Source organism: Petaurus breviceps, unplaced genomic scaffold, assembly GCF_028583685.1.
Source record: "Petaurus breviceps papuanus isolate PSGF00001 unplaced genomic scaffold, PetGlider_PUasm1.0 177, whole genome shotgun sequence".
Classification (NCBI taxonomy): domain Eukaryota; kingdom Metazoa; phylum Chordata; class Mammalia; order Diprotodontia; family Petauridae; genus Petaurus; species Petaurus breviceps.
Window position 1 is genome coordinate 6,473,718 of NW_027185776.1, and position 134,313 is coordinate 6,608,030.

Sequence of the window (134,313 nt, forward strand, 5' to 3'; positions counted from 1 at the left end):
TAGATAGATAGATAGATAGATAGATAGATAGATAGATAGATAGATAGGTAGGTAGATAGGTAGGTAAATAGGTAGGTAGATAGATAAAGATCCCCATTGAGAGGAGATATCTTTCTCCCAGTGAAAGAGCTCAGTCACTTTGTTCATTGTCTGGCATATTCTTATCTGTATTTCTATTTGTTATCAGCTTGAATCAATGAGTTCATTTGCTATTCTCTATGTGTCTTTGTGTAACTGGCATTTGGCAAGAAGGGGGTCAAGCTTTTGGATATGTGACTTAGGGCATTTCTTCTCTGTTAAAAGTATAGTGATCAGGATGGAGACTTGAACCTAAAGATTATTTCCCCTAGATTAATAATAGCTAGGAGGACAGAGAGATACAATTCTAGCCTGATATTCCTTCTCAGAGACAAGCAGAGCAGCCAGACTCACGGCCCTAAAATCCAGCTCCCCCTCCTAGCAGGAATCAAAGTGATTGGAGGAGACTGTAGAGATAGCTAGAGTTCCTTCGAGCCATATCAGGTTAGACCCATGTGGATACACCTAACTGAAACGAGAAGACACACAGACCTTACACGAATAAGATGTGGTGGTTTCCATATGCCTCCCCTCCTTATTACCATCTAGTTGCAGAGCACTGGATTTAAAGTTAGATGCATGGGTTCAAGTTCAGATTTTACTTATTAGCTGTGTAATCTTGAACAAATAGCTTTCTTTCTTTGAGCCTCAAGTTCCGCATCTGTAAAATGAGAATAATATGATTGATTAGCTACAGGAAGCTATGGTCCTACTGGCTCTTATTAAATAACCCTGGTATGCTTAAGGCGAAACAGAATTTTCATTCTAGTTAGAACTGAATGATAAAACATTCCTGCAAACTTGCTGATTCTGCACAATTGTGACTGTTCCTTTCTCAGCCTGAGTAGGCATTAGGAAGGCCTACTTAAGTAGTTAATCTTTAAGTATTTAAATAAATTAAGTGGTTTATTTACCTAAGGAAATTAAATAGTTAATTTTTGGAGAAGCTTACTTTTGCTGTTGGTCCATGGTCCCTCGTTCTGTTTCTCCACCAGTGACATGGAAGCTGCCCTTTGTCTGAAAATCTTATATAAACCCAGGTCTCTAGTAGCCCTGTGCACCAAGGTGCATATTCCACTGCTCATCCAGGCTATGACCCTGCGTGCTGTCCTATGGGAAAGGGGACAAGGGATACCTAATACAACTCTATCCCTGACTGAATGGCTGTCCATCACTTCTCAGTATGTTCTTGACCCATCCCAACTGTTGCTTTGTGCCATTCATCAGAACTGGAACTCTATTCTGAATACCCATGAAAATAACCCAAGTTCCACTCATTGCTGGATTTGAGTGATTTGCAGTTTCATGAGAAATAGAATCTTGGGAACTTTTCCAAATAAGCTATTGTGCTTTGAGCCCTGACATTTTCAGAAATGTAGTCATGAATCAAATGCACTTGTAGTAACAATACACTTGTACTACTACCTATTTCACAGGATTGTTGTGAGGTATGGAGTTGGTAAACTTCAAAGAGTTATAGAAATGTCAACCATTATTATCACTATTAGTCAGTCAAGAAACATTTGTTAAAGGCTTACTATGTGAGGGAATACAAAGAGAAACAAAAACATTAAAAAGTCCTCCTGTTAGGCTCTCAAGAGCTCCCAGTCTAATGGGGGAAGCAACATGAAAACAATTATAGACAAACAGGACACATGCAGGGTAAGATGGAGGGCATCTCAGAGGAAAGGCACCAAGAGGAAGGAGAATTAGGTAAGGGCGGGACTCTGGCTTAGAAGTGAAGGGAGCCAAGGAATGTATGAGGCAAGAAGGAGGAGAAAAAAATCCAAGGAACAGACTTGATCATAAGCTCCTTGAGGCCAGGGACTGTCTTTTGCCTCTCTCTGTATATCCAGCTGACTGACTGGCATGGGGGAAAGCCAGTGAAAATGCCTTATCAGGAAATGAAGAGTCATGTGCAGGGAATAGGAAGGAGAGTGGTATCATAATATATCGCCAATGAGATACCCACAGCAGCTGTTATGAATATGCAGCCATATTTCCAGGGTTGAATTGCAAAATAGAAATAATACTCTTCCTCAAAGACAAAACCAAGATATTTAGTCAGATACCAGAAAATCATTTCCACCATAGTAACGAAGAAGTTTATACACATCACCAATCAAGAAGTACCACCCCCCCCAAGCCTTCGCTCCCTTAAGACTCCCCACAAACAAGCTGCCCTAGGCAAAATTCCTCCCTCTGTCACTCACATTAGCTGTTCTGCCTCAACTCTGCCTTGCTTTCTTCCAGCTCTGCCTCACTCTCTCTTCCTGCTCCACCCTTCCTTCTCCACCATTTGGCAAGCTCCTCCTACCATGGGCTCCTTGTGACTGAAGCTGTGGGCTGGGTCAAAGCACAAAGCAGGTCACAGTGGGCCTATTAAGGGGCAGGGCAGATCTTCAAATTCCCTTAACATTACACTCAGTTGCACTGTATTGGGTGGGTCTTAATTTAATAATTTATTGTTAATTTGTGCATATTTTTCTACATTGAAATTTTGATGATGCAATATTGAAACATGTAACTGTATGGTATCATAGTGTAAACGAGTCATTACATACACATATTCCTTTCCCTGTTTACCTTCTCATGCTTCTCTTGCTTCTTGTATCTGAATGTCAAATTTTCTATTCAACTCTGGTTTTTTCAGCAAGAATGCTTGAAAGTCCTCTATTCCACTGAATGACCAAATTTTCCCCTGAAACATGATACTCAGTTTTGCTGGGTAGGTGACTCTTGGTTTTAGTCCCAGCTCCTTTGCCCTCCGGAATATCACATTCCAAGCCCTTTGATCCCTCAGTGTAGAAGCTGCCAGATCTTGGGTTATCCTGATTGTGTTTCCACAATATTCAAATTGTTTCTTCCTGGCTGCTTATAATATTCTCTCCTTCATCTGGGAATTCTGGAACCTGGCTATAATATTCCTAGGAGTTTTCTTTTTGGGATCTTTTTCAGGAGGTGATCGGTGGATTCTTTCAACCTCTATTTTGCCCTCTCGTTCTAAAACATCAGGGCAGTTTTCTTTGAGAACTTCCTGGAGGATGCTTTCTAGGTTCTTACTTTGGTCATGGCTTTCAGGTAGTCCAATAGTTTTTAAATTATCTCTCCTGGATCTATTTTCCAGGTCAGTGGTTTTTCCCATGAGATATTTCACATTGCCTTCTATTCTTTCATTTGTTTGGATCTGTTTAACAGCATCTTGATTTCTCATAAAGTCATTAGCTTCCATTTGCTCCAATCTAATTCTGAAGGAATGATTCTCCTCATTGAGCTTTTGAGATTCTTTTTCCATCTGGCAAATTTGGCTTTTTAAGGCATTCTCCTCATTGCCTTTTTGAGCCTCCTTTTCCATTTGAGTCAGTCTGTTTTTTAAGGTATTATTTTCTTCAGTCAGGCTGTTGACTCTCATTTCATAATTTTCTTGCATTGTTCTCATTTCTCTTCCCAATTTTTCCTCCACTTCTCTTATCTGCTTCTTGAGGTCCTCTATGGCCTTTTAGCAGCAAGCACCCCAAGTGTCCCCAGGGTGGCTGCCAACACAGGTTCTTGGGATCTGCTTTGATAAAGGAAAGCAACTCAAAATGGGTTAACAAGCTTACTTTAATCAGTCAAATATGTATCGTTTACCTAATTCAGGGGAAAAAGGTCAGCACCCCAAACTTCAGAATATACAGACAGAATTATCACAACAGAAACAGATCAAGTAGACAGATTTCCAAACTGTCCAATCATTACATCCATACCAAATCAGCATCTGAGTTTCAACATCTGGGTTTTTCAAAGCCGAGGCTCTCAACAACGGCTTCCCAGAATCCAGATCAAATCACAGAACACTTCTCAAAGTGAGCCCCAAAACAAAGCCACACATCAGTGCTTATATAGCCTTCTCTTGGCTCAGAGAATGTAACAACCTTATTGACTCACTGGCCAATCAAGAAGTATCTACTGAAAAACAAGCCTCCCACCCCAGGCTCCTGGTGCACTTTAGCCTAGGGGCAGGGAAGATCTTTAAATTTGCATTTCCATTACAGGCCAGTAACCAGCTTATATTTTCCTTTGAAGCTTTTGGTGCAGGAGTTCTGACTTCACTATTTTCTTCCTGTTCCATGCTTTGCTCCTTTTTGTCCCCAAAATAGTAGTGTAATGTTGGAATCTTCTGTCTGCTTTGTTTCCTTTGCCTGCTCATTTTGCCACTCAATTACTTGACTTTTTGGGCTTTTTGCCACAGTAGGACTCTGCCACCAGACAGGGGAGCTTTCGTCCCAAACGCTGGGGTTTTCTCAGCTGCTGGAGGTATTAGATGGGTGCCCTCTCTGAGGTCTCCACATGCTCTGGCAAGCTGGACACACACCCCAGGACCTCCACCCTAGACTGCAATCCAGATCCAAGTAGTTTAAAGCAAGAGCAATTACCTACCCCTCAGACTGGTGCTTGGTCCCCCTACACTCTGCAGTCCAGGAGCTGAAGCTTCCAGGTGGCACTGGCTGGCTGTGCCAGTGTCTCAGCAGCTTCTCGCCCCAGGGGTAAAAGCCACGCACTCCCACATACTGGTCCCAAAGTCCAGACTGCACTGACCTCTCACTTTGTCCTTCACATCTATGTGTTGATAAATCTGGAAATGGCCTCAGCTGCTGCTGATCTGGAGTCCCTCTGGCCAGTGGCTGGTCAGGCCCGCCCTGGGGCTAAAGCCTTGGTGTGGGGCTGGGCTCAGCTCCCAGAGAGCTGTGCTGGACTCCTGCAGGCCTGCCAGGCTGTCCTCAGTGGGAGGTTAGCTTCTCTGTGTCATTTTGTGGGTTCTGCAGCTCCAAAGTTTGTTTAGGGAGGAGAAGACATTTACAAAAGGAATTGGCAAAGTTATATAGCCCTGGGGAATTCTGCCCCACCCCCCTTCTGACCCTTTTCTTCCATTGGCTGGAAGTCAGGTGCGCAATCTAAGCACAGCAATCTACCACAAGTACAGGAACAAGGAAACAGGGACCACCCAATGTACATTTGAAAAAGCACTTCTGTCCTTATTTGGCATATCTTATGCTGAGGTGTCACTGAGGAGAGGGGTGGCTCCCTACCACTCTGAGTTTTGAGTCCTTGTAAATCATGTGATTTCTGGTGAAGGGGAAATTGGGACTGTTTCCCACAAAAAAGCCTTACTAGATTTTAGAGTATAGTCTGAGAAGTTTTCACTTCTTTCACTCAAAATTGAGGGAAATTGGAAGTTCCCTTTGAATTTCAAAACATGCTTTTTGGGCAGTTAGGTGGCACAGGGGCCTGAAGTCAGGAATACTCAAATTCAAATCTAGCCTCAGATACTTACTAGCTGTGTGATCCTGGGGAAGTCACTAACCTTGTTTGCCTCAGTTTCCTCATGTATAAAATGGGCTGGAGAAGGAAATGGCAAATAACTCCACTATCTTTCCCCAGACGTTAAATTTTAAGGTTTAGGGGTGCTTGAGACCCCAAAATATCAACATACCGGGTCTTGCTGAATGAATTCGATTCAAGACTTTTCTCAGCCAAAAAAAAGCAAAGTTTATTAAAGATTCACCTTAATGCGTATGAAGAAGTTACCCGTGAAGAGGTTATCCATATAGAGAGTTAGAGTTGCTCTGGAGACCCCAAAATACTAACAGGCCAGGTTCTGCCAAATGAATTAGACTCAAGTGTTCTCTCAGCCAAAGAAAAGTAAAGTTTATTAAAAGTTCACTTGTATTGGGCACAGAGTAATTCTGTGATAGGTCATTCTATGGCATTCTCACCATTCTGTGGTGCTCTCTCTATTCTATGGCACTCTCCCTATTCTATGGCACTCTCACAAACATGAAGATAGGATGGGGTCTTATATACAGAAAGTTGTGGGAGGAATCTAGGGGTGGTCTAGAGGAGGAGTTTGGGGAGGGTCTTCAGGAGGAGTTAATGAGGTCAATAAGTGATTAAGGGTGGGAAGTCAAAGGAGGCCACTTGGAGACCACAAACAATGGTAGGCTAGGCCAGTTCAAGAGTGGATCAAGGGAGGGGGGGGTGGGCGAGCCAAGATGGCGGAGTAGAAGCTGTTTCCTTGTTCCTGTACTTGTGGTAGATTGCTGTGCTTAGATTGTGCACCTGACTTCCAGCCAATGGAAGAAAAGGGTCAGAAGGGGGGTGGGGCAGAATTCCCCAGGGCTATATAACTTTGCCAATTCCTTTTGTAAATGGCTTCTCCTCCCTGACCATTTGTCAGGAGGGTGGCCCTTTCTCAAGATCATAACAAACCATTCTTTTCTGCTTCCTACCTTGAGAAGCCTCTGAATATTATTTGGGTAAGGATCTCTGTTGCATGCAGTTTTGGGGTGCACACAGTTTCTAAAACTAATAGGAGGAATTTATACCTTATGACCATCACAACAAACATTCACAATTCCAACTTTGGCTGCCTTGGCAAAGGGACACAAGATCACAAGATGAAGTCGGATGCAGGTCAGAAGTTCCAATTTAAATTGTGCTGCTCTACATACCCCCTTAAAAATTACACTACGTAAAATGTCAGACTTGATACTATACAAACCACACTTCACCATTTGATTGATCTTAGAAACTTGCCAGGTATACTCAGAGCTTAGATATCCATTTATAAAGTGCCTTCCTCCTACCCTAAATTGCATTATATAAAGAGCTGTTAATCTTTGTATAGAGCTTGATCTGGAACACTGTTAAAATTTTAGATTATTTCTGAGTAGCAAATGAAAAAAGTAAACATTTTCTTTTTTTGAAAAGCGAGATTTTTTTTTTTAATGTGCTGGGACTATTTCCAATGGAGAATTTTTTTGTTTGTTTTTTTTAAAAACATTTTATCTGTCTTAATCAGCCAAGATCTGCTTTCCCACCCTCCCACCCCAATCCTCTTCCTCAACTGAGAACACAAGAAAAACAAAATCAATTAAAAACATATAGTCAATCAAAACAAATTTCTACATTGTCCATGTTCAAAAAATATTTGTCTCATTCTGCATTCTGTGTCCTTCCCCTCTCTATCAGGACATGGGTAACATGTTTCTTCTGGAATCCTGATTGATCATTACACTGATAAACCTTTAGAACAATAGTTTCCCATCATGTTTATGTACCATAAATTGTTAATCCAGTCCCAATTTATGGGCACCCCCTCAGATTCCCATTCTTTGTCACTTCAAAAAAGCTATATTTTTGTACATCCTTAGAGTCTGTTTTACTTAGGACTACTCCCTCCCTTAATCTCTCCTCTGATGGATTCCTCTTCCCCTTTCCCTTCTCTCCTTTCCGTCCTATTTTTCCCTGTTGAATAAAATGTATTTCTATACCTACCTCTGTGCGTGTGTATGTATGTATTCTAACTTCCTTTTTTTTTTTGCAGGGGGGAAGGCAGGGTAATTGGGGTTAAGTGACTTGTCCAAGGTCACATGGCTAAGTAAGTATTAAGTGTCTGAGGCTGTGCCCCCTAGCAGCCCCTCTTCCTTCTTTTGACCAGTTCAGATGAGAGTGAGGTTCAAGTACTAACTGCTCCCTCCACCCCCTCCTCTTTGTTTGTATAGTTGTTTACTTGTGCACTCTTTATATAAGAAAAGTTTCCCTAACTTTCCTTTGCCTCTCCCCTCTCTCTCCAATGTACTTCTCTTCCCCTTTCTTTCCATTCTTTTCTTAAGACACAACAGAATCATTCCCAGGTTCTGTCTAACTGGACTCCCTTTATTAACAGTGGTGGTGTTGGGGCAGCTAGGTGGTGCAGTGAATAGAACATCAGCCCTGGAGTCAGGAAGACCTGAGTTCAAATGAGGCCTCAGACACTTAATGCAAAAAACTAGCAGTGTGACCTTGGGCAAGTCACTTAACCCCAATTGCCCTGCCTTCCCCCATGCAAAAAGCAAAAACAAAACAAAAAAAACCAATGGTGATGTTATAGCTCTGAAGGGTCACTGGTATCATCTCCCCATATTGAAAGTAAGCAGTTTATTCTTGTTCAGTTAATCCTTTACCATTGTTCATTAGTACTTACCTTTTATGTTTCTCTTCATTTCTGTTTTTGAACCTCAACATTGCGGCTCTGGTCTTTCATCAGGGATTCTTGAAGCCCTCTATTTCATTAAGAATCCATTTCCCCCTGTAACATTATATTCAGTTTTTCTGGGTAAATTATTTTTGGTTGTAAGCCAATATCCTTTGCCTTCTGAAATATTGTATTTCAAATTCTCCGCTTCTTTATCGTGGTGTCTACTAAATAAAGTCTGATCCCATAGGTCCCCCTTCTCTTCTCTTTCAACACTATTTTTCTTTATTATCTCATCAACTGCCAGGGATTTACTTGACATCTCTATGCTAATGATTGTCAAATCTTCCTGTCCTTCTACAACCTCTCAGTTGACCGCCAATATTGCATCTCCTTTCAGATATCTTGTACTGGATGTCCTGGAGACATCTGAAATTCAGCATATCCAAAATGGAATTAACTGTCTTCTCCCCTAAACCTTCCCTTCAACCTTCTCCCTATTGCTTAAGAAGGCAACACCATCCTCTCAGTACCTCAAACTCACAAACTAGGAGTTATCTTTAATTCTTCACTACCTCTCACTGTTGAGGTTTAGGGAATAGATTTGGGCCTAGCCATAATGAAAGACTTTTGGCCTCAGGCAAATGCCTTATCAAGTGGGAAGATTCAATCAGAGTTCAAGGGGCTTCCCAGAGCCTGTACCCCATCATCACCATCCATATCTCTTGTCAAGGCCTATTGCTTTTACCTCTTCTTTTTTTTTTTTGTGGAGGGGGGAAGGTAGGGCAATTGGGGTTAAGTGATTTGCCCAAGGTCACACAGCTAATTTTTGTGTTAAGTACCTGAGACCGGATTTGAACTCAGGTCCTCCCGACTCCAGGGCCGGTGCTCTATTCACTGTGCCACCTAGCCGCCCCTACTTTTACCTCTTCAGCATCTCTCAAATATGCCCCCTTTTCTCCTCTGACACTACCACCATTTTGGTGTTGGCCCTCATTGCCTCATGTCCAGACTGTTGTGATAGCCTACTGCTGAGTCTGCTTGTCTCAGGTTTCTCCCTACTCCAATTCATCCTCTGTGCAGCCAGCACAGTGATTTTCCTAAAGCATAGGCCCAATCACATCATCCCTCCACCCCTATTCCAATGAGTCCTGTCATTTTGTGGCCAAACTAATTAAGCTTCTGCTTCAGTATTTGGCCTTCAAGTGTATATTCTGAATTAATTTCTTTAAGTATTAACTGATTTGATCTCTTTCCTGTCCAGAGGACTCTCAAAAGTCTTTTCCAGAACCACAGCTTAAAAGTGTTGATTCTGCAGTGCTCAGTTTTCCTTATAATCCAACTCTCACAACCATACATTGCTATTGGAAAAGCGATGGTTTTGACTATAGGGACCTTTGTTGGCAAGGCAGTATCTCTGCTTTTTAGTAATAGTGTCCAGATTTGCCATAACTTTCCTTCCAAGGAGCAAGAGTCTTTTAATTTCATAACTGCAATCACCATTTGCAGTGATCTTTGAGCCCAAGAATAAAATCTAACACTGCTTCCATTTCTTCTCTATTTGCCAAGAAGCAATGGGACCAATTGCCAAGACCTTAGTTTTTTTGTTTTTTTTATGTTAAGCTTCAATCCAGCTTTTGTATTTTCCTCTTTCAGCCTCATCAAAAAGCTTCTTAATTACTCTTCACTTTATTGCCATCACAGTGGTTATCATTTGATTGTTGATATTTCTCCCAGAAACCTTAATTCTGGCTTTAGATTCATCCAGCCTACCATTTTGCAGGATGTATTCCACATATAAATTAAATAAATAAGGTGACAATATACAGTCTTGTTGTACTCCTTTCCAATCTCAAACCAATCAGTTGTTCCATGTTCCATTCTAACTGTTGCTTTTTAGCTCATATTCCTCAGGAGATAAGTAAGATAATCTGTTACTCCCATCTCTTTGAGGATTCACCACATTTTGTTGTGATTCAAATAATCAAAGGCTTTGGTATGGTCAATGAAGCAGAAATAAAATTTTTTTACACCCTTGTTTTTTCCATAATTCAGGGAATGTTGACAATTTTGTCTCTAGTTCCTCTGCCTCTTAGGAAACCAGCCTGCTTTCTGGTAATTCTTAGTCTGCATATTGCCGAAGCCTAGCTTGAAGAATCTTAAACATAATGATGAAATAAACAATGTGCAATTGCTCAATAATTTGAACATTCCTTGACATTGCCCTTCTTTAAGACTAGGATGTAAACTGATCTCTTCCAAATCCAGTAACCAATGTTGAGTTTTCCAAATTTGCTGGCACATTGAGCATAGCATGTTAACACCATCATCTTTTAGGGTTTTAAACAGTTCAGCTGGAATTCCATAATTTCCATGAGTCTTATTGTTTACAATGTTTCCTAAGGCCCACTTGACTTCATTCTCTAGATGTCTAGTTCTAGATAGTAACCATAGCTTACTATCCACCTGGCACTGTTTGATCCAGTGACTCTAACCTCCTTGGCTTTCCACGAACAATATACTCCATCTCTCAACTCTACTCATATTCTCTGACTGTTCCCATGCCTAGGATGCTCTCCTTCTTCATTTCTGCCAACTGGCTTCCCTGACTCCTTTTAGGTCCCTGCTCGTCATGCCCAATCTTACCATCTACAGAAGTCTTTCCCAAATCTTCTTAATTTTAGTGCCTTTTTGCTCTTAATTATTTCTTATTCATCCTCTATATAGCTTATTTGTACACATTTGTTTGCTTGTTGTCTCCCTCACTAGGTTGTGAGCTCTTTGAGGGCAGAGACTGTGTTTTCCTTTTTTTTTTTTCAATCCCCAGCATTAGCACAGTACCTGGCACATAGTAATTATAATTATTGATTGATTAACAATAATTATTGATTGATTGATTGACTGACTGATCCTAACTGTGACTCCTTAGTACTCATAATTTTTCTTTATATCCCCAGCACTTAGCACAAGGCCCAGCACATGGTAGGGGCTTAACAAATATTTATTGATTGAATGATTGATTGACTGCTTGCAATATTTTTTCTTTGACTTTCTCAAAGCTTTGGATTTTGGTTCTGATGTTCCTAGGAGTTTTAATTTTAGAGTTTCTTTCAGGAGATGACTGGTAGATTCTTTGCCCTCTGGTTTTTAGAAATGTGGATAAAATTTTTTTTTGTCATGATGCTCATATAGTCCAATGATTCTTAATTTTTTTTCTCCTTAAATTTTGTTCCAGGTCAATTTATTTGCTTTGAGGTACCTTACATTTTCTTCTATTTTTCCAGTTTTTTGGCTTTGTTTTAATATTTCTTGTTTTGTGGAGTCATTGGCTTCTATTTGGTCAAATCTAATTTTCAGCAAATTTGTTGCTTTGGCAAGGTTTTGTACCTGTGGTGTCAAGCTTTTAATTTGATTTCCAATTCTTTCTTCCATAAATCTCTTTTCCTGCTTTTTCCTTGAAAATGTTTATTTATAATGTTTATTTAGTTTAATTAAAGAAATTATAAAATTCTTTTTAAAACGTCACTTTGACTCCAAAAGACTCATGATAGAAAAGGCTATCCACATCCAGAGAAAGAATTATGGAGTCTGGATGCAGATTGAAGCAAACTATTTGCTCTCTTTTTTGTTTTGTTTTATTTCTTCTTTCTCGTGGTTCATTCCATTGTCTATAATTCTTCTTTACAATTTGACTATTGTGAAAATATGTTTAATGTGAAGGTATATGTAGAGCCTATATTGGATTACATGCCGGTTTGGGGAAGGGGGGAGAAAATTTGAAACTCAAAAACATGTGGAACTAAATATAAACTAAAAATAAATAAATTTTTAAAAATCATAAAGGAAAAAAGCTTCACTTCTTCTGGGAATTGTACTTAAGCTTGTGTCCAAGCTACGTTTTTCTCTGAGGTTCCACTTATAAATCTTTTGGAGTAACTTTCTTCTTAGGTTTGTATATTGAGCATCCCTGACACCATAATAGCTCATTAAGATGAGTGTCTTTTCTTTGTTTAACCTGTTCCTCCAGCCTATTTACTGACTCTGGACTTGCTGTTAAGGCTGGGTTCAGGGAAGGTCTGGGTCGGTCCTCTTGCTGCTTTCTTGAGGTATTGAGTGTTGTGTTATTCCAGGATCTCAGGTATAGGCTGAGGATCTCCGAGCCTGCAATACTCCCAGAGGGGTCTGTTTGAGGACAAAGGTGAATTGCTGCCCCCCTATTCTGAGCTCTGCAAGTTCCAGGGCTGGGTTTGGTTCTGAGCAAGAGCAAACTGCTGCTGGATTCAGCTCCTATGAGCCACATGGAACGTTCATTGGCTCAGAGTGGCAGAATTGTAGAGTCCCTTTTGATCTGGGATTCCTGCCTTGGTTGTTCTTCTGTAGGCTGGTCTAGATGCCTTCAGTTTGACCCTACTCCAAGTCTGGGGTCTGAGTCTCACTGCTGTTGCCACTGGTTTTTGAACATCCTCCTTTCTCAGTGTATTATCCAGGGCCTCCCTGCTAAAGAGTACCACTCCTCACTGGTCATCTTCTCAGGTTTTCCTATATCTGTGACCTTGAACTGGGTGGCGGGTGACAAAGCTGGCAGTTGGCACTTGTCCCCATCACAATGCTCTTGCATGGGTCTACAGGTGGTTTGGTCTGGGTCTGAAACCTTCTCTTGCCCTGGTGCATAGCTTCTCCCCAGGTGCCTAAGTGTTCTGCCCAGTGCTCCTGATCCCAGTGCCAAGCTGGACTGTACAAATGACTCAATGTAACATAATCTGTATTTCTCTATCAGGATTTGGTTTGGTGCATTTTCTAGATCTCTTTGAAAAAGTGTGTGAAACAGCTCACTGAACTGCTTACTACCATTTGTCTATCTTGGCTCCACCTCTTGTGATATATTATTTTAACCATGACTGGTAAGCCCCTGGATTTTAATTGGTTCTTGTTCAATTTAAAAAAGTCTCAATAATATTGGCAGCTAGTATTTTAAGGACATTATAGATGTAGAGCTGTAAGAGGTCATTTAGGTCAATATTCCTCATTTTACAGCTGAAGAAACTGAGGCCCAGAGAGATTAAGTAATTTGTCAAATGTTGCACAGGTGAGTGGCAGAGCAGGATTTGAACCCAGGTCTTTAGAGCCCAAGGATTGAATCAGTCTGTTATGTTATGGTCATCTTAGTTGGGGCTTGAAATGATAAAATCTAGCTTGAAAAGATAAAAGGTTGCAAATCCAAATTTTTTTTAACTTGGTACCATATCCTCTAACACAAAGCCATTTTTTTTATTACTAGACAGAAAGAGGCTAATTGAACATTAAAACATTCCATACAAATGATTTTGAGCAACAGCTCTCAACCTATGAACAAAAGTCTCTGACATATAAATTTTCAGGGCTATTCTAGGCTATTTTCTCACTGGAAGGGATCCACTCTAATAATTATTGTAACAAAATAATCCATATTGGTTACATAATGTGGCACTAGTCTTTGATTACCTAGGAATCATTTATCCACAGGTACAGTATTTGTCCTCCCACATAAGACTATTCATAAGGAATTGAGGCATAACTGATTGCTTGGTAAAAGAAAGTCCCAGTGTTCATTATAATGAGCTTGGGTCTGATGCTCCAAAAACTTGAAGAGGTTACTCATACAAGTGATCTCATGGAGGGGGTGGAAGATCCAACTGATGCAAAATGACAGCCAAAGTTAAGTCTTTGTTTCGCACTGACAGCTATAAAATAACATTAACATGGAGCTGAAAATATCAAACTGCTAATGTGTTTTCATTTCAAAATGAGAGGCAGCTGTTTTGCAAAGTCACAGATTAGAACTAGAATCAGAAGAACGTTGAACTTATTACCTATCAGATTTATGGATAGGAGGAGAATTTATGAATAAACAAGAGATAGAGGGCATTGTGGGATGTAAAATGGATAATTTTGATTACATTAAATTTAAAAGGTTTTGTACAAATAAAACCAATGTAGCCAAGATTAGAAGGAAAGAAAAAACTTGGGGGTGGGGTGGGAATTTATAGACAATTTCTCAGAAAGAGGACTCATATCTCAAATATTTAGACAACTTTGTCAAATTTATAAGAATATGTTATTCCTCAATTGATAAATGGTCAAAAGATATGAACAGGCAGTTTTTGGAAAGAGAAATTAAAGCTATATATAATCACATGAAAATAATCATCTAAATCATTATTGATCAGTGAAATGCAAAATAAAATAACTTTGAGAGACCATCTCACACCTATCACATTGCCTAAAATGATAGAAGGGGAAAATGACAAATCTTGGGGGAGATGTAGAAATGTTGGGACACTAATACACTATTGGTGGAACCATGAACTGATCCAACCATTTGTAATAGTAATGGAATTTAAAGATTCCCCTGTATTGGCTTGATTTTCGGGTTGAGTGTTAAAACCCAGAGCTTGTGAATCCCACTTGTGCAATGGACTGGTTGATGTGAAAAGAGAGGACTGAACTGGGAGGAGCTGGTGCCATGGATTTAGAGAAGGCCCAAACAGAGACAGGCAGAACAGCTTTGGGGAACAGCATTGTGGAGGCAGAGAGAGGATTGCTGAGGGCCAGACTTTTGAGAGCTGCCACCCAGAGCTGCCAAGGACTGAGGAGACATGGCTGTGATGCTGGTACTTTGTCTGTCTGTTTTGACGTTGTTTTGCCAGATTCATCAGCTGGTGAAGGACAGTGCTGTTGTTGCAGAGGTTCTGGAACCTTGCTGTTGGTTCAGAAGCCCTGAAGAAGGATTTTCTTGTTGTATGTTTACAGATATCCTGGGAGAGGATTTTGCTAATGTTTTCAGGGGTCCTAGGACTGTTCTGCAGACAGAGAATGAATTAATGAGGACACTGGCAATGTATCTTGTGGCCTTGTTAAGTTTTGTCTCCCCAGGAACAGAGATTGCTGAGAACTTGCCTCGGGTCAAGATGAAGAAAAGACCTCTCTTTGGGTATTAAATTCTGTGCTCAGGGGCAGATGGTCTTTGTGCTCTCTACTACACCTTTTGAGGAGGTGCTTGGGGTTAGCTGCTGTTAATTGTAATTCAGTTGTGATCTAGGGGTGAGAAACTTTTGACTTTTTGTGCTCTGTGACTGACCAAATGAATGTATTTTGTTTATGATTGGAAACTAATTTCCATTTGAGAAGAGGGGCTTTGTGACCAGCTAAATGGATGTACTGTCCAGGGGTGGAATAGTACTTGGAAGAGGGACTTTGTGAATGCCATATTTTGAATTATGTTGTATTTTGATTTTCTCTGTTCTTAATTTGTCACTGAATAAAATGGAGAGCTACTATGTTGGTATTTTGAACCTTGGAAGTTGCCTTCACTTGGCATACCATTTTGGAAAGCCATTTGAAATTATGCCTAAATTGTTATAAAACTTTGCATTACCTTTGACCTAGTAATATCACTATTAAGTCTGTTTCCCAATGTGATCAGGGAAAAAGGAAAAGAACCTCTATATCCTAAAATATTTATAGCAGCTCTCTTTGTGGTGGCAAAGAATTGAAAACTGAGGTGATGTCCATTATTTGGGGAATGGCTGAATAAGCTATGGTACATGGTTGTGATGGAATACTATTGTGCTGTAAGAAATAATGAGCAGGTTGGTTTTAGAAAAAACATGGAAAGAGTTGCATGAGATAATGAAGAGTGAAATGAGCAGAACCAAAAGAATGTTGTATACAATAATAATATTATTTGACAGTAGAATGACTGAATGTCTAAGCTATTCTAAACACTATGAATACTCAAATAAACTACAAAAGGCCTATAAAGGAAAATGCTATTTACCTCTAGAGAAAGAACTAATATATGGAACTATGTACTGTATAGTTTCATATATTTATATCTGTGTCAAATGTTGGCCTTTTCTAGTGCAGGGTTGGGAGAGAGGGAGATAGTTTAGAACTCAAAATGTAACCCCCCAATTTTTTTTTCTTAAAGCCAAAAGGCTAAAGCAACAAACTGCAAAAAGAAAAATAAAAGAAAAAATTTTCCTAACCATTTTATCAAAATCGTGGTTGTGCTCATTTTGATTTTTTCTGTCTGGAACATGCTCCCTCCTCACTGTTTTTTAAGGACTGGGTTTACTTAAAACTCACTTCCTTCAAGTCGTCCCTGAATAGACTTTTTCCACATAGTTTGTTCTCTTGATATGAAAGATGAGGCAAAGTAATGTGCCTTTAAAGACACACACACACACACACACACACTCCTCATGAATCGAACATCTAAACTCATGCTATTTCTCAAAGCAGTCAGTCACCCAGGGAAGCTATATGCTTCCACTTATGTTGCCACTATTGATAATATTCTTACAAATCCTCTTCTGAAATTGTCTTCAGGGCCCATGGGCCATTGTTTCAAAGGCTCTCCCTGGTGATAAATCTTTATCTTCTGAAGGCACATTTTATTTGAAATAGTCAAAAGTCATTTAGAGTCAAGTGAAATGAATAAACCCTCTATAATAATCATTTTGAATCCTCAGATGATCATAATCAATGGCCATTGATTCAGTCAGTCAATAAGCATTTACTAATTAATTAATTAATTAAAAAGTCACATTAATGTGCTAAGCACTAGAAATTTTAAAATAAGGCAAAAACAAGGTCCTGTTCTCAAGAAGTTCACATCCTGTTGGAAGAGTCAATACACAAACAACTAAGTGCACATATCACGGGCAAATAGACATTGTTGCTCCTCCATATTTGAAATGACATCACCGCGTTGGTTGCGGTCAAGGCACAGTATGTTCTACTGTGGCTGATCAGATCAATATGAGCTCAGAAAATTGTACCACACATTGAACACAAATAGTCCACTTGGACACTTGGAATGGAAATGTCTCTAAATTTGTGCATCTCAACGTTTCTTTTCAGCTACTGCAATTCTAAGCAAAAGCTCGTTGAGCACACCACCTTCTTTGTTACGAGACTGCCATGCTGGGCAGCCTTGTTTTGGTGTCTCCCATGTCTCATAATCGATACTAAAGTTCTTGAGAGAGACCTTGAAAGTGTCCTTGTATCACTTCCTCTGATCTCTGTGTGAGTGCCTGCTTTGCATGAGTTGTCTGTAAATTTTAGTCTTTTAGATATACATAAGTTTGACAACTGAACAATTTAGCCAGTCCATTGGAATTGCAATCTTTACAGTAGTATGAATGCTTGGCCATTCAGGTCAAAAGAGGACCTCTTGTCCAGTACCTTATCTTGCCAGGTAATATTCAGAATCTTAATAAGACAATTCAAATGGAAGTGGTTCAATTCCCTTTTCTTTTTTTTTTTGCTTTTTGGAGAGGGAAAGGCAGGGCAGTTGGGGTGAAGTGAATTGCCCAAAGTCACATGGCTAGTAAGTGTTAAATGTCTGAGGCTGGATTTGAACTCAGGTCCTCCTGACTGCATGGCTGGTGCTCTATTCACTGCGCCATGTAGCCTCCCCAACTGGTTCACTTTTCTGGCATGGTATTGGTAGACTGTACAGGTTTCATAGATGTACAACAATAAAGTCAGTACAATGACTCTATAGACCATTCATTTTGGTAGGCAGCTTAATACCTCTTCTCTCCCTCACATTTTTTCAGAGCCTTCCAAGCACTGAGTTAGCTCTGACAATACCTGTGTTGACCTAATCATCTATGTGGACGTCCTTGGAAAGCATATTGCCAAGATAAGTTAACTTATCCACAGCATTCAAAATTTCTCCATTTTCTATAACCAATGGTTCCACATATGGAAGGTTCAGTACCGACTAGTAGAGAACCTACATTGTCTTGATGTTGTCAGCCCCAAATTAGCACAAGAGGCAGAGAACTGATCCATACTCTGTTGCATTTCAGTCTCAGAGGTTGCAAGAATGCACAGTCATGTGTGAACAAAAAGCCACACACCAACTCTCCCTCTACTTTAGTCTTGGCTTGTAGCCTTTTCAGGAAAAACAATTTACCATCAGTGCAATAGCTGACCTTGATGCTACTTTTGTCCTTGTTGAAAACATCTGAAATGGAAGAAAACATTATGCTAAAAGGCAAGGGAACAAGGATGCATCCCTGTTTCACTCCATTGGTGACTGGAAAATATGAGAGCATTGTCCTTTATCTAGAACCCATGCAAGCCTGCCAACATGAAACCAGCATACAGTACTGCTGAACTTCTCTGAACCACGACATTTCATCATGATCTTCCACAGGCCCTCATGACTGACAGTATCAAAGACTTTGGTCAGGTCAACAAATACTATGTATAGACCTCTGTTCTGTGCTTGACATTTCTCCTCACAGCAAACACCATGTTGACCACTCCTTGGCTCTTTCTGAAGCCACTCTAGGTCTTGGATAGATGACCATCTGCCAGGTGAAGGAACAGCCAATTAAAGAGGACTCTGGCAAGAATCTTGCCAGCAATGAGTGAGAGAGAGAGAGAGAGAGAGAGAGAGAGAGAGAGAGAGACCCTTGTGATTGTCACAGGACAACCTGTTTTCCTTTTCCTTTATAGAGATGGACAACGGAGGCGTCCTTGATCTCTTGAGGGATATCTTTCTCTTGCCATATAACCCAGAAGATTTCAGTCAACTTCTGTATGAGTGGTGGATCCCCTGCCTTATAGATCTCTGCTGGGATAGAATCAGCACCAGGCACTTTGCCCTGGGAGAGGAGCCTAACAGCATTCACTACCTCTTAGTCGGAAATTCAGCTGAAGAGGTATTGACTTCCACCTGAGATATATGGTCAATGGCTTCAGCATTGGTTGATAACAGTTGAGAACACTATGAAAGTGTTCATCATTCTCTCCAAGATCATGTCCTTATCATGGATCAGTGTGGCTCTCTCAGCACCAGGTAGTTGAGATGCACCAGAGATCTTTGGCCCATAAATAGCCTTTAGGGAATCATAGAAGTACTTTCGATCGTTGCTATCTACGTGAAACTTAATCTCATCTGCCTTCTTACTGAACCAAGAATCTTGCACCTCTCTCTCTCTCTCTAAGCTACATTTACACTTTATTTTTGATGGAGTTAAACACTGCCTTCTTAGAGATAGATATACTATTTTATTGGAGGGAGCATATGCCCTGATGATGCATGGTGCTGTCCTGTAAGTGGCAGTCACACTGTCATGACCCTGTCGTCCACTCCTCTTGGGAGGCATACAAGCTTGCTGACTAGATTAGATTTGATTGCGAAACCTATATCATTTTCACTGCATTTCTCATCACAGTGGCCACTCCAGAAAAACATTTATCAAGCTATGACTCAGGTAAGCTGGCCTTTATCTGTCAGCCTTGTTTCACTCAGGGCTCTATTTGGATGCAGTAGAGTTCTCTCACAAGAACTGTTCATCTTTCACGGGCACTAGATTTCATGTTGTCCGTGAGTGTGTACACATTCCATGTACTGATGGGGAATGGAATCATCTTCACAAAATGCTTTCTAGAAGAGTATTTTTTGTTTGCTTCTGAAGAAAGGAATTCTTCGTTGGGTTGTCTTTCTCAGAAGGTATAAATAAGTACATCCAGTCATGAACAAATCCTCAACAGAATAACTAGTAAAGTTCAGAAGCAAAAAACCAAAACCCGATCTCATTCAAAGTCCTTTGTGCTCCTAGTATTATCCTGAACAATTTGTCCCGTCTTTGGGACTGGGTTCCAACCCAGAAAATTGTAAAAATACTTTTGCTGCATCACCGGGTTGCTTCATCTTTAAAAGACACAGTATTTATACCCTATCCCTCCACTCAGTATTTAACAGCTGCCCTTACTTAGCATGATAACAGTTACACTGCTGATATCCCCCATCTTTTCATCTTGGTCTCCAATTTCATATAAAGGAGTGATATACTATATATTGAAAATCTCCCATTTACACTATTGTTGAGCGTGACTCCACTCTTCCCTCCCCCAACTGATCCATGAGCAGGAATTTCAGTCTAGGGTAAAATCCCTTCTGTGTGTTTCCCCATTTTCCCCAGTCCCCTGCCCCCCACTGGATATTTCTCCATTCTCCCCAGTCCCCTGCCCTCCCCCACCGGATATTCTCCATCCCTTACCCCCGCCCCCCATCAGTTCTTCCCCATCTTCGTCTATTCTAGGTTCCCTGTCCCTCAGCTTAGGGTAAACTCCGAGTGCACAGGAAATTCAAATATACACTGTCAAATCACTGATTGTAATCTTGGCTTACATAACCTGACTATTGGAATCGCTTTAAAAACCAGCACATTGTCCGTGCCAACTCACTGTCTGATGTGACCCCAGCAGTCCCATGGTAATAAAGTCCACTTCCAAATTTTACTCTTGGGGATCTTTTGTCTCTCTCCTTTCGTCTCAACACTATGTCTATCTATAAAAAAAACCTCTCAATTATACTATATGTATATTACCTCCAATTTACACTATATATAAAAAACATTTATACCATATACATACACATATCTATCTCTGTATCTATCTCTGTATATCTGTAACATCTATCTATCTATCTATCTATCTATCTATCTATCTATCTATCTATCTATCTATCTATCTATCTATCTATCCATCCGCATTTGGTAATACCAGATAAAAGGTATTAGGTGAGGGAGAGTTGAGGGAAGAGACCAGGAAATGCCTTTTGCAGAAAGTGGAGTGGTTTGAACTAATTCTTGAAGGAAGACAGATGGCAGAGTTGAGGGGGGGGGAGGGTTCCAAGTAGGGGAGGGGGCTTAAATTTAAAGATGGAGTGTCAAGTGCTGGGCACCAGAGGTCATGTTGCTGGGCTCAATTGTAGAATACATAATAGGGAATAGAATGTGAGAAGATAGGGAAGGTGGGAAAGGGCCTTTGATTATTTGTGACTTTGTAAACTAGCTCTGAACACATCCAAAAGATTTATTGTAGAAGCCATGCCTGGGAGAAACCAGGTTAACAATGTTAAAAGAAGAGGCTTTTGTTCTGGCATAAACACGCTTATTGGCACCACATTTGACACTTTGTTCTGTCATTAATCGTTGCCTTGATAGGTTATGAACTCTCATTGCCTTGAGTATTTGGTCCACTGACATCACATTAAGGATGATTAATGGATTCAGTTTCAATGTACCTAGGCTATATCTCTTTAAAAAGGGAAATTGCCATAAAATTAAAAAGGTTTTGCATAAACAAGATCAATGTAGTTAGAATTAGAAAGGAACAGTTAAATGGGGGAGAATTGCTGCAGCAAATTTCTGAGAAAAGTCTGATACTTAAAATATAGAAATGGCACAGTTGATAGAACATGGAACCTGCAGCCAGGAAGACCAGAGTTCAAATCCTGTCTTAGATACCTACTAGCCATGAGATCCTGGGCAAGTCATAACCTCCCTCTCAGCCTTCTTTTCCTCATCTATAATAATAGCACTTGCCTCATAGGATTGTTGTAAGGATCAAACAAGGGTGTATTTGAATATAGATACAATTTCTATATATGGATATGGATGTGTTTGTATTTGTGTGTTTGCGTATATCTTTGGTAACCTTAAAGTGCTATATGTATAAGGAAGTGATACAAATATATGAGCCATTCTGAGATAGACAAATGGTCAAGATGAAGCTATATGAAGGGGAAAAAAACACCTTCAGATTACTAAGAAGAGAATTAGGAGGCACAGTGAATAGAGTATTGGAGGTGGACTCAGCAGAACCTGAGTTCAAATCTGACTGAAAAATTATTCATTTCTTCTGATTTTGTTGTAGTTTCATCTTGCTCATTTGCTGTTTTATTGGTTTGATTTTCTTTTTACACTAGATCTAACTTTATTAATCTTCAAAGAACTAGCTTCTAGTTTTGTCATATTTTTGTTTGCATTTGCTTCTCATCTAGTTTTTATATCTTCTTTTGTGCATAATTCAGGTTTATTTGATTTTGTCATTTTTAAAAGATGTATTTGGTTTAGTTCATTAATCCCTTTTTTCCTATTTGTTAAAGGATGGTTGTAGGGATGATTTTTCCTGATAGCTGTTTTAGCTGCATCCCAGTCTTATGTTGCTTTATCATAATTTTCTTTCTCGTTATTATACCTAGGATTTGTTCTTTGACCATCCTCCAATCTAGCTATCAAAGGGAACTTTAAAGCACAAGTCTGACCACATCATCACCACCATTCACAGTAAACTCTAGAGGTTCCCCACTACCTCTAGGAACAAGTATAAAATCCTGTTTGCCTTTTAAATCTTCTCATACTTTCCTACCTTTCCAGTCTTCTTACACTTCTTTTCTCTACCACATACTTACTGTCCAGTGTCACTTGTCTTCAATGCTGTTTTTCACACACATCATCTCTTAATATCATATATTTTAATTTCTGTACCCCATGCCTGGAATCTTGTCTCTGCATGTTGTATCCCCATTAGATTGTGGCTTCTTTGAGGGCAGGTGCTATCTTTTGACTTTTTTTTCTCTCTCTAGTGCTTAGCACTGTACTATGTTTATAGCAGTACATGCTTGTTGACTAGACCCTGCCGTCAGTGCTTTTAAAGTGTAGATGTGATCTTGTGACTCTCCTACTCAAACAACTCCAGTGACTTGCTATTGCTTCTTGAATAAATGACTTTTTTTTCTTCCTCTCTCCCCCCCACCCCCCATTAAAGGTGTTATTCCTTGGCTCACTTCTGTGAGGAATAATTTGCAGTGAAGTTTCCCCATTCTGAAAAATAAAATCTAGAGTGGCTTTAGCATCCACTAGGCCTAAATTTAGAAGTCACCTGACTTTGCAGGAATCTGGGACTTAGAGCAATGGAGACTGTCCCCAGTGCCACCTCTGCACAAGATATGCCAAATAAGGGCAGAAGTGCTTTTTCAAATGTACATTGGGTGATCCACTGTTTCCTTTTTCCTGTACTTGAGATAGATTGCTGCACTAAGATTGTACACCTAACTTCTAGCCAACGGAAGAAAAGGGTCAGGAGGGGGGTGGGGGAGAATTCAGCTTTGGGGCTTTATAACTTCACCATTTCCTCCTGTAAACTGCTTCTCCTCCTTGGCCATTTGTCAGGAGGGTGGCCCTTTCTTGAGATCATAATAAACCATTATTTTCTGCTTTCTACCTTGAGAAAACTGAGTATTATTTGGGTAAGGATTTCTGTTGCAGTTTTTGGGGTGCATACACTTCTTAACCAGTCTTAGTCAATGAGTGGGTGTTGCCTCAGTTGAAGTGAGTACTAGGAAAGACTTTAGCTTAAAAAGGCCAAGGTCTCCCACTGTATCCCAGTCATCCTGATCTATATTGGGCCACTGGACTGGATGACTCCAGAGGAGAAAGTGAGGCTAGTGACTTGGCACAGACCTCTCACTTAAATCCAATTCATTTGCAAATCATGGTAATGGGGTGATGGGCCATGAATCCCTAAAAGGAAAAGAACACGTCTTGGAAAACAACCCAGAACCTGGAACTTTCCCATGCATTTCAGCAGCCCAGACCACTAGCATCCCATCCACCCCAAACCAGCTAGATCACCTAGATTACTTGATATTCCTTTCACTGTGGCTCTCAGTCAGTCCATCCCAGACTATTATTTACCATTCCTTAATCTTTTTTTTTTTTTAAAGCAATCGGGGTTAAGTAACTTGCTCAAGGTTACAAGGCCAGTTATTTCTAGGTGTGGTGCTGAGTATCTGAACCCGGATTTGATCCAGTTCATCCCGTCACTGGAGCCGGTGCTCTTACTAGCTGAGCCACCTGGCCGCCCCTAAGCAATTGGGGTTAAGTAACTTGCTCAAGGTTACACGGCCAGGTGTTTCTGGGTGGGTGCTAAGTGTCTGAGCCCGGGATTCGATCTCCAGGTCTTCTCAACACTGGAGCCGGTGCTCTTACTCGCTGTGCTACCTGGCTGCCCCTACCATTGCTTAATCTCATTAAGATCTTTTCATTGTTCCTTTTTTAAACATAAGTATCTATCTCACCCCCATCGAGTGGCAGATTCACTGGGAATCTTGCCAGCTCCTATTGACTTTAAAGTAAACTGCCCCTCGACTGTAAAGTTTGAGTGTGTGAATTTATTCCAGGTGGACGCTACCCTGTGCCCTGACATTTTGGGGTTCCCAGCAACCCCAAAACATATCAATGCCATCATCATCTTCTTGCAAAATTCTTTTACTTTTAAAGACATATATAACCTGGCTCTATCTTTCTGGCCTCCCTGGGCATTACTTCCCTTCCTGCACTCCAGTTCCAGCCCATCTTATCTCCTGTTTTATCCCAACACTTGTTTCTATACCTGACTGTCCCACATATCTAGGATGTACTACCTCCTTACATCTATTTTACAATCTTCTGGATAAAGCCTTTCCCTGACCCACCCAATTACTGGTAATCTCTCTGCCAAACGACTACTATGCACACACACAGTCGTTTCCCCAATAGAATACAAGTTCTTTAATAGCAGGGATTGTTTCCTTCTTTGTATTTATATTCTTAGTGTCCAGCACACAGTAGGCAATTGACAAATTCTTGATTGATTGGCAAGTCAATTAAATTTTCTGGACCTCAGTATCTTCATCTTTAAAATGACAGAATTAGGCTAGATTATTTTCTAAAATCCATCCTCATTGTAAAGGTCTATGACTTTAAATTCCTTTTTATATATAATCTACTGATTGTTTTCCCTGTGAAGTAGCTGCAAGGAAAAAGATTGGGTTTGGAATCAAAGGATCTGGGTTCAAATTCTGACCACTTATTATCTATATAATATTGAGCAACCCTTTTCTGAGCCTCTGGTTCTTCATTTCTAAAATAAAAGGTTGGATTAGTGTATCTGTAAAATGAGGGAGTTGAATTAGAGGATCCCTAAAGTCCTCTTTGTAGCTCTAAATCATAGAGTTGGGTTCAAAAGCAACCTAGTTATTACAGACCATCCACTAGGACATGGAAATAACTTTATTATACAGAAGTTTTCTTTATAATGTTTTCAATCCAATAAGAGTGAAAACCCTTAACAGCAATTGCCATCTCTGTGCAACAACAAAAAAAACAACTCAGTCTTGGCCCACTTCTTCCAAAAGTACAATACAACACAGGAATTGTGTATATAGTGCAATAATTTTGACAGCTCCTCTGATTTACTAAGTACAATTTAAGCTATCTCAAAATTATTTATATTTTTGGTTTTAGAGACAATATACGATAGTGGGCAGAGAGTAGGCTGTAGAATTAGGAAAATCTGAGTTTAATTTCTGCCTCTGATACATACTAACTGTGCGACTGCAGGCAATTAACCTCTGAGTTTCCCAGCCAACAGTAAAGACCACAAGTGGTACATAAGAGTTTGGTGGAGAAAGTTTTCACACAGGGAGTCCTCTGTATCAACTGAAATCACAAGTCTAGATCAAATATATACGTCTAGATGCATGTATATGTTTTACAGCCACAATTTATTTGGGTACCAACTGAGAATAAAGTTCCATGGAAATGCAAATGAAACCTTTTTAGAAATTTTATTAACCTTGCCAGCCAAACACAGGGTAAAAAATGCTAATCTTGCAATGATACTTGTTTGCACAACAGCTTCTAGCAGCACTTTAAATGAAATTCATACTTGTGGATTGTGTCAGGTAAAAAAAAAGTTAGGCAAGAAACAAGTTTTAGTATTACACGAAAGATGAAATTATCAGCTGCTTTAATCAAGACAAATAGTCCCAGTATCACTTTGTACTCTAATAAAATCTCTGGGAAGATTTTTGTTTATAAAGTACTAATAGTGTTCATTTATGTGCTTATTCGTATTAATACTAGTAATACAATTCATCTGGTTCATAAATACCACAGTTGCTTTTACATTAGCAGTAAGAATCTTCGGAGTGACTATGAATATTTGAAAATGAAAACGATCAGTTTTATTTTAGGAGAAACCCATCAATCTAAAGTGCTAAGTGTAAGGAACAGGATTTGGATTTTGAATTTATGAAATGAATGCTTAAGTCTGTCACGATTGTCACTTCCTATGAAAACTCACTAGATGACATGGTTTTTCTTTAATGAGATGATTTGATTTCAACGTAAACTAAGTACAATGCATCTCCTTTTGGCTATCTTGTGGCTAACACAAGGAAGTTATAAAACACAAAAAAGTTAAGGTTTTGGGGGAAGTTAGCCTCCTATGTAGCATTTTAGTGCTGACACACATCATCTACATGCTGCTTAGGGGTCTTAGAAGCATGCAGGCCTAAGAGATAAAAACATCAATTTTTTTTAAACCATAGTATTACGTTGCAAAAAAAAAATGACGTTCAATGTTTGTTTCATTCATAAACATTAAAATCAGAATTTCTAAAAAAACCACACACCAAATAACTCTTTTGAGCTATTTGTATTCAAATGACAAAATTGTATTTTATACTTAAAAAAAAAAGCACTGACAAAAGGAAAAGATAAAAAACTTTTTTTTTGGTCTCAATAAAAATAATTATCACTTTGAAACACAGGCATTGAGCAAGTATAATGTGAAGATGAGTTTAGAGGAAGAGTTCTAGTGTATATACAAGTATATTTGTTGCTGTTGTTTATTTAAACAATCTATAAAAGTCCATTTTATCAAAACAGTTGCTTTTGCATTCTAACAGTTCTTTCCTAATTTCAAAATTCCCCATTTTTTCCCATTCCTAGAAATAAAAAAAAAAACAAATACTAATTTTACACAAACTTTGTAAAAAATACGTTTTTATGAACATACATAATATACCCTCTAAGGTAAAGAACTTGTCTGCCTAGTTTTACTGTTAAAATCAAGTTACACCAGCTTAGAAAAGAGGGCTTGTCTATAAAGAAAACCAATAACATCAATTATTGGGCCTGTACTGCCATAGTTATGGTATTTATCAATTTGAAAGTCAAAAAGGTGGAATGTTCAAGATTTGCTAAGCAAAATGGTCTGCATTTTCCACTTCTTTAGTATAATTTCTTGGGCTTAAAGTGTTATCTTCCCGACTAGTTCTCTCCGTATAAATTATAGAACAACAAAGGAAAACAACGAAATAAGGTAAAGAGCCCTTCCTTTTTTTCCTTAGAAAGGGGAAACAGAGATTCATCTGTACAACAGGTCCCCTACACAATAGCATACTGTTCATATAAAAGATCTCTTATCCTATAAAAATCCTGACAAAGGCAGCCTTCGAGTCCAATGCGTCCAGTTTCAGTCTAAGAAAGAAGGGAAAAAAAGTTTGTTAGCTTCATAAAACATTAAAAAAAAAACCTCAACTTAATTTATATCAAGGTTACTTTTGAACTTCACATTTCCAATCTGGCCTCAGACACTTAACACAAAAAAAACTAGCCATGTGACCTTGGGCAAGTCACTTAACCCCAACTGCCCTACCTTCCCCCCTCCAAAAAGCCAAGAAAAAAAAAAAAGAACTTCACATTTCCTAATAATGCTTCTGAAACCTAGGATACGGTCAAACACATAGTAGGCATTTATTTAACATTTGCTGAATTGAAATGTTTCTAAATCATCTCTATAAACATCAACTATCAATTAACTTGACAAGTTTGAGAGATAATTCCAGTTTGCAAAGACCAGGTAATAGTGTATATAATGTGATAAATCAGTGATCTAAAACCTTTGTTCAATTTACCCCCCTCCTAAATTTTCAAATCTTAAAGAAACACTCACTCTACGGACAGCTACAAGATTGTTGCAAACAAGTACACCGCCTACAAACTCAGCCTGGATTCCCTCTCGCAACAGAACCTGTTTAAAATCAGACAGTCTTGGTTCATTCATAAACACTGACTGGTGTCCAGGAACCTTTAAAAAGATGAGACAGGGGGGAAAAAAGCAAATCAAATTCAAAATACCAGGTATATAATTCCAGATATTTTCTATTAATCCCTCAAGCCATTTCAGAGATGATTTCAAGAAAGTAATTCATGTTCCCTACTGTTATTCTAAATTTTACTTTATTTTTAACATTGCAAAGAATTTCACATTTTAATGGCTTTACAATAAATTGTATTAGTCATGTTTCATTACATGACTAATACATGTTCTATTATGCTCATCAACTTCACTCACTTACCTAAAGTCAATCTGAGTATCAGTATTAGAGCTAGAGAAGAACTCAAAGACCCTCAAACACTGGGAACAGTGTTTTCATTGGCTCAATGGATATTTGCTGCTCCCCTTCTCCAAATTCCTGCCCTATCTTCACAATGAAGCTAATGGTACATGATCAGTGTATGAATGACCTGGTTATCAGAATCAGTATGGCATAACTTGTGGCTACTCCTCTATGACTGCTGCTGGGGGTGGGGGAGAGGCGGGTGGGAAAAGGGAGGAGGTATTACCTAAAAGTGGTAAAAGCGGAAAAGAGATTTTCCAATTTCTCCTCCCAATTCCAAAGGAAGGATACTTGAACACAAGTACAAGAACAAAGGCTACAGTCTAATCATGATGCTACCATTGGGTTAAAAATGCTCCATGGTCATCTAGACTGCTCGCAAAATATTGTCAAGAACAAACAGCAGTCTTGCTAGGCAGGAAGTGGAAGATAAGAACAGTATAGCCAACTCATTCTTTAATACCCAACTCAAATGCCTGGGAAGCCTTCTCTGATCCCTGTAGTCCAGGCGTACTTAACCTTTCTGTGTGCATGTCATGGACCTCTTCACAGAAGGATATTTTTAAATGCATAAAATACACTGAATTACCAAAGAAACAAAGTTTATTGAAATAGTTTTCAAAATATATTGTTCAAGTTCATAGACCTCAAGTTAAGGCTCCCTGCTCTAATCAATAATGACATTCCCTTTTAGACCTTCCATAGCATTGTTTCATAATGAACTAATGCACTCATAATATCATACATTATTTTGATCTTTGCATCTTATCTCCATTCTAGACTGCCTCACAAAGACAAGGATAATATCCTATTTGACCTTCACATCTCTTTCAATGCCTGGGACCATGCTTAGGATGCAGGAGGTAATTAATATGTTGAATGATTAAAGAACTGACATTTATCTGGAGCTATGAAGTTTGCTCAACATTTTAAATATATTCTCATTTTATCCTACTAACAACCTGCAAAATATTACAGATATTATTCTGATTTTACAATGGAAGGAACAATTAAAAAGGCTCAGAGAGGTCAATCAATAATTTGTGGATTCCCAACTAAAATGTGTTAAAGGAAGGATTAGAACCAGGTCTCTCAACTCTAAGTCCAATATTCTTTCCATATTATTATGGAGATGCCTCTTTACTCAATGGGAACAAATATGTGCTAATCTTAGTGATGCATTTCAAGCCATGTAAAATTCAAGGGCAACATATAAACATAGGTGGGGTTTTAGCAAGTTCAGATGATAAATTCAAATTTGCAAATGACCAAAAATGTCTCTGTTAACTTATATATGTTGGCAGTCCTCCATTTTAAACAAATCCTAAGAAAACCAGTATTGTAAAACTCCAACTTAAAACTTAAAAACAGACACATTACATAAAAGTATCTACCACAGAGTTTCTTTAAATATTGATAAATTAGCTTCAAAAGCAATGATTTCATCAGCATGGATTCTCTCTCCATGTCTTAATAGTGTTAGAAATTGCCTCCCCAAAAATCTTCATCACCTGACAGCTACATTAAGTGACGAGCTTTTCTGAACTCAGGTTGAACTTCACATGACTCTACTGTGTACTTAAAGGCTTTCTAGAACCCTGGGTATCTCGCACTGTGGTGCGGCTGCAGAGGAGAAAATAAATGAAGGGCAGGGTTGTCTCAGTATATTTAAAATGATCAGATTTTTAAAATGATTCAGCTTATAAACACAACTCAACAGAAGCATGTCTTGAGAAATATACTTATTAGCTCATACACTTGACACAAAATTTTATATACACTATCATTAGAATCATCCCTACAACGGAAATAAAGATGAAAAAAACTGGAAGGACTTATGAAGAGATAGCACAAAGGTTTTTACCTCATGAGGTGGCAAAGGTTCCAGAGTGGGAATGATCTCGCTCTCTTCACCAGTTTCTCTGTCGTCCTCTCCAAACAGGCTCTTCATAGCTTTTTGCTGTGCTATCACACTAGCATCTGAAGGAGTATCCACTTGCAACTCTGAGTCTTCTCCATCATCTTTCAGTTCTCCTTCCTCTAAAATAACACCAGTGTCTACTTTGGAAACTCGCATGTCTAGGACACCATCTATCCAAGCTAGTTCGGCATCTTTTGCTTTACAGAACTGAAGAGAGCTGACAAGTGAATCCTTTAACCTCACCTAAGTACATTTCATACAATGGACATTTTGAAAAAAATGAATGATGGAAAAGAAAAAAAAAGAATCAATGAACATGTTAATATTAGCAAATCAAACAACATTTTGTAGGATATTTTTATAAGCATTATACTTATAAAAAGTATACCAAAAACTTATGTGAAAATTTTATTAATGAAGACGTAAGTAAATATATCCCTAGACCTCAAGATGGTAAGATTAAAAAAGGAAGTTGGGGTGGCCAGGTGGCTCAGCGAGTAAGAGCACCGGCTCCAGTGTTGGGATGACCTGGGGATCAAATCCGGGCTCAGATACTTAGCACCACACCCAGAAATAAAAGTTACTTAACCCCGATTGCTAAAAAAAAAAAAAAAAGAAAAAGCTTAAAAAATTTTTTCAAAAAATAAAGGAAGTTGCCAAGTAGCAGTCTAGTTAGTGATGACTATAAGTGACTATGGTAGACTGATAACTTTGCTACCCTTAAGAGGTGGATCTGCTAACCTCACTACATGTAAAGTATCAGTATTCCATGACAGCAAGTTGAGTACAATTATATCATTTCTTTTTATGTAGAGAAGAGCTATGAAGACAGAACAAGCTAGAGTAATCTAGCAGTGTCCATGAATGCAGCCCCCTGACTTCAAAGAAATTCTACACAGCCCTTTGTTTAGCTAACCATGGCTGCTGTTGGAGACAGGGTTTTATTTCCCTTGGATTGCAGGATCCAGCTCCTTTTGTCTACCTCAGGGTAAAACATCACAGTCCCTAGTAATTTCAGCCAGGAGCCATACTATTTGCCCGGATAGGTATGACTTAAGGAGTAGTTACTCGTACTGCTTTGCTTTCTTTGGCCAAAGGCAGGGTGTCAGCAGGTGACAGTAAAGCAGATGTGAATATTTTCTTGGATCCTTTTGTGTGTGTAGTTTGTATATTATTTAATAAACCTTGCAGTTTATCAACTGAATATTAAATTGTGTTTTCTTTTAAATCCTGAAGCTAGTAAGTAGTATGTCCATTTGTGTCCTTGTTCATTTTGACAAGTAATGTATATTGGACACTAGCATTTTCTTCTCATTTCAGGGGGACAGGAGGTAGAAGAAATGGATAGACAAATATACCCTAAAATATGAAACAAGTTAAAGGATTTTGTTAAAAGTAGACAGGTAAAAGAAGAGAATTAAGAAAAAAATTAAATATCTGTTATTACACTGAGCTACATAATTATTGTAAATAAGCTCCCAAATCTACACCTAAAAAAAAAAAACCCAAACCCACACATGTCAATTATACAAACACAAAAATTCAAAGGTTAAACGGTTAAACTTTTAAAAAAATCTGGCTTGAGGATAACTGTAGTTGTGAAACATCAGATTCAATGACACTCAGGAGATATGCAGGTTAGTATTTTTCCCAACCCATCTTTTTTTTTTATTCTTTGTTATAAAAAATGGCTCCCTAGTTAGCAGAGAATTAAGAGGGATGTATTCAGAAATGAAACTGAGGAAAAACAAGATATCAATAATCTTTTAAAATTGTTTGGATATACACAGATTACCGTCAAATTCTCCTATGATGAGGATCTATACTATTTCATTCAGCTCGAGATGGTGGTCTTTTTTCTCCCTATCAAAAAAAGCATTACTTCTACTTAGCTCAAACTCTAGGATATCATTACCTGATAGATATGAGTTTCACTGGTGGCATCTACTGTTTCATGTAGCTTTGGCATATACACTTTGATATCTTTTCCACCAAAAGCTCGGCAACATTCTGCCAGATCTTGACTGGCCTCTGGTGGTCCATGTACGATAATCAACTGCCGTGGTTTCATTTGATTAATTATTTTTTTGATGGAATCACCATCTGAACGTCCTTCATAGTCTATATAAGTAACTCTGGCTCTGAAACAAGGTACATAGTAATAAATGCTTAATTTCCTCAGGTTAATTTTTACTTAACCTAGGCCAGGTTCATAGTATTTCTCAAAAATGTCTATTTACAAACAGAATAAAACATTCATTCCAATTTTAAAAACAAAAGCATCTATTGTACTATAGAAAAAAGGAAAAATGCAAGACAAATGTGTTAGGTAATATGCATTATTAATAAAAGAATATAATTCTTTAAAGTTAATGTATGTTTTGCATGTAATTTCTTAAACTTTCCTGCCTTCTCTTTCATATCCACCATTTCCCCACCCCAACTTCGCTAAACACAACTGAGGCACTTACTTGATTTCAATTGATTCTGTTGCAGAAATGCACTTAGTAGGAACATCTGATAAATCTTGATCCATAGGTTCATCTCCATTTGTCAAGCCAGATTCTAATTTGCTTTTTTCTTCTTCAGTGGCTTGAAGTTCAGGCACTAAGAAATCTTCTGGTCTAAATAATAAAGCCTCACTATTAATAGTTCAGAAATATGCAAGATAATAGTACATTACTATCTAGTGCCACCATTAGTAACATCTGTTCGATTATTTAACGTATAAAGATGAGTACAGTTTAAAAACAATGCAAAACAAGACTGAAAAAGGTTCCATCTTTTACTATTATGATTTTTGAGTTCTAAGACACTTATAATGACAAAGTACAAGGCACTCATGCATATTTTCCTTAAACCTATCTAAAATCAGCATGGCCAACTTCACCTTTGCCTTCAACGCAAGTTCAACAGGTAGAGTGAGGTAGGAAAGAGAACTGGATTTAGAAACAGAAAATTAAGAGACCTGGGTTCAAATCGCAATTCTGCCAAAAACTACCTGTATGACCATGGGCAAGTCATTTGCCCTCTACAATCCTGTTTCTTTACCTACAAAATGAAGAGATTGGACTAGAGACCTGTAAAGTTCTTTTAAGCTCCCAGTGCATTACCGGTTCCTCCTCCCCAACTTTGAGCACATGATTTTATTTTATCCTTTATGGAGAAGTCTAAGTTCAGATGGCACGAACATTCCAATTTTTATCTCCTTTCATGACACCTGTTAACCTACAGGGAGTGCTTCCTGAGCTGTTTATCTTCTTCCAATAGATCATAATCATTTCCACACATTATCTTTAGTGTTTATATAAAGTGAACATCATCTTCTATATGAAACAACACACTTGAAGCAATTATCTACACTATTCTACTACTACTATCTATACTACTCTATCACCTATCACTTTTTTCTAAGTATTTTTAAAAAGTTCTATTTTCAGAACTTTAATTATCTTCTTTGAACTCTTTCTAAAACTTCTATTTCAGAGGCAACCCGGTGTGACTGGAACCCGTGTAATGCTGGACAGATGATTTAATGTCTTCTGCATTTAATTCTCTCATCTGTACAAGGGGGTTAAGACCTATTCTATGACCTCAAAAATTAATACAGTAAACAGAAAATAAGAAATTAAGTTTATTAAGTTTAGATAATTCTTTCAGACTTACAGTCTAGTACACTTAATACTTTCATTGCTAAGTAAAAGGAAAGTTTGTTTCAATCACATACTTGATAATCTCTCCATACTCATCCCATTTAATTCTTTCTTCTGGGGCAGGAAACATAGGATAAGACTTTTTAGCCTGTTTGAAGAAACTTCCTTTTCGGCTACCTTCACCTTTCATCATCAAATCATGCTTGGTTTTGTGTGCTGATGGTTGATCAATATCTTCTTCAACATCACTCTCATCACTAGAATCTATATCTGCCCTGAGATGATATTGAAAAATAGACTATAAGGTTTTAAAAATACAATTGCTTTCAAATTCTTGTTTTTAGTCAAAAATACAATATTTAACAAAACATGGCATTGGTTGTCAGGTGATGAAATCAAAGAAATACCATTGCTGGCTCAACTGAATAAGCTTCAACTGCGTGAAAGATAAAACTTCCTCCTAATATGCCAATAATAAATTCGAAAGAAAAATTTAAATCTTAAATTAGTACTTCTCTGAAGTGAGTCTTTATCCAATGTGATCTCTGCTAAGATTTTTCTCTTAAAAACCAGCATTGAAAGTGACTTATTTAATCCTGGCAAAAACACTACATTCAGGGGCGGCCAGGTGGCTCAGTGAGTAAGAGCACTGGCCCCAGTGTTGGGATGACCTGGGATCGAATCCAGGCTCTGATACTTAGCACCACATCCAGAAATAACTGGCTGTGTAACCTTGAGCAAGTTACTTAACCCCAATTCCTTTAAAAAAAAAAAAAAGAGCTACATTCATAAATTGAAGAAATTATTCACAAGTGATCAAGTTGGATTCATACCAAAAATGTAAAGATGATTCAATATTAAAAAATAACAATCATATTAAAAACAAAAACATATCACAAAAATAAACCACAAAGCAAAAGATACAGAAAAATCCTTTCATAAAAAACAATTATTTATACTAAAAACTCAGTAAAATACAGGTATAAAGAGATCTTTTATAATAAGATGAAAAGTATTCTTCTAAAAACTAACAGTTAGATATAAATGGAATGGGGGTGGCCAGGTAGCACAGTGAGTAAGAGCACCAGCTCCAGAGTTGGGATGACCTGGGATCGAATCTGGGCTCAGACACTTAGTACCCACCCAGAAAAGCCTTGAGCAAGTTACTTAACCCCAATTGCTTAGGGGCGGCCAGGTGGCGCAGTGAGTAAGAGCACAGACCCCAGAGTCCGGATGACCTGGGATCGAATCTGGGCTCAGATACTTACCACCACACCCAGAAATAACTGGCCGTGTAACGTTGAGCAAATTACTTAACCCCAACTGCTTTAAAAAAAAAAAGAAAAGAAAGAAATGGAATAGAATGGGAGAAAACCAGAAGTTTTGCCTTCTGTTATTTGAAATGGTTCCATCTCTAATCTATCTATAAATATTGCTTTGTGTAACTCTGAACAAAACAACCTCTTAGGGCCTCTGGTCATTCTCTAAAACCCTAAAGGCTATAGATGTGGTGCCAACTTGTACAGGTAGAGGTAGGTTTCTCCTCTGGGAGTTACTTAGGCCAATCATATCACTATATCCATTCCAGCTGATATAGTTCTAGAAATATCAGTAACAGTAATAAGAGAAAGTAATTAAAGGTAAAAAGAAGACAAAACTATCCCTATTTGCTTATGGAATGATGGTTTACTTTAAAAATGCTAGGAATCAGCAAAAAAGAAGAAAATTAACAGCTTCAGTAAAGTTGCTGGTTGTAAAAGAAATATATAAAAATAAAGAACATTTTCTGTAGAGCAACACTGAAATTCAGAAAAGAATGACAGAAAAGGAAGTCAGTACCACATAAGATATCTGGAAGTCAATTTACCAAAGCCTAATTCAATACCAGAAGAAACACAATTCTAACAAACTCCTTAAAGAAATGAAAAACTTAAAGAATTGGTGGAATATTCATTGCTCATGTCTGCATTGTGCCAATACAATAAAAATGACTACCCGTCACTCTCAATCTCTTCACCTGTCATTGGTTACTAAGTCTGGTTGTTTCTTCCTCCACAAATACCATCTCTCACATCTATTCTCTTCTTTCCACTCACAGAGCCACTACCTTATTTTAGGCTCTTATCAAAATTTACCTAGACTAATGAAATAGCCCCCTAATTGGGTCCCCTGCCTCACATCTCTCCCTTCACCAATCTATCATTTACACAGTTGCCAAAGTGATTTTCCCCAACCACAAGACTGACCATGTCACTATCCTAACTCAAATTGCAGTAATATCCTACTAATAGAAGAATACACTGGTATTCCATCTTTATCTTATCCTTTTATATTTTTGTGTGAGGTTTATCATACATGTTTATTTGTACAAGTATGGAATTTATTTTTAAAAGGCAAATATACACATATTAGGGTTCATGATCAAAAAAAGCTCGGAGTACACTATTATCGGGGACTGATTTCAGAGGGGTGCGTGTGTATCTGAAAATGAATGTGATTTATAAACAAAAGATATTAATAACAACTGAAAAGTTTTAAAATTTTCAAGTAACTTACTCCTTTGATTGTTCTAGTTTTTTAGCAGCTTCCTTCTTCAGTTTCTCTTTCTCTAGATATTCTTCAAGTTCTTTTCCTTCAAGCTTCACACGTTTTCTCAACTAAAAAACAATGGTTGAAGAAAGTATGAAAGAAACCATTATCAATTTTGAGGGGGAAGAGAATGGAAGAGGTGTGATCTTTAAACTTAAAAATTTTTCTCTTGAAATTATTCAAAGGTTCATCACATGTAAGTATCTGTTGATACTTACATTAACAATAAAACTGAATTGTCATGGCACTAGGGTGGATTTAACTAATTAAACTGTAGAAAACCATAAGTTAAGGTTATCAGTTTTCTTCTACAATGAGCACATCTATTTGTTGTTTAATATAACAGCAGCTGAAATTTACATAATCATTTAAAACATGTACATCACTTGACAAACCTCACTTGATCTCCACACTATCATAGGAATTGCAGGTATTATGATCCCCACAATACAGATGAGTAAAACAAGACCAGAGAAGTTAAATGACCCAGGATTACACTCCTACTAAGTGTTCCAAGGATACTTCAAGTCAGGTGCCCCTGATTCTAGATCCAGCACTGTATCATACTGCTTAATTTTTATAATCTCAAAACTCATTTAAAATTTCTGATGTCTTGTTTTAATGATCACTCACAGATAGGACATTTAATCGTATTTTCTTAAAATAATTTTACAATTCAGATAATTTAGTACTTAAATGTGCTCAGATATTCATAGATGAGATGCAGAAGGCTGTTTAACAGGCCATGAAAATCATCAAGTCCACCAGCAGTTACACACATTAGGTAAATGAACCCAAGAAAGAGTAAGTAATTTGCCCAAGATCACAAAGTTAGTTAATAACATGGCCCAAACTCTAATACTCCCAATTTCTAAGAGTAGTAATTATTTTTTAATATATTTTACTCTCTTTCCCTGAAAAGGCATTCCTTTCGTAGTATTTTATTTAAGCAACAAGTCCCTACATTTCTTTACTTTACTGTTAGCAAAGGGTCTCTTTTGCAGTTTCTAAACATTTCTAAAAACGCTATATGAATCTTATCTCAAACCAGTGCCTTGCACACAGTAAAGTTCTGTAATCAAATAGTTATTAATATGCTAAACTCCTTATCTGACAAAATCAAGGAATGAAAGCAGCTTTAATTGATGAAATATTCTGATCATTATACACAAACATACCCTGATTAACATCATGTTTCTAGGAAACCAATGATAAAGTGAAACATTATAGAGGGCAAGTAGCTCCATGGGAATTATCTATCTGGAGATAGATTCCTGGGAGTCCAAAATTTGACTATAAAAGCCCCAAATGAGCCTTTTCAAAATGCCAAGAAGACAATAGGGAATAGAAGTACTGCGTCTGAACTGAGCACTAAGTGCACTGAACAACTGGGGTCTGGGCTGAGCACTTTTTGTAGTAGCAAAGAACTGGAAAAAAGTACATGTCTATGGATTAAGGAACAGCTTAACAAACTGTGGTATGTAAAAGAATATTACTACGCTTTAAGAAACGAAAAGATGATGAATACAGAGAAACATGGAAAGACTTACATGAAAAAAGTGAAGCAAGGAGAGACAGGAAGATAATATTCATGATGATTACAACAATGTAAATAGGAAAAAAAACCCACAATTGAAAAATAACTATTGTGACACTATGAAGAAACAAGAATGGGACCAAATGGCGTCCTGCTAGACCTTTCAAGGGGAGGGAGGGGTGGGGGTGGCAGGAGAGAAGGAAGAGCATTAAGAGGTATCAAACACTGCATATAATTTCAGACTTTTTAGTATACTGCTCAGTTTTGCTCATTTTTTTTTCCTCCTTTTAAAAAAAAATTCTTCAATTTAAGTGGCAACCCTCTAGGGGAGAGGGGAAGAACAGGCAACAGAAAAATAAATATCAATACACACATATTTAAAAAAAAAACTTTCCTTTAGGAAAGTAACCATCCAATATGAATCTCATGTGATCAACTCAACAATATCATAACAGAATTTTGTAACATTATTATAGTAAAGTTTGGCTAAAAATGTATTAGTGACATTACTATGAAAGAGTGTTGGCTCAGGTACCATTTGTGCAGTTTGTGATTATATGTCATAAATGCATTAACAATTTTGAAAGAACTGAAATACAAATGCAATATCTAAAACACTAAAACTAAACACAATTTAATGTACTGATTTGAAATGTACTTTGAAATCTAGAAGTGCCTTAGAGTCATTGTTATAAACATAAACATTGTTCTATACGTGAAATGTTCAAAAATTTTTAAAATTTTTATTATGAGGGGGCGGCCAAGTGGCACAGTGAGTAAGAGTGTTGGCCTGGGTGTCGGGAGACCCGGGATCAGTTCTGGCCTCAGATACTTAACACCCACACAAAATAACTGGCCGTGTAACCTTGAGCAAGTTACTTAACCCCAATTGCTTAAAAAAAAAAATTTATTAAGAGGCTCCAGCTTGAGAGAATGTACTATAATTAGAAGTTATAAGCTCTTATTCCACAATGATATAGATGAGCTTTAACACTTCATACATATTAGTTTAAATGTATGTTTTTTGCTGAAAGTATTTATTAACAAAAGTTAAAATTGTACTTAAATGTCAATAATTATTTTTAAAATAACAGTTGTTTGTAATCCACCTGTATGACATATTTCAAAAATCTTTGGGTAAACTATATAAATGTGTTTCTTACCTCTATTTCTGTGATTTTCTCAGAAGGGTTATCTATTAGGAAACGTGCTAATGTTCCAGGGGTAGTTCTATAAGTTAGGATGATTGAATTTTTAGAATCCTGGCACCACTGAATAAAGAGATCTCTTGAAAATCCACATTCCAAATCAGGTTGGCTGGCAAGTACAACTTTGGGGCTAGGCACACGAGCCAGATCAGAAAGACCATGACATAAAGAAAGATGGCGAAACTGAAATGGGTTATTTCTTTTGTCTTCGAAACATCTCATTAATTTATCACTCATCCATTCTACCTAATTGGGAGAAAAAGATAAGTCATTCAGAAATGGTTAGTTACTATGCCATCTAATTTTGGTGAAAACTAAGTGTTCACAAACTATTTCAAATTAAAAAATATATATTCCACTCTAAGCTTCTCTAAGACACATTATAACCCTCAATATAAAATCATTACAAATATACTACTAAGTTTAAATTTTAATATTTTACTATGAAAACTACATAATAAAATGGGTTTTTTTTTGTCCTTGTGACGAAGAAATGTAAAGTCAAATTCAATTAATGATAGAATTGAAAGGTACCTTAGGGGCGGCCAGGTAGCACAGCGAGTAAGAGCACCGGCTCCAGTGTCGGGATGACCTGGATCAAATCCGGGCTCAGATACTCAGCACCACACCCAGAAATAACTGGCTGTGTAACCTTAAGCAAGTTGCTCAACCCCGATTGCTTTAAAAAAAAAAAAAGGTACCTTAGAGGTCATGTAGTCTAACTCCCCTCCTTTTACATATGAGGAAACTGAGGCCAGAGAACCTTCATTGGCCAAAGTCACATAAGAAGCAATTCCAGAATATAGGTTTAAGTTCAAGTTTAGTACTCTTTCCACTATACCACACTCACTGCAGCAGCAATCAGCTTTTTCAGATGCCTAATTGCATGTCTTCCATATAATTTCTTTGTATATTCTCTGTTCTATTTTTATACCTCACTGTACGATTTATGTTCTGATTAATTTATAAGACCTCTCAGAAATATATGGAGGAAAGCAAAGCATAAACCCTAAATATGTAAAATATCTTCTTATTGCCTAAAACTTATCACAAGTGATATCTCTTCCCCAAAAGAAAATGACCTCAAATATTCCTAGCATTCAAACAATAAGGAAATTTGTCTAAGGAGTGAATATGCAAATAAAAATAAACAAAAATAACAATCAGCAGAATTTGAAACTAAGAAGTAGATCAAGAACATTTTCTATACACACTAGCACAAAACTGTTTAAAAAAAAATACCCAACGAATGCCCATAAGCTTGACTTGCTATGTCAAACCTTCAACCCCATTTATTATATCATAAAACAAACCTGGGACTTAGAAAACTCCACCACGTTGTAGCTGACATTATTCAGGAGTGCTAATGAGTACACCCCCAGTCCTGCATCTTTAGTTCTCCAAATCTGATCAAGAAGTTGAGCAAGTTCTAAAACTCTGCCTGCTGTGTCCACAGCTATTAACACATTCCCATCACCTCGAAGTGTTTCCAGGACATTTGCTAGAAAAACATGAACATAAAATTTGGATAACTATATTCTGATCCAGTATTAAAAAAGGGTAATTTTGTCTCTCCCTTTATCTTCATGTTCACAGTATGAAAAAAAGAAAGTTTGGAATAAATATTCTGTTTCTGATTTGGCATAGTAATTGAGGGCCAAACTGAGACTAAGATAAGGACATCACGAAATATTGTTTTTTTGCTTTCTTAAATACAACATGGAAAGAACAAATAACTGAACTGTGCACTAATAGAGGGAAACAGTATAGAATACAATAAAAAATGTGTTGGCCTTTGAAATGTGGTATACAATAAAACTGCAATAGAAAAAAAATCTATATACTAAAGAGACTTGCAGTGTCACCTGATTATCCATTTTAAACAACAGTTGATACAACAAAATTCTAGCACAATAAAAGAATTTAAACATACATTTGGCATGTGACTGTATGTGTGTTTAGTAGATAGTCCTAGAAAAATATGATTTAGAAAAATACTCCAATTTTCTGGACATTATAACAACTGATGAGAGAATTAGACTTGTGTACGCTGAGAGGTGAAAAGCCAACTCAGAATGAAAAATTTTCTGAGGACAATCCAAAAATTGTAGAATCAGCATCAACTGTAATGGATTCTTGTGTTAAATGTTATTGTGATTACAGATTAAAATAGAACACAAGAAAAGAAGAACACATATAAACCTTACTTCCTTTAAGGGAGAGTCAATTCAACTATCACAGTGAAGAATGGCAGATACATGGAATGTACATAGCAACAATTTATTCTATAATCTACCGCTGATTTAAATATAACAAAATACATACTGAGTAGTTGTTCATCCCTTTGTTTTCGTCTGGGCTGCACATAAGTAGCATTAAAGGAATCTGTGATAAGCAGCGAAGGTCTGCTTAACATTTCCAGGGAACATCCATTTAAGTGACTGTGAACAAGAGTTTAATTCTCAATACAAGATATAGGATATCTCAATGTGAAAACTGTAATCCAATATAAAAGTTAAAATTTTTATGCTCACAAATAAAAAAAGATTTTTAACATCAAATTAAGACCAAAATACCTTTATAATGATGACATAAATGCAGTTATATATGTGCTCTACTTAAGAAAACACAGTTTTCAAAATCAAGATTTACAAAATGGAGGGTAATTTTTTGTACTACAAAAAGGAACCACAAGGCTCCTCTAAGTAGCAAGCATTAAAAATTATTCATTGGTAAAAACTCAACAATGTGCCATATTTCTAAGAACATCTATTGCATGGAGCAAAGGTGTCAAACACAGGCCCTTACCCCCAGAGTGCAGCCCAAATCATATTAAAATGTAACTGGGAAGTATTTAACAAAATAAATAAAAATATAATAGAACAGAGAGATAGTATTAATATGTTGTTTTCTAAGTCAATACGTGGCTCTCAGGGGTCGTCATTAGACTGTTTAGTAGTTGTTTCTATTTTAGTTTGACACCACTGATATAGTGTATGTGACACACACATACTAAAAATAACTTGCCATGTCAATTTTCACAGCCCCTTCCTCTTTTCCTCCAACAAAAAATCTAATCATGCTTATTTTTAGAAAGTTAAGACTAGGGGTGGGAGGAAATCAACTAACATAAGAGTCACTTTGAAAATAAGAAAAGCCCTTCAGTAGTTAAGGTTATTGACACTTGATGTTTTTGAGTTAATCCAAAATCAAGAGATTTGGGCGAAAGAATTGAATCTAATTTAAATAAACACTTTATCTATGCAATTCCACCTTCATGAAAATGAAATTATAAAGTACATCTAACTGCATTTCCCATAACTTCTTGTTTTGATATACATACATCTCCCTCTTGTGGTTGAAGTCAACAGCATAAACGATTTCCTCTTCTCCATCTTTGACTATTTTCCATATTGTTCCTCCTATCATGTGACCAGCTGGAAGAGGTGTGATGGACAAACCATGCCCTTTGCCTGTATCAACAAAAAAATAGTAACACTAAGACTTTGTTGACAACACACACTTGTGAATATGGCAGGTGACTCACGTTTCTGCTGGTACAGATCATAACCTTTATCTAAATTCCCTGCACAATGACTGCTCAAGATTGAAACTGGGCACCAAAACAAGGGGAAATTTAGATAACAAAATATATAATTTTTTTTATTATATAACAAAAAAACACTCAGATAACAAAAGGGACACTTTTTAAAAAGTAGATCAATGAAACAAACTTAATTAAACAACGGACAAAAGCAACTAAGAACAGTAGCCCAGTGTTTTATAAACTCCAGAACATAACTTAGTAAAGGAAGAACTATCTGTTCACCATGAATTACTGGGAAAAGTGTAAAGCAGTTCAGCAGAAATAAGGGTTAGAACAACGCCTTACATCATATTTGGCAAGTCCAAAAGATACATGCAAACTAAATATAAAAGGTCACATCATAAAAAAAATTAAATGAGACCTTATGCATCTTTCACAACTATGGCCACAGGAGTAACCAAACAAGAGATGTTAGAGATCATAAAAGATAACACCATTTTTTACTACTTCAAATTTTAAAAGTTTTGCACAAATAAAATCAATGAAGACAAAAAAGAGAAACTGTAGAAAGCGAAAATATTTGTGGTAAATATAACCAACAAAAGTCTGATATCCTATACACACACGTGTGTGTGTATGTAATGGATACAAATATATAACATGAAGAGCCATTTCTCAATACATATGAATAGTTTTTCAAAGAATAAACTCTAGGTATGGATTACTACTTGAAAACATGCTCCAAATCCAGCTTCTGACTGAGCTGAAATCAAAGCTAGGCTTTAAGTCTAGCAATAAAAGAAATGCAAATCAAAATAACACTGATATTTCATGCCTAATCCACTAATTAACCAAAAAAAAAAAAAGGTAGGGGAAATCAATGTTGAGGAATTATGAGATGAAAGACTTGATTTTGTTGTTAGAAACACTAAGTTCTGGATTCTGGACCACCAGACTGAATTTCAACTTGCATTATGCAAAAAAAGGAGATTAAACGTCCATATTGGCAATCCTACAATAGGGCTACCCGAAGGAAGTCAAAAACAGAAACAAAGGTTTAAAATACACCAAAAGTCATAGCAAGACTCTTTATAGCAGTGAAGAATAAAAAAAAAAAAGTGTCCATTAATTGGGGAATGGTTAAGAAAAACCACGGTAGGTAAATATTAAAATGCAGTACAAAAGGATGAATATGGGAAATTCAGTGAAACATGAGAAGATTTATACAATCTGACACAGCAAAATAAGGAGAACCAATGGGACAGCTACAAATTAAAAGATCACTAAAAGAAGTTGGGCTCAGCAACTGAAAAAATAACAAAGGTCATAGGGGGCAAATGATGAAACTTAAGTTCTTCAGGGCTACCAGGACTCATATACTATCATACATATTGTCAGATATGGTCTCTGCATCAGATGTTTTGGCTTAAGTATTTTCCTTTGTCATAAGGGACGGTTAAATCTGGAGGGACAGTAGGAAATGACTGTAATATCAAAACACAAAGCATTAAAAAAAACCCTTATTATCTCCCCTGAGACCCTCACCACCCCTGCTCCCCAGTGCCTTGTGCCATTGTTGGGAACACAGTAATTAAAGACTTAGTTTATTAACTACCTGGTTTCTTTAGTTTATTAACTACCTGGTTTCTTTAATCAAACTCAAATTTTTAAAAACTATATCATAAGGTCTGATGCGATCATCATTTTGTTGGTATTTAGTTTGGGATATTTGGGTCTTTAAAACGTTTGGGAGCTTTCTCTAGCTCCCAAAGGCAACATAAATTTTAGTGTTTTCAGAAGGTCTGAAAGTTTTATTGCAAAAGTTGAGTTTTTTCCATTAATTTCAACAGTTGTTACCTTTCAAATTCACAATCTGAGAGAACTTGAGTTGTTGTATTTTATCAAAAGCTGCATCCACATCATCCAGAGTAAAAAGTGTAAAATCCTCTGTGTTATGACGAGACTAAAAGACAAGAGACAGGGAAACAAAAGGTTAGTAAAAGAAAAAAAAAGCTGTCAGAGCTAAAAATTTGAAAACATTAAAAAAAATTTACCTGATAAAGATCATACATGAACATTTGTCCCATCTTATAAACAGGAATGGTTGCATAGATAGCACAATTCAAACCCAATTTTCCAACAGCATATGGGAGGGCACCAAGATGGAGAGGATCAGGATGAGACAGTAGTACTGCATCTACCTGGTGAACGTGTCTAGAAGAACAGAACTAAAACGATTAGTTTCTGGCATCTATTAGGGTAGTACGGAGTAATGGAAAGAATAAACTTACAGTAACGAAATCTGGGTTCAAACCTAAGTTCTGACACTTATCAGCTGAGTGGTATCATGGGGAAACATCTTAGCCTCATCTTTCTAATCTGTAAAATGGAGATAATACTTGCCCTAGTTTTCTTATGGGATTGTTGTAAAGAAAGCTCTCTTGTAAATTTTAAAGCATTTTAGAAATCTGAATGATAATTATCTTATTCCCAAGGTAGAAATAAGAAGAGAAAGTCAAATTAGCCAATTCTAATGCTTGCTAGTAATCCCAAATCAACATTTGTGATAGGCTGAAATTAAAAGCAAAAATTGGATTATGGATGTCAATCATAATGCTACCCTGTTCTCCTTTAACAATGGTAACAGAGTAATCTATAACTATAAACATAACCTAAAATATAATGTTCAGAAATATTGCTTTAAAAAAGGGAAAATCTGGAGTGAATTTAATTGTGATTAAGCTTTGCATTCGTACTTAAGATTCATGTATTCAAGTTGGAACTTTAGCAGGTACTCAGGGAATTATGTTACTTCTACCTACCTCTTTGCTAATTGATTTTAATTCAGTTTTCTGGATGGTGAGTGACAAATCCAGTTATGGTAAAACTTCAAATTAACCAGAATGCTTGGGAGGATGGGGTGTTTTGGCTGACTGAGAGCTGAACCAGAAAATACGTTTGTTTTTTTTAACTTGTTTGTCAAACATCTTTTTTTTTTTTACATGAATTGCTACACTAAAGAGTAGTGAAAAGATTTTGGTCTTTCTCTGATAGACTGGAATCCCATAACATCTTAAAATTATCATTCCAAACTCCAATTTCCATCATAGAATATTGCAGTTTCTTAAGAAGGAAATGGAAAACCATTCCAGTATCTTTGCTAAGAAAACACCAAATGGGGTCAAAAAGAGTCAAAACAAACAAACAAAATAAAATATAGGATATTGTGCTGGTCACATCTTGACCCTAGAACATTCCCTTGAAGTTTTTGATTCCTCTCTCAATCTCTGACTTGAACTTCTTTCTGGCAATTTTTCTCTCTCCTAAAAGTAGGATATAGAAAAATGCTGGCAAATTAAACGTTTGTTGCATTTCAACAGGCACATCTTATAAAGGTAATCAGATGATATAAAATGAAGCTACTTAATTCTTTAACCATTATAACAAATACAATTTTAAATGTCTAATTTACCTTTTACCATGAGTAAAATCAGAAAGAATTATTAAATATTTTTTTGATTATACCAAAAAGGCACTAAAGTATAGCCAAAAAAAGTATACATTGGCAATTACTTACTTCCTAAGGGAATCTATGATATCCATTGAAAAATGCTCATCCCAGCCACAGTCCAATAAAAAACGGAACTCATCAACCTGAAGTAAATAGCAAAGTGCAGATTCTTCTTGCACCCCTGAGAGGGTAGTTAGTTTGATGATAGATGTCATTTTTGCATCCCAAGGTCAGCAAACAGAAAGGTTCCTTCAAAAGAAAAATATCATTACAAATTTATTTGATAATGAGGTTGTCTCCTCAAAAGTCTCTGGGAAAAGTAGATTTTTTGGTGTTTTATTTGGTTAATAAAACTTGGCCTTTTTCAGTATTTTTTTTTAACTTTTTCACTCTACCCAAAATCTTATCCTTTTGAGATGTTTTACTCTCATTTAGACAAAAATAACTGCCCATCATTTTCCTCACAAAAGATATAACTACAAAATGATAAATTACAATTTAACAATGAGTCTTATGGTCAATCGTGACTGCCATTATTCAAAACATTTCAAGATTTCCTTTTTTAGAATTCCTTTCAGAACCACTGGGTATCAAAGCTGGAAGGAATCTTAAACTAAAACCATTTTCCAATTCCCTTATTTTACAAATGAGGCAACTAAGGGGAGAGAGCTCAAGTGACTTGCCATAAATCACATTTAGCAGTCCAGTCTTTTAAATTTCCTCAGTTGTAATAAGTAATCTTATGAGTCTGGGACTCAATTTTTGAAATAACTAAACGTCACATGAAGCCTAAATAAAAGGTGAGTAAACTCAAGCTGGAAAATACCATTTTTTGCTACTCCTTCCCCCAAATATGAGGTAACTATTAAGTAACAGGGCTGGTTTGTTTATAATCTGGCTCACATTATTCCAAAATTGTTAAGCAGAGTTACTCTAATGGGAGGATAGCTTCCTAAGTGACTACATTAAAGGATAAAATCATTCTGATAATTTATGCTATATTCTTAAATTATTTAATCAGTTGCATTACTTTGTAGTCATAACCTTATATAAGTCCCTTCAAACAGGATCATAGAATTCAATGCAACACTATCATGTGTCATATTGTATTAGGTGCTGGGTTTATAAAGACAAAAACAAAACCAAACCAGTCTCTGTCCTCAAGAACCTTATATTCTATTAGAAGAAATCATGTACACAGAAAATTAAATACAAAAATAATTTCTAGAACATAGGTGTGTACACTCTGATGAACGAGTACTCTTGCCAATTTAACTGCCTATTGTACTTTGGACATTTGAATGCTTTATCTTCTTGGTTTTTCCTATGTTAATGGTTAGCTCCAACCCTACTGAGTAATTGAGAGATTTAGCATAAGAGGCTTTGCAATGTTTTGGGACTTGATGCAATCAAGTTACCCACAAAAGTTATCCACAAAAAAGAGTCCTAAAATGGTTCCTAACAGTGTATTGCAAATGATTAAATTTGTCATCTACCAAATGCCTACTTTTGAGTTAAATACTATAAGAGATATATAAAATTAGAAAGACTTTACAATCTTTTTTGGGGGAGCAGGGTTTGAAGAGGAAGCAGGGTTTGAAGAGGAAGCAAGACTAACATAAGCAAAAAAAAAAAACAAAAAAACGGCCATAAAATGAACAAAAAACACCAAAAAAGAGTAACCAATGAGGCACTGATCTGAATATAATGTATAATGAAGTGATAAAATATAAGGTTCAGTCAATTATCATTCCTGTCTCTCTGTCTCTCTCTCTCTCTCTCTCACACACACACACACACACACACACACACACGGTACCCTTTCTCTCTAGAACTCTAATCTCTTTCCTAAATCCCAATCCTGCAAGATATCTATACTAAGATGCCTCTTCCACAACTCAAACAAATGTCCAAAACAGAAACCACTATTCTCCCACAAATCCACTCTTCCTGTACACTTTACAATTTCTGTTCCACCATTGTTTCATTCATAAATTATTCCCTTTCCCCATATTCCCCCTTGTCAGTTACCAAGTCTCCACTTCCAAAATATTTCACAAATTTGTCCCTATATCTCCACTCATACTGTCAATACTCTAGTTCAGGCCCTCATCACTGATCACCTGGATTATTCTTAATAATCTTCTAGTTTTTCTCATTATTCCTACTATCTCTAATCGCCAGTCAAGGTTCCATACAGTTGGCAAAATAATCTTCAAGTCTAACCATGTCACTATCCTTCTCAGAAATACTCAGCTTCCTCTTGTCTCTAGAATAAAAAACAAACTTCTTAGGCTGCCAGTGAAATCCATTCAAGGCTTCTGGCTCACATGACCAACAAGATGGTAGATAAGATATCTTTTTCAATTCCCATGAACTCTCAAAACTCCCCAACATAAAAATTATACACAAGTAAAGTGATTGCAGCAGCCTCCACAGGCCAAAACACCAAGAACTTTTCTAAAGAGGTAACAATCCCATGAATTAATGGTAAAGAAAGCTAACTCCATAACATACTACCCCCTCCATCAGCTCCCACACTCAGGCAGGGCTGTACAACCTGATTTAATCTTTGTCCAGGGATGCCATTCTGCCTGATGCCGCAATGGGCACTCAGCAAATAGTAGAGCTCAGTCAGAGACCTAAAGAACAGAGGAAACTTGGGCACTATGCCAGGGTCAGTTCTGTGCCCCCAGAAATTACTTGGGGTGGGACTGATTCCATGAAATGTGAATTCCCCAATGTAAGAGAAAACTGAGTAAGCTTTGATGGCCAATCCCCACTGAGGTGAATCTGCCGTCAAAGGGGAAGGAATCAGAAAATATCCAATAGAGAAATACAAGGGGGGAAAATTACTAAAGATCTCAAGAGGCAGAAAATTCAGTTTAAAACTTTAAGCATGAGACGCTATTATCAAGAGGGGATATACTGAAACAGAAGGGAAGACAGACCCTGGGCCATCTAAATGGGTTAAAACATCTCTAAATAAATGTTTCAAGACAAAAGAAACTGAACCAAAACCTGATAAGGCAAAAGTCTCTGTGCATTCTCAAGATAGTATCTTTCCACAGCAGGACCAATGGATTCAAGATAGAAATAAGAAGGATAAAAGCAGCATTTATGGCCTGTACAGCAGAAATGGTAGGCAGAACAAAAAAAAAAAACAAAAACAAAGCAAAACCAAAAAAAAGGACCCTGTAAGTCACAGAAACAAAGAGAGAACATTTGGCTGAGAATGAAGAAACACACAAGTAAGGGACAATCTGGAAGATTGAGAAGCAAAAAGCAATAACCATTAAAACATGATCTTAAAAATGTGATCTCCATACAAGCAAAACATATTGATCTCAAAGACAAGATGCTCAAAGACAACTTGAGGATTATAAGCCTCCCTGAAGGACAAAACAAATTTAAAAATCTAAACATAATGATGGAAAAATTAATACAAGAAAACAAGTTGTTAAATTTTAAAAAAACTACACAATTTCTGAACACAGAAGATAAAGTGCCAATAGAAGTATGGGATGGAGAAGAGCAGAGAGTAGAAAGGAATTACAAAATCAGGGACATGGGGAAATTTTTACCATGGGGCAATACTTCAATTTTCTCTAACTCTTGCAGGAATTAATTCTCTTAAGACTCAAGCACAATAGAAAAAAAGTGGGGAGGGAAGGGATTTACAACTTTTACAAAATAGCAGCATAGAAATTGTTAAGAGAAAGAACTCAAAAATTACTTTAGCAGCTTTAAGAGCACAAAATAAAGAAGTAATAAAAAAGTGTAAGGGCCATGAATAAAAGTCTTGAAAAGATAGAAAAGAAAGAATGAATAAAGAGAATATGGGAAAGAAATCATTTCTGGAAAAAAAACAAAAAGTTGAAGGTGAGAAGAATGGGAATTTTACTTGAGAGGGAAAAAAAAGAAGGGAAAGAATTGGATACCCAGATTTATTTTAAAAAAAGAAAGAAAAGAGAATTAAGTTGAACAAAACTAAGTTTAAAATGGTAAGGGGAGGCAAGGAATGGAATGAAGGAGGGACTTAAAGGTAAGAGAAAGAGAAGCCATGGAAACTGCTTAAAGAAGATTAAACAAAAATAACTAAAGAGAAAAAGTACTGTCTTTAAAGAGGAGGGAATTTTAAAAATCCCATTAAGAAAAACACTATTAGAGACAAATGGAGGAAAATATAACTCTCATAACTTTAAAACTGAATGCAAAAAACAACCCAATAAAATGAAAGAGTAACAAGATTGAATAAGAAAACAAAGCCCCCAATCAGCTGTTCACAATAAATACACCTAAAGAGGAAAAACACACACACACCGTAAAAATAAGAGGCTGGAAAAAAACATACTGTGCCTTAGGTGAGTTTTTTTTTTTAAATTAGGAGTTTCAATCAAACAAATTAAAGATTAAAGGAAAAACAAAAATTCACAAAATAAAGAGATAAACAAAGAAATCATGTTATGCTAAATCATAAACTACTATCAATATTAAACTCACATACTCAAAATGCCTTAGTATCTAAATCCACTTTTAGAGTTTATACATTTAATTTTTCCCTTTTAAAAAACATTATTTAGCATTCTTTTCTTTTTAAAATTGGGTTCCAAATTCTCTCCTTCCCACTGACAAGGCAAGCAAAATGACATCAATTATACACGTGAAATCATGTAAAACATACTATATAAATTCATAAAGGAAAAATTAACTGAATTACAGGAGCAAAAGCAAAATGCCTGCACTCCCCACTATTATTGATATGGTGCTATAAATACTTGACATAGTTCTTCAAGGCTAGAAGTAACAAGAATACCAGAGAATAGAATTAAAATGAAAAAGAGGCAAAGGGGAGAAAAAACTATTCCCATGTAATGATATGATGTTTTACTTTGCATTCATGATATGAGACTAAATGCCATCCCCCAATATATGTGATCAAAGGATAAGAACAAATAGTTCCCTAAAAGAGAACTGGAAACTTCTTACAAACACATAGAAGAATAAGCAAATTAAATTAAAAATAATCCACTGGTTCACCCTGCAAGTAGACAAAGATAGTAAGAAATAAGTAAGAAGAGTTGACATAGGCAGGGTTGTAGAAAGATACACTAAAACATTCCCCATTATTTAGGGAATGGCTAAACAAATTATAGTATATGAATGTAATGGAATATTACTGTGCTATAAAAAATGAAAGATATGCAAACAGAGAAGCATGGAAAAACATGCACTGATGCAGTTAAGTAAGTAAAGTCAAAGTAACAATATACAGTGTCTACAAGAGTAAATGGAAAGAACCACCTCCATAAAAATAACTGAATTTGAGTGCTGTAAAATTATAAAGAATTTCTCATAAAGGAGACAAATTATTTCTCTCCTTCCCCTCAACTCCACTGAAGAGAAGGGATGTTCACAGATGTGGAACACTGCATATATTTTCACCATTTCTGGATGTCTTGGATTGGTTTTGCTGATTTGCTTCCTCTTCTTTTTCCTCAAAAAAAATTCTTTGTTATGAGAGGACTTTCTGAGAGGGAAGGAGAAGAGTAATACAGAGAGAAATTTTGGCTCTGTTAAAACAACAGATATCAATAAAAATTTATTTTCAAAAACAAAATAAACCATCTTCTGGCTCCAGTCTATAATTCCACACTTAATTCCTATCACTTCTCCAGATACATGGCTATATTCCAGCTAAAATCAACTACTATATGTTTCTCAAATTTGCATTTCATCACATCCATGTCTTTATTTGCAAAGGTTGTATGTACCACCTACTTAGAAGGCATTCCTGCTTTATCCATCCTCTCAGAATTTTCACTTTCATTCTACTATTAGTTGGAGTCACCTCTTATGAAAAGCCTCTCCCCAGTTAATGCTCTCTCTTTCCTTAATTTACTTTAAATTTGCTTATCTGGTTCCATATTATGTTCCCTCAAGAGAAGGTAAGCTCCCTGGAGGGCATACTATTCTGTCACTGGAGTTCTACTACCCTGAATTTTTGTTGTGCTTCAGTCCTTTCGGTGACACAGTATCTTTATGACTCCATTCCAGGTTTTTTTGGGCAAAGACAGTGGGGTGGTTTGCCATTTCCTTCTCCAGCTCATTTTACAGATGAGGAACAGAAACTGGGTTAAGTGACTTAGCCAGGGTCACAGAACTAGTGTCTGCCCTGCCCTGAATTTACCAGGCATTTAAACTTTAGCTGAACTGGACTGCCTCTTTCATGAAAATCACCGTTATGTAGTAAGAAAAAAACTACACCGGACATGGAGCCAGAAGAACTGCATTACAGATAGTCCTAACTCTGTTACTAGCTGTGTAGCCACAGACAAGTCACTGAACATTTTTGAGCATTGATTTCTTTATCTGTGAAATGGGCACAATACTTGCTCTACCCACTCATACACTTATTGGGAAGAAAGATCATGTAATCCTTGAAAGAGACTTAAGGATGCGTTATTATTTCACCGCCAAAACCTAAGGCATCTTGACCATTTGTGGAACTCAAATGCCTGTCGTTGGCGACAAAGAGCAGAAATACAGATTTTAAGATCTAACAGGTAAGGAGGTTATCTGTGTTTATTTCTGAGAGGGGTTCTTAACCTAGCTCGTGCAATGAACTCTTTGGCATGAGCCTCAGTACCTTCTCTGAATAATGCTTTTAAATTATTTTAGAAAATGCTAAATTTTAATTAGAGATTAGTGAAAATAAGGGTAACAGGCAACAGTTCTGTAATGTTTTTTTTTTCATTGAGTTAGCCCCATGCAAGAAGGGTATCAGAAAGAGGAAAATCATCCATTTAAAACATACATTTGTTAAATGCCTCTTCTACGCTAGGTGGGAAGCCAGGCAATCGAGCCTCAAAGACGACAAAGCAAGCGAAGGTGTGCCCTCGGTCCTAGGGGCACGGGAGGCTCAACTTTTTCTTGCTTCCTGCCTAACTTGTTGCTTTCATTGGGGTGCAGAGCCTCAAAAACGTGGTCCCAACCGAGGCAGCCAGAGGGCTAATAAATGTGTGTCGACAATATAAGTCATGGACAGATGGGGCTGAACAAGTGGACAACACCTACGACCCGCCGGGTGCCGGAGGGGACAGTCAGCCTGGACACCCCTAGGAAGAAAGCTTACAGGGATGTTGTCTAAGTGGCCGGATGTCGAGGCCAAGCGAAAACAGGAGTCAAATAAGTCCCAAAGAGGCTTTACTCCCCCGAAGGCGAGGAGGGATTGCGGGGGAGTGCAAAAGGAGGGAAGTGAAGCGTGGGAGGCTCCCACCAACCCGGAGAATGAGAGGAGGCTGTTCTGGATCGCAGGGGGAGGGATGAGCTTTGTAACCTCCGGGCCTGGAACCACGAGGCTGGCCGCTGCGAGGGCATCAGGAAAGAAGGGAAGTCCGGGGGCGCCTGCCTGCGGGCGCCTAGACGGGATTCTCGCCCGTCCTCCCAGAGGCCCAGGAGCCCCACTCTCCGGGCCAATTTCCCTCCTCTGCTTTTGCACTATCACTTACCTCCTCGGCCCACCCTCAGCACTTTTTCGTCTTCCCTTCCTACCTCCCTCCCTTTCCAATTCTTCTCTACGTCGGAACCCTGATGAAAAAAGCCTGAGCAACACCTTCAGCAGCAGCAGCAGCCACCACTGCCCGCCAACAGCAAGCGCTGACTGGCAGCCGCCATTTGGGGGGCGGGGCGAAAGGGAGAGGTGGAGCTAACTGGAAGCTACCACTTCTTCCCGGGTAAAGAGGCACAGCAGGGGTCGCGAAGAGTGAATCGCCCTAACCTGGGATAGTTCCGCAGAAGCCACACAGGTGAACGAGTGTCATAATTTTAAATCTAACAGGAGGTCAAGGACAACCAAGAAAAGAAGGGAAGGTGTGACTCTCTAGCACTCCTAGCCCTCCCCCAGCGTAGGTAATGGTGGCGTCCCACAGGACGTGACGCCGCCACAGGCCTGAGCCGGAGTCCTGGAAGGCAGCGGCTGCCCTTGGTGGAGCTCTCCGCGCTCGGCATCCCAGCCTCCAGGTGAGTCGATGATTTGAGAGGGGAACAGATGCAGGGGAGGTTCTAAGTGTGGGCTTCAGTTTCTTTCGTGCAGGCTCACACTCGTCCCCCGCAGAACGGGCGAGGGGGGCAGGGGTCTCCAGGAGGGCGGAGGACGTTCAAGGCCGCGCTGCGGTTGCCGCTCTTGGGACAACCTTGGGGAGTAGAGACGGGAGCTTCTTCTCAGGGGGAAATCTAGTGGCATTTAGGAACGACTGTGACCTCCATGAGGACAGGAGCCTCGTCGTCCCAGAGCTGTCTTCTTCCAGTGCCTAGTGCTGTGCTTGGTATGATGACAGCAGAAAGACTGTCAATATTTCAGTCGGATAGTAAACATATATTAAACGCCTACTGCATGCCAGGCACTGTGCTAAGTTCTTGGAAAATTGGTATATTAGGAGTGAGTTCCTACGTTACACCACTCGTAGATTACAGGCTAGAGCAATATTTAGGACAGGTAATGGTTTTCCTTTAAATTGTATCTAAATCCTAGATTTTGGTACAACCACAAAATTGAAGTTTCATCAGTTTTATTTATCAGTTGCCATGGGAAAGATATTCGTTGGCATTTTTATCCCCAGCGGCTAGGCACAATACCTTTCTGTCCAGTGGGAAAATGCATTCTTAAATACACACCAATAGCGTTCACGTTTTTTAAAAAAACTGAATAGAATATAAATTTAAAATAAGTACAGGTGACAGCCTGGTGCAATGGAAAGTGCATTGGACTGGAAAAAGAAAACTATTCATTTTGAGGCTATGCTAGAAACTAAATTTCTTGGATTTGCAATTCAGGAAGACCTGAATTAAAGTCCCTACTCAGACACTTTATACTTGTGTGACCATGAGAAAGTCATTTAATTCCTGCCTCAGTTTCTTCACCTGTTAGCCAATCAGTAGGCATTTATTAATTGCCTATCATGTGCCAGGCACTGTGCTAAGTGCTGCAGTTTCCCCACACATAACCCTTAAAAAAGGCAAAAGATTGATTGCTATGTATGAAAAAGATATAAATAGATTAATTAGAGATAATCAGTGGAGGGTAGGCACTAGCATTAAGGCTTAATAAATAAAGGCTCCTTTGTAAAAGAAGGAATTTTAACTGGGACTTAAAGGAAGCTAGGAAGCAGAGATGAGAGGGGATATTCCACACACAGGGGACAGCAAGTATCAAGTCTAGAGATGATGTATCTTTTTCCAGGAATAGCAAGGAAGCCAGTGTTACTGATGGCAGAGTAAATGGAAGGCTGGAAGATATAAGAAAACTGGAAAGGTAGGAGAGGGCTAGTTGATGAAGGGCTTTTTAGAATACCAGAGAGTTTTACATTTGATCCTGGAGGTGATAAGGAATCAATCTAGTTTACTGAATGTTGACATGGTCAGATTTGTGCTTTGGGAATTTGACAGCTGAGTGGAGGATAAACCGAAGTGGAGAGAGATTTGAGGCAGGGAGTCAAACCAGAATGTTATTATACTAGCACCTCCCTCACAGGGTTATTACAAGGCTAAGATGAGAAAACTTATCTACAGGGCTTGCAAAACCTTATATAAATGCTAGCTATTATTTATATAGTACATCATGTTTTTCACAGCACTTTGCATACTTTCATCTCCATAACATTACTGCAAAATAGGTACTACAGATACTATTAAAATAAAGGGGTTAGATTAAATGATCTTTATAGTTCCTTTCTACTCTGATTTTCTACAAAATTATGGAGACTAAGAACTGTATATGTATCTGTTTCACTGTAAGCTCATATTAATAGCTAACATTTATACAGCATTTTAAATAGAATAGAGATTGGACTTTTGATGTCGTTAGTGGAGACTCCTACCAATGCTGCTTAGCACCTTCCCTGCACTTTATAGTGTTGGAAAGTTGCCTAGGTTACTTCGAGGTGAAGTGACATGCTGTTGTTCACAAATTTGAATTCAAGCCTTCCTGTCTTCCAAGCTGACTCTAGATCTACTCTGCCTATCACTGCTCTAACTTCACATAATTATCTGATTGTGTCCTCACAACCCTGGAGGTTGATACAGTTATAGCCATTTTGCAGATGAGTAATTTGAGGCCAAGAAAGCTGAAATGACTTGATCATAGACTCAGCTAGTGTCAGGAATGGGCTTTTGAACCCTGATATTTCCTGACCCCAACCACGTCCAGTGTTCTTACACCCAAGCTGTTTCTCATAAAATAATCAATCACATTTGGAACACAACCCAGTGGTCAGTTTCACAGAGCAACTTGTGGTTTCTAAAAACTTCTAACTCTGATATAAATATTATGTTCTACAAGGCATACTGTAGTCATGTGACTTTTTTTGGGTAAATAATGATTACAGGTATGCCTCTGGAATCATAACTTGAGTTGTGACATTCTAGCAGGGAAGGACTGTAAAGTTAGGAGTACTTTTGATAGTAATAACCTATTGATTGTATTTGAGAATGTTACCATACAGATAAGAGTTTTAAATGTTTTCCAGTAACCATACTTTTAGCCAATAAACTTGGGGGTGGGGGAGGAGTGAGGGTGCGTGTTTTCTCCATATATGATAGCTCTTTCCTCCAAGGTGACACATAGGAACAGAAAACTTGAAATAAGGAGCTACAGTTGGAAGCAAAAAGATCCAAGAAGAGTTAGAACTAGGAATTATTAAAAGTAAAAGTTTTGTGGATCAGTCAGAATTTGCAGAGAGGCAGGATAAAGTTTTCACATTGGGAGTTTCTTATATGAAGGGAATCACATTTCTGGACCCTACTTCCCCCCCCAAAAATGCCTTGGTCCAATGGTTTGGAAACAAGGATCAGAAAGGATCATGGGCCTCAAATAGTACCCACATTTTCACCCTTAAATCCTTCTGTTCCTTTAACCTTCTGCCATTACTGTACTGCAGACTCTTAACACTGGGTAACTTCTAGCATATAGGAATTACCTCTTCTTTTTCTACTTATGACATGCCAAACGTGGAGGAAATTATGAAATTGCTGACCTGGGTCAACTATCTAATCCCAACTGAAATTCCACTGTCCCATGGGAATTCTTTTATTGCTGTCTTATTGCCCATTACATTTCCCACAAAGGCAATTTCAAACTTCCTTAAGTGCCCATTTCATCCCATCTCGTCTTATTCTCAATTGATTTTGCCTTCAACTTTACTGGTTCAACTTTTACTTTACTTTTTTTTTTACTTCAACTTTTTTTTTACTTCAACTTTTACTTTACTGGCTGAGGTCATCCAATATGAAATCCTTCATCTTGGTGTAATGGAAAGATCACTGTGTTTGGAGTCAGAAGGCCTCGTCAGAATCCTGATGGCTACTTATTATCTGTCACTTAAAATCTTAGCCTTAGTTTCTCTTCCATAAGATGAAGAGGTTTGACTACCTGATATTTACAATCCATTCCAGCTTTAAACATGATTCTGTAAGTGTCCCCCTGTTTCAGAGGTGTCAGACATGCCCGGCAATCCTGAGAGCTGACTGAATCAAACTGAAATATAATTGGGAAGTATCTTAACAAAATAAATAAAAATACAATAGAGCATAGATAATATTAACTTGTGTTTTTTTAAGTCAATATGCTGCCCTACAGGGACTGTGGTCCTATTTTTGAGTTTGATACCACTGCTGTAAATCTGCTGTCTTCAACCATTTCCCTCTTTCCTTATCTATAATCTCAGAGGAAGAAGTGGCCCTCTTTACTGAAGCTAAACCCTCTACTTGTACTCTCAATCCCTAAAGGAGTCTTTGATGTGACCATGCTCATCAATCAGGCCATCCTCTGTGTGTATCATCAATTTCTCCTTTCAACGGCCTCTTTCCCTCAGCCTACATTCTTAGATCTCTAGAGATCCTAAAAAAAATCCTTAGAAGCAGCTCACAGGCACTAAGATAGAGTGCTGGGACTGGACTCAGGAAGACCCGAGTTCAAATTTGGCCTCACACACATGGCCAAGTCATTTTACCTGTTTTCCTCCTTTTCCACAACTATAAAATAGATATAACAGCAGTACCTCAAAGGGTTATTGTGAGGATCAAATGAGATATTTGTAAAGCACTTAGCACAGTGCCTGACACATATTCCCTACTCTTTCCCTTAACTCTGCTCACCTCTTCAAGCTATCATCTTCTCTCTCTTCTCCTTTACTGGCAAACCAAGAAAGACTAATCAGGATTTATTGCTTCTCCACACACTTACTTAAACCCTGCCTCTACTACTATACTGAAGCACCACTCTGAGACCACTAATGATTTTACTGCTAAATGCAGTGGCTTTTTCTTTCTTCATTCTCCTTGGCTTCTCCATGGCATTTGGAAACAGGAAGCAGTCCTTTATAACTTCTTCACTGACATTTAAGATGCCCTTGCTTGAGAGTTATCTTCTCTTTTTTGTTGTTTTTTTTCTTCCTCATGACCCTTAAGTATATATTTCCCTCAAAATTTTCCTCTTGGCCCTTATCTTTTCTCTCTACCCTCTGTCCCTTGGTGATCTCATGATTTTATTAGTAACTTTATTAGTACTACCATGATTTTATTAGTAACTTTATGCAAAAGAATCCCAAATCTCTATCTTCTTCCCTCCCAACCTTTCCCTAGAGTCCTGGTTCCATATGTCTGCTGTATATTTCCATGTGAATTATTCTGCCAGTACCTCAAATTGAACATGTCCATAACAATAATCCTCAATTTTCTCCCTTCTCTTAAACCTCATTTGTTTCTTTTAATTAGTGCCAGCTTCCTGGTCACCCAAGCTATCTTTATATGCTTAGCATCTACCACAAGTGCCTTGCACATGGTAGGTGTTTAATAAATGATGAATTTAACTGAACTGAACTTTCAGGCTTCCCTGGGCATGAGGTCTTCCTTAAAGCTATTTCATTTACATATTACCATACTTCATCCCTTATCACCTTTCCCCCTTTCTTCTATCATTGTTACTGATGTGAATTTTTCACATTGAATCCTTTTACCCTGTGTCACACCACTCCAGATACTAAAAGTATATTTTCTCAGGTTTGTTTACAAAGGAAAGAAGAAAATACAGATCCAGAAAAACTATACCAAAGTAAGAAAATAAGAATATACCAAAAATAAGTCTATCTAGAACTATAAATAAAAGAAAACTACTTGGTTCCCTAATAGTTGATATTTAAATTTCTTGAACTATTCTGTCTGGTTCCTTGACCCAAGTTTGGATCTTTATGATTGCCTTTAGATTGAATCATTTGTTCCTTCTTATAACCCCAAGATAATCATATCTTCTATATTAGAATATTCCAAAGATTATTTTGGGATTCATCTACTAGTAATAACAAGCAGCAGCACTTACTTACATAGTGCTTTGTGTTTATAAAACATTTTGAATGCTTATTTGAGCCTTACAAAACAATTCTTTGAATTATTTTTATCCTCATTTTACATTTGAGGAAAACCAGAAAGCATCAAAAGGAGAATTTGAGCCCAAGTCTTACTAAGTCTGATACTATTTCCACCATATCACACTATGGATCTTATTTATTTGTCTGTTTTATAATGTCTGGTTCACTCTCAGTCAATCAGAAAGCTTCCTGAATGCATGGTGGATTTTTGGTATTTTTCCCCTTTTTAAAAAGAGAACTCCTAATAAGAAACTCCCTCTACCAATGCAGATCTTCTTAAGAGTCTTAGAGTGTTTACTGGGTCACTGTGAGGTTAAATGACTTGTCTAGGATCATACTACCAGGATGTGTTAAAAGTTAGGGCTTAAGCCTATGCCTTCCTACCTCCCAAATGGTATAGAAGCTCAGTAAAAAGAATTAAAAGAAGAATTAAGGGTGGACATTACAATTCTCAGAATTTAAAAAGAAAAATACAACCATTTATTTAGAACAAACCATAGAAAATCTCTTTAAAGCAGTGGACAGTGAAAAGGCTTGGTCTTCTAGAAAATAGGATGAAACAAATGTCCAGCTCTGATTGCAAGACTCCATTCCATCCTCATCTTTCAACCAAAACTATTCTCTCCAGTGATCTCTAGTGGCCTCTTTCCAATTTTCATCCTTGACCTCTATGCACCCTTTTGACAATATCAGTCCCTCTCTTCTCTTTGATAGTCTCTCCAAATTATATTAGTTTGTGCATATTTTCTATCCCCAACTAGATCATAAACTCCTTGAAGGCAAGGACTCTGTTCTTAATCATCTTTGTATTCCATTCAGAACATAGCAGGGTGTTCTTCACACATCAGTTACTCAGTAAATATTTGCTGAATTCATTCATTCCAGAATGATATATCCAAAGGATTAAAGGAGTTAGAGAAAGAAAGGGCCTTCCAAATAGTTTATCTGTCAAATTTAAGGAGAATATTGGAATTTATAACCAAACAAGAGAGAGAAAACATTACAAAAATGCAAAGGGGTATTTTTGATTACATTAAATTGAAACGTTTTTGTACAAAGCAAGCCAATGCAACCAAGATTAGGAGGGAAGCAGAAAACTGGAAAGAATTTTTACAACTAGTGTCTCTGATAAAGGTCTCATTTCTAAAATATGTAGAGAACTGAGTCAAATTTACAAGAATACAAATCATTCCCCAGTTGATAAATGGTAAAAGGATATGAACAGTTTTCAGATGAAGAAATTAAAACTATCTGTAGTCTTATGAAAAAATGCTCTAAATCACTATTGATTAGAGATGCAAATCCAAACAACTCTGAGGTACCACATCATACCTATCAGATTGGCTAACATGACAAAATAGGAAAATGATAAATGTTGTACAAGATGTGAGAAAGTTGGAACACTTATTCATTGTTGGTGGAACTGTGAGCTGATCCAACCATTCTGGAGAGCAATTTGGAACTATGCTTAGAGGCTATAAAAATGTGCGTACCTTTTGACCCAGCAATACCACTTCTAGGGCTATAATCCAAAGAGATCATAAAAATAGGAAAAGGACCCACTTGTACAAAATATTTATAGCAGCTCTTTTTGTGGTGGCCAAGAACTAGAAATTGAGGGGATGCCCAAAACTTGGGGAATGGCTGAACAAGTTGTGATATATGAATGTAATGGAATACTACTGTGCTGTAAGAAATGATGAACAAGTAGACTTCAGAAAAACCTGGAAAGACTTAATGAAGTGATGCTGAGTGAAGTGAACAGACTAGGATAACATTGTACATACTAACAGCCACAACATGTGATGACTGATTTTGATAGACTTAGCCCTTCTCAGCAATGCAAGAACCTGAAACAATTCCAAAGTACTCATGATGGAAAATGCCATCCACATTCAAAGAAAGAACTGAATGCAGAGCAAAGCAGACTATTTTCTTTTTTGTTTTGTTTCTTTCTCATAGTTTCTCCCATTCGTTATAATTCTCCTATACAACATGACTAATGTGAAAATGTTTAATAGGAATATATATGTAGAGCTTATATCAGCATGCCATCTTGGGAAGTGAGGAGGGGAAGGAGAGGGAGAAAATTTAAAACTTATGGAAGTGAATGTTGAAAACTAAAAACAAATAAATTAATAACAAAAAAGGGTCTTCCTTATAGATGATCTTCGTCCAACGGCCTCATTTTGCAGTAATGGAAAATGGTTTCACAGTTTAAGTCACTTAACCAGGTCATACAAGAAGTTCAGTGAATCACAGAATTTAAAGCTGGAAGGACCCGCAGAAATCCTTTAGTCTAACTAACCCTAATTTTGTAGATGTAGAAACTGACACCCAGATAGGTGAACTGATTGACTCAAGGTCCTAGATGTGGTATGTAAGCAGAGGTAGGACTCTCACCCAGGTCTTCTGATACCAAATTCATTTCTCTTTTCATTATTACACACTACCTTCTGCATATTCCTTCTAAGTCACTGTATTAAGCATAATTTGGTTTCTTCCTTTTAGAAAAAAGATTTTAAAAAACCTTAGTAATTAATTTTGCAGTTTGTTCATTTAGAGAAAATTGACATTTTCTGATAGATCTGCTAGTCAAAGTAGAATGGAAAGATTACTGGCTCTGGGATCTGAGTATCTGGATTCTACCCTTGTTGCTATGTATGTAACTTTGAGCAAGTTGCTTGACCTTCCTAGTTCTCAGTTTTCTCCTCTGTAAAATACGAGTTGAACAAAAGGGCCTTTGAGGCCCCTTTCAGCTCCAAATCCGCTCTTTCTCCCTGAAATTCTTTTCAATGAAATCTGAATTTAGGACCTAATTTTAGTTTTTGTGAAGAGGTTTTTGTATTTTAACTTGTAAATATCTATTGAGAAACCCTACTTTGCAGATTTCAATTTTCTAGGAATACTCTGTAGCATCAGCATTGGTATGGATATTGGAAATCAGTATTTCTCCATCTTCTTGTCTTTAGTACTGCAGTTTGCACCTTTTTTTTTAAGATACTAAGATCAGCTTTTCTGACCTCCCTCCTAACAAGTTTTTTTTTGTTATATTTATACTTTTCTTTTTAGTAATCAGTTAATAATATTTGAAAGATTTACTGAGAAGTTTCTGTTTCAAGAGATATAACAGTAGTGCTTTTGACCTTGGAGTGAAAAATAAGTTACAAAAACTAAAACAATTCTAAATTAATTTTATGAAGTGGATTAATTTGACAGTAGTAGCTTCCATTTTGAAGATAGGGAAAGGGAGAAGCAGTGTTATAAAGCCCTGTATCTTAACTTATGTGTGAATGGGGAGAGGAAACAAAACTCAAGAAACCAACTCCTCTTCAGGTCCACAGTTGCATTGTGGTGGGGCTGAAAATGGGTACAACCATTCTCGAAAACAAAGTTATGCAAATGTCCGTATTCTTTGATTCAGAGATTCTACTGCTAGACATATGCCCTCAAAGAAGGAGCAATTAAAAAAGAAAGGTTCCCTATACACCAAAATAGTTATCAAAGTTCTTTTTGTGGCAGCAAGGAACTGGAAACAAAGAGGATGTTCATTGATTGAGGAATGGCTAAACAAATTATGGTTCATGAATATCAAGGAATACTACTGTGCCAAAAAACAGCACGACTAATAGAAAGAAGCTTGGAAAGATTTGCATGAACAGTGAATTAAGTAGAGTCAGGAGAATAATATACACAATGACTGGAACAGTAACCACCACCACAAAACAATTAAAATAGATTGCTACAAAAAGAGACTGGTGAGATCCTTGTGATTAGGAATTTTTCATATATTATATTCCTGTCACCAGTGCCTAGGAACATAATATGTACTTAATGTTTTTTGATTGATTTTTTTTTCTTAAAAGAAATCAACTTGTATAGTAATCCATGTTACTGCTATCCTTTGGCTTTATCATATGAATCATGTCATCTTGAGGAACTTGTATGCCCCTTAGTGCTTAACACAATTCCATACCCATAAATACATTCAGCACTGACTCACTAACTATTGAATAAAGCAATTAATGAGGGCCAAAGACTTTAAACAAGTTGACATTTTAAAGGGAACATAAGTATTCATATTTGCTCCTTCTCTTTCACTAAATACTTCCTATTTTAGGTGAGGTTTTAGAGAGTTTTCCAAATCAAGTATCTATATCTTGTTATGCCTTTTTCTTTCCTTTTTTTTTTTAAAAAGCAATCATGGTGAATTTGATTCAGGCTGTGCGTGACCACTGGGTGCATATTCTGGTACCAATGGGATTTGTCATTGGCTATTATCTAGACAAGAGGAGTGATGAAAAACTAACTGCTTTCCGGAATAAGAGCATGTTATTTAAAAGGTTAGTTTATATATTTGTTTTCTAAACCTCCTGTTAATTGACTGATTTATTATTTTTTATAGTGATAAGTTAACCAGTAGTGTTCTGCAGTCAGCATAAAATAAATAGAAGTTATTACATCCCCTTTGGAATCTCATTGAAATGTTATTGCCAAAAAAAAAAATGTGTTCTTACAATAAAATTGGTAAGGTATATCAGTAGAATGAGGACAGTAGTCCTTGTGTTTCAAAAGTTCATTTATTATTAAGTTATTTGGAACGTGGAACATATTTTCCCATAAGAACATTGTTATTTGGGTATTTTTAAAATCTCAGGAAAATTGATTTTGCCCGTACTTCAGAGATCTATGATTTTACCAATGTGGGTACTTCTTCCAGTAATGCATCTCAAAACCCCTATATGAACTGAGAGACAATGTGAGAGTTACTATGGCTGAAAAATTAATCACCATATTATCAACCTAGTGATGAATCTTAGATGTACTTCATACTGGAAGTCCTTCCAGTCTTGTAAGACCCACGATCATTTCCATGTCATGATGAAGTATCAGTAGAACACTTAACTCATAGTAATAACAATGCTTTTGTGCATTTTATGTTTTTCAAACCAGAGTCTCATTTGATCCATAATATATTTAAAATAATATGAATAGTAGTCCTAAAGGTCCCTCCTAGCCCTGAAAAAAGAGGTTTGAAGGAAGGCATATGAGGAAGGCAAAGGTAGGGAAGGGTGACTCAGGAAGAGTTATAGACTGACATTTGCAGATGTAACAGTGGGAGTTTCTCTGGTAGACTATTAGCAGGGGAAGCTTCCAGTAGCAAGCTGCTCGTATAGTTGTTTACAGGTGTTTTACAAGTCAAATATTCCTAAGTCAAGAAGCTGCCTATACTTTGTGTAGATCTGGTTACTCTACCTCAAGAAATATATAATGGAGGTGGAAAAGGTCCAGAAAAGCATACCCCAAAAGATCAAGGCAACAGAGGCTTCTGTATGTAGTCTGACTAGCAAAGGAATTGGTCTGAGAATTTGAAGGATGCATTGTATACCTTTGAGAATACTGGACAAGACATCTTGAATGAGAACCTACATTTATATAGCATTTTACTTGTTAAGTCTCTTTAGGATAAAAGAAATAATTTGAGGGTACTGAGAAATAATATGACCTAGCATGATAAGTAGTAAGCTTAACAGAATATTACCTAAGAGGTAGACTTCCCCAATATGGGATTGTAGGATAAGAATGAAAAAGAAAGGCAAAAATCTAATTTGACTAGGTTTTTCCTTTTTCCCCTACTATTTTCATGTAGGAAATTGTAGATCATTCACAATAATTGATATGCCTTTAGTTTTAACTGAGAAGGTATCATAAAAATGAGGATTACCATATTTTGAACTCAGGCCCTTCTGACTCCAGGACCAGTGCTGTATTGACTGTGTCACCTAGCTGCCCCAGATGACCATATTTTGAATATGTTAGAAAGTCGTAAGATCAGTTTGGAGCCTAAGGAATCTTACGGGTCATCTAGTTCAAACCTCTCATTTTACATGCTAAGAAATCAAGGCCCACAAAAGTTAAGGGACTTACCAGAGCTCACATAAAGTCTAGCAGGTAACAATCAGGATTAGAACTAGGTCCTCTAACTATAAATCCACTTCTCTTTCCATTACTCTAGTGTCTTATAAAATATAGTCAAATTAGCAAAATAAAAAATAGTAAGTTAACCTTTCTTTAACTTTTCTTTTCCTCTGACAAAAATTGTTTCTTAAATGTTTGTCTTTTATCCCTCTTTTTTTTTTCTACACAGGGAACTGAAACCTAATGAAGAAGTTACCTGGAAATGAAGGCTTTGGCTGAATTGAGAAATTTTCATGTTGAATAAAAATATTTTATGAAAGAAATGAAAAAATGTTTTCACTGTTTTTACTCAGTAAATTGTGTTATCCTAATTATGAGTTCCTATTTCAAACTAAGAGAGTAACAAGCCACTGAAAAAAATTTCATTCATTCATTCATTTGTTCAGATAGATTTTTTTGTGGAGTACCTCCAGAGGACACAGGACTTGATTTGCACTTGCTATTTAACTCCCCATTGTTTTTACATTTTGAAAATAAGTAAATCCTGTTCACAAATTTTTATGAAACTTGTTTTAAAACCACATGGTTAATCCTTAAAAAAAAAGAGAAATGATGCTGTGCTTTGGCAGAAAATTTTAAATCTTCATTATATGGTTTTAAATTAAAATAGGAGATGGGGCTTTTAAGAATTTTCCTTTGCTCTAATTATGAAGGTGGACTGATGAGTAAAATTTTTAAAAATATGTAACCAAATGATGCAAAACTAATATCAGAAATAAAATAGGAAGAGAGAGCTATTGTTTCAGTGACGTTGAAATTAGGGCATTAACTCCCCTATTGTGGTGTATTTTCTAGAAATATACTACTAAATGTCAGGGCATATGAAATTGGTTTCTCTTCTGACTCAGTCATTCATCTTCTTACCATAATGTACAACTCAACTCCTTGCTAGAACCAAAATAATGTAATTTAGTAAAGTCATTAATTGAAACAGTGCTTGAAATGATATTCCCTCATTACTTCTGTAATATATTGTCAGATCTCGAATCAGGTCATTATAAGGATATCAAAATTGCTAGAATGAAAAATAGGGCAGTTCAGTGGTGCAGTAGATACAGTGCCAGGCCCAGAATCAGGAAGACTCATCTTCCTGAGTTCAAATCTTGCCTTAGACCCTAGCTATATAACCCTGGATAAGTCACTTAACCCTATTTTGCCTCAGTTTCCTCATCTGTAAAATGAGCTGGAGAAGAAAAGGTCAAACCACTTGAGTATCAAGAAGAAAGGGGTCATGAAGAGTACAACATGACTAAAACAACTAAAAAGTAAAAAATACCTTTCTAAAAAAGGTATGGAAAGTTTATTTTAAATTCCATTAAATTATATATTGGCTCTGAGATAAGAAAATGAATACTAACTTATATTTACATGGAAAATCTCCAATAAGTTGAAAACATTTTTTCTTATCCACATAACAATTCTGTCAGAAAAATCAGGAGATAAATATTTTACAAAGAGAGTAACTGAGGCATTAATGTGACCCTGGTAACACTGGAAATATGACAGGTATATCTGCTAGAAACAGTTTAATAAGCTCTTTTTCTCAGCAATTTGGAACTATGCCCAAAGTGCTATAAAACGTCATACCCTTAGATCCAGCAATACCACTACTAAAAAAGGAAAAAGGATCCACATGGACAAAAATATAGCAGCTCTTTTTGTGGTGGCCAAGACCTGGAAATTGAGGGGATGCTCATCAATTGGGGAATGGATGAACAAGTGGTACATAAATGTACTGGAATACTATTGTTCTATAAGAAATAGTGAGCAGGCACATTTCAGAAAAACCTTATATGAAAAAAGACTTATATGAACTGATCCTGAGTGAAGTGAGCAGAACAAAGAGAACGCTGTACATAGTAACAGCAACACTGCAATGCCTAACTTTGATAGATTCAGCTCCTCTCAGCAATGCAACAATCTACAATTCCAAAAGACCCATGATGTAAAATGTTATCCACACCCAGAAAAAACAGCTGTGAAGTCTGAATGTAGATCGAAGCATGCTGTTTTCTCTCTCTTTTTTTTTTCCTTCTCATGGCTTTCCCCTTTTGTTCCGATTCTTCTTTCACAGCATGACTGATATGGCAATATGTCTAGTGGGATTGTACATGTATAGTCTATATCAGATTGCATGTCATCCTGGAGAGGAGGGAGAGAGGGAGAAAGATTTGGAACTCAAAATCTTATAAAGGTGAATGTTGAAAACTATATGTGTAATTGGAAAAAATAAAATACTATTAAGTGGGGAAAAAATTTTAAAATGAAAAAAAAAAAAAAGCTCTAAGATGAGGGTTTCAAGACTTAGAACAAGTTTAACCTTAAATATCTAGTCCCATATTGTTTCTTCCTCCTGTAAACTTCTAGAATACTATTCTATCAATCAAACAACAAATGTTGATAGAGATTACCCCTAACGCTTTTTACAAAGCTGTATATACATTTTACCCTCACAAACAACCTTAAAGTAGAGAGAATGAAAATGATGTTGCTAATTCCTCAAATTTAAAACAGATAATCTTAAGAGGGGTTCTCAATTCCCTTTCTTTATTCCTCATCTTCTCTCTGATTGAAGAAATATCCCCAGTCCTCTAATCTCTCTACTTGCAACCTACTGCATTCTCCATCCTATTTCCTCTTCTCTCCTCTTGAACCTTGCTCTAGCAATCAACTTCTATTTTTATTTGGCTCCTCATCATCTGCTTGCAAACATCTCCCCAGTGCTTACAAACAACAACAAAAACCTTCCTTTTGTCCCTTCCAGCTTACCCTTTCACTGCTAAACTTAATGAAAAATTTGTCTATGCCCAATGCTTCTACTTCCTCACTGGGCAGTGTCTTTAATCCCTAAAAACATTTCCTTACCACTACCACTGTCCCACTACCTAAATTGCTTTCTCAAAAGTTAATGATTTCCTTCTTAATCACCAAAACCTACAGTCTCATCCTCTGCATCTTTGGACATTGCTGAATACTTCTTCCAACTGAATATGCTTTCTTACCAACACTTCAGAGACAGTATACTCTCTAGGTAGTCATTAAACCTCTAGAACTGTTTGTGTGTGTGTGTATGTGTTTGATCTCACCCCAATTTTATTGAAATAGTCATCAAAATATTTTTAAAACAAGTTCAAGGACCCCAGGTTATGTACCCCTGCACCTAGAACCTCCAGAGTACTGCCTCCTTTGCTGTGCCACACACACCCCTTTCTATTCTCTGCTACCCATTCGCAATCTCACACCATTTCTCTGCAAATGACTCCCAAATCTATAGCTCAAGGCCTTCATCACCCACTGCCCATCAGTTTTCCCCAAAATGTTTCACCAGCACCCCAAAGGTAATGTGTTCCAAATTAGACTTAATCCTACTTTATCCTCCACCCGACTTTATTTTTATTAGTGGTGGCACCATTTATTTTTAATGATTCCCTACTCATTACACCTCAGTTACTAGGTCCTGTCCATTCCTTCTCAAGCTATCTCACCTCTCCTCTTTCTACTGCCTTCACTTTACTAGAGACAACCCTTATTACCACCTACATGGGTTATTAAAATAATTTTCCTGCCTTTGTTCTCTTTCCTCTTCAATCCATCATTCTGCTTCTAGAAAAATCTATTATGCCTATATTGTTTATGTCATTGAAGAAATCTTCAGTGGCTCCTAAGTAGAATTCAAACCCTATAGCTAAGGAATTCAAGGTCCTCCATGATCCAGGGCTACTCATCTTTCCAGTCTTATCTCATTACTCCCTTCCACATGCTATTTTAGCCAAACCATCTATTTTCTATTTTCCAAATATACTCTGCATGTTTATATTTGGGCGGGGGGAATATTATTCATGCTTTTCTCTATGCCTGGATGCTATGTCCATTATTTCCCCATTGAAAAGCTACCATTTTTTAAAAGCCCAATTCAAATGCCACTTCCCTCACAAAGTTTTGTCAGTAACAGCTTTCCCTCCCATGGCTTTCACAAAGTTCTTTGTTTCGCAACTTCCTAATGTACCACTTCAATTCTATAAATGACCCATGATCTCATTAATGTGAATACTGCCTCCAACATTGCAGATCAAAACCCATCTGTGCTGTCCACTGTGTTTGTTCTCCCTAAGTCTGCCACAGGAGGGAAATTTAAAGTTCTGGGGTTCTTTCCTGGGTCCTCTTAACATGGCAAGGATACCAGTGATAAATTCAGGCTATTCATTGGTTATCTCTTGCTCCCACCATGTGACTAACTCATTTTCTTTGAACATACATTTCTTTGATCCCTCTACAGAATTATAAACTCCATCTAGGCAGGGACCATGTCATATCTAAATTTGGTATCACTATCCAACAAAGCATTCTATGAAAAGCTGGAGTTTAATACATGGTGGTTAATTGCTTGAATATTTCCACTCTAAAGATAAGAAAACAGGCTCAGCAGGTGCCATAGCTATAAGGCTCGTTAAATGGTGGAGGTGGGATTCCACCTTCCCTGTATTATCAATAAAATGAAGAATATAAAATGTCTTAAAGTTGCACCTACTGGAGGGGACTTTACAGCAATTACATAATTGTCTTAACATTTTAAAGATGAACAGACTGGGCCAAAAAATGACTTGCATATGTTCCCATGATGAACTAATGGCAGAGCTGTCACTACAACCCAGGTTTCCTGAGGTCAGTCCCTCCTTCAGCTTCCAGATTCTGTAGTCAAGTGCAATGGACTCAGGCAAGAGCAAAACCACTGTAAGCTAAACCAGTAAGGATAGCTGGTGGCACAGTGGGTAGAGTGTTGCACCTTGAGTCAGGAAGACCTGAGTTCAAACCCAGTCTCAGATGTTTATTAGCTGTGTGACCCTGGGAAAAGCACTTAACCTGTCTGCCTTAGTTTCCTAATCTGTAAAATGGGGATAATAATAGCACCCATCTCTCAAAGTTGTGAGGATCAAATGAAATAATATCTATAAAGCACTATAGAAATGCTAGTTATTAATAGTAGTAGTAAAAGAAAAGTTCCATGGAAGAACTTAGGACAGGGGTGGGGAACTTAGTTTGAATGCAAAGGGCCACACTTGAGGAGGGACAGAGCTACATCTGGCCTCCAGGCTGAAGGTTCTCCACCCCTGAGATAGGACTTTTCTGGCACTGCCTTGCTGTGCTTTTTAGCTTTGATGTATCTATGTCTTGCCTCCCCGTCTAAATTATAAGGCAGAAGTGGTTTTCAATTGAATAAACATTTTTTGTATGTATTCACTATAGCTCCTACAACAGTACTATGCACAGAACAGGCACAATAACTGAGTAAATGCCTTGCTGGCTTCATCTGGGAGCATTTTATTGCTCATTAACACTTCTAAAGGGGAGTCAGTTCCCAGAATCATAGACCTAGAGCTGGAAATGGACCTTATCTAATTCAATCTCTTTAGGAAACTGAGGGGCAGAGAAGTTAAATGACTTGTCCAAGGTCACACAAAGTCTGGATCTGAATTCCAGCTCCCAGGACTCCTTGAGAAAAATGTGATTTCTTATTTCTGAAACCAGCAAAAAGACTTCTTACAGTCTAAGTCTGACTATTCTCTTACTCACAAACTTCCAGCAACACACTGTAGTCTCTGGGGTGAAATACAAATTTCTCAACCTGGCATTTAGGGCATTCCACAAACTAATTCCAACTTCAGTCAACAAACATGTATTAAGCTAATGACCTACGGATGAAAAGACAAAGCTGAAACAATCTGCCCCAAGAAGCTTATATTTCTGACAGGAGATAACTAAAACTTACACTGGTATATACCAGACATGTAAGGTAACCTTGGAAGAAAAGGTACCAGCATCTAGGAGGAGCAGGAAAGACCTCCTGCAGAAGGTGGTGCTTGAACTGAGTCTTGAAAGAAACCAGGGACTCCTAGAAGCTAGAAGTGAGGGAGATCATTCCAGCCATAGGAAACAGCCAATACAAAAGCATGGAAATAGGAAGTCAGAAAAAAGGTAGAAAGGGGTCAGGTTCTAGTGACATTTAAATGCTAAACAGAGGAGTTTCTATTTGATCAGAAAGGTAATTTAGTGTTTATCACGTAGGGGCATGGTCAGATCTATGCTTTAGAAAAATAATTTTAGCTGCTTTTGTGGAGAATGGGGAGAAATTTGGGACAGAGACTAATCTGTCTAAGCTGCTGCATTTTTTTCTGGCAACAGGTCTAATATGGTAGTTGCTGTGTGAATGAAAAGAAAGGAAACATAGTAAAAAATGTTTTGGCTACAGAAACAATAAGATTTGGCAACTTTTCAGCCTTGTTTTTATTGCTTCCCCTTCACCTTGGTCCAGCTGGACGACTTGTTGATCTTCCCTAACTAAACACTGCTCCTAATGCTACAAACATTCAAACTAGAGGACACTCAATGAACTCCCTCCTGACTTATTTCTTCAAATCCTTATCTGCTTTCAAGGCCTACTACAAGTGTCTCTTTGAAGCTTTCCTTAAACCTTAATGCAGTGAATCAATGTTCTCTTCCTCCTCAAATTACCACTTGTTTACATGTTCTGCATGAAAAATATACAACTGCTTGGGGCAGGTAGATGGCACAGTGAATAGAACACCTGCCCTGGAGTCAGGAGGCCCTGACTTCAAACCTTAGTTCAAATCCAGCCTCAGACATTGTAATGGTAATAGTAATTTGAAGACCTTCCCTGTTTGAAGATATACCCTGCCCCCTAATAGGCTGAATGTAATTACATGGAGCCTGTGGTAGGAAGAGTTTGCTGAAGTGTAGAACAGAGCCCAGAGGAAGCTGGGAGTGAGAGCACTATAGCCAGACTGGAGGAAGGAGAGGACACATCTGAGACAGTTAGGCTTGTGAGTAAATGTTGGTTTGTGGGAAGGCTAAAGGATGCTGTGGCTCTCTGTGCTGTTATTAACTTCTCTGCTACTATGATGGAATTGGCTGACTTGTTTAGGGATTTGGTTTTCTGGTATCTGGATAAATGTTTTGCTTCTGTCTTATATATGGAGAGTCTGTTATATTTTGTGATCAGGCACTATGTAGGCATATTTATAGTGAATTTATAGTGACCAGTGGCGCTGTGAATATTACATTGGTGCTACAGACACTTGACACACTTACTAGCTGTCACGTGTGACCTTGGCCAAGTCACAACCCCAAATGCCTTGCCTTCCCCCCTTAAAAAAAAAAAGAATACGTAACTACTGAGGCAATTAGGTGAAGTAGAAGGAGTACTGGATCTGGAATCAGAAAGACCCGATTTCAACACTCAATGAACTCTCTCCTGACATTTCTTCAAATCCTTATCTTCTTTCAAGGCTTTCTACAAGTGTCTCCAGAAAGACCTGATTTCAAATCCTGCCTCAAACACTTCATAGCTGGGTAAACTTAGGCAAGTTACTTTTCTAAGCCTGTTTCCTCACTGCAAACTGGAAATAATAGCATCTACTTCGCATAGCTGTGGTGAGGATCAAATGATATAACATATACAAAGTACTTTACAAATCTTAAAATACTAGGTAGCTCAATGGATAGATGAAATGTGAAACCTGAGTTCAAATTTAGCCTCTTGTACTTACTAGTTGTGTGACCCTGGGCAAGTAGTTAAACTACATCTGTAAAATGGAGATAATAACAACTCCTACTCCTAGGGTGGTTGTGGGAATCAAATGAGATACTATTTGGAAACCACCTAGCACAGTGCTTGACCCATAGACTTAAATGCTCGCTTCCCTTCCTTTCTACATGATATATCTTCAGTAGTAAGTAAACTCCTTGAAGACAAGAATATAGTAGGTGCTTAATAAATGGCTGTTGCATAAATTTAGAGGACTAGCTAGTTTAAAATACACATACATCTCATTTAGTTGGGGCAAAATGATGAAAATGCTTGTTTCTAGGTTTGGCCCAAGCTAACTTCTGTATTTCTTCTGATTTATGTTGTGTGATGCCACTCAAAATGAGAAGTCTCAAAATTTATAGGAAGTAGTGTGTATACATATATTTATATATCTAATACTGTCCCAAAAGTTCAAAGTATTTTGGGACACCCAGTTTAGTATACATGATGAATTTAGCATAAAAAGTTGTGTGCGTGTATATATATATATATATATATATATATGTGTAGTGTATATGTATATACATAAACACAAGCACACACCTGTACATGAATCGATAATATCACTTACGTATATAACACAATAGTTACCTATATTATATTTACTTCTTCACCAACATAAGCATGAATGTCGCATCACATCTTTCGAGTTCCTAGCCAAAGTTCAAATTTAAGTCTTCTCACCTCAAACCCAGATCTCCTTCCCCTACTCCACGTTTCCTACCCCTTGAATGAGCCTCATCTTTCACAGGCTAGCACGGTGAGGGTGGCAGGGGAAGAGTCTTCAGAGGCTCATGATTCGGGCCTGTTCCCTCCTCTGTAAAAAGAAAGGTATAGGACCAAAGGATTTTGACGGTCTTTCCCCTGCAGGCTCTAAATCCTAAGATCCTGAAAGGTTAAGGACCCACCTGGCCCGCCGGGACCCAGTTCAGTCAAACAATAGGGAAGAGCCCGTGGAGCCAGACTTGATCAAGAAGGTCCTCTCTTCAGGAGGATGCTACAGACTCCTGGAACGTGATCAGCAAGGTCCCGGAAGCGCCCTGTGGGCGGGGCAGAGCAGCTCTTCGACGGTCACGTGGGACATTACGCTAAGGGAAGGGCTCTTCGAGGACCGGCTCCCTCCTTACCGCCCACCTCCTGCCCCCCCTCCCCCCGCTCCCGTTTCTCACATGACTCGGATCCCCAGTGTTTGATTGGTCATCGTCGAGGGCACGTGGGCGGGGCGCGGCGGAGCGGGTTGGGCTAGGGCGTGGGGGTGGGGATGGGGATAGATCTGGGGCGGGGGGCGGGGGGAGGGGCTGGAGGGGGGTGGTTCGACGCGGGGCCGTTGGCTCCAGACAAATAAACATGGAGTCCATCTTCCACGAGAAAGTAAGTGTCCGGGGATCGGTAGGACGCTCTTCCCACCTTGGGCGGTGCGGGAGGAGAAAGGTGTCCCGGGTTCTCCAGGAAAGCCGGGGCGGCCTCTCTTGCCATTTCCACCCTCCCTCCGGGGCCTACCTAACCTGGGGAGGGGGCACCCAGGCTGGGCAGCTGCTTCCTTCCAAGGGCGCCCACCCATTTGCCAGCCCAAGGACCCTCTCCGACCGCCGAGTGTCCGCTGCCAGCCTCCGAGGAATCCGGGAAGGACCAGTGGAGCAGGGGTCGAAAGGGGAGGGGCGGAAGAAGTGACTTGGAAGGGGATGGGGTCGTGTTTGTGGATGCTTTGGGCCCTGAACGTGAGAGCGTGCATTGGCCCAGCTCTTCCCTTTTTAGTTATTGTTTATTGTTATTATTATAATTACAATTCGACTTTTCCTCCCCGCCTCAAGCTCCCGTGTCTGCTGCTGTCAGGATGGGAGACCCCCCACCCCCTCACCTTGTAGGGTGGGTAGGTAGTTGAGAAGCCTAGTCCAGAAAGCCCTCCTGCACTGAAGTGATTCTTTAATTAGTTCGATACTTCAGGTTCTACCCATCTTTGACCTGGCAGAGGGATGTATCAGAAAGACTACTGGACTTCGAATCAGGAGCTTTGGACTGAAGTACAGGGTCTGGAAGGTATTCGTTCTGTGGTCCTTCTAAAGCTAGTCACACCCCACTCCAACCCTAATTTCTTTGGGGATTTTCCCATCCTAGCTTGCAGGCTTGTTTTTGAGGAAAGCATTTTTGAAGACCTAGTAGGTGCCCTAAGACCCAATTCAAATACCACCTTCTCTGGTTCCTCTCCTTCCACTGACCTTCCCCCTCAACCCTCAGGTAGTACTTTGTATTTTACTTCTCTGAGGCATTTATCGTGTAATAGTCTGTGTCATCCCTATTTGTATTGGTGTCTCTTATCTCCCTCTTGTATTGAAAGCCTGTTGAGAGAAAAAAAAAACCTAATTTAATTTAAAAAACTGTTATCCCCTCCAGTGTCCTGTGCAGAGTAGTTGTTCAGTCAATATTTGGATTATTTTATGTCATTAGAATCCACCAAGCCACCATCTTTTCTCCCCCCTCCATTGAAATGATTAGCCCAAAAGAGGTTTTGGTGTGGGGTGTATGGGCCACACACATATTCATCTTTGTAAGAAGTTAAGCTCAGTTTCAGTTTCTCATTAGATAAATGCTACTCTTTAGCTGACATGAGATTGGACTGGGGCATCTCAAACCCTCAATTAGTTGCACAGGACTTTTGTACATGCATTTTGTTCCTGATTGTTTCTTCCTTTTGATTCTTAAATGACCACTTGAAAATAAGGGCAATTAAATGGTTGTGGTATGTGGAGAAACTTGTCTTCTCTCTTTATAATTATCAGGCCCATTGGGTGTGGGTGAAACCTTCCATGAACAGCTTTGGGCAAGTGTTGTTTTCTTATTTTATAGTAAATGCCAGTGTGTAGAAGGGAAAACTGGCAGGATTAGTTTGGAAGAGTAGAGTCTTTTATGTTATCCATTATATATTATTTTGATGACTCAGTTGAAAGGTTTTTTTTTTACTTTAAATGGTCAGTACTTCATTTAAACAATTTATTCACAGCTACCAAATAAAAATCCACCATAGCAGTATTATAATGGATTTGTTATAATAAATCTGAAGTAGTTAATTAAAAAATTTTTTTTTATATTTAAAAAAATATATTTTAAAAAATACTCTCCTTCCATAATACCGGTTGTAACCCTTCTGTACATTGGTAGCTTGTTTGCTGAGTTTCTAAGATTCCAAAATTCACCAACATCCAAGTGATGGATCAGCCTTCACAAATAGCTCAGCATTTCCTTGTTCAGTAGACAGTCTATTTCTTCTGCTCAAAATCTTTCTGGTTTTATTGGTACAATAAGAACTCAATTTGGTTCCAGAAGACCTGCATTTGAATCTTGCTTCTGCCATTTAGTACTTATATGACCCTGAGAAAGCCATAGAACCTCTTTGGGCTTCAGTTTCCTTACCTATAAAATTAACAGGCTGGAAAAGTTACTTTCAAAGACCTTCCAAAATAAATTTATCATCCTCTGTTCAGCCAATGCTTCCATTCAACTTCATGAATGGAATAGTCTTCATGAATATAGAGTTACCTCCATATTATGAGATATTCATTGATAATAGGACTTTAGTGGTAGTTGCTTCTCTATAATTAGATGTGTCAAACTCTGGAGTGCTACAGAATCAGATAAATGTAATTGAGACATTTTAACAAAATAAAAAGACAGTACAACACTGATAATATTCATTTGTTATTATGCAGCCCCCAGGGATTGTTTCTGTTTGAGTCCAACACCACTGTAATACATGTCTTTAAAGTCTTATATGTATTTCTGGGTACTTCATTTTAGAATCCTTTAATCTTTTACATGCTACTTCATGAAATTGCCCAATTATATTTTGGGAGAATGGAACCTGTAATTTCACCAGTCTAGAAAACTTCCTCTACCAATGAAGATGGTCACTTGGTCTGCAATTTATGGGCTTAGAACATTGCCTGGAGCACTGAGAAATTAAGTGACTTCCCCAAGGTCACTATTATTGTCAGAATCAGAACTTGAATCCAGGTATGAGGTGACAAGGGCCTGTACCAATGTGTTGGCTGTGTCAGAGGAGAGCAGGGAACATTTGTGAGATACGGGAAGGTAAAATTGATAGGAGTGGCAGCAGGTTGGACTTGAGAAGCGAGAGAGGATGACACCTAAACTTTGAGCCTGGCTGTCTAAAGGCCTTCCAGTTTGAGACCATTCAATAGGAGATGAAAGACTGAAAGTCAGGAGAAAGTTTAGGGTTGGATAAATAGATTTGAGAGAAGAGAGCATCAAGAAGAAAATGATCAGTGATTTCAGAGGCTACAGAGAGATCAAAAAGGGTGAGAGATAAGAAATGGTCATTAGATTTGGTAGTTCAGGAATCATAACTAAAGAGGAAAGTTTTGATTGAAGTTGGAAGCCAGATTGTAGAGAGTTAAGAGAGTAAGAGCAAAGAAGTGGAGGTATCCATTATACGTAGAAGGCCTTCTCAAGAAGTTTAACTGTAAAAGGAAGGATAGATAAGGGATCATAAGAAGCAGAGATGGAGGGATCAAGTAAAAGTTTTTTGAAGATCAGGGAGATATGAGCTTATTTGTGGATATGGAGAGATTGAAAATAAGTGAGAAGGTAGGGATAATAAAGGATGCATAAAATGTCGCTAGAAAGTTATATGCGTGTGAATGATCTCAGATTATCTTGTTGTTGTTACCTATACCTATCACAAACTAATATATGTTTAGGGAACAAAAACTCCATAAGGCATATTTTAGAAGTATGTAAGCACCTGTATGTTTTATCCATCATTTCACTTTTCTTTGTCCTTTTTTGACATTTGAACTTCTTCTTTCTAGTATTAACTTCATCTAAAATTCATACTGAGCACAAATGTGTTCTCCAGATTTCCAAAGATGACTTTCCAGCCTAGGTCTCATTGCCCTTCAGTTTCTCAGCCCTACTAATCACTGCCTCCACACAAAAGATAATCCTTGAGTTTGAATTCCCATTCTCTTGCTTGTTGGTTATGTAGACTTAAGTTATTTTACCTTTCTACACCTCATTTTCTCCGTCTGTAATATGAGAATTAAACTAGGTGATTGCTAAGGTTCCTTCTAACTCCTGTGTTATTTGGTTCTTAGTGCTTTCTGTTCAGAGGCACAAATGAGTTTTGGTTAAATAAGGAGGTAGACAAGAGAGGGGAAGCATAGAGCTGTGGAATTTAACCCTAATAAAACATGACTGGAGGAATACTTGGGAGAAAATTGTTAACTCCAAACCCTAATTGGAATAAGAGTTTTGAATGATCTTGCCTTCATTGGCAAATCACTGATTGTTGACTTAACTCAGGACTTCATATTACCTCACATTTCCTTTTGGTTTAAGTCACAGGGCAATCTTCGCAACCTCATTTATTTGAAAACTTTTGGAATTGAGTATTTCTGAATAACTGAGTTTTTACATTAGCTGAGTGGTTATCTCTTTGTATAATTTTGCATATAACTTCACATTTTCTGAGTTCACATTGCCCTGACTTCTCAAATAGTAAATAAATATCAGTTATACCAAGCTATAATGCAGTGATACCCCAGAATTTGTTGAGATTTATAGATCTGTGCTCCCCTCTTCTTGAGTTCTTATCTGTTTTGTCCTAGTGCTTTTTTCTCCTACGTTCTTCCATAAGCTGTTAGCACTTCTCAGTAGTGTCAGCATGCCTTTTGAGGGGCAGCGCTTGCCACAAAGTTGAACCTGCCTTCCTTAAATGACCTTTCTACAACCACTAATACTCTGCCTGAACTCATTCTCCCAATGGTTAGCATTATGATTTTTTTTTGGTCATTTTATCTTTCCCTATTCCTTATGACACTTAAAGAAATCCTTAGTCCTTGCTGTAACCTCTGGTCCTTCTACCCATCATGCCATCACTTAGATTTGGTAGATCTACCAGTATCTCTACCCTTTGGTTAACCAGTTGAAATCTGTACTCTATTCTCAAATCTCTTGCTTCCTTGACTTATAACCATCAGATTGTGCCAAAACTCCTGCCTGAAATTACTCTCACCATCTGCTTTCTATGTGCCCCTGCATATGCTGCTGAGTGGAGCTGGAGAAAATCAGGAAACCAGTGTTGATTGAGTCACTTCAAATTTATATTATTTAGTCTCAACAAGGTCTCTATTCCAGCAAGGCAGTCCTTTTGTGCCTTCCTAATCAATTTCCTATCTCTCTCACCAAAGAGGTTATTCGAAACCTATATTTGTCTCCTCTCATCCTTTCTGATAAGGAACTTGCATAGTATCTTCAAAAAAGTTGAGGCCATTAAACAAAAACTCCTACTTCCTCTCCTCTTCATTGTACATCATTCTGATATTTCTTCCACTATGTCCTGCTTCACTATAGGATGAAGAGAGGGCCTTTTTCCTTGCCAGGAAAAACCTATCTGCTTGCATTCATTCTTGATTCTAAACAGCAGATTGCCCCCTCTATCATTCCTACTTTTTCTCTGATCTTCAATCTCCCCTTATATATTCCTTCTCTGCAACCTACAAAACACCTTTGTTTCTCCCATCCTTAAAAAATCCTTCACTTGGGGGTGGCTAGGTGGCCCAGTGAATAAAGCACTGGCCCTAGAGTCAGGAGCACCTGAGTTCAAATCCGGCCTCAGACACACTAGCCGTGTGACCTTGGGCAAGTCATTTAATCCCAATTGCCCCTCCAAAAAAAGACAAAAAAAAAAGACTTGTTTGGGGCAGCTAGGTGGCGCAGTGAGTAAGAGTAAATCCTTCACTTGATCCTACCTGCCAGATATCATCCTATATATCTTTTTACCCTTCTTGGCTAAGCAACTTAAGAAAACCATCTATATACTAGGTGCCTCCACTTCATCTACTTTCACTGTCTTCTAAACCTTCCACAGCCTGACTTCTGTTCATTATTCAACTGAAACTACTTTCCATAGTCATCAATAATCTCCTAACTGTCAAAGCTAATCACCTTTTCTAATCCCCATCATTCATCCTTCATCCTTCTCAATGTACTTAGACTGTTGATCATCAACTTCTCCTGGTATCTGTAACTGTTCTCTCCTCTTTTCTTCCTACCTGTCTGATTATTCCTCAGACTCTTTGCTGGTTCTTTATTCACATCATACCTAAGACTCTGTCCTGAACCCTCTTGTCTTCTCACTATATTAATATGCTTGTTGATCTCATCAGCTCACTTCTGCCCAGTTATCACTGTACAAATGATTCCCACAACTGTATATCCAACTTTGTCTCCTGAGCTTCATTCCTGCATCACCACTTGTCTTTTGGACATCTTTAATCAGATGTCCTATAGGCATCTCAAATTCAGCATGTTCAAAAATAACTCTTTCCCCCAAAACTCATTCCTTTTTTCAGACTTTTCTAGATAAGGACATCACTGTTTTTCTAGTCACCCAGATTCATGACTTCTACTCTTGACTCTTACTCATCCTCACAAATTTGATCTTTGAGTAAATTTTATTGTTTCTGTCTCCACAGTCCCCTTTTCTCTACTTACATAGTAGTCATCTTAGTTCATGCCCTCCTTACCATTTACCAGGCCATTGCAATAGTCAGTCAACATTTATTAAATGCCTACTATGTGTCAGTTGTTTTTTCCTAAAACACAGGGCTGACCTTCCCCCTCCAATAAATTACAGAGGCTCTGTTACCTACAAGATCAGATACAATAACCTCTGTCATTTAAAGCCCTTCACAACCTGACCCTCTCTAGTCTTATACTTTACACTCCTCCATGCATTTTACACTCCAGCTTCACTGGGCTACTTACTGTTCCTTGAACACAATGTAACATTTCCTTACTCCATGTTTTTGCTCTGGATGTTCCTCTGGTCTAGAATGCTCTCCCTCCTCACTTCTACTTGGGGAGAATGAAGAGTCAAGGATGTGAACCTGAGTGACTGGAATGATAGTGGTACCCTTGACTGTAATTGGAAATTTCAGAATAGGAGGTGATTTTTAGGGAAAGATCATGAGTTCCATTTTGGACATGTTCAGCTTGAGATGCCTGTGGGTCATCCAGTTTAAGATGTCCAGAAGGGAGTTGGTGGTGACAGAATGGATCTCAGTAAAAAGAGGGATAGATATATAGACATGGGAATCAGGTGGCCTTTGAAGTTCCTTCCATATCTAGATTTATGATCTTATTTTCAGCCAAATTACTGTATTAGAGTCCAAACTCTAGAAAGCTTAATATTCATTTTGGTGAATAGTAGCCCTAGGAGAGAAGGTCAAGTGGTATAAAGGAAAGAATTCTGGATCGAGTGAAAAAACTTTTTTAACCTGTTTTTGTAACTGTTTGGCCCTCAATTTCTTCATCTGTAAAACTGATCTATTGGACTAAGTGATTTCCAGTCTGTTCTAGCTCTTCATTCTCTTCTGTATTTGTCTGAACTTGACATCAGACAGGGCCTGAGAACCTTATTGAGATGGCTTTAAACCAGTGAGAGCCCAAACCTAGGGTTATCTTCTACTCAGACCCTGGCTTATCAGACCTGCCCCTATCTCCATAATGTACCCTAGTTCACAGAGAAGTCTGATCTTATGAATTTGATAAAGCAGGGACCTTAGGATCATAACTTTAGATCTCCGCATAAGAACTCTTTTAGGCATCTTATAGAATAGTGAACCAACCCTCTCATTTTATAGATGAGGAAACAGACCCATAGAGATTAAGTGACTTGTCCAAGGTCACACAGCTTGTTAGTGCCTGAGACATTCAAATTCAGGCCTTTCTAACTCTTTATAAGTTAGTTGAGAAACTTCTCTTAAAGAAGTTTTGAAGTTACATAGCTAGAAGACTGTATTTGACCTACCATATTTTTCTCTGCTTTATCAGTTCTTTGACAGTTAAAAATTGGTGTATTAAGTGACGTGTGAGACAGAGTAAGGAAGGACATTGTACCTTGACAAAACAAAATAATTGGAAATCAGTATGCCTTAAATTCATATCCATGTGGAAAACTAAATATTAGTATTTGTAAAGTTCATAATGGAATACTCATAGAAAAATATAAGATGTGCTGCTTTAGATAATACTATGATGTTTATTTCCACATTTTCAAATTTTATTACTTTGTAGCTAAATAGTTGATTAGACAGTGATTGCTTTGTTAACTGTTAAATTGTACCCTAAGTATAAACAAACTAGTTTTAAGTGTAGCATCTGAGCCTTTCTTGTTTCAAAGCTAAAGAGGTTGTAGGTTCAATGTATCAAAGACAAAACTGCTAAATGCCTCTTCAAAGAAAACTGCTATACAAAGATATTTAGCAAATGATAATCAAATCTTTTCTTTTGAATTATTAGCAAGAAGGCTCACTCTGTGCTCAACATTGCCTGAATAATCTATTGCAAGGGGAATATTTTAGTCCCGTGGAATTATCCTCTATTGCTCATCAGCTAGATGAAGAAGAAAGGATGAGGATGGCAGAGGGAGGAGTCACTAGTGAAGACTATCGAACGTTTTTACAGGTAACAATGTTTAGGTCTCTAGCCCATTTGTGCCCTTTCCCCATGAACTGTAGTTTGAATACATTTTTTAAAAAATTACCCATTTTCTTGGGAATATTACATTTAATGATTGATTTGTTGAGTAACTGATGTTTTGAAAGAATGAACTAATTATTTCAGGAATTTGACCTGTTAATTATAACTATTAGCTGAACTTGTAAACTGGTGATTTTTAATTATGTATCCTAGTAACAGTTTCTCCTCTTATCCTTTCATCTGTCAAAATCAAACAGCAACCTTCAGGAAATATGGATGACAGTGGTTTCTTCTCTATTCAAGTAAGCATTAGTAATATTGTGCATTGCTTTTCAGAATGTTCATTTTTTAGTCATTACAGTAATATAGATATTCCTAAAGTTTTTCCATCAGGTTGACCTTAGGATTAGTCAGCAGTACTTAAAGGAAACTACATAATTCTCACATAATTTTTCAGAATTTGAACACTTTTAAATGCTTTTTAAAGTAGAGTTATTTAATTTTAAATTAACTTTTAATAATGGTTCTACTAACAAACCAAAAAAATGTTTCAAACTTATTACTTCTTGGGTTAATTTTTGCCAGTCACTGCAAAAATCAGCTATTATTTGTCTTTAAATCCGTAAAAATTTGATCCCTTGGTGATGCTCTGTGGCTTTTGCTTTTCTTTACTTATGGCTCTCTCCAGGGTCCTTGGGATGGGTAGGTGTGTATGGGCGTGTGGGTGTGTGTACATGTGTTTGTGGGATGCTGTCTATTTTGTATGAGTTTTTTCTTTTGTTTCTCACAGGGTCCTTTATGTGGTGCGTACAAAGTTACCTCTCACTTCTTTGAGGGGCCAATTTCTGCCTATATCTTTCTTCATATTCTTCCTTTGTGCACCTTCCTGGCCTCATCATTCAATTGCATTTCCTACCACTGCTTAATTGTGCTACTGTTGTAGGTAATGGCTACTGCTGGAGGCAGGATACGGGACTAGATGGATCAATGGTCTGATCCGGTATGGCAATTCCTATGTTCCTAATTGTGCTGCACTGCTCTTGATGCTAATTCAAGTTTGCCTGCTACATTGTGTCGCCCCTCCCTTTTTTTTTTCCTATGCCACTGCTTGGCTCACTTGCTATTTTGTTAACTAGCTTGGTGGGGTGGAGAGTGAATATTCAGATTTAACTCCCTCTTCTTCCAAACAGCTTTAAATAATCAGCGTCAAGAGGTTTGATTCCTTCTATAAACCATAAACCCATGATCACATAAGTTTGAAATGCATAAGACCTGCATTTTATATCCCTAGAGTAGAACCTTCTTTGAGAGACATTTAACTATATCCTCACTAACTGTGGTAGTGAGCTTCATGTTAATTTTCTAAAATAGCCCCAACAGCAGCCATATTCCAAACTTATACATTTAGATTTATGTTTTAGATTAGTTCTAAGACTAGAGTAAGACTGTGATAGCATATGCATCTGAATATTTGAGGCTGTGTTTTATCTAGGGGTTGTGTGGTACTATGGGAACTTTTCAGTAAGAAAGTTAGTTTTGATATTCAGTTTTTTTTTCAATGCTCTGTTTGTTGTGTGTTGTATGTAGATTTGTAAAGGTTGGATTTTGACTGTTGCCATGCTAAAGGTTTCCAGTTAATAGCAGTTTAAACAAAAATAATAGCTTTGTGGGGAAAATACGTGTAATTGTTCATAGAGGCTAAAGTGGCAGCATTGCTTAAATTTGGAGTTGAATGGCTTATCTCATGAAAAGTTGCTATTTTTTAACAGGTTATAAGCAATGCCTTGAAAGTTTGGGGTTTAGAGCTAATCCTCTTCAACAGCCCAGAGTATCAGAGGCTCGGGATCGATCCTATGTAAGACTTTCTTTTTAGCACCCTGCTTTCATTTTTACACACACAAAAGATGTAAAAAAAATAACAATAATAATAACAACATTAACTTCTCAAAGTGTGTCTTAATTTTTAAGAGAAATATGCATTAAACTCTTTTATTATGATGTTACCTTGTTTTGTTTCCCTCGGCCTTTCCTTTTTCATCTTTTTGGGATTTATATGAACATATGTCCTCTGAGCCTTCATGACATCTCAGTATCTGTGGCAGTACAGTGCTTATTCTTGAATGGTATGTGATGCCATACATTAGCATGACATCACTCACTTTTCTTCATATATACCACTAAATTTTGTAAAACTTTTAAAATATTATTATTAACCACAAAACCTAGACAGGGTAATAGATTGCCACAGCTGTACAAAAATATGGTAATTTTGAAATAGTCACAGTAGACAAGCTAAAATTAATATAAACTCAATCACTTGAACTTACATATTGTATTTTATTTTTCTAGAAATGAAAGATCATTTATATGCAACTATAAGGAACACTGGTTTACGGTTCGAAAATTAGGAAAACAGGTGATTCCTTTTCTTTCGATTGTACAATGCCCATTTGCTTATTTTACCATCCTATTTAGAATTTAGAGAATAGTTCCATTAGTGACGTGTTTATTTTTGTATTCCATGGCATCAATCCAAAGTAGATACAGACATATAGTTACATTAAGAATATAATTATTTTGTGATCACTTAGTTTTTTAGATGGAGTATAGAATCAGATAACTTGACTGATGGTGATAAAGCTTAGAGTACATTGGTAGGCCAACACTTGCTTAATGCTATCTTAATCTTAGTTGAACCAATAGTGTAGTCTTGACCTCATTTTATAGATGAGTAAACCAAGGATCAGATGTGTTAAGTAACTTGCCTATTATGTCCAGGTAGCAAGTAGAAGGGCTGGGTTTCAAGCCCCCCAGGCTCTCTGGTGCTAAATTCAGCATTCTTTCCATTGTACCTTACTACATCCCAATTTTGACACCCTTTTTCTGCTTACTTAGCAGGCCCAACTATTACATGTAAAATTAGGTTTATATTGTAAGGATCTCACAAGATTATGTAGCCTAGGAATGATCATCTACCTTGCCATCTTTGGAATGTGTAGTCATTTGTTGGAACTCTTCTTAGGAAGAGGGGTTTTTGGTAACAATATAAATAATCTTGCCACTAAGTAGAAGTTAACGTATGTGGAATACCAATTAACCAAGAAACTGTATTACCTCTAACAGAGCTCTTTTGTATTAGTCCTAAAAATGGGATTTCTGGGGAATCCTTCTTTCTGAAAACCATTTTATTATCTTTTACATGTCTTCACTTTTTTCTTTTGTATAATGTTTCAGCCAGAAGTTATATGTTTTTAAAGTACATAAGCTATAAAATAGAAATAAAGCAAGGTACAAATTATTGAAACTTTACTAGAAATAAGCTACTTTAGTACCTCAAACTAAGTCGTAGAAACACAAATCATTTAGATGCATGAAAACAATCTACTTTTTGGTAATAAGAGTTAGTAAATTATTCTCCAATATAAACAGTAATTGGAAAAATAAATCCGATTTAGCTCTAAATTCATTATAGTTATAGCTATGTTTGACTACTAAAAGAAAATTTAAGCCCACTTCATAGTTCAATAAAATCCCAATAGTATTTTAGAGGAGACTTTTTTGCAAAAAGTACATGTCTTCATTTCTAAAAGTCTCTGGGTTCTTAAAAAATAACACTTTAAAGCGACATAAAAGCTTTATTTCAATGTTCTTTAAGACCATGCAGATAGATACTTTTCCCCCAGTAAGCTAGTCAGCCTACTTATTTTATCAATACAAAATTTTGCACCATATATTTGTTCTGAAATATTTTGTAATTGTAAACTAAATTGAATTTTTGCATACTTTGAATTATTCTGATCTTTGTCACATGGAATAAGAAATACTGATTTATTGCTTTTGTATGATAGCTTAAATTCATGGCAAGCTTCTAGAGTATATTAGTTTGTAAGTACTTTTAGAAAAGAAAGCAATGATAGACTTAGTCGACTTCATGTCAGTTTCTTTTTGACAAAGGTACAGAATATGCATTAGAAGGGGCCAGAAGAGACCCTTACCTGAACAAGAATCCCCTCTAAAATATCCCTGGCACAAACTCATATCTCTCCCATGCTTGAAAACCCATGGGAGTCCCCACTTTCTGAGATAGCCCATTGTACTTTTTAATAGCTCTAATTATTAGAAAGTTTTTCCTTATATTGAGCCAAAATCTCCCTCTCTTCAGTATCTACACATTGCTTCCAGTTCTGTTCTCAGGGGCCAAATGTAGCAATTCTAATCCTTCTGACTCATGTCAGCCCCTCAAATACTTGAAAAGAGTTATCATGATCCACTTCTTCCCCCAAGTATTCTCTTTTCCAAGTGGGAATCACTAGTTCCCTCAACCAGGTCTCATAATGGGATAATCAGAGACCTTCACTATCTTGTTTGCTGTCCTTTGGACCCTCTTTCATTTATTAATGTCTTTTCTGAAGTATCAATCAATCAAGAAACATTTATTAAGTACCTTCTATGTGCCAGGCACATATAATACATAGAACTAAAGACCATGTGCCAGATATGGTCCTAGCAGGGTAGAGTATGCCAGGACTAACATCTTTCACTTTCTAGACACTATACCATCCCTTAATGTAGCCTTAGGTTGCATTAGCATTTTAGCTTCCTTTTCATACTATTGTTTCATACTGAACTCATGGTTCTTCAAAACTCCTCTGAAAAAAATAAAATAAAAAGTCAAGATATATTATATAGCATTTCCCTGATTTACTAGTCTCTCCTGTTATATAAGGCTAATCAGACCTGACCTGTACTTGTTGAAGCCTTAGTAATTCTTGTGATATCTGCTTCCTCTTCTCAATCCTTACTATCTCTTTAATGATAATTCTAGAATTTTTCCAAGAGTCAGTCAGACTTATAAGCCCTATAATTTACATATCTTACTCTTTTACTTTTTGAAAATTAGAACAGTATTTGACCTTTTCCAGTATGGACACCTCTCCTCTTCTCCATTATCTTTCAGAAATCACTGAAAATGGCTCAGCAGTCACACAACTGCTTCTCGGTTCTTTTAGTGCCTTAGGAGGCAGTTTTTCTGTACCTGGTGGCTCGAGCTTATCAAAAATGGCCAGGGTGCTCTCTTACTATTTCCTTGGCTCATTATTCAACTCATTATTGTCTGTTTTTCTTCTTTCTTTTCCTATCCAAAGATTATTTTCCTTGGCAAAATAAAGCAAAAACTTTGAGTTGAGTATTTCTGCCTTCTTGCTATCATTTAATATTATCCCATATAGCCTGAGTAATAGTCCTGTCTCTTCTTTGATTTTGATTTTTCCCGGTGGGGTCAAAACAAACAAAAACCTTTTTTTCTTCTAGGAATTCTTTGCCATTCTTATCTTATTCTGAGCCTTAGCAGTCCTGACATTCTTATGGGACTGTGCCATGCAGGTTAAAATTGATATATCAAGAGAATATAATAGATCGACCCTGCACAACCTGCACATAACCTGCAGCCTGCCAAAGGATGTTTTCCTCTACATTTTTCAGGAGCCACCCAAAATCTTTTTGTGTGCCTGTGGGCCAAAGGTTGTGCAGGCCTGCAATAGATGTAGTATATCTGGATTTTACCTAGGTATTTAGCAAAGTCTCATGATATCCTGTGGACAAGTATAATGAATACCTACTATACAGTTAGGAAGGCATAAATTTGTATCCTGACTTCAGACACTAACTCTGTGACCCTGGGAAGTCAATTAACCTTTCTAGGTCTGTTTCATAACCTGGGAATGAGGATCAGACAAAATTGTGTAAAGTTCTTTACAAACCTTAAAGCCTAAAAGGAAACATAGAATTATAGATTTGAGGTTTGAAGGAATCTTAGAGGTTATAATTTCCACCACCAGCACCCCCCCTTGTTTTAAAAATAAGGAAACTGAGGCTAGCTTCTACTACCTGACTTGTTGAGAGTTCACGTGAAAAAAAAATTTGGTTTAGGTAGATTGCTAATTCAATATTAAGTCAGAAGTATGACATTGCAAACAGAAAAAGCTAATACATGGTCTCAGGATACGTGAATTAAAACATAGTGTTCAGAACAAGGGAGGCTAGGATGACCTCTTAAAGGGCCTTCCAATTCTGAGAATCTGATTCTGTGGCCCAACTAACTCAATATTTATTTAGAATTGACACTCCTTTTCCACTCGACTCTTCTTTCCACAATAGTATTCATCACTTGAAGATAATAATGCTTTTAGAAACTAAGATATAATCCAATAGAAATAGTGTTTCATGGGCAGTGGCACATGAAAATTTTCATCTCTTAATGATTCGTTTGCCCCACATTGATGGTTACTAAAAGTCATACTTACGTGATCGTTGTTAAATTTCAGCCAGACTTACTATTTCTATCATCTTTGCCAAGTTACCTAGGTTGTGATTTTCTTCTGTTTACACCTTTGTATAATAGAAGTATCAGTCTAGATTCTTAAGAACTAAGTTCAAATTGGACTATTTTCTATCAGATTGTAATGGAGTAAATTTTATTAGGACCTATCCTTATCCCTTTTAAAAATGAAGATAGTAACACAGAAATATGACTTTTTTTCATTTTTCTTTAATTACAATCTTCTTGAATTTTTTGTAGTCTCTATTTGAAATAATTTTAGGCATTTAGAAATTCCTAATTAACTTCCAGAGGAAATGTGTTCTTTACAAATACAAAATTGTTAAAATCTATATTGCATGCTAATATAGATATTCTCACAATTTTTTTTTCCAGTGGTTTAACCTAAACTCTCTCTTGACGGGTCCAGAATTAATATCAGATACTTACCTTGCACTTTTCTTGGCTCAGTTACAACAGGAAGGTAAGAAAAACTAAGAATTTTTCAATGGAGTACTTATCAAATTTTATGCATTACTATCAGATATTTGGGTTTGTGGGTGAAATTATTGGTGCCACAACTAATCAGTACCAGAACCAAAACCCTCAAACTATAACTCAAACCCAATACCATAAATTTAGATACTTAACAAAGGTTTATTGAGTTTGCCAGCAAGGGAGCCCCATCCATGTAGAGATTCCCTGAAGAAACAGAATGATAAAGCTTCTATAGGTTTCAGTGTAGGCAGGAGATGAATTTAGTCTGGGGTACCTCAGGATTTGACAGGGCTGTTGCTGGGGGAGGCTTACAGGGTAGGAATAGGGAAAGTGGTATCCTTTGATTACATAGGGCCTGTTGCTGGGGACTAGTAACAAAAAAGGCGCTTTTTCAGGTTAGCTATCTCTTGTAACTGTGGCGTAATAGATAGAACTGTTCTTGCTCTTTCAGCAGTAAGAAAGGTCATGGACAAGTTGGGGGTTGCAATACAGACAGAATCAGTGCAAGGTAGAACTACAGATAAAATGGAGTTGCTTTAGCTTTCTCTGCTGCCTATAGGTTTCAGCTATTCTTGTTACTTTTTATGAGAAAGGTAGTAAAATATTTTATATTCTGATCTTTATATTAAAATATATGACTTTCTTTAGTTGTAGCACTTATTCTAAATTATGAGAAAGGTAGTAAAATATTTTATATTCTGATCTTTATATTAAAATATATGACTTTCTTTAGTTGTAGCACTTATTCTAAAATACTTTGGATATTTAGCTATCTATAGTAGTTCTTATATTTATTTTTCTTCAGGTTATTCCATATTTGTTGTTAAGGGTGACCTACCAGACTGTGAAGCTGACCAGCTCCTGCAGATGATTCGGGTGCAACAAATGCATAGACCAAAACTCATTGGAGAAGAATTAGCTCACCTAAAAGATCAAAGGTAAGGCGCCATGTTGTTTAAATAAGAATTTTGCCATATTAAGTAGATTTGGTTTTAAATAGATTGGTTTGTAGTCACTAGACAACTTATGACCTCTTATGACAATTATAACAATTATGACCTGTCTCTAGATAAACATAGGGTAGCATTTGTGCCAGTACAATGTCCTTGTAAAAATTATGTCCAGTGACTTATAGAAGTGCACTAATTCTTTGCTGATAGTGACATTAATATTTTGGTGAAATGTATTTGTTTAAAAATAGAGTAGTTTTTAGAGTTGACAAAAATTTTATGCTTCCTATTTTGTAGTTTAAGTCCTGGTACTGGTACGTCTCCTAGTCACTTTTATGTTATTTCTCTTCAGACTTGACTTTTGTGTTTCTCCAGATGAATTTCGTTTTTTTTTTTTTTTGCTCTCTAAGGTAATCTTTTGATAATTTGATTTGTTTTGTATTAAATAAGTAAAATGACAGTATTGTCATTTTTATTATGTTGGCAATCATAAGCCATTAATTTTTTTTTTTATTCTTGCAGGGGGGAAGGCAGGGCAGTTGGGGTTAACTGAGTTGCCCAAGGTCACATGGCTAGTAAGTGTTAAGTGTCTGAGGTCAGATTTGAACTCTGGTCCTCCTGACTCCAGGGCCGGTGCTCTATTTACTGTGCCACCTAGCCACGCCATGATTAATATTTCTGCAATTACTTATTGGAGATAGTTTACTTATTCTGTCTTTATTTCTGTAAAAAGTACTTTGTAGTTATATTCATATGGTTCCAGTATATATCTTGGTAGATAGACTCCCAAATATTTCAAATATTCTTTAGTCATTTTGAATAGAATTTCTCTTATTGCTTTATTCCAAGTTTTGTTAGAAATACTAAAAAATGTGGATATACATGTATTTTATGTCCTACAAGTTGGCTAAAATTAGTTTTAATTTTTAATCAACTTTTTTGGGTTCTCTAGATATGTCATCTTATCATGTGCAAAAAAAATTAGTTTTGTTTCTCCTTTTCTTATGCTTAGTACCTTAATTTTCTCCTCTTGTTATATTGCTATGGCTAGCATTTCTAGAACTTTATTAAATAATAGTGGTAAATACTGGACATTCTCTCTTTCTCTCTCATCTGATTGTAAAGGACTGTAATGTTTCTCCAGTACATATAATGTTGCCTTGGTTTTAGATAAATACTGCTATCTATGTAAAGGAAAAATCTATTTACTCCTGTGCTTTCTTGCTTTTTTAGCAGAAATGAGTGTTAAATTTTGTCGCAAAAGATTTTTTCAACATCTCGTTATGGTGTTTTTTATTTTTGTTGTTAATATGCCCCATTATGTTTATAGTTTTCTTTATGTTAAGCCATTCCTTTATTCCTTATATCAATCCAACCTAGTTACAGTGTATAATCTAATATTTTATTGTAGCCTCTACAGTATTTTAATATTTTGGAGCAGTATTCATTAAGGATATTGGTGCTTGTTAAATTTTTTTAGTTGTTGATATTTCTCATTGCATAATTAGAACTTTCTAAGTAGAAAACTGAATTTCTTAAGTTTTTAATTAAATAAAAGCTTTTTATAGCATTTTTTTCATAGCAGAACCCAAAGAGAATAATTTTTGAAAATTCAGAATTAAGTGACTGAATTTTTATGTTTTCCAGAGTACAGAAAACAGATCTAGAGCAGTCTTTAGAAGTAAGTCATTCATATGATGGAACAGGAATGTTAGATGAAGACGAAGAGAATCTACAAAGAGCTTTAGCACTAAGTCGACAGGAAATTGATATGGAAGATGAAGAAGCAGATCTGCGTAGAGCAATTCGACTTAGTATGCAAGGTACCAATTTACATATACATTGTTTCTCTTTCAGAAATCTTTCTGCTTAATAAGTGTTGCATGGGTTTAAGTTGTTTAATTTTGATGCCATTGTGCATTATTTCTTTCCTGCCACTTCTGACTTTTCAAAATATACTCTTAATATTCATGTATAGATTATTCTCCACAACTAATTCAATTATTCTTAGGTGTTCAGATTAGTTTCATATCTGTTTGGCAGGATTGCGAGACCTCGTACTGGAAGCTTTTCCAGTTTAGTGGAAAGAGCTTGTATTCTGCTAGCATAATCTTCAAGTACCTAAGCTTGCCTCTTCACTTTGTTGAGGCATCAAAGTAAGCCTTTTAATAGAGTACTAGTGATGGACTGTCTATGGTCCAAGTACCAGCCAAGCTAAATTGGGAGAAATACTTTATAAGAAAGTAGATCATCAGGTAATGAATTATTTTGGCCATAGCAGTTCATGAAGCTAGTCCATTAAGGTGTAGAAGGGGTTGCAATCTAAGTTGGTAGAATAAGAACCCATACTGATAGATCTTTTGAAATACGTAAGTAGTGATTATGCTCTGTTGGTTATAGTGCTTTGTTTAGTGGAATTGTTCTAATAGATGCAGTATCTAATGTGGGCCAGTGTGGGCCAGTCAGCTTTGATAAGTTCAGTGGTTATAACTATTGTACTGTTTTCCAAATGTTTGTGTCCCCAAGAGAGACTTTGGTCCTATTGGACAATAATTCAACACATATGCTCTTCTGGCTTAATGGTATCTGTGATACTTCCATTATTTGATACTATATCATGAAAAGTATATTTCCTTTTTATATTTGACTATTTCTATTGATGTCCAAATTGACAGAAGCAACAAAAGATAATTTGTTTTGTTTTGTCTTTTGGAGGGGAGAAGGCTAGGCAATTGGGGTTAAGTGACTTTCCCAAGGTCACAAGCTAGTAAGTGTGTCAGGCATCTGAGGGCAGTTTTAAACTTGGGTCCTCCTGACTCCAGGGCCAGTGCCATATTCACTGCGCCACCTAGCTGCCCCAACAAAAAATAATTTGGACAGTCAGGAGTTTACCCCATGGGGATCTACTTTGAGTAGTTGCTAGGAAGGTATTAAGTCTGAAAGTGGGGACTGCCTATAAATACACACACATACACAGACACACACAAATATGTGCACATTTATACATGTATACATGCATATACATACATACATATATGTATACACATACATATACTGTTTTGTTACAGACCTTTCTACTCTCATCCTAGTTGTTAGACCAAGAGTTCTTTCCATGTATATGATTAGCTGTGTAATGAGGGTAAAAAAGTTTGGTTCATATTAACATTAGTTGGATTTAAATCAGATTATTTGTAAAAAAAATAAACAGTTTAAAAACTTGGTGTAATTATTTTAGCTTAAATACAACCTTGTTTTTATTATTAAATGGAAAAGTAAATTTAAAAAAAATTTTAGGTGACTCCAGAAATATTTCAGAAGATATTCCACAGACATCAGGTACAAATTCACCAACATCTCTTACTTCAGAAGAGCTACGAAAGAGAAGAGAAGCCTACTTTGAAAAGTAAAGTAGTTGATACTGAATTAAAACTGCATGTTTAAAATTTCTTTTGTGATTTTTGTAATGTGCCTATTTGTAAATGTTCAATTTTGACATACAAACAAAAAGTAAAAATGTTTTCACTTAAGAATTCCTCTAGTTTGCATGGTAAAGACTGACATCTCAAAATGTAGCTGTTCACATATACGTATATACATGCAAGCAAGCTTGTATATAAGTATATTTCCTTATTTCTGAATATTGGATTCTGCTTTCTCATTGATCTCTCATAAAGTCAAAAGTGTTCCTTTGGGAAAAGTTTTTTTTTTCCCTCAAGATAAAATGAAATTATAGAGATAAATGAAGAAAATATTTTTAGATCACATTATTTAAAGATAAAATGAAATAGTAAGATCAAGCATATTGCCTGTCTCTCTTTCTTAGAGCCTACTTCTTTTTGGCTGCCTGACAACAAGCAGACTTTTTAATTTTATAGCTCTGAAAATTCTTACCTTGAATGATAAGCAACAAAGGTGGAAATTCCAACAGGGTAATAGGCACCATTCTGGTAGTAGTGAATTATAATACTTTTTTGGGTAAGAAACAGGAAAACTGGAAAAAAGAAAGTTAAATATTTATAAAGGAGATAATTACTCAAAGTTCAATTCTGGACCCAGTTTATTTACTGTAGCTCTTCTTCCTAGCTTAACACACAGAATTATTGCACATTGATGCAATTATTGCTTCAACTATTCATCTTCTTATAACCTTCCTTGATGATAGCTTCATTATACTAAGTAGACTTGCCTATTTCATGTATCTTAATTCTAAATAAGAAGTCTCCATTATCTTTGATTATTCTCTGACTTTCAAAAAAAATAGTACTTCCTTAGCCATCACAGAGGACTATTCTCACTTCATATTGAAGGTTATTGCCCTACTTTGGAAAAAGTTAGCTATCAACAATAGATACAATGGTGGTATTGATCCTCAGTCATTCTCCTCCTTAAATTTAAATCATCATCTGCCTTAGATCAGATTTATTTTTAAATATATAACTTTGCTAAGTTTGAAATACTTCAGATATGGTTATAGTATATTGGCCAATATTTGTATTAACTTCTAAAATTGTCCCCTTTTCCAATAGCCCATTGTCATGTAAATTTGTTGAATGTTCTAACCTTGTATCTTAAAAGTTAAAAAGTTTTTAATATATCAAAAATTCTCTAACTCAAGATTTAGTGGTGGAATCTGACCCATTTAATTTTTTCTAGCCCATGACAAATAATTCTGAAAACAAACCTACATGATTCTAACAATTTTAACTTTTCAGGAAATAGGATTTTACTCACATACCCTCTATCATCATTATAAAGAAAGTGGGTAATATATTGATATTTTCATTGGCATGGCAGCAGACAACTAATTCACTTCTTTTGTTCTCTCCTTGTATATGTTTTCTACTATTAATACACTTTTGTGGGAGAATTACCAGTGATAGGAAAGTTGTTCTGTGATCCTGCTCTAAATGTTAGATTTTTACTTGTGTACAGTGGTGAATACTCCGATACACAGATCTCTAACTTTTCATAACATTTTTCACTTCTTATTACCTCTTTTGCCAAAGTGAAACTAAGTAACCCATAAGATGTGTTTGCATTGGGAGGATGGGGGTGAGGGTGGGGGTGGGGGTAAATATATTTTAACAAAAACATTTTTGAAGAGCAAAAAGTTATTTTTTTTTAGTAAATGAGCTTTTAAAAACTTTAATTCAGCAGTGCTGGAAAGTGAATAATATCAAATTATTTAAAAGATATCAATTTATTCAAAGACATATCAATTATTTGAGTCCATCCACTGGAACTTTCTCTGATTCTTCAGCCCCTTTGAAAAACTTCCTGAGGGCAGGTGACTATCTGTGTGACCCATATGGTGCTAATATAACTGAGGACAGAATATGCTGACTAAATAACATTTTGATAAAACTACTAACGAACCTTAGAAAACTATAAAAATGATATATCTGATACCTTCCTGTACAAATCTTGATTTTCATTAGAATTATTGTAGAAGTAGCTGAGTATAAAGAATTTAAAACAGTGAATGTATCTTTGCTTTGTGAACCTAAAAATTTAATGACATTTGTACATTTGATCACTATCTTCATATTTGGATAGTTCCTTTTATAAGTGTCCTATGAATGACAACCTATGGATTAGGCACTTTTAAGAAAATTTATTAGCTCTTTGAGTACTCTTAAAAGAGATATTTTGAATGTGATTAAAATTGAATGAATGCTCTTGGTGACCCAAAAGGTAATACATCTCTCACAAGTAACTTAAAAATATTGTTGTTTCAGGAGTTTCTGACAAAATAGGAATGAAGTTCAGAATTACCTTAATTTAATCAGTCTCTAAAATCTAGAATAACATAAAGAAGCAAACAAAAACTAAAGTAAAAAATTATAACATGGTAACAGGTAAGCCAAATCTGGATGCATATAATCTATTTTCTGAGTGTAAATATAAGATAGTCAAGTCACAACCTTATGAAAATAACACACAAAGTGTTGAAGATAGTCACTTAATACTTTGTGCCATTTGATTTCCTTTGTGTGTAAGTAGTCAATAAAAAAACTTTAAGTGTATATTTTGTTTCAGCCATCATTTACCGAAATGATTACAAATGTCCTTAGATCTCTATAACTTATTAAACAATTAGTACTTAAACCACAATCGTTTGCCCCTTTTGCCCTATCACTAAAGATAAAGCTTCGAATAGGATAGATGTTTTTAAAGAATCTCCTCAAAACTTTTATAACTATTTTCAAGTTGCATTTGAAAAATCATACATTAAAAGGATATGTAATACTTTAAATTTCATCATACTATAAATGAAATGATAGATCCAAAAGCCATTAAGAGAGAGCTCATTGTTTGAAGGTAGGTAATTTGATCTTGGAGGAGGGCCTATCTATGGAAATATGACTATTTCATTGCATACTTAATAAGGCCTTTTTTTCTGGGACCTTAGTTACTCAGTGGTCATTTTCACTAGAGAATATATTTGTCTCAAGGGCAGATATTTTTAGTGCTTCTCTATGGCCATTTAAAACCATATGATGGGTAGACAGATTGTTCCACTTCCATGAATTTTTTAGATAACTCAAGCATATCCTCTTTATTAGTGGAAATTTTTTAAAAAGTTAGACGTTTAGAAAAATTTATAAAATATACTACCAACGTTTTCATCTTTTAAAATAGAATATAATTTAGTCTTTTCTTTCAGAATTTTTGCAGTTGATAACTCTTGAGGTGTGTAGATTATCATCATCATCATCATTATTAGCTTTAGTATATCGACTTTGTAATATCTATTTTGAGCACTCATTAGTGTATTAAGATTTTCTCATTTGGGGAAGGGGAAGTTCCAAATAATTAAAGTTCCTCAATGAGTTATCTCCTGATAACTCAAGTGTCAGTGTCACTGAACTAATTGTATCTTATTACATCTCCTTCATACTGCTATATGTAATCTATTTTCTGTTAGAAGATTGCTTAGCAATAATTAACTAGGATTATGTGTTCTAGGAACACAAATTATTTTTGCTTTGTCATCAGTTGAATTGAGAATCTACTTTTCCAAATTTTGCATGTTCCTAATGTAAGCAACATATGCTCAATTAGCATATGTTAGTTTTTACATTGTTCTTGTTAAAAAAAAATGTTTCCATGTTTTTTTATTTTAAAAACCATGGCTTCTAAGATTTTATATTCTAAAAGTACAGTTTTAGTAGTATAATGCATGTTGATGGTCAGAAGTTTTTCTTAACAGTTTTTTTGTGTGTACTTTAATTTACATTTTGTAAAATATCCAGATATGCCTTATTTTATGCATTAGATGGCCTGAAATTACCTTCCTTGATCATAATCTCCTGTCTTTCCATCTCTCCCTTACTCTGTCATCCATTATTTGTCTTCATTGTAACATTCCTCCCAGTTCTAAGCCATTATCCCTTGTCTGACTTTAGTTTCCTCTTACTATATCCTTTACATTATGGTTAACCAGCTTAATTGTATACTAAGTTACATTCTTAAATTCTGTATTTTCTTTTCCTGCCACTGTTCTCTACTCCTGCAAATCCTCAACCCTCATTCCATAGCCCCACCCCTCCAAACATCTACCTTCTCTACTTGTTCTGAATACTTCTGGAAATAGTGATATAACAGAACTGATTAGGTCCTTACTTTTGCACTGAAATATTTTAAATTCTTTTATTCTTCTCTAATTGACTATCATATATCCCAGATAACTCTTTTTTTTTTTGCCTTTTTGGAGGGCAGTTGGGGTTAAGTAACTTGACCAAGTTTACACGGCTAATTTTTTTTGTGTGTGGGTGTTAAGTGTCTGAGGCCGGAACCAAACTCAGGTCCTCTAGACTCCAGGGCTGGCACTTTTACTCACTGCTCCACCTAGCCGCCCCCCTAACCTTCTCTTGAAGGTCCCTAAGACATCCCCATCCCAACAGGTGTTATAATCTCCAATTTTCTTGAGAAAACTCAGACCATCCATCTTGACCTCTTTCATCCACAGCTTAAAACCTCTATATTTTCACCTGTTCTCTCCTCTGCTCTGGTCTCTGAGGAAGAGGTGACCTTTCTTATCAAGGTTAACCCTTTGATATTATCCTTCATCCCAACCCCTCCTGTCTCTCCCACTAGCTTACTTAGTCAAATCATTCACTCCCTCTCTCTCTAATTTTCAGTCTTTTCTACTGGCTTCCCCCTGCCTGTAAACATGACCAAATTTGTCTAAATCCTTAAAACATCATTACTTTATCTTGCCATTTCTTCAAGCTGTCATCCCATATGTATCTTTCCCTTATTAAGGTTAAGGGAATCATAGAGAATTATTACCTGTTTCCTCGCAATTCATTAACTTCTGGCTTTTAACCCTAACTATTCTAATGAAACTTTCTCCTTGAAGATTTCAGATGATTTTTTTAAATCACCAAGTCCAGTTACCCTTTCTCAGTCATAAACTTCTCTGTATCTTTTGACAGTGTTGATTACTGTCCAGTCTTGGTACTCTTTCCTTGATTCTAAGACACTATTTTCTACTAGTACTCTTACCTGCTTGACTTTTTCAGCTTTCTTTCCTGGTTGGTCTGTCTCCTGTACTCTGAGTTTGGGTGTCTCAACAGAACTCTGTTCTATATTTTCTTCAACGGTATACTCTGTCCCTTCATGATCTTTTCAGTTTCCAAGGATGCAGTTATTTCTACATCTGAATGTCCTACACCTATCTGTATGTCCAACATTAATTTCTCTCCTAAATTCTAGTTCTCTACATAACCACCTGCCTGCTAAAATAATCTCTTAAATGTCTCTTTGGCATCTTAGACTCACTTGTCTAAAATGGAACTGATCATCTACCTGCCCCTTACCAGAACTACTCCTCCAGACTTCTTATTTCTGTCAAGATTACGGTCATCCTCCAAGGTTCATAATCTCAGGGTAATCTTTGACTCATTGTTTTCCCTGTCTCACTCTCTGTTTTCATATCCACTAAATTGCCAAATCTTTTCAATTCATCTACAGCATATTCTATTATTTATCCTTGTATCTCTGCACACAAAGCCACCACTCTAATTCAGGTCCTTCCTAATTGTTGTCCCTGCTTCTAGTCTTTTCCCATTGTAAACTGTCTTCCAAATTTTTCCATGAGTCTGACCTGTCATGCACTGTTTGGGGAAAAAAAACTCAACAACTTCAATTGTCTTTATCATGTTGTCTCTAGAATAAAATACAAACTGCTCACCTTACTATTTAGCACCCTCTACAATCTGGTTCCTGTGTACTTTTCCACATTATTTCATACTAGTCCATTTAACACACTCTAGGTTCCAGCCAGTCAGCAGTTAAGAGAAAGGTGAAATACTGGTTCTACAGTCTCACAAAAGGTTTTGTCCTCTAGAAGAGTATAATAATAGTGATAAAAACTGCTTCTTCATGTTTAAGTCTTTGTTGATGCATACTTGTGAGTGTTTTGTGTTTTTTTGCATTGCTTTGCTCCTAAACTGTGGGGGAAAGTTCCAGGCAAACTAGACTGCCATGCTGGTCTTTGTATTTGACATCCCAGCTTTCCTCTGTCTGGAACATATTACTTCTTCATAGGATCATAGAGTTAGAGCTAGAAGGAACCTTAGAAGCCATCAAGTCCATCTCGCTCCCGTTTTATAGATGAACAAACTGGGGCACAGAGAAGTTGAGTGACTTGCCAAAGGTCAGACAGTCAGTAAGTGTCTGAGGTAGGATTTGAATGCAGATCTTCCTGACTAATTTTGTACCCTAACCACTGTACCACTGCCAGTTTTCATCTCCACCCATCAAAATCCTTATTTTCCTACAAGAACAGCCCTTGTCCTATTCCTTTCTAAGCTGTCCCTAATATTTCCACCACCAGTTATTAGTGCTCCATCACTCTTCATATTACCTTGTCTTATATCTCTGTACATGTTATATACACCAGTAAATGTAAAATCCTTAAAGAAAAGGACTTTTTCATTTTTGTCTACAGTAGGTGCTTTAATAAATGTTTGTGAGAGTCAGTTGAATTGAAATGGTCCTGAAAAGTTACCTACTCATTAAGACAACAAACATTTATTGAACTTGTTATTTTCAAGGTTCTATGTTTAGTGATGGGCATATAAAAATGAAATGAGACAAAGTCCTTGCCCTTGAGGAGCTTACAGTCCAGTGGGGGAGATTAAACAAGAACATAAATCATCTTAACAAAATTTGGGATATGTAAGTATATAGATTGGACACAATGAAATCATTCTTTGAGATTCAGGGAGGAAGTGATCATTTCCAGCTGGAATGATCAGAGAAGGTTTCAAGGAGAGAGGGGCAACTAAGTTGGGCCTTGAAGGGCAGGATTTCAACAAGCAGAGATGGGAGTGGGTGTCCAGCCCAGGCATGAACAAAAGGACAAGAGGTAAGAGAGTGCAAAATAAGACTGAGAGAGAGTGTGTAGTACAAATTTGCTGACTTTGGCATCCATGAAAAGATAGTTGTGTGAGAAATAGCTGGAAAGGTAGATTGGAACTAGATTGTAGAGAGCCTTGAATGCCAAGCTAAGGAGTTCTTTAAATACAAAAGGAAAATTATTTTAGTAATGATAGGAAGAAAGATTGAGAGGAGAAAATGGGTGTGGGTAATGAGGCTTCATACTAAAGTAATCAGTGAATAAAGAGAGGAAAAGACAGACTCAGGATACTGTGAGAATGGAATAGAAAGAACTCAGCAACTCTTTGAGATTTAAGGAAAAGAGAAGCATCAAAGATAAACCAATGACTATAAACATCAAGATCAGATGTTACCACAAATGAAATAGTGAGGTCAGAAAGAGGAGCAGGTTTAGAAGAAAGGAGGTTGGTTTTGGATATGTTTAATTTTGGGTAGTGGTGATACAATCTGGAGGAAATGTCTTATGGTCATACAGATATGGATCTGAAACTTGGAAGAGAAATTGGAAATAGAAATATAGGAGTAATTTGTGTGAAATTGCCAAAGAGAAGAGAGTGTGTAGTAAAAGATGAAGAGAAGGCCAAGGACAGAACCTTGGAGAACATTCAAAATAAGGAGTCAAGAGGATGAAGAGACAAAAATGTAAGGAGATAGGAACCAACCGGAAGAGTTTTGCTTGTGGATGGCAAAGTGTCCTGGGGGGAAGGCTGTTCAAAAGTGGCAAAAACTCAAAGTTTAGGGAGAATGGTGGAAAAAATGGATTGGTCATTGATGTTGTTTGAGGTAACATTTTCAGTAGAGCAAAGGGCTGAGAGAAAAATTGGTAGTGAAGCATTTGAGGTAACTTTCCCCCAAAACTTAGCAGTTAAAGAGAGAAAGATAGGATGGTAGTTAGAGGGGCTAGAAGAGTGAAGAGAAAACTTTTTTTTTTTAGGTTTAGAGACCTGAACCATGTATGTAGGCAAATGGAAGGAATCAGTGGCAATGAAGAAATGGAAGATACATAAGAGAAGTAATGACTGCCAAAGCAAAGACCTGGAAAAAATGGGAGAGAATGAGATCAAGGACAAAGGTAGAGAAATTAGCCTTTGTGAGGAGTAGGAGTTCTGTGAGGAGAGGAAAGGGAAAAAGAGAAGGTAGTTTATAAGAAGGATAAAATTTGAAGAACTGAGGGGGGCTTCATGTCACATGGCTTCAATCTCAGTGAAAATTTTTTTAAGGCTTAACCTGCTTTTAAGTATGAGGACGCTATGGGTTGGGGGAAGAGAGGAGAGATGAAAAGGTTGGAAATAATTGCTGTGGGAATTAAGAAAGGAGTATAGAAGAAATGTCAAACAACAGTGAGACGCCAGCTGAAGTTTCCTGCTGCAATATTCAGCATCCCTTAGCAAATATGGACAAAGACTTGTGGGAAGGGGTGGCTAAGAGAATGTAAAGTGGTAGCTAGTGAGACTTTAAAGAGACAGACCATAATAGGCTGTGGATGGAATTTAGGAAAGGCCATGTTGGGGAGAGAGAATTGAGAGGATAAGAATGAGTCAGGGGACCAGAGGTCATAATATGAGTCTAGAGTTATTTTGGTGTGAACAAAGGGGCATGGGAGGTGACATAACTACTTTCTAGTTTACCTGTTTTATGAAAGCAGCTTTTTGCATGTCCAGTTTTCTTAAAGATGGGGAGGGGCACATCTATATTTTAAGGGTTATAAGTAATCAACTAAAAATGCTTTTTGCTTTCTGTTCCAGTGTTTGTACCAGTGAAGACTATAACTCCTGAAACAATTGTTTGTGAATAGTTTCTTTCATGGAGTATTCATTATTGGGGTGTATTTTCTTTAATTCACATTTGGTCTTTAAATGTTTCAGACAGCAGCAGCCAGAACAGATATCACATCTACATGAAAAGCCAAATTCAAGTACAGATGCACTTGAAATTGATCCAGGTATCACTTTTGTTTTTATTACCTTCTTTTAACATTTGTTAGCTATTTTAGCTATTACCGTAAGGGTATGTGTATGTGTGTGTGTGTCTGTTTCTGTGTGTCTTTGTGTGTCTATGTATAATCAGTGGTGTCAAAATAAATGATAACTGCATGTTGATTTGGAAAACCACAGATTAACATTATGTTGTACTACATTATTAGTTATTTTGTTAAACATTTCCCAATTATATTATTATTATTATTTGCCTTTTGGAGGGCAATTGGGGTCAAGTAACTTGCCCAAGGTTATATGGCTAATTTTTTTGTGTGGGTGTTAAGTGTCTGAGGCCGGAACCGAACTTGGGTCCTCCTGACTCCGGGGCTGGCACTTTACTCACTGGACCACCTACCCGTCCCTCCCAATTATATTTTAATCTAGTTATCATATTTGACACTGATGTAGAGCTCTTTGTCATTTCTTTTATTTGAGATAGAAGGAAGAGAAAAGTATATATTGCTTTGTTTATTTTACTTCATGTATGGAACAAAATGGCCAACAAATCTATTATCTGGTGGACAGTAATTAAACTCTCCTGACTTAACTAGTCTGGTATTTTAAGAACAGTATTTGTAACCAGGCCCATACTTAAAGCTTTTCCACCTTGGTGTAGAACTTGTCAGATCTTATGCTTCATGAGCGCATAGCCTGTAAGAATTCAGGTTCACTCTGTGCCACAGTGAAGCATCTGAGTAGGATTCTTGTTTGTTTGTTTTTTTAGATTACTTTATAGAAAATGTTCTAGTTTTTTTTTTTGTCTCTAGCATATATTTGGACTCTTTTTGTCATTTTAGGAAGCAGGGAATCTAAAGCATTCCTAATGCTAGCAGCAGAAATAAAACTTGTGAAAGAAACTAGATATCTAGATGGTATCCTCAATTTATGTTAAAATGTTTAAAGATGCACCTGTAACTTTAAAAATTACCTTTCCTCTAGTGTTTTATACTTGCAAGTTTTATTCTATTGCAAGTTTTGTTACAGTAATGAATTCATTTTTCTAACATTCTACAGAGGTAGTTGAGAGTAGAATAATTCCTTTATACTATTGGGAAAATTGAGTCTCAAATAGGTCAGTTAAAGCAATACTCAATTTCAAAATTCAGGTTGGATTGTATATTAGCATTCCTTACTGTATTAATTGAACGAGCTTTGATTTAATATGATATGATACTGAGCCAGTTTTTGTCAGTAAGATGTTAGAAAGTGGATAAAGAGAAAATTCACATAATTGAATATGAATTAGATATATATAAGAGCCTATCTTTTAAAGAGTTTGTTGTTTAATCGACGATTATCTAGAAGTAACCAGAAACTGTATTTGACTCCTTAATAGGTGATGATATGACTGAAGAGGACATGCTTCAAGCTGCTATGAATATGTCTTTGGAAACTGTTAGTAATAATTTGAAGACTGAAGGAAAAAAATAGCACAGCAAATTTAAAAAAAATACCAAAATATTCATATTCCTCAACATTGACTTCTTGTGCAGATATATCCTATACAAAGCTCATTTCAGAAATATATCAGAGTAGCCCAGTTCAGAAAGAAGTAGGGGGAGGTGGCTTGCAAATAAAAATGATAGAAAATGCATCAAGTTTAGAACTAAAGACTATATCTTCCAAATACTAGCCAAAGAGGCAGTCAGCAATTAAAGAAAAAGGCAATAGTTTTCTAAATAATGACATTTACTCTCTTTTGGGGGATGGGCAATAACCTCTTAAAATAAGAATTTTTTTAAAATCTATTTGCAGACCAACTGATAAAATCTAGCCACAGATTTTTCCCAGCTCTGTTGAATCTGATGTACTCCTCTCTGACCTTCTCATAGTTGCTTGCTTCTTAGTGCCCCAAGTGGCTTTATTGCAAAGAGCATCACTTGTTCCATAGTTACAACAGGTATGATGTTTAATGGGGTAAATCATTCTAGCCACAAACTATGTTTTGTGTACTCTAGTGTTTTTTTTTTATTGTCTCTGACCTCAGTTTCTCTCCTATATAGTTTTCATTCCACCTTAAAGTTAGCCTATGATAGGAATGATTTCCTGTCATTTCAATATGCCATAAAGGGATCAGTATCCTGTGATTGGTGCATTCCTAGATTTGAAGGGAACTCTGCAAAAGTGAGGTGTTGAGGCAGAATATTCAGTTTGGGAGAAGATAGCGATTTTTCCAGGTGCTTTATGAATATCTTCTCTGTTACATCAAAATATTACAGCTTTTAGATGAACATCCCTACATTATGCACCTTGATGTCAAAATGTTTCCTCTGTTGCTAAGGAAAATGAGGGAAATAATGTATGCAAGTTAGCTTGTGTTAATTGTAAGACTTAAGGTCCAAGATATATGTATAGGGAACTAAACTGGGCTCCTGGTTTGTATCATCCTGCAGCCTTTTATTGTGAATGGTGCTTTCTGTTTTACACAAATTTGAAATGTATGGAAATGTAGATAAATGCTGCTTTACTTATATTCCATTTAACAGAAATATTTTCACCCATACAATAATCTTGGAACACATGGAAATAATTTACTTACTAAATTATATTTAAAATTATGTTGTGACTTGAAACATACTATTTAGCTATAAATACAATAATAATTGGATTATTCAATAGCAAGTGAGGTTGTAAATAAAAAAGGGTTTTGTCAAATATTTTTTTATAAGATTTCCAAATGACTTTTTGTTTTATTTGAGTAGAATAGTGCTATAATTTGGGTTGAGATTAACAGTGCCTTTTAAAAATAGGCATTTTGCTTCCGCCATCAATCATTATTTGTTTTATCTGCAGAATTTTTCAGAGTTAATATATTAAATAGGAATGTCCAAATTATATCTCTGGAAATTAAAAATATAGTAGTAGATCATTAAAAAAATTATGGATGGCTGTACTGATCAGGGAAAATTTTTTGCTGTAAGATTTGTTGCTAGATATAAATGAAAACATAAGAAATGCCTTTTATTGATTAAGTAATTTTTACTTGAGTGTGAACTTTTTTAAAAAAAATCTATCTTGTGCCATATAAAATTTTCCAAAGTGAACCATATAGTAATAAGAAAAAATTTTGGCTACTAAATCTTTTTAAGCATTTTTAATTTATAAAATTCTTAATTTTAGAATACAATAATGAATAAATCTGGAAACATGCACAATTGTCCCTACGATTTTGTATAATATTTCCATGTCTTTTTCCATTGCCTTTTCCCTTTGAAAATGTACATTCAGCTCTTCATATATTTGAGTTAACGCTTTCTCTAATGTAAAAACAGAGCTAACTGTGAAGATTGAAACTATTTTCTCCTATAGTTTCTTCCATAGTAAAAGCTCTTACAGGAAAGTAAAACACAAGGCTTAGCCTTTGTAGTGCCCAGATGAAACAATTTTTAAAATAATATGTCAGCCTTAATTCTTGATGCTTTTTGTTGACTCAAGTTGGACCCTTAGGCCAGAAAGTTCAAGCTGAGTTATGTCTACATTGAACATACCATATAAATTTTATATTTTTTAAAAGATTATATTTTTAAAAATTGCTTAAATTCTAGTCATTCAGATTATATTCATTAGTTGATATAATTTCAAAGATGGCTGCTCCATAATAATACATTTTACAAAATAAATTAGCTGGAATTCCCCCCAAATCCTGTGCCCCTCCTTGGCCTACCTTCTTAATCTGGCATTTAATCAGTGCAGTATAAAACTTGTGAATTTGTTTAAAATTTTAAACTGTATAAAAGTATACCAAATCCTACCAGTTTCTTTAAGTATCCTGTGTAGAAGCTTGATAGTAGCCATACTTCTGAGATTAAATTTCATTTTATCACTAATGTAGGGAACTACTGTAAATGTTCAAAACAGAATTTCTATTCTGGGTCAACAGGAGAACATTAATGTTTAATATTTAAACAATATTTATTCTTGTGTAAAATGAGTATTAGGCAGGAATATAAAAGTACAGAAAAGTTTTGATTGGATCTCCTTAACATTAGTAATAAATAATGACAAATTTGTAAATACCAGTGTAATGTGTATTTTCAGATAAGTGTATGACTTTTACATAGAAGGAATACTGATCAGATTTTTTAAATTTGCAAGGTAGTGATTTTAAGATTAATGTGTAAATAGCAAAAATATTTGGAAGCAAACTATATCTTAATATCAGAAATTCAAAAAGGGAAAATTTACATTTTTGTTTTAAAAATATTAGGCAAATAGTTTTTTTTAATTATTCTCAAAACATTGTTTTATTAATGGAGTTGTTTTTTTAAGTGAACTCTCACATGGAGATTTTTCTAAATTAAGACTGTATATTGCTAAAAATCTAGTATATCAATGAAAACAAAATCAAATACATGCTTTGGTATTGTAAAAGAAAGCTTCTCATGGCTAAAGTTTATGCCAAAACGAGAAACTGAAAATACAGCCTAACTTCTCACTGTCAGTACATTCAATATTGTTTTAAAAATCATGCTCGTGCCAATTTCTATGATATGAATATGTATTTATAGCTTTTGTGTTGGCAGACAGGCCCTGTCAGAGTACAGAGAAAAACTTGATTAAGTGTGTTAAAAAACCATAGTTGTTTTTAAGAAAAACAATGCATTGGAATAAGGTTGTCACTTTAAAGAGAATATTTTTTTAATCTGAATAAAACCTCTCTTTGCATTTGAAAGATCCAGTTTACTAATTTGCTGCAAATGGATTGACTTCTGTATTTAGGCCTCTACATGTGTACTTGCATCTATTTAAACACATATACACATTTTTTTTTGCCTTTATTCAAAACGGCATTTCCAAACACTTGCTTTACATTTCCTAGAATAAATAACATGATTTTGAGATGATGAACATTTTGATTCAAGAGGATCTAAATAAATGGGAAGGAAAAAGTAAGTGAGAATTGGTTTGACTTGTTTTTAGTTTTATTCTTAGATGAGATTTTTTTTTAGTAAATACATGATTTGAAATATTTGCTACTGAGTTTTTTCAATCATGATTACAAATTAAATTTTAAAAGCATTTTTCATTTAATAGTGATTTAAATTCTTTGAGATTTAGAAACATTCCTGTAATTTTTGATAGGGAAAGGTGGACCTGAGAAATTGTAATTTACTGTTGTGGAATTGTTTTTGTTAACTTCTTTAAATATTCTCACCCTAAAAAATGTAAGAAGACTATATTACTGGAATGATAAATTTTAAGTTCATTATAATTACTGTTTTTATACTTTTAAAATGAAAGATTTCTTTCATTCTTACTTTTTTTTCCTTTAAGCATATTATGTAAAAAGATGCAGATTTTGGTTTCTGCACACCAAAAAAGAACTTGCTTTATTCCATTTTCATGGTCTAAGTGGATTTCGTCATCATTAATCCAAAATTTACTCTGCCTTTTAAAATTTTCCTGTACAAAGCCCTTCTAATTTCTTAATCTGGCTGTCTGAAATGTCTCCTATCTTTTGAATGTTAATAGGTTCCCTTCTCACATGGAAGTAGGCATGTTTAATTGGTGAAATAAAGGAAATATATCATGGTTTTTAAACTACTTGAGTCTTGTAGACAAAACTGTGGCAGGCATTAGCCAAATATAAATGAAAAAATACCTTCTAGGCTTAATTGGTTAACAGTTACATGTTATTTTGAGAAACACCAAATATGTTTCTGTCATCTTACACAGATCAAAGATGTGTATTTCTGGGGGTTGTAGGGAGTGTGGGTGTAGGTGTCTGAGCGCGTGTGTGCATGTATAAGCCTAATGTCTTATTTTTTGAAAGAGGAAAATAAACTTGAAATGTGATTGATTTCTATACCACTGGATTACTAGGTAATAGCTTTTTGTAACTAACAATTCTGTATAAATGGAAATTTTAAATACAAAGAATTTATGGAAAACATCATAAAAGCAAAACATTTTGTTTTGACCATAATAGAAGTGCACTGTGACAGTGCTGTTTTCTCAGGGCCCAACTCTGCAGCCCTTTAGTGTGTACAACTCTATCTTATTTTATTTGGAAGTATTAATACACAAAGGTGTTTCATGTCTGGTCCTTAGAAAAGTCAGACTTCCAAAGCACTGTTTGAACATTAAGGATTCTATCTTTTTTGGTGGACAAACAACTAAGTTGTATTTTAAATATCAAAAGTTATTAAATAAAGATTACTCTGCTTTTTTATTTCTGTCTGTAATCTTTTTGGCTTCAAAATCCTTTTACATAGTTTTCAACAACTTTATTATTATGAACATCATACCTTTAATAATAATTCTTTTGTTTATCTTAATAACTTGTACAAACTAGTTTAATAGAACAGATTTCAGAAAACTGTATCTATCCAAAATTTAAATTCTGTATGGTACCTTGACTGGTGTCATGTTGATACAATATGTTAAAGAAAAGCTTAAGAGTGATAAGAAATGGGGTGGCTAGGTGGTGCAGTGAGTAAAGCCCGGATTTACATCATTCATTTCTGCCAGATTTTGAGTTACAAATTTTCTCCCCGTTTTTCCCCTACCCACTGCCTCAAAATAGCAGTTCCACAGGATATCCCCTCCTCCAATCTGCTCTCTCCCATATTTTCTTCCATTTTCTTCCCTTTCGAAACCATCCTCAGATACTTAACACACACGCACAAAAAACCTAGCTATGTAACCTTGGGCAGGTTACTTAACCCCAATTGCCCTCCAAAAGGCAAAATTAAATAAACAAACAAATAAATAAATAGTGATGAGAAATACAAAGAACATTATTACAGTAGAAATGAGAGGTGTGTCTCTCCATTAGTAATTACTTCCATTTCTTGGTCAGACCAAGAAAGATGGCTTAGTCTCTAATAAAAGAATTTAAAGAGTAGAAGGGAGAGGACAGGGAAAGGAGCTAACATTTTTTTAAGCTGTGTGCTATGTGCTAGATGTGCTCTTGGTAGATTAATTCTATTTCTACACTTGATCATTTGCTATAGAGCAGATGTTCTTAGACTTTTTTGTGTTATGGACCACTCTGGCAGTCTGGTAAAGCCTGTGAACCCCTCACAATGATATTTTTAATGCTTAAAATACACAAGTTTGCAAAAGAAATAAATTTTATCGAAATACAGCTACCCCAAAATATTTTTAAATATAGGTTCATGGACCTCAGGATAAGAACTCCTGCTGTAAATCATACATAGATTATAAAAGTTATGGTTTCTAATGACGAAATAGACATTCAACATGGGAAAACGGTAGAGGTATCCCTACACAGGTCCTTTATATAGCCAGGTTCTTTTTTTCTGCTTTCTACTGAAATTCTGAAATCTTTGTTTGCATTTCAGTGTATGACCTGGTTAACAGGTAGAGACAGCTTCTGGCACACCAGCAAGATTTATTTCCTCTTTTACAGAGTTGTGATATAGCTCTCAGTGTTGTGATTAGATCACTTCTAGATAATGGGGAAGATGCAACATTTAGATAAGACACCCTTAAGGATAATAAAGATAAGTTCCCTCGAGGAGTTTAAATATAATAGGAATTAAGACACCAGCACTGATCAGTTGATACCGTAATGACCCCTTCATTGTGTGTAATTAATTCCCCAGGGTTCTGGGGGTCTTCCTCTAGGTCTGACATTCCTGGGAGGACTCTGGAGGAGAGAATGTGGCACAGCTCTTCACTAAAATCCAAATCACGCACAAGTCAAGGCATCACCCTCAAGATGTCATTGGTCTTCTTTGAGAGCAAAACAAACATTAACAAGTAAAAACTACATTCCACCAATGCAATATTAGATTGAGTTTTCTCACACTTTTGCTTCATGACCAGTCTGCTTTTTCCAATTCCCTATTATCTTGTTTGTCACTTTTACATGCCCTTAGTAGAAAGATGTTGCAATCTACTTATACCCACTATGAATCTCTCACCATTTTGATTTTTTAGAGATTGTAGGATTCAGTGATTTACAACTATATAAGGCATCTCCAAAAGAATATTAGTGTTTTTTGATAATTTTCTTTTGGAAGGGCGGAAAGAAGTTTAGAGTCATTGAAAGCCCTTTTTGTATATATAACCCAGTCCCCTTTTAATTCTAGGCCCAGCTACAATCCCCATTTATGGCATAGGTACTAATAGACTAACTCAAAAGGTTGCTTTTTTGAGTTGTGAGAATCTAGTTCACAGCACCTGAGCAACAAACAATGTCAAACTCAGAGTGATCCTGACAATCCATTCTACCTGTGACCTGAATCATAATGAGATATTCATTCACCTTAGTACAGATATATCTTTGAGTCTAAATTTATTCAGTGATTATATGCCAAAGTATACATTCCATAGTCTGCCTTTCCTAGTAAGGATGGGATAGGGCTTCATTTGGCCCCTTATTTGTTCCAGTTTGCTTTTCCAGAGGACTCCAGACATAGCAAGTCTTTTTTGTTTGTTTATTTAATATTTTATTTTCCAATTACATGTAAAAATTTTTTTAACATTTTAAAGATTTTGAATTCCAAATTCTCCCTCTCTCCCTTTCCTCCCCCCTCCTTGAAAAGGCAAGCAATTTGATATAGGTTATACATGGGCAATTATGTAAAACTTATTTCCAGACTAGTCATATTGTGAAAAAAAAGTCCAACACCTTAGAAAATTTTTTTTAAAAACATGCTTCAGTTTGCATTCAGATTCCATCAGTTCCAGTTCATTCTCTAGAGATAGTATTTTTCATCAAAAGTCATTCAGAATTATCTTGGATTGTTATATTGCTGAGAATAGATAGCTAAGTCATGCACAGTTGATCAGCATACAGTATTACTCTTTCTGTGTATGGTGTTCTAGTTCTGCTCATTTCACTTTCCATCAGTTCATGTAAGTCCAGGTTTTTCTGAGAGCATCCTGTTTGTCATTTCTTATTGTATAATATTCCATCATAGTCATATGCCACAACTTGTTTAGCCATTCCCCAATTTATGGGTAGCCCCTCAATTTCCAATTGTTCACCACCACAAAAAAGCTGCTATAAATATTTTTGTAATATAGATCCTTTTCCTTTTTTTTTTTAACTTTTTGAAAAATAGACCTGGTAGTGATATTGCTAGATCAAAGGGTATGCTCAATTTTATAGCCCTTTGGGAATAGTTCCAGATTGTTCTTCAGAATGGTTGAATCAGTTCACAACTCCAACAACAGTGCATTAGTTTTTCAATTTTCTCACATCCCCTCCAATATTTGTCATTTTCCTTTTCCGTAACATTAGCCAATTTGATAGTTGTAGGGTGTGTAGCAGCAAGCACCCCAGCGTTCCCAGGGTGGCTGCTAGCACAGGTTCTTGGATCTGCTTTGATAAAGGAAAGCAACTCAAAATGGGTTAACAAGCTTACTTTGATCAGTCAGACATATATCGTTTACCTTGTTCAGGGGAAAAAGGTCAGCACCCCGAACTTCAAAGCATACAGGCAGAATTATCAAGACAGAAACAGATCAAGTAGACAGATTTCCAAACTGTCCAACCATTACATCCATACCCAGTCAACATCTGGGTTTTTCAAAGCCGGGGGGGCTCTGGACAACGGCTTTTCAGAATACAGATCAAATCACAGAACACTTCTCAAAGTGAGCCCCCAAAACAAAGCTACACTCAGGGCTTATATAGCCTTCTCCTGGCTCAGAGAATGTAACAACCTTATTGACTCACTGGCCAATCAAGAAGTATCTACTGAAAAACAAGCCTCCCTCCCCAGGCTTCAGGTGCATTTTAGCCTAGGGGCAGGGAAGATCTTCCAAATTTGCATTCCCATTACAGGGTAGTACTCAGATTTGTTTAGCATTTCTCTAGTCAATAGTAATTTAGAGCATTTTTTCATGTGACCATAAATAGCTTTGATTTCTTTGTCTGAAAACTGCCTATTCATATCCTTTAACCATTTGTCAGTTGAGAATGATTCTTATTTTTATAAATTTGACTATAAAATTATAAATTTTATAAATTTTGACTCATAAAAATGACATGGAGACATGAGGACTTTAACAGAAAAAAAAAACTTTCTGTAAATTTTTTTTTCAGTTACGATTACTGTGTATTTCCTTCCAACCTATCTTCCCCATTTATCCTATTCTCCTTTCACCCTGTCCATTCTCAAGTGTTTTGCTTTTGACTGCTGCCTCCCCCATTGTGCCCTCCCTTCCATCACCTTTCTGCCCCGCCCTTTCCTTCTCCTACTTTCCTGTAGGTTAAAATAAATTGCTGTGCCTAAATCCTCTCTGAGCCAATTTCAGTGAGAGTAAGGTTCAAGCATTCCACTCCCCACCCATATTCCACGTCTTCCCCTCCATTGTAAAAGCTCTTTCATGCCTCTTTATATGAGATAATTTACCCCATTCTATGTCTCCCTTTCTCTTTCTCCCAGTGCATTCCTCTTTCTGACCCCCCCCTTTTTTTTTAGATATCATCCCATCATATTCAACTCCTTTGACTTCTATGTATACTCCTACCTGCCCTAATAATGAGAAAATTCTTAGGAGTTATAAGTATCATCTTTTTATGTTGGCATATAAGCAGTTTAACCTTATTGAATCCCTTATGATTTCTTTTTCCTGTTTACCTTGTTATGCTTCTCTTAAGTCTTGAATTTGAAAGTCAAATTTTCCACTCAGCTCTGGTCTTTTCATCAGGAATGCTTGAAAGACCTTTATTTCATTGAATATCCATGTTTCCCCATAAAGGATTATAGTGATTCTTGGTTGTAATTCTAGCTCCTTTGCCTTTTGGAATATTGTATTCCAAGCCCTCTGATCCTTTAATGTAGAAGCTGCTAAAACTTGTGTTACTCTGACTCCGTGATATTTGAATTGTTACTTTCTGATTGCTTGCAATATTTTCTCCTTGCCCTTGGAGCTCTGAAATTTGGATGTAATATTCCTGGGATTTTTACTTTTGGGATGTCTTTCAAGAAGTGATGGATGCAATTTCTGTTTTGCCCTCTCTTTCTAGATTATCAGGACAGTTTTCCTTGATAATTTCTTGAAAGATGATGTCTAGGCTCTTTTATTGATCATGACTTTTAGGGAGTCCAATAATTCTTAAATCCTTTCCTGGATCTGTTTTCTAGGTCAGTTTTTCCAGTAAGAGATTTCACATTTTCTTCTATTGTTCATTCCTATTTTGTTTTATTGTTTTTTTATTTCTCATGGAGTCATTAGCTTTCTTTTGCCCAAATCTGATTTTTAAGGAATTGTTTTCTTCAGTGAGCTTTTGTACCTCCTTTTCCATTTGACTGATTTTACTTTTTAAAGGGTTCTTTTCTTCAATGAATTTTTGTACCTCTTTCTATCTGGCCAATTCTGCTTTTTAAGGAGTTCTTTTCTCAAGTGGATTTTTGTGCCTCTTTTACCATTTGGCCTATTCTGTTGTTTTTTGTTTTTTGGGGTTTTTTTTGGTTTCTTTTTGCTTTTTTTGAAGGGGGGAAGGTAGGGCAATTGGGGTTAAGTGACTTGCCCAAGGTCACATGGCTAGTTTTTTTTTGTCTCTGTGTTGTGTCTGAGGCTGGATTTGAACTCAGGTCCTCCTGATTCCAGGGCCAGCACTCTATTCACTGCACTACCTAGCCACCCCCCATTCTGTTTTTTAAGATGATATTTTTTTCAGTATTTTTTGTGCCTCTTTTACCAAGCTGTTGACTTTTTTCATGATTTTCTTGCATCATTTTTTTTTCCAATTTTTCCTCTACCTCTCTGATTTTTAAAGTTTTTAAAAAATTTTTTAAGTCTTCCTCCCCACTTAGTAGTATTCTTTCCAATTACATATAAAGATAGTTTCCAACATTCACCTTTATAATATAGAATTTGAGTTTCAAAATGTTTTTCTCTCCCTCTTCTCCCCCCCCCCCCCGATGGCATGCAATCTGATACAGGCTATATATGTACAGTCATATTAAAAATATTTCCACATTAGTCATGTTGTGAAAGAAGAATCAGAATAAAAGGGAAAAACCATGACAAAGTAAAAAAAGGGAAAATTGTATGCTCCAATCTGCATTCATTGTCCATAGTTCTTTCTTGGGATATAGATAGCATTTTCCACCCTGACTTTTTTGGAATTGTCTTTGATTATTGTATTGTTGAGAAGAACTAAATCTTTCAAAGTTGGTTATCATACAAAGTTGCTGTTACTGTGTACGATGTTCTCTTGATTCTGCTCACTTCACTCAGCAGCAGTTCATGTAAGTCTTTCCAGGTTTTTCTGAAATCTATCATCATTTCTTATTGCACAATAGTATTCCATTGCCTTCATATACCACAACTTGTTCAGCCATTCCCCAATTGATGGGCATCCCCTCAATATCCATTTTTTTTTGCCACCACGAAAAGAACTGTTATAAATATTTTTGTACATGTCCTTTTCCCTTTTTTATGATCTCTTTGGGATACTGACCCAGTAATGGTATTGCTGGTCAAAGGGTATGCAGAATTTTATAGTCCTTTGTGTGCAGTTCCAAATTGCTGTCTAGAATGGTTGGATCAAATGCTGGAGAGGATGTGGAAAAATTGGAACACCTAATACATTGCTGGTGGAGTTGTGAACTGATCCAACCATTCTGGAGAGCAATCTGGAACTATGCCCAAAGGGCTATAAGTAATTTCATATCCTTTGACCCAGCAATACCACTTCTTAGGGTTGTATCCCAAAGAGATCACAGAAGCAGGAGGAAGACCCATATGTACAAAAATATTTATAGCAGCTCTTTTTGTGGTGGCAAAGAATTGTAAATTAAGGGGATGCCCATCAATTGGGGAATGGCCAAACAAGTTATGGTATATGAATATGATGGAATACTATAGTGCCATAAGAAACAAAGAGCAGATGGACTTCATATCTACCTGGAGAGGCTTATACTAATTGATGCTGAGTGAGAAGAACAGAACCAGGAAAAATTTGTACACCATTACAGATACAACGTATGTGTGATGACCAACTTTGATAGACCAGACTCTTCTCAGAAATGCAGGGCTACAAGTAAACTCCAAAAGACTCATGATAGAGAGAGATGTCTACATTCAGAGAAAGAACAGATTGTATCAACAACACAATATTCATAATGCCTATGGCAATTATAAATATACTGATGTGGTTATTAATCACAATATATACCAGGCTCTCTACATGGGGGATAAAGCTAGAACATTTGTTAAAATACCAGAAAAGTGAGTCCCAAAATCAGAAAGTCAAAGCCATCACAGTAGTTATGAAATTGGCACACATAGTTAACATAGTAAACACCCAGATTCTCAAGCCTTCAAAACAGAAAAGGCTCCCCCAGGCAAAGGCCTCCTCTCCCCGCTCACGACAACTGCTCAGTGTCCAGGAAGTGTGCTCCCAGAAGCTTCGGCCCCCCGCAGTTCTGGTCCCTGGCAGTCCTCAGCAGGAGTCCTTAGCAGAAATTCTGACTGGCTCAAAAAAGGGGTTCATGCCTCTGCCTCCACCTCAGCCGCTATCACCACTGCTGCCATTGCTGGCCACTGCTGCTTCTGCCACCACTGACAGTCACCACAGGAACTCTAGCTTGGCTTCTGCTTCCTCTTGCCCCACTCCTTCCTGCTACATCATCAAGTCCAACAGGACATGGAAGATCTTTAAATCCCATAACCCTTACACAGAGTTTGAATGCAAATTGAAGCAAATTACCTGCTCTCTTTCTCTTTCTTGTTTGGTTTGGTTTCCTCTTTCTCACTGTTCATTCCATCCATTACAATCCTTCTTTTCAGCCTGACCAATGTCTAATGTGAAAGTATCTGCAGATCCTATATCTGACTGTATGCTGCTATGGGGGGGGTGGGGGGGGAGGAGAAAATTTGAAACTCAACCAGGGAACTGAATCTTGTAAACTCAAAGTAAACAAATTAATAAAGAAAAAAAATAAAGTATCTTCAAAACACACACACAAAAAAAGACTATCAGGAAAAAAAAGAATGGTTGGATCAGTTCATAGTTGGTTTAAAAAAATTTTTGTGTTCTTTCAGGAATTCTTTTTGGGCCTGAAACCAATTTACATTTTTCTTTGAGGCTTTGGATATAGCAGTTTTGACACTGTTTTCTTCTGAGTTTGTGTTTTGTTCTTCCCTGTCACCGTAGTAACTTTCTATGGTCAGGTTATTTTGTTGTTATTGTTTGCTCATTTTTCCTGCCTATTTCTTGACTTTTAACTTTATGTTAAAGTTGGACTCTGCTCCTTTGGTGGAAGGGGCACTGTCCCCAGCTTTAGCTTTTCTTGTGCAGCTGTTTTCAGAGGTAATTCTGGAGCCTGAAAGTTTTTAGTTCTTCCAGAGTGGTATGATCCTAGTTGATGTGTGTTAACTACTCTCCTGGCCTGTGCTTTGATCTGTCAGCGACTACAAGCACTCTTTTCTGCCCTAGAACTGTGACCAGCTTCCCTGCTCCTCTGCAGCTTCATGCTCTGGTGTGCTAATGCTCCTCCTTACCGTAGGAGTGCAACTCAGGACTGAGAGCAGCATTTACCTGTGGGCAATACAACAGAGTCCTACACCCAGTGCCAGCAGAGGGACCCCCGTAAATCTCCCTCTTATCAACTGTTAGAGCCTCTTACCATCTGGAGCCTGCTGTTGGCTTCCTGAGGCTTGCCCTGAGGTTGGCTTGCTGGGGGCATTGCCTCCTCTGTACTGTAGTGTGATGGATCTTTCCTGCCAACATTCTAAGTTGTTCTGGACTAAAAACACTGTTTCACCCTGTACTTCTATGAGTGCTGCTGCTCCAGAATTCTTTTTTTTTTTTTGAGGCATTCTTTAAAATTGTTTGGAGAGGAATTTGGGAGAGTTTGGAGTCTCTCCCTTTCTGCAGTATCCTGACTCTGCCCTAAACTGTTTTGTAAGACTTTCTTAAGCTACAGGGTAGAATAGAACGTTTATACTTGCAAGTGTTTATAGGAATCCAAAGGGAATGTGTTTTATTTAGTCTTTAAAAATTTTTTTAAATCCATTTTGAACTTCAAAAAGAAAAAAAAAGGAACATTTTTATTTACACAGCACAATAGAAAAAGAGGATTCAATATAAAACTGAATTTCTATTATGCAGTTTACTTTTTCTGAAAAATCATGTAATTGGGGCGGCCAGGTAGCACAGCGAGTAAGAGCACCAGCTCCAGTGTTGGGATGACCTGGGGATTGAATCTGGGCTCAGATACTTAGCACCACACCCAGAAATAACTGGCCGTGTAACCTTGAGCAAGTTACTTAACCCCGATTGCTTTAAAAAAAAAAAGAAAGAAAAATCATATAATAAATACCACACATTGTGATGAGGGGTTGTCCTTGAGGGACACAGGAATCATTTTCAAAGCTACCCTACTTTTCCAGGCAAAAAAAAAGTTGTTTTGCTCTCTGCTATGCACTTTTTTTTCTCCTCCCCTCTTCACCCTACTCTAGAGAAGGCTGCCATTAGACACAAACATGTATATATGTAAAACCATACTACACTATCAGTTCTTTCTCTGCATGTAGATAGCATCTGCCTTCATAGGTCCTTTGTAGCTGATTTGAGTTTGATAGTCAAAATGACTTAGTTGTTCTTAAAATAATATTGCTATTACCTTGTACACTGTTCTATTAGTTCTGCTCATTTCACTTTTCTTTATTTCATGCAAGTCTATACATGGTTTTTAATCAACCAGCTCATCATTTCTTATAGCACAGTAGTATTCCATCACAATCATGCACTGCAAGATTTTTTTAGCTTTTCTCCAGTTGATAGGTTTCCCCTCAGTTTCCAGATCTTTACCACCACAAAGAAATCTGCTACAAATATTTTAGAACATGTTATTTTCCTTTTTCCCTAATACCATTGGGAAACAGACCTAAGGGTGTACACAGTTTTATAATTCCTTGGGCATAATTCCAGATTACTTTCCAAAATGGTTGGATCAGTTCACAGTTCCAACAACAATGAATTAGTGTCTCAATTTTCCCACATACCCTCCAACATTTATTGCTTTCCTCTTCTATCATTTTAGCCAATTTGGGTGTAAGATGATATCTCAAAGATGCTTTAATTCGTCTTTCTCTGATCAATAGTGATTTAGAGCTTTTTTTTCATTTGACTATATGTAGTTTTTATTTCTTCATTGAAAAACTGCCTGTTCATATTCTTTGACCATTTGTCAATTGGGGAATGACTGTATTCTTATAAATTTGACAGAGTTCTTTATATATTTGTGATATGAGAACTTTATCTGAGAAACTGTCTATAAAAAATTTCTCCCAATTTTGTTTTCCTTTTGATCGTTCCTACAATTGGTCTTATGGTGATTTCTTGAAGGCGGTACTCACTTTTGATTGAAGGTAAGCTATTCAAAACATTCATGAGATTTCAGTACACGTTCAGGGGACCTGGGATGTCCAGTTTAATTGGAACACTATGAAATGAAATGTTGAAAAAGTGGAGTGATGCCATATTGTGGGCAACCTTGAATGCAAACAGAAAAGTATGTAGAAAGCAATAAAGCATTCTTGAAGATTTTTGAACAGAGCATTGATATGACCAGACCTATTTATAAGAAAGCTTATTTTGGCAGTGTATAAATCATGGATTCTTCCCCATTACACTGCATGCTCCTTCAAGGCAGGTTCTTAGTATTGTTTTGGGTTTTTCACCTTTCTTTTTATCCCCAGCACTTAGCACAAAGCCTTGAGCATAGTAAGAGCTTAATACATGATTGTTATGGTGTTCAAGGTGAAAGGAGTGGAGGATGTTTTGTAAGAAGGTTCCTGCAGAGGTCTATGCAAGTGGTAATGAAGGCTTACTTATACTAGCTTGCTTGCTTTGGAAATAGATGGGAAATGGAACTTTGAATCCCTGGTAACTAAAGGTCATGAGGTACAAAAAGGATTAGTTTTAGGGAAGAAGACATCTATATGCTTTCTATCTGTAAGTCTGTTTTTCAGGATAGATTACAGTTCCTAGAAGCCTCATTCTGCACTCTAAAATATCAGTCATAGTCCCCCAAATTAATAGCTGATAGCTAAAGGAAGAAGAAAACATGAGGTCACAGAGTTGTCTGGAGTAAGGGTAAAAGCATGCTTTATTTACTTTAGCTTACCAAGCTAGTACACTGCCATTCTCTCATTGGCATGTCATATGTTGCTTCGTGATGTTTTTTAATCCCCTTGGTCCCTGAGGTGGAGCTACAGAGGACAATTGGAAGCAAGGGGGAGAGGGTTAGAGATGAGACAGGAGGAAAGTTTAAAAATTTTTTTAGTTTTTCATATATATATATATATATATATATATGTGTGTGTGTGTGTGTGTGTGTGTGTGTGTGTATAACTATCATTCCTTCCACCCACCCAACCCCCAGGTTCATACAATGCAGATCAGCCATATCTGACTCTGTGAACCTAGGGAGACCTCTCAGTGCTGAAGGCAAGTTTCTTAATCCTATAAATTGCAGACCTAGCTGTTACTGATCTGCACTGGTAAGTTTTATTCATCAGGAGTTCCTTACACCAGTGAAATCACAGATCTGATTTTTTTTTTAAATCACTTCTCTATTGACTAAGGCCTTGTCAACTAAACAAATCAATATACTACCCTGCCTGAGAATTCCTGCTTTATTCCACACTGCTGAGTAGCAGTGACATGCTTCACTATTAGTTTTTCACTGTGTTGATTAGAGTTCTGAAGACTTTCAAGATTGTTTCATTTACATTCTTGTGTTTGTAATGTAAACTGTTTTGATTCTCGTACTTTACTTTCTATTAGTTCATATAAATCTTCCCAAATTTCTCTAAATTTTTCATACTTGTCATTTCTTATTGCAATAATATTGTATTAACCATAATGTGTTCGGCTATTTCCCCAGTAAAAACATGTGTTTTTCTATATAAGAATGTAGAAAGGCAATAGTAATATTGTACAATGATCAACTCTGAGTGACTCAGCTATTCTGAGCAATACAGTAACCCAAGACAATTCCAAAGGACTCATGATGAAAAATGCTGTCTACCCCCAGAGAAGTATTTAGTCTGAATGGAGACCAAAGTGTAATTTCTTTCCATTTTTTGGTGAGGTTTTTCTTTTGGTTTGTTTTTCCCCCCACAATATGACTAATACGGAAATAGGTTTTGTATGATTGCTCATGTATAACCTATATCAAACAACTTACCATCAAAGGGAAGGGACAAGAAAAGGAGGGAAAGAGAAAATTTGGTACTCAAAATTTTTTTAAATGTTTAAAATTGCTTTTACCTGTAATTGTGGGGGGGGGGATTTTATTTTTAAAAAAGCCCCTTCTGATTCAGAAGATCAACAGTTCTGATGAGGATGACAGGAAGAAGAAATATTTAAATTCCAGAAGATATTAATGGCTATGGAAAATATTGCCTTTCTTATGCAAGATATTAATTTTGACCACTACCATATATTCATCAATAAACAAGATTTGTGACTGTTAAAAAGAAGAATATAGAAAGGCCATCTAAGTCAGTTCACAATTTATATAATATTATAGAATGTGTACTGACTAGAGAGATACAAGTATAATGAATATGGGGAGACCTCCCAAAGCACATGGCTTATGAGACATAAGATAACTCATAGTACAGATAAACCATATAAAGAAGCTTTCCTGGAGAGAATGTATAATGTCCAGCAGAAAATCCAAACTGGAATGAAACATTTGAACAAAACAACATGTAAAATCACACTTTACTGAAAATTATAAAACTCAAAGGAAACTCCCTTATAAAGTAAACAAACCAATAATTTCCCACAGTAGTGGTTTCAAAAATGGCAAGTTTCCCCATCCAGGAAAAAAAAAGCCCAATGTTTGCTCAATTTCAAGCTATTCTGTCCTTTTCCTTCATAACCAAACTAGAAAAAAGCAAAACACATTCATTGCCTCCACTTTATCATCTCAACATATTTCAGTCCTTTATAATTTTGCTTCCATCTGTACAACTCATCTGAAACTGTTCTCTCCAGGGTCACCAATGATTTCTTTGTTGCTAAACCTAATGGCCGTTTCTCAGTCCTTATCTTTCACTACTTTGCAGTGTTTGGCTCTTTTGATCACATTTCCAGGATGCTCTCTCCTAAATTTTTGCCACATGGCTCTGTTATATTCCCTTCCTATCTGTCTACTCAATCTCCTTTGCAGGATCATCATCCATTTCCTACCCTACAAAGGTCTATCCACCTTCTCTATTCATATTCTCTCTGGTGATTAGCCTTGATGAGTTCAATTGTCATTTCTATGCAGGGTCTTCATCTTTCTTCTGAGCTCCAGGCCCATATCTCAAACTATTAATATTTTAGAGGATCAAAAACTGCCTATCCCAATATCTGATAATCAGAACTGATACTTTGTGCAACTCTTCCTTACTTAAATCCAATTCATGAACCAGTCAAAACATCACCTCATGATGTCATTGGTTCTAATCAAAACAGAACATGGTCTGCATAGAGTCCATTTAAAAAAAGCAAATACAAGAATTAGAATTTTTCATGTTGTACATCTAGATGGTTACATGATAGACAAATAGATGATGTACAAAAACATCACCCATAGGTATCAGTCTCAACATGTCTAAAGTAGGTCTGACCATGTCACACCTCTGCAGAAGAAACTGAAGTAGCTTCCTTTTTTCCCTCTGATACACTAAAGATACATCTGTTGAGCATTTAAAAACCTTGACAATACAGACAGTTGAACTCATGGAAACTGAATTTACCAAGAAAGACAATATGTAGAGAGAACCCAGGATAAAAGCCTGGAGAGCAGGTTGTGGATGATGGTTCTACAAAGAAGGCTGAGGAGTACTTAGGCAGACAAAAGATGTTGTGTCAATTTGACTGGTATGGTCCTGGACCCCTTAAGTTCAAGTATGCCAAGATTAATAACCCTAAAGACTAGGCATTAACCCCTTTCAGCCTCTTGCTGGATTGGCACAAATGGAATTAAATTCCCTACTTTGCTGCCTTTCTTCCTTCTTAGGCAATTTAGAGAATACCCTTACTTTAGATAAATAACAAGAAATTGTTATGCTGTCCCTTTGTCTAAAATTCTATATGACTTTGATCCCTGAGGGTCTCATGAAGCATGAATGCTCCCCCATGTTGTATTGCCCACTGTAGGAATGGAAGCCACACATCACAACTATCCCTGCTAGGAGTTGTCTTCCTCCCTTTATAAGCAGCAATAAGGTTGATTAAAACTATCTTTGTGTGGGCTACTGCTAGCCATTTGAACTCTCTTGCACTACAAATAAATATAGGAAGAAATGACATTAAATCTGAACTTTATTGCAGATTAATGGGGAGTGAAACCTTTAAAGACCCTAGGGACTATATCCTATTAATATTTTAGAGGACCAGAAACTGATTATTCCAATATCTGATAATCAGAACTGATACTTTGTGCAACTCTGCCTCAATTCATGCACAAGTCAAAACATCACCTCATGATGTCATTGGTCTTCTTCAAAAATGAATGACAATAACAATCAGAACAGAACATGATCTGCATAGAGTTTAGGGAAAAAGAGAAAATGCAAGTATTAGAATTTGTTGTGTTCTATATCTAGAGAGCTAGATTATAGAAAGATGATAGATGGATCAATTGTAGGTAGATGGTAGATGGATAGATGAATGGATAGATAATAGATGATAAGTAGATGATGGATGGACAGATAGATAATAGATGATGGATAGATAAGGTAGGTAGGTGGATGGGTAGATAAAGTATAGATCCCTATTACAATACAATGGACAATATCTGGGTTTGGAACTAAAGGACTTATGTTCAAGCAGGTTCTGCCACTTACTACTTCTATGACTTTATGTAAGTCATGTTACCTCTGGTAACAGTTTCCTTATCTGTAGAGTGGTGTAGTGGGAACAACTCTATCTCTGAAGTTCAGATCCTATGTCTGGTGCTTATTTCTTTTTTTTTTTTTTTTTTTTTTTTTGCTTTTTGGAGGGCAATTGGGGCTAAGTGACTTGCCCAAGGTCACATGGCTAGTTTTTGTGTTAAGCATCTGAGGCTGGATTTGAACGTGGGTACTGACTCCAGGGTCGGTGCTCTGTTCACGGTGCCACCTCGCCGCCCCTCCGATACTTATTTCTTGCCCAACCTTGGCAGGTCACTTAAGCTTCCTGGGCCTCAGTTTCCTCCTCTCTGTGTTGTGCCTTCCCTGGCATCCTTTAAGTCTCAGCTGAAATCCCACCTTCTGCAGGAAGCTTTTCCCTGATGCGTCCGTCCTAATTCATGCTAAGTCTTCACTCTGGTGATTACCCCTGATTCACCCTGTCTGTCTATACAGCTCGTCGTCCGTGTATTGTCTCCCCATTAGATTGTGGGCTGTCTTTTACTTTTCTTTGTATTGCTAGTACCTGGGACAGCGCCTGACAAATAGGAAACAATAAATGCTGATTGACTGGTTGATCAACAAGTTGGATTATATGCCCTCTAAGGCACCTTCACACTTTAAATCTGTGAAACTATGAAAAGGGCATCATTTCATAATAGATTAATGATAGTATTTGATTCGTGGAACTGCTTTTGTTCAGATTCAGTACTCACCAAGAAACTGTCCAATTTAATTTGGTTTCCCAAGTAAATTTTTTTACTGTGAAGAGAATGGACTGACTGGCAGATATAAATATTTTGATCCATTTGGCAGTTCTTTTTCATAATTGATGCAGTTTATAACGCAAATATCCTGTGAATGTTTCCCTTTTTTTACCCTAGGCTAACTAGAAAGGGAGATATGAAGGGTCCTATATAAACTGAGAAAAATGAAGCTATTAGATCCCAGCTAGCAACTTACCCATGAAGTTTTGGGAAAAGAAAATGACAGTTTCTCTGTTGATTTTATATTTAAGTACAAAAAAAGGAACAATCAATATAGGATACTTGCAATTGATATAGGCATAAATCTTCCCAGGGATTTCAGAAAGAGTACCAGGAAAATGGCCTTGGCACATTCTTTCAGAGTGAGAAATCAAATGACTTCCTGTAGATAGTTATAGGGTTTTTTCCCCATTTAAAAAAATTAAACTTGAATGTCAAATTTTAAATTTGAATGCTAACTCAGATTCCATAGAAGAACAGAGAATATATTCCTTGGATGCTCTCTTTTCTATTTATTTTCATGACATTACTCTCTCTTGATTTTCCTCCCATCTGTCTGACTATTCCTTAGTCTCCTTTCCTGGTCCATCATCCATATCACACACCCTATCTTTGGTGTTCCCTAAACTCTGTATCCTCTTATCTCTCTAACCTGTCTCTTTTGTTGACCTTATCAGTTCCTATGGATTTAGTTATCTTTCTGTACAAATGACTCTAAGATCTATGTATCTAGACTTAGTCTCCCTCCTGTGCTCCAGTGCCATGTCTCCAAATATCTACTGGATATTTCAAACAGGGTGTCCCATAAGCATCTCAAATGGAAGATGTCCAAAACTAAATTCATCATCATTTTCCTTCCCACACTTTATAGCTCAGCCAAGTTGGCATTTTTGCCAATCCATTTCCTATTCCTGAGCCTTTACCCTGTTTGTCCTCTCTGCCTAGAATGGTCTCCTACCTCCCCTCTGACTCTTAGAATCCATTGATTTCTTCAAAACACTCCTCAGGCAATACCTTCTACATAAAAATTTCCTTGATCCTCCCAGCTATCTGTGCCCTCTCTGCCCCCCAAAATTTGTGTGTATACATATATGTGTTTGCATATATATGTGTATACACACAAATATATATATATATATATGCGTGTGTGTGCATATATATCCTCTGTGTCTGTTTTGTATATATCTTGGATGTATTTATGCTCATGTTGCACATTTTGCATATATGATATCTTATATATACTTATTTTTGTACATATTATCTCCATTAATAGAATATAAGCTCCTCAAGGAAAATATTTCACTTTTGCCTTTGTATCCCCAGAGCCTAACATAGTGCCTGACACATAGTTTTTAAAAAAAATCCTTGTTGATTGATTGATTGATCATTATACCTGGGTATAAAAGTCTCCCTAGGTACTTCTATACTCCCTCAACCATCATATCCAATCAGCAGACAGGTCCTTTTCATGCTATTGAAATGAAACCTATCTTGCTATTCAGATGAGACTCGATGGTGGGAAGAGAATAGTAGAGAATTCCAACGTGTGGGGAAATTCATCCTCTATCTTGTGACCATGTCAGCAGGAGCGAGGGTGTCCTGGTATTTTGCTCTCCAGTTTTTCCCTCTGAAGAAAGATCAAAAGCAGTAGTCACCATTGCTGCTGCTGCTATCGCAGCCAATGAGTGAATGTGTTGCTTTGCTGGCATGTGCATGACTGGTGAGCTTACCCATGTGCCTCCCTGTATCGTTTCCTTTTCCTGGACCTCAGAACTGGGGAACGATGCAACATTTATTAATTGAGCTTTTCTCCTCATGAGAAGAAGGAATATAAAGTGAGAAAAGCTGATTCTTGCTTCACCTACCTACGTGGCCTGCAGTTGGCTGCTATACTATCCAACAAATTGTACCACTTTTGTTTTATGTTTTTCATAGCTACTGTCATGATCTCTCTTTCTATAAACGTAAATATGGAAGCCACTAATCCTTGTCATAAGGTTAATATTGGCAATGTTGAGAGAGGTTGGAGAGAAGACTTCAATTGGGGTTGAAAATGAGGAATAGATATGTCCCACTTTAGTGTGAAGCACAGGAAGGCGACAGAAGTCATCTTTTGGGGAATTACAAACTCTTTGAAGGTATTTTGTGATAGTATTCCCAGTCCAGCTCAAACTCATTTAAGCTAGAGAGAATGTAAGCAGCGAATCAGAAGCTTCTGGACACAATAGAATTTTTTGAGCCATGACCTCCTTCGTTTGCGAACTATTCATGGTGGAACTAAAGAAGCCAGACTATGTCTTTCCTAGATAACCTTGTCTTGGACTTGCCAATGTATACCATTTCAGAAGTCAGTCAGTCAACACACACTTATCAAAGTATTTACTATGTGCCAAGCACTATGCCAGAAATGAGTTTCAACTCTCAAGCTATATGGAAATGATGTAAAAAGTACAGAAAGATCTAATGGAGCTTTTGCAATTCAAGATGGACAAGAGATGGTTAATCTTGCCTTGTTCTGGGAAAGATCAAAGGCATGCAGTAGGGAATTTTATCATATATCATTTTATCATATATCATATATTGTTCAGTGCTTTTATGGTTCCTATCCAAGATCAAAACATTATTGTATAGAGTAGAATATCTTCTGCCTTTTCTTGTGGGGAGTAATGACATGATTAGAGTTGAATGAAATATAGCCAGTGGAAGGGAGGAGGCAGGGTTAAGCTAGTAGAGCCACATTAACCACAAATACATAAGAATAGTCATTCATGGACAGATGGAGCTAGAGAAAACAAGATCTTCCTGAGAATCAAATAAAGCTTGTCATTTCCCTAGCACTTCCTTTCAGTGGGAGTGGAGCAACCTAATCAGCAGAATAAACTTGGGGTTCACTCAGCACCTGAGCCTTCCTATTGAATAGGATCGGTTTAGAGATTGGCAGTACCACTTGGTGAACATGTTGTATCCTCTGAAAAGAATGTGAACAACCTGAAGACATGAACTCTGTAATTTTTGTCTTTGTATTCCCAGATCTTAGCATAGAGCCTCGAACATAGTAGGAACTTACTAAATATTTGCTGAATGAATAGTACTTAAAAAAATCTCTGCCATGTATTTATTTTGTAATGTTGTTTCTTATGGCTATTTGTATTAGTGTCCCGCCTTTATAAAGGACCAAGTTTCATGAGGGCAGAGGCTTAGTCTTATCTATGTATTGTATCATCCCTTATGTCTAGTACTGAGTACCCGGAGAACAATCTTAGATGTTTGTTGAATGAATCGATACCCTGACTGAAGTTTAAGGAAGGAATTGTTCAAAGAGCCACACCTACATATTTCTTGAGCTCACATAAGGACTCTAGTAGTAATGATAATTAATATCTTACATTCACATAAAATACTTTATGATTTTAATACTATGCTACCCCCTCTCTCCTACTACTCAGGAATATCTAGTACTCTAAAGAGATACCTTCTACGAGTTGGAAGCTGTGATATTTGGAAGTGATTTGGAGTTCAGAAAAAATCCTGTAGGCTCCCTGCTGCAGTTAGTATTCACTCTATGCATCTGTCTTTATCCTACAGCCCTACAACAGCTATCCAACAAAGTCTCTGAATGCTTCAGAGGCTGTCTAGTTCAACCTGAACCTTCCCAGGAATACAGTATTGTCCAATATCTTCAGAGGCAGCCCATTCCATGTTTAAAAAGCCCTAATTATTAGGAAATGTCTGCTTATGTAGAAATGTCTCTTTTCAATGTCTTCCCATTAATTACTTGTTCTGCTCACTCCCAACACTCTGCCCCTTCCCCTGGCCTAAGCAGAACGAATATACTCCCTCTTCTACAAGAGAGCTCTGCAAGTACCAAAGATTGTCAAATCTAATGCCTCTTTCACATACTTGTGATATTCAGAATTCAGGCTTTCAAACACTTGAAGATAACTGTCATGTCTCCTAAGTCTTTTCCTTTCCAAGATGAACACCCCAAATTCCTTCTGTAATGAGATATACTGACCCCACTTTCTCAGGGCCAGGGGATCTCCAACTCACCTCAGAGTTCTACAGTGCTTTGAAGGGGTTGAGAATGACTTTTTCTCTATTTCAGTTGACTCCGGCACCCATTCACCGTTTCCCTCCCCCATTTTTAGGAGGCCAGTAACTATCACTCAAGCAATATTTAACCACTTGACATAAATTAGCTTTTGTAAAAGAATGTTTGCTTTAAAAATATAGCAAGAACAAATTGCATAAATATTATCCCTAGAACCTCTACACTGTCTTTGTCTCTGGGAGTTGTGGGAAATTAGGGTCATAAACTATTCAACTCTTACATAACGCTAGTCTCACCAAGTCCATGTCCAAATATGTCATTTCTGCTGGACAAGTCCTCACCCCAGCCTCCATCAGGCTGGAGTCTCCAAGGTCCTTCTCAAGGTTGCTTCCTCTTCCCTAGGGTATTAAGGCTGGATTGACTGCAACACTTGGCTTGGGGTCCAACTTTCACATTTATGCAGCTCGATATCTTAACCTCTTAAAACTCTCCAAGATAGAGGTGCTAGTCCAGGAATGGGGAACCTACAGCCTCAAGGCCACACATGGCCCTGTAGGTCCTCAAGTGCAGTCCAGTCCTTTGACTGAGTCCAACTTCACAGAACAGATTCCCTTAATAAAAAGATGTGTTCTGTAAAACTTGGACTCAGTCAAAAGGCCTCACCCAAAGACCTAGAAGGCCACATATGGCCTTGAGACTGCAGGTTCCCCACCTCTATGCTAGTCCCTATATTTAGAATGGAAAAGAATGAATAAAAAAATCTAAGGACCAGGAACTGACAGGCCTATGCTGACAGTTCTGAATAAATAACTAGTAGAAAAAGTCTCCTTCCAACCACATGGATAGTCAACTTGTAATAGCCAACCTGTTACAGAATGTCCATTCATGTGCCAGTATATCCAAGGCATTTCCCTTACACATCATCACAATTCTCCTGGAAGTAACTTCCTATTGTATTCCATGTGAAGAGATACCATCTCATATAGTCTAGCCATACACCAGACCCCCATTACATTTTGGTTGATCTATGCTTCATAAAGCATGGTTTCCAATCCCCATAGGATCCTAGTTATACTGATTTAGATGCACTTCAGCTTGTCAATATCTTTTCTAAAATTTGATAGCTAGAACTGAACAAAGTATTCCAGATGTGATCTGATCTACAGCTCTTCCAGTCAGTCAGTCAATAAGAATTTATTAAGTACTTAACACTGGTCATATAAAGAAAGGCTAAAACAATTCTGGCCCTTAGGAGCTTACAATATGGAAAATCAATGTACATACAAGGAAATGTCTTTTTAGATAGGGTAAATGGGAGATAATCTTAGACTGAAGAAATTAGTACAGGAGAGATTTGGAAAACCCTCTTAGAGAAGTTCAGATTTGAGCTGACTCTTGAACAAAGTCAGAGAAGCCAATAAATTGAGGTCAGCACAAAGAACACTCCCAGGCACAGTGGACAGCCAAGAAAAAGTTCCTTGTTTTGTGCAAGGAACAGCAAGAATGCAGTGTAAAGTACATGGAAGTAAAAGAAGATTGGAGAGGTAGAAAGGAGCCATGTTGTAAAAGGCTTCAAAAGTCAAATAGAAGATTTATATTTGACCCTAGAGATGGTGGGGAGCCATTGGGATTTATTGAGCAAGAGAGTAACACGATCAGGTCTGGGCTTTAATGAGGCCACTTTGGCAGCCTTGTGGAAAATGGACTAAAACAGGAAGAGACTTAACGCAGGGACAGCACTCTTTTTCAATGCAACTTAGGTCAATTATTTTGGCTACCGGGTCAGACCAAGCTCACTTTGAGCTTATAGTTCACTAAAACTCCTATGTCATTTTCTTGCAAACTGCAGTCCAATTATGTCTTCCCTAAATTATATTTGTGAAGTTGATCATTTCAACCCAAATGTAGAATTTTAAATTTGTCTCTCTGAAATTTCATATAATTATATTCTAATGTATTGCTCTAGCCTGTCAGTATCTTTTAGGATTTAAGTTCTATCTCCACGATGGTTATCTCTATGTCATTTGAAAATTTGATTATTATAGCAGAGTATATAGGTCTGTAATGTAATGCCAAAAGAAAGGCAACTTCCCAGGTTCAGAATACCAGCATAGGTGCTCTCCATTTTATTCAGTGACAAACCAAGAACAGAGAAGATCAAAACATGACATCATTCCAAATACAGCATTTACTAAGTGTGATTAAATAATCTCCAAGTACTACCCCACCCCAGGACCTTCCAATCATTCAATCAATTACAAAGTCCCTGTTCTAAATACTACTCCACCCCTAGGCTATACCTTCATTTGGTCCACCACAAAACCCCTTTTCTCAAATGGAGATTAGTTTCCAAACATAGGTAAAGTACCTTCATTTGTCAATCACAGAGCACAATAAGGTCAAAAGTTCCCCACCCCTGGATCACAATTGAATCTACCCCAGAGTTACATCAAGTTTAAACACAGCACTTAATACCCAAATGGAGGTCTTTTCTTCATCTTGACACAAGGCAAGTTCTCAGCAATCTTAGTTCCTGGGGAGACAAGGCTTAGCAAGGCCATAAGATACATTGCCAGTCCCTTCATGAATTTATCCTCTGTCTGTAGAACAGTCCTAGAACCCCTGAACACATTAGCAAAGCCCTCTCCCAGGATTTCTGTAAACATACAACAAGAAAATCCTTCTTCAGGGCTTCTGAACCAACAGAAAGGCTCCCAGACCCCTGCAACAACAGCACTGTCCTTCACCAGTGGACAGTATTCACTCTGTCTGCAGGACAGTCTCCAGACCCCTGCAACAACAGTACTGTCCCTCACCAGTGGACAGTATTCACTCTCTGTCTGCAGGACAGTCTCAGGGCTTCTTAACCAAATGCCAGGTTCCAGGACTTCTTCAACAGGACAGTCTTTCACCAGTGGACAAATCTGGCAAAATAACATCAAAACAGACAGACAAAGTACCAGCAAAACAGCCATGTCTCCTCAGTCCTTGGCAGCTCAGGGGGCAGGTCTCAAAAGTCCAGGGCAATTCAAAGCAGCCACCAGCAATTCTCTTAGTCTCTCTCTCTCCACGAGGTGCTGCTTCCAAAAAGATCTTCCGCCTCTCTCTAGTGTCTCTCCAAATCTACATCACCAGCTCCTCCCAGTTCAGGACTTTCTTTTCACATCAACAAGCCCATACCACAGGTGGGATTAACAAACTCTGGGCTTTAACACAATCAATTTGAAAACCAAGCCAATACAGGGGAATCTTTAATTGCCATTACTATCACAAGGTCTTCATTTTATTGACCAGGGTCACATGAGAAATGCTGACAAATGCTTTGCTGAAATCTAGGTGTTCTATGTCTACATCATGCCCATCATTCCCACTCTAATTATCCTATCAAAAAAGAAAATAAAGTTATTTAGTACAACCTTTTTTTTTTTAAAGTGCAACCCTTTTCTTGATGAAGCTATGTTGCCTCTTCCCTGTCTAAATGGTCATAAACCATTCTTTTAATACTGAGTTCTAGATTTGGTCAGGAATTGAAATAATTTGAATTGAAGTAATTTGCAGAATCCATCTTCTTGACTTTCTTGATAATTAGAATAAAATTTGCCCTTCTCTTGTACTGCAGCACCTCTCCCATTCTCCATGATCTTTAAAAAAAATTAAATAAATTTTAAAATATATTTTGTCATCACCTGAATTTCCTCATGTTCCTTCCATTTCCCTCTCCCAGAGATCCATTCCATATGATAAAGAGTTTTTTAATAAAAAAAGGAAAAGAAGAAAAACAAACCAATATACTGAAAAAGATACCTGAAGATATAGACAATGTTCTAGAACTGTGGATCCCCTTCTTCTGAGGCAGAGATGTCTTCTTATATTTCTTCTTTGGAGTCATCTTATTCTTTGTAATTTTGCAACATGTACTTTCAATTGTTTTGTGATTATTTTTTTCATTTACATTGTTGCAGTCACTATGTACATACGTATGCATAGTATGTACACACATAGACTGTTTACTTTTCAATAGTTTACCTAATAATAATAGCTAGCATTTATATATATAGCTTTAAGATTTTCAAAACACTTTAATATATTATCTTATTTGATCCTACAAGGTAGGTGCTATTATTATCCCTATTTTTTTCCTCTTTTTTGGAGGGGTAAGGCAGGGCAATTGATGTTAAGTGACTTGCCCAAGGTCACACAGCTAGTAAGTGTTAAGTGTCTGAGGCTGGATTTGAACTCAGGTCCTCCTGACTCCAGGACCAGTGCTCTATTCACTGTGCCACCTAGCTGCCCCTATTATCCCTATTTTACAGATGAGGAAACTGAGGCTGAGAGAGGATGAATGAGGTTCACAGGGTCACATATCTAGTAAGTATCTGCTATAGGATTTGGACTCCATCTTTTTTACTCCAAGTCCAGCTCTCTATGTACTATGACACTTAGCTGACTCATATATCTTTCTGTGCTTCTCTGTATCGATCATATTCATCATTTCCTAAAGCATAGCAATATTCTCTTACATTCATGATTTGGTGTGCCATTCCCTAATCACTGGGCCTCTACTTTGTTTCTAGTTCTTTGCTACCACAAAAAGTGAAGCTATACATATTTTGATATATATGGGGATTTAATTCTTATCAATTAGCTCTTTAGGGTATAAGCCCAAGTAGTGACTTGAATCTCTGCATCAAAGAATATGGACATTTTAATCTTTTTTGTCTAAGTACAAATTGCTTTCCAAAATGGTTGCATTGATTCATAGCTTTGCCAACAATGCCCCAGTGTGCCTATCTTCCTACTATAACTCCAGTGTTTTGTTATCTTTGTCAGTATGCTGAGTGAGGTAAAACCTTGGGATTTTTTAAATCTGTGTTTCTGTTATTAGTGACTTGGAAAATTTAAAAATATAGTTGTTAATAATTTTTAATTCTTCTGAGAACTGTTCGTTCATATCCTTTAATCACTTATTTATTGGGTAATGGTTTTTGGTCATATGTATTTTTATTAGTTGTCTATATATCTTGAATTTTTGCTCTTGTTCAGTTATGTCAGTCATGTTAGACTCTTCATGACCCCATTTGCAGTTTTCTTGGCAAAGATTCTGGAGTGGTTTGCCATTTCCTTCTCCAGCTTTTACAGATGAGGAAACTGAGACAAACAGGGTTAAGTGACTTGCCCAGGGCTGCACAGCTAGTAAGTGTCTGAGGCTAGATTTGAACTCCGATCTTCCTGACTCTAGGTCAGGTGCTCTATCCACTGTGCCACCTAACTACCATATATATTGAATATTAAATCTTTGTCTGAGAAATCTGATAAAGATTTTTTCCCCAGTCAACAACTTCCCCTTACCTTACAATCATTAATTTTGTTTGTGCAGAAGCTTTTCAATTGTTTGTAATCAAAATTAGTTTTTTTAGCTTTTGCAATTGCTTCTATCCCTTGTCTGATTTCCTTGACCTATTAGAGATGACTAACCATGGTTCATATTGTCTGTTACAATTTATTCAGTATTTTTGTATAACCCCCAAACTTTGTTTTTACATGTTCTGGGTTCAATCTTGGAGACTTCTCACTAAATATCCCTCTTTTTCTCATGCTCCCATCCAGAATTCCCTATATGAACATAAGAATTTATATAGTAAACAGGTATGTGTGGAAGCACAGCTCTTCAGCTCCCATGCAAGTATTCAGACTAACAAAAACCTGAATGTAGGACAAACTTTATTTAGCCCAATAAAAAATACAAAGGACTTCTACTTCAACACTGCTTTCTTCAGTGAACCTCAGTTTCCTGGAGTCTTAGTACTTACAGCAATGTAGAGGAAGTCTTCTTCACTCCTCCATTAGAAACCCTCAGGTTCACTAGTTGACCCTCTCTGAACC

At 36.9% G+C, this 134,313-nt stretch overlaps 2 protein-coding genes and 1 long non-coding RNA gene across 9 annotated transcripts; 2 read left to right on the top strand and 1 right to left on the bottom strand.

The window, feature by feature from the left end:
• Nucleotides 1-25,518: 25,518 nt before the first annotated feature.
• Nucleotides 25,519-74,194, bottom strand: CPSF2 (cleavage and polyadenylation specific factor 2). Of its 6 annotated transcripts, XM_069086051.1 has the most exons (16): nucleotides 74,038-74,194; nucleotides 73,814-73,946; nucleotides 46,190-46,372; nucleotides 44,667-44,826; nucleotides 44,470-44,575; nucleotides 42,409-42,538; nucleotides 41,391-41,506; nucleotides 40,379-40,566; nucleotides 39,021-39,311; nucleotides 36,288-36,388; nucleotides 33,806-34,006; nucleotides 32,550-32,702; nucleotides 31,994-32,219; nucleotides 30,022-30,321; nucleotides 27,710-27,844; nucleotides 25,519-27,234 (listed from the first exon to the last, which is right to left on the bottom strand). In XM_069086051.1, the coding sequence occupies exons 3-16, from the start codon at nucleotides 46,336-46,338 to the stop codon at nucleotides 27,142-27,144; spliced, it is 2,349 nt and encodes a 782-aa protein (XP_068942152.1). In that variant the 5' UTR covers nucleotides 46,339-46,372; nucleotides 73,814-73,946; nucleotides 74,038-74,194; the 3' UTR covers nucleotides 25,519-27,141. The 6 variants fall into 6 exon arrangements, with proteins under 6 accessions (XP_068942152.1, XP_068942151.1, XP_068942153.1 ...); XM_069086050.1 differs by lacking the exon at nucleotides 73,814-73,946 and having other exon boundaries at nucleotides 74,038-74,189; XM_069086052.1 differs by lacking the exons at nucleotides 73,814-73,946; nucleotides 74,038-74,194 and adding an exon at nucleotides 53,678-53,808.
• Nucleotides 54,034-63,833, top strand: LOC138159708 (uncharacterized). The gene is made up of 2 exons (XR_011167952.1): nucleotides 54,034-54,145; nucleotides 55,365-63,833. It is a non-coding gene; the product is annotated as an uncharacterized lncRNA (long non-coding RNA).
• A 204-nt stretch (nucleotides 74,195-74,398) lies between the features above and the next one.
• Nucleotides 74,399-108,952, top strand: ATXN3 (ataxin 3). Of its 2 annotated transcripts, XM_069086055.1 has the most exons (11): nucleotides 74,399-74,500; nucleotides 82,451-82,615; nucleotides 82,888-82,932; nucleotides 84,400-84,485; nucleotides 84,980-85,046; nucleotides 89,343-89,430; nucleotides 90,250-90,382; nucleotides 92,042-92,217; nucleotides 93,689-93,797; nucleotides 102,670-102,746; nucleotides 104,117-108,952. In XM_069086055.1, the coding sequence occupies exons 1-11, from the start codon at nucleotides 74,477-74,479 to the stop codon at nucleotides 104,209-104,211; spliced, it is 1,065 nt and encodes a 354-aa protein (XP_068942156.1). In that variant the 5' UTR covers nucleotides 74,399-74,476; the 3' UTR covers nucleotides 104,212-108,952. The 2 variants fall into 2 exon arrangements, with proteins under 2 accessions (XP_068942156.1, XP_068942157.1); XM_069086056.1 differs by lacking the exon at nucleotides 93,689-93,797.
• The last annotated feature ends 25,361 nt before the right edge of the window (nucleotides 108,953-134,313 follow it).

Coding starts and splice junctions, on each gene's coding strand:
- ATXN3 (XM_069086055.1), top strand. CDS start 74,477: ATGGAGTCCATCTTCCACGAGAAA. Junction 85,047..89,342: donor TTCGAAAATTAGGAAAACAG/GTGATTCCTTTT, acceptor TTTTTTTTCCAG/TGGTTTAACCTAAACTCTCT. Junction 89,431..90,249: donor GGCTCAGTTACAACAGGAAG/GTAAGAAAAACT, acceptor ATTTTTCTTCAG/GTTATTCCATATTTGTTGTT.
- CPSF2 (XM_069086051.1), bottom strand. CDS start 46,338: ATGACATCTATCATCAAACTAACTACCCTCTCAGGGGTGCAAGAAGAA. Junction 44,576..44,666: donor TCATGTATGATCTTTATCAG/GTAAATTTTTTT, acceptor CTTGTCTTTTAG/TCTCGTCATAACACAGAGGA. Junction 40,567..41,390: donor AAGGGATGAACAACTACTCA/GTATGTATTTTG, acceptor ATGTTTTTCTAG/CAAATGTCCTGGAAACACTT.